The following is a 141645-nucleotide window of genomic DNA, read 5'->3' on the forward strand; positions in this document are numbered from 1 at the left end:
AAAACACATTTTGTTGGAGCATGTCCAGGGATTCAGTCACCCTGTAAGAGTAGATTGACCCTCTGCTATTCACTATTTTTGTCATTTATTGAGTCAGCTGTAGACTATAACAACAAAGATTTATATTGCCTTCAACACTGAATTGGCAACCTGTGGCCCAGATTCAGCCCATGGAGTCATAGCATCCAGCCTGGAGGTGTAGAGCTTTGCTTGCACTGTGTTATAGCCAGACAACAGGGAGCTTTGCCCATACAATGCCATGGCTAGGTGGCAGGGAGAAACACCAATGGCAACCTGTCACAGACCTAAGCTCAGTCTTTCTGGCCCACTACTGAAAAAATGTGGCTGACTTGCTGTAGATGATTCATTTGGGACCAAAGATTAGTCTATCCTCCTCTCTGTTCTTGATGGACATTAGATCTTCCCTGATCCCACGGTTCACCACATTGTTCTTGGCTCCCTTTCCCACCCCATTATATAGCAGTTGCTGTGCACCTGGTTCCCTCCACCCCAGAACTGGGTGAGATTTATTTGCTTTGTTAACATCTTCATAACAGTGTCTTCCCAGCAGCTGAGTTGCATGAGCACTTGCTTCCTAGACAACCCTTTCATTTGAGCAAAAGCCTCAGAAGCAAGGGTTTGCATGCGCAGGAAGCTGATGAGCTCCAGGTAACAGAAAGAACACGGGGAAGAAAATTATCCTTGGGCATGTCTACATGTTGCCATACGGTGACGTTGCTATGGTGCAGTGCTTTAGTATTTCCTTTCAGAGTCCTTTCGGAAGTACTAAAGCATGGTGCAGTACAAGCAGCACACGCTTAGATTTCCCCACTACGTTGCTATAGTGGCATGCTATAAGTGGGGAGTGCACTGCTACAGTGATGTAGCAGGCAATCACGTGTAGACCCGTGTGATTGCTACATCGCTGTAGTATGCCGCTGTACAGTGATGTAGCACATCGCTAGGTCACTGTAGGGTGACATGTAGGCGTGTCCCTTTTTAAGTTCTTCCTGATCCATCAATGGCTTTTTCCCCCCTTTCTGCTTTTGAGCAGGGCAGAGGAAATTCTGAATCATTAGACCTAGCATCTTGCTACATTCCTTAATGGATGTGGGGTGGAGCTACGAAGAGGTATTTTGTATTTGGTTCTAGCCAAAATTGGAGCCTAAGAACAGAATGCTTCATTTTTATCCAGGCTTTAGCTCTAGAGTTCATGGAATTTTCCCAAGAGGCGCAGATATTCTATGCAAAATCCCTATGGAGGCTGGCACCCAGCTCTTTTTGTTTCCTTTGAAAGGCCCAGTTTAGTGCTAATAGATTGAGAAGGTAACCAGCTTTGAACCTTGAAAACAACCTTGCATCTTTTGCTCGGGCTAAGCTGAAGTGCAGTCTCTGCTTAGTAACAGATTCATTCTCTACTAATTGGTTGTCTCCCCGGGCTGCAGGTATTTGATTTGACAACATGCTAAGGATTTATCTGTTAGCGTGAACATATAGAGTTCTATAGCAAGTGACCAACTGATCAGGTCTCTCTCTCCTAGGATCCTAAGTAAAGTACATTAGTTTAGTTCTGCTTAAATGGGTAGAGCGTGGTCTCTCAAGGGGCTGATAAATGCAAACAAACACTAATGTTATTGAAAGCAACAAAAATATCTTTATTTCCTTAGTTTTTTTAAATAAAAAAAATACAGTGGATTTGGTCTGTGCATAACAATAAATAGAAAAATGTAAAATATATATTATATAAACAGACAGTTACAAAATAATACATTCCACCTGTCATTTGGCTAAGTTTAAAATTCTGATAATTTTTTTTTTAATTGGTCAATGAAAACTATGCTTTTAAACAAAACTGCAAACATTCAGGGGTTTTCCTTCTTCATCTGGGTGCACTGATGGTTTGGAGAGTAGTACAATCCAGTATAGTCCCATGTGTATCCACATGCTTGTGCCCTGTGAGGCAGTGACACATTGAAAACATTCGAGCAACATAAACCTCTCCAGCACAATCCAATCTGAATGACTCCAGTTTGGATGTGAATAGAGTTTAGGAGTCGTTCCAATCTAGTGGAATTCTGGATTAACCCAACGGAAAGGGATGGTGGTATGCAACAGGAATAAAGACTCATGTAAATAAATTATAATAAATAAAATAATTAGTTTATAGTGAAAGGAAACAATAAATAGTTTGTGAGAGTTATAAAGAATATTGGATTGTACACTTGTAAAAAAAAAAAAAAAAAGTTACAAAAAGGCTGCCTAGTTTTAATGAAGGTGAAATTACATATGCACCACAATTATGGTGCCTGTTACCATCTCATCTCTTGGCAAGCCTTTTAACTAATAATTGCAGCTTGTGTAAATGTACTTGTAATAAAAACAGCATTGACTGATCCTGTCCCTGCTCCAACCACAACCAACAAAGGGAAATATCCTTTAAAGTGTCTTCAGCCACTGAGGAAGGAAATTCTCTCCATATTAAAGTAAGGCACAAAGAGGGATCTGAACTCAGTCACCTGGATGATTCTCTTCCACTCCCATGTTCCTGTGACATGCTGAAGTGCATGCAGCTCATCCATGGCAGAGTTGGGAAGTAAACCCCAAACCCCACAGCTCCATTCTGTGCTCACTCCAACTTCTTTTACAGCATTGTGCTAAAATGTTGGTTTGTGTTGTGGCAAGGACAGAAGCAGTAACAAGGAGGAAAGTGGTTGAGCTTGCAGAGGGGGCTGGGTAGATCTCAGATTTGGGGAGGTCAGTGAGAGTCTGCAGAGTGCAGAGCCTGCCCTTCCTTGGGGCTGAGATCTCACTAAAGAGCCCACCCCCCCTCCACCCCAGTCCCTTTCCCATCCTACCTTCTCACTCTTCATATCGCCCCTTTTTCAAACATTAACCATGTAAGCCTCGCAACACATCGGCGAAGCAGGTAAACAGTAGCACCCCCATTTTACAGATGGGGAAACTGCAGTACAATTTGTGGCCTACAAGGAGCCTGTGTCTAGCTGGCCCTAAAGTCCAGGAGCCCCTGACTCCCAGTTCCGTGCTCAGTCCAGCTCCCAAACAGCAAAAACCTCCATTATGGGGATACTCACTTGTTTAAATATTAAACAGTACCTACACTGTGCACATATAAAAATATGCAGGAATCGCAGCCCAAGTGCAGCTGTTTGCCTTGTATCTAGGCTTCCTGATGCTGCAACATGTTTGGTGCCAACACCCAAGACTCAGAATGATTTTTTTTAACCTTAAAAATAGCCCCCAGATTTAAATGCATCACCTCTGAGTTCTAAAAGCTGCATAAATATTAAATAATGATAAATATTAAATATGCTGGGTAGCTGGATCCAATGGGGGTTAGTCTTGGGACTGTGTGCCAGGAGGCACCAGTATGGCTTGGGAATGAGAAATAAATAAGGGTAAAGTAGGACCATACATGCCTCAGAAATAGTAACCAGGGTAGGAGCATATAGGCAGGCACTGGGTTTTGTCCTTGTTCAAACAAGGGTGGCAAGACCATCCAGCCAATAAACAAGGAAGAGGCTAAGTTGTCACTGTGACAGTTTGAGGTGGAAAGAAGGTTTTGATGTTGAAGGACTAGAGAATCTTCCTGAGAATAGAGTGCCCTAAATGCTTCCCCAGTCCGCCCAGCTCCTGTATTAGGAAACTTCTATTTGTAAATGTGCCCTTTAGATTTCAGAATCTGCAGCTACTCCTTGGGGAAGGTGCTGTGATGCCAATGAGAGCAGTGCCTCCCCATGGGTGGAGTGCCTTGTGCCTCGTTATGGCATGATGAGGTGACGCAGCACCCGGTAGGCAAGGTCCAGGAAGAGCTGGAAGTTGGCAAGGATGATGTATCCTCCGGCTTGCTGGTAGAACTGGGATGAGAAGGTGAGGAGGGTGCCTTGGCCTTCCTCCTTGGGGTATGTCACCATCCCCATGTTCAGTCCGAGAGCCTCTATCTGTGGGTGAGAAAGGAGCAGCGTCAGGACAAGCACTCTTAGCCCACCAGAGCCAGCTTCTGGCATGCTAGGAGAAGTCGGCACTTGGTCCAAGATGAATTGAAGCCAGTAGACTTCCAGTGACTTGGGATGGGCCACTGACAGATCTGGGAAACTGAAGCTGACAGCAGGGCTGCTGGCAGGGTGAGCTAATGGCTCCAGGCCTGACTTGAGAACAGGCAGATTTAGTCTCCACGTGATACACAGGCTGCCTCTATCATTGGTACACACCTGCAGAGTTATGGCCAGCAGTGTTGGGTTTGTACCTGCTGTAGGGCTGCGCCCAGCTGGGCTGCTCCGTACATGCACAGGGCACCATGGTGGCAACTCTTTGCTTAGTAGAGGAGCAAGTAATGCTACTCACCTGCTGTTGGATATTGGTGGAGAGATTGGAGGTATCCAGTTGAAGGCCTTCCACTTGAGTGGAGTGACCGGGCAGGAGCTGGGCAATGGTGGAGAGGTAGCCGTGGTAGGTCTGGAGTCCCTCCCGTATTTGGCTGAAGCAGACATCCTATGGGGAAGACCATTAACTCTTTAAATGCTGCAGGGACCTGGATGGCATCAAGGTTTCTGAGCATCTTATCCTGGTGAGTGCAGTGAATGACCACTCAACACTCCATCCAGCACTGAAGGGGTGGACTGTAAGTTGCTGTGGTCTGGTTGGGGTTTGGTAGCAGTGCCTTCAAACAGGCCTGTGCCTGCTCCCCACAATCCCTGTGTTCCTTTAGCTCAGTGCAGTGAGGAGCATGGGGTGCTTCCCCACTGTTTTCTTGTGGTTGAGAACTCCTCTCACTTGCAGTCCACAGGTGCTTAGAGGAGGGCTGGAAAATGTGAACAGACCTGCCATGGACCTCTCCCTCCCACATGGAACTGCTTCCCCACTTCCGTGGGCGCTGGGTATTGCCAAGACCAAGGAAGTGTTGAGTCATATTACAACACCATTCTGTGCTTTGAGGAACATGATTCCCCTTCTTCCAGCAGCCTGCCCCCATCCAGCTGTATTTGGCTGGGATTTTTAGGGATTGCTTCAAAAGTGAAACCCTCCCCCAGTGGCCCCAGCTGAGCTGGAAGCAGCAGTTAGCAACAATTTTGGCAACTGCTACTCAAGAGGCATTTGGGTTTTGTGCTGTCAGACACCCAACAAAGCAAAAGGGCTTTCTGTAGAAACCAGGAGTGGGCCCGGCCCTTCTGCAGAAACCAGGGTTGAGCCAACGCTGAGAGTTCATTGCATTTGAGCCCTGGAATGGAATGTGCAGGAGCTAATCTTGCACTTGGACTTGTAGCACATTGAAGTCATCAGGGGCTGAGATCCTGCCCCTTTCACTGAGACACGGATCAGGCCCTTAGTTAGGACATAATCCTGGGATTGCTCCCATCCCCACACCAGGGTGGCTCTAGTCCAGTGGTTCTCAATATTTTTAGACTCAAGGCATCCCACGTTTGACTCAACCCCCTTCCTCAGACTTGAGGCACCCCTCGGAAAATACCAGTTCTTAGCTTTCGCTCATTTTTTGCCTATGGAAAAATAACAAAGCAATTTTTTTGTTGTAAAGAATTCAGAAGGACCACAGTAGGGCCAAATGGTTTTAACACTCTGGATTCTTACTTTAACATTGGATTTCTCTTGTGAATCACGTTTGCATTACTAACAGTGCTGACATTGTATGGCACCCCTGAAAGGATCTCCAGGCACCCCAGTTGAGATTCATTGCTCTAGTCACTCACCACTTGGAAGGGCTTGCTCAGACACTGATTCAGTGATGGCTGGAAGATGTTGAGGTTCTGCTTGACAAGCATGAGCTCCTCCTCCTTGCAGAGTTGAAAGTTATCGCACTGTGGTGGGACAAAAAGAAAAGATATGATCAGGTGGGAGGGCAAAGCCCCATGGTTGGAGTGCAGCTCATTGGGAATCTGCATGGTTCTTCACAGTTTTTGCCATGCCCCCCACCTCCTTTCTAAAGCTAGGCAAAGGAGCCACACACAGAAGAAGGGACACCCAATGGTTAGGGGACTTGCTTTGGCTCTGGAGACACTGGTTGTCCCTCTTTGTTGGCTCTATAGAGTTCTAGGTCAGGTCATTTTGCCTCAGGATAACAGCACTATTGCTTTAATACACGAAAGGCTGGAAACAGCTTTAAAAACTATAATAACAAGGGCCAGATAACTGCCCAAGACAGAAATCTAAAGATGCACTAAACCTGTGTATGTTTAGCCAGGTAATAGGGAAAGACCTCTTAGAGCCCAAAGGCAGACATTTGGACAGGTCATAATCATAACGGCTCATCACATTTCATCAGAGACTTCAGTACTATTGCTCTGGCCCTCAAGTGATATAACCATGTCACACAGATGCATTGCAACTCCTGTTGCATAAATGGAAGATTGGCAACAGCTTCATGCAATGAATAATAGAATTTAATGCCTTTTATCTAGCATTGTAATATTCCCTGGGTGGAATTGCAGCCAAGCTGACTCACTTTATACTGTATAGCTGGCCTATGTGGGTTCTTGATTACAGCCCCAATCCTGCAGACACTCAGGTGAGTAATTTGATTTATTGAAGTCAGTGGGCCATGTAGTGAGTAGTGTTTGCAGAAGTGGGGGTTGGGGATCTCTTACCCAGGGAAAGCCTGACATTCTTCAGGGTTTTCAAGCTGCTTCCTGGTTGACCCTTTCTGAGCTATGTGCAGTTGTCACTCACTTGCTGCCTCATTCCAGTGGCAACCCCCTCCATAAACAAAAAGTTCATAGCTGTGTGTACATGGGAGACTTGCAATCTAAATAGCCTGCAGTCTCAAACAAAACCCTTCGCTCCCTCCAGAGCTTTCCCTACAGCATTTTCCGAGCAGTCTCTGTTCTGACTTCGGTGTTGGCCTTTCCTTTGGCACAGCCCTGAGAATGCCAGGAAAGGAGAGAGGAACACAGCAGCATAGATTAGCCAGTAGTGTCCTGCAAGACCTTGGAAACTGGACCAAAGCAATTAAATTCACTAACAACTCAGCTAAGAATACCTGCCCCAGAGTTTGAACTGCTGTGAGGCACATGCTATAATCTACAGGAAACACACCCCTTCAGATTCAGTGGGACAGAGGCCTTGCCAGTGCATATCACTGGTCAAGTCCAGTTGAATTTGGAATCGGCAGCTGTTGTTTTGAATAAGATCTGAGAAGTCTGATCTTGAAACCACATGATTCCCAGAGTAGTTCTGGATGGGACTGCTTGTAGGAGGCTGGGGATGTGCCAAAGCTGTTAGAGGACCACGCCAAAAGTCATGGGGAAGAGAGATTAATAATTCCCTCTGCTGAAGATCCTGCTATGCTAAGTGCAGCAGGCAGCTGTGGGGCTGTAGGAAGCAGGGAGGAGAACAAAGGAAAGTTGGATGGTTGCAGTTGGCAGTAGCTGAGCAGACAGCTTTTCCTCCTAAGCAGCTGGGAGGACCTCCAAGCCCTCTGAGCAGATGCTTGTTTGGGATAAGCATTAGCCTGGGTCACCTCCTGGAGGGGAAGGGACTCTTTTATCTCTAATGCTTGGTTTGGGGGAGGAGAAGGTACCTGCTGTCTATTTTAGCAAGGCACTGGAAAGTGGCTGAAGGTTGGTTGATTCCTGGATCAGAAGGTCCCTTGTTAGTGACTCTGCCAGCTAGTGGGAGGGGGAGCTGGTCAGACTTTGTCCCTGGGGGATGATCAGGCCAGCTCTCTGCTGAGTTATCTCCCAGCACAGTTTGTGCCTGCTGCTAATTTCAGTTCCCCCAACACACCCTCTCTCTAGACTTATCAAGAGTTGGGACATAGCTATAGGGAAAGCCCGTCCTATGTAGGATTCTGTCTGTCAATCTGTCCCTAAGCCTGGGGCTGAGATTGTCTGCTGAGGTGAAGCTTTTGGGAGCTGGAATGTCAGAGGGAGGGAACTCCACTTTTGGAGCTGGAGACAAGACAGTGAACTTTGAGTTTCTGCACTTCTCATAGCCAAGTGCTCTCCAGGCTGCTGCTCTAAGGGAAGCAACTACCTGTCGAGGTCACAGCAGCCCCCAGAAACTTGTCACATAAATCCCAGTTGCTAGCAGTGGGTGCATGTCTATCTCCTCATTAGATACCAGCAAGTCCCTGCATCTCTCTGCTCCCACCACTTCTCTTCCTTCAATTCTGGAGACCAATCTCTGGTTACATTTTATCACCTCTACACCAGCAGCCCCTGACTGCTCTTAGCACTTCTCTTCCCAGGTTGTCTAACTACTCACCATGTGCTGCCGCACGGTCTCAACATCCATTTTGATCTTGCGAGTGAATTCCAAGTTCTTCTGCAGAAACAGCTGGAATCCCTGGTCCCCTGAGAACTCCGACAGGGGAGCTGCATGCAGCATGATGTATTTCAAGCACAGCAGGGTGCTCAACAGCAAGGATGGAATAGCTGGAGATGAGGAGAGGAGAGAGAGAAGCAACGTGAGTTGGGTAAGTGCTGAAGAATCCAGAGGTGCAGAATACAGAGATAGAAAAGTGATCTCACTGTTCATTCAGATGAGATCATGTCAGTATGACAGTAACAACAGGCAGCCCCGAAAGAGATTGGACCCAATGTACCAGGTGCTGTACATCTACACAGTAAGAGACAGTCCCCACCCTGAAGAACCTTCAAGGGGAGGTGTTCCCATGTAATATTTCTAACACATTCCTACTCAAGGATCTTAGTTTAACAAAATGCAGTTACATATCAAAGCTCTTTTAGTTAAAATCACATCAGCCAGTTGGTTTAAATCCCCTCTATTTTCTGATGCTCAGAACTCTAAAAGTTTTTTGAGAGTGAAACACCCCTTGCTATGTATATTCAGAAGGTACTTCCTGCCTGCATAAACTGTACATCTCTTAGACTTTTTTTATCCTTACTGGCATAATTTTCCTGATTGTAAATAGAAAAGGAAGGGAGGAGGGGGGAGAAAAAATGTTTTTTAAATCGTAAAAACTATCCAAGCCTCCCCCAGAAGTCAACCCAGGAGTTGCTAGTCCCAAAAATAAACTTACCAGACCCCTTGCATATAGTAAATCCAAGCAGTTTGCAACTAGGAAATGGTGCCTATGATTTCTGTTGCTGTCGGGTGAAGAGCTTATACTTACTTCTCAGAGGATTCATTCTAGTGCCTGAAAGCCTTTTGGTATCTCCTCCCACTTGTTTTATGACGGTGCGCTGGGAAAGGGTGTAAGACAGACGCAGGGCTGCACCAGTCCTTTTTGTTCGTGAATGCTGTGAGACTCCAATTGATTATGATATTTATAGGAGACTCAGGGAATTCACGCTGATGTAATAAGATGAGGCAATTATTACTAATCAGTGAATATGCAAATACATTTTTCTGAAAATAACATATTAGGAATTTTAATTTGTGGGGATCATTTGTTTTTCATTTAGATTTTTCTTTAGCAAAAATTTTGTTATTTTGTAATTCCTCTGGGACAGCCCTGGACTGTTTTGTTTTTTTTTTTTCTTTTTTTTCTTTTTTCTTCTTTTCTTGTAGTGTCTGAGAGTTGCTCCCTCCTTTTGTGTAATTAATCGATTGTTATTGCCCTTTCAGGCCACCCTAAAAAAGCTGCTCCCCAAAATATCAGCCACTTCCTTCATTCCCATCAAAGATTAATTTGGGAGATGAAATGATGTCTCAGAACTGATCAGGGTGTGGTTTGCTTACAAAATCCACTTCCCAATTTCAACTTAAGAGTTCTGACCTAGCAATAAAATGGCACCCAACCAAATAAATGGGACTCAATGGGATGCAGGTGCCTTCTAAGTGTTCCACCTGGCCTTCAGTATGTGTGTTTACTTACTTGCTGATTTAATTCCTGTTTTTTAGATTCTTTTTTATTACTGGGCTTGAATAGTGTCTTTCTTCTCAAGCATCTTAAGAATTAGGGATTTGTTAGTTTAGTGCTATCAGCAGATCATGAAGGAGGAGGTGAAATAACCTTTATGTTGCACTTTCCTTATTGCTTTAAACTCGAGCAGAACCAATGACATTCTTTCCTGCGTCATATGCTGCACCTACAATTACCTTTAGTTACCTGCCATTGTTTCCTGGTATATCTCTCTGCCACAGATTTGGAGGCCTTCACTGTGGCATGCAGGCTGTGGATCTTACTCACTATGAGCACATCCCTATGAAGTAGGTTTGTTATCCACAGACAGAGAAACTGAGGCATGGGACTCTCTAAGGGATAAATTATTTCACATGGCCTATTTGAAGTCCCTTATTATGGGGGCTGTGATTTTCCCACAGTACTATGCACCTGGCTTCTGGAAAATCAGGTCCCTTTAAAACATCTCATTTTGGTCTTCCAAATACTGGAATAATTGCCTGGAATCACAGGCTAAGTGTGTGGCAGCCCTGTTTCACCTCCCACCCTTGTTTGCATAGACAGTGATTTCTGGGGCAGAGGCTGTCTGTTGGTGCAAGTGACTCTCTGGCCCCTTAGACATCAACGTGAGTCTTGCTACTGATCTCACACTCAATTTCACCCTGTGTGGACCTGCTACACCTGGCACACTGCAGCCCTACTCTCAGCTTGGAGTGCTGTCATATGGGTGCCACAGGGAACTGAACCACAGTGTCTGACGTTGCATGCCAGGGCCTTGAACCCCAATCACCCTCTTGTTCTGCTGCTGCTTAGATGGGGATCGGTCTCCCATGGGGAAAGACAGATACTGAAGTGCTCTTCAGCGATGTTACTCATATCACGCAAGAACCTGATGGGCATGATCCAGACTTGACCTCCAAGAGATTGCCCTTGCACCAACAGACAGCAGTGCAATTATTTCCCAAACTGATGGATGTGGATCTGATGTCAGTTTTTCCTACAGCCTCAGGGTAATGATTTTGGCATGCTAATGGGGAAATCTCTACCTGCATTTCCAGGACTGGCTGCTTTTCCTGTACCAGCTGAGTGACTCCCAGAGGGGGAAGGGACCAAATCTTTAGCCTCTGGGATTTACAGAGCAGGGGTGCAAGCACAGCCAACTGGCAGTGACAGCTGAGTCAGTTGGGTTCACTTAAAATGTCTTGGCACAGTTTCTTTAACCACAAGTTCAGGGCACAATCTTCCGAGGAACAAGGAAATGGGATGCTGAGTAAGTAACCTACATCAATGCATAGGAAGTAAAACTCATCTGACAGCATCGTAGCATGAGGATTGAAACTGGGATTATATTGCTGCTGTTCTGGCATGCACCCCTTGCTGTGCGGCAGGACAGGGAATACACTAGGGAGCCAGAAGCCCCGTAACTTTTAATCCCGCTCCAGCACTGACTCCCCTATGCAGTCTTGATCAACTCACTTGACCTTTCCGGGCTATATGGGCTAAGAATATGGGTTCCCTGAACCTCAGTATGCCAAGGAAAGCACCCTCCAGTTCCCATGCTTGTGCTCCACACTTACGTATAAAATATATAGCGGCCCAGAGCATTGGGTGCAGGCTGATTTACACCAGCTGTTGACCTGGCCCTTTCTTTCTAGCCCTGGTAGGGACAAATGAGTGTGGAAAGGGAGGCAAGGTCTGAGACAGCAGCACAATTCTGGGGGAAGGGAGCATAAAAATAGCCTCCATGCTGCTGGCCTGGCCACTGCTACCACTGCCAGCAGCCTGGACTAGATGACTGGATTAGGGGGTAGACTAGATGATCTCATGAGGCCCCTTCCAGCCCTACTTTCTTATGATCTTCAGACTAGCATGGCTGGGGTGATGCAGGTGCTAAGGCAGCCTAGAGGATGCAAGTTCAAGGCCATAGCAGCAGTGCTCATGGTGCTGCCTGTCAGATTTCAATGAAATGAACATGCAAATTTTGTCACAAGGACACAGGAAAGGAAGGTCTGAGACCCTCTTGTGCTAATTCTGTTGGAGATTCTGTCTGCCAAATTATAGCCTAGTGGGCTGGGGGGAAGCTGTGTTGGAAGCCAGGACCCCCATTCTCTGCTCTACTCCCTCTTTTTGATGTCCATTCTTGGGAAGTGGTGGCACCAGTGATGTTCAACAGAATGCAGGTGTTCGTTAGGGACAACTTGCTTTGTTTTTCTGCAGTGATCTGATTAGCATCAGATCTCCAGACCAGCTCAGGAGTGTTCATCTCTCTGCTGAGGACCAGCGGGGCAGCACCACACTGCGTCAGGCTCAAGAGGGTGATGATTTGCAGAGCTTTGGCATGGGGGATTTCACCTCCTGTGAATCTCTAAGCTTCCCTCAGGCCCCAGGTGGCTGGACTCCCTCTCTCCACAGTGCGGCTTTGAGCCATGAGACCTAACAGAGCTTTGAAAAGGAAAAGAAGGATGTTGTGAAATCCTTCCTCTGGCCATTGGACTTCGAAGCTTTTGAAGGTGCGCCCTGAAGCAGCTGCGCAAGTTTCCTTGACACTAAAATGAAAGATCATGTGGGCTGGTTAGGGGAAGGCCAGTGGTGACGCAGAGTCAGGTCGCAGCACTGACCGCTTTCACTATTTGGGGATTTTAAGAAGAAAAAAATGAATCAGTGATGCAAACAGAGCGAGTAAACCCACATGTGCTTTCTGGGGAAGGAACTGCCCACGTACCCAGGAAGGGCATGGATGGTGCAGGGGACACAGGACAGGCATGATCCCAAGGCAAAGGAGAAGCGGAGTTTAGGTCAAGTGTGACCTGTGTGCTGGGTAAGCACAGTCCTTCTCTTGGTGTCACAGCAGGGTTTTAGCTTCTCTGGAAGGAAGACTTCCTGCATCTGTGATGAGGGAACAGATGGTAGGGATGGCTAACAAGGCAATGGGATAAGAGAGACCTTTGAGCCAGGGTCCTTTGCCCCCAAGTGTGAGTGTTGGAAACAATACCCCCGAATCTGTCCCTGCTGACCCACTCATTCTTGTGTGGGCCCAATCTTGTCCTGCGTCTAATCATGCTGGCACCCTTGCTGGAACCATGCTGCCAGCAAACCAGAGCCATGGACCTTTTGGGCACTATTAGTTGTGCTCCAGGGGTGGGGGTGCTTTAATCAGAACAGCTCCAAAAACTACTCTAATTAAAGTACCGCTGTGTTTCCTATATCAGTGTCCCAGCACTTCAAAATGGCAGTGTGGGCACTTGACCTAAAGCTCATTCAATGGGGACGCTGATACAGGAGACCTAGAAGGCAGCTGGAGCTTGGCAATTGCTATACTCCAGTGGCCTTAATTAATCAAGTCTGCTGTGCCGCGCTGGAATTCCAGTGTGTTGGAGCAGCCTCCATGCTCATGTATAGATGCCCTTTGGTACCACCCAACATGGGCACACAGGGCACTCCCATCAGGGTAAGAGGAGGCAGGACCTTGGTTTTACTTCATGTTCTGATCCTGGCAGTACATTTTTGGAGTCTGAGTCTCAGCTGAGTTGTCCCTGGTGATGGGGCATCTGTCTCCCAGATGGATCATTCTGTGTCTAGAGGTCTCATGGATAGGGGAGGTTCCTCATGGCTCCAGCTGAGGTTTACTTTTGTCCTGGGGCCTATGCCTTCTGGGAGAGAGCTAGTCTTTCTGTGACTCCCCCTTGCATGTGGGGTCCTGCAGCTGAGCAGAAATCTTGTGATCTTAACCCAGAAGACAGTAGACATTTGTGTCCTGGGCTGAGGTTGCATGGGAACCTGCAGGCCAAGGTCATCTTGAATCCTCTTCCTTGCTTCTCCTGATTTCCCTTGGTGTAATGGAGGACAGGACTGAGCCCTCTGGGTGGAGATGAGCCTGGTTTAAGAAATCCTGGCTTCTCTCTCAGATTTCCCCATTGGGACAAGGCTCAGCTCTTTCAATTAGCTCCAGGCACTGCCCAATTGCAAGTGGAACTGCATGGCATACCAGGCACTGCATGTAGTGGAGATCACGCTTTGGCAATGCATCTGCATCCAGTTGTCTCAGCACTTGGCTGGGTCTGTCCAAGCCTCTCTGGGAGGGAGAGGAAGCAGGATGTGGTGCTTAGGGCACTAGACTGGAAGCCCAGTATCCCCTTCTTTTCTTTGCCCCCAGCTTCCTGTGTGACCCTGGGCAAATCGCTTGGCCTGTCAGTGCCATCTGTACAGTGAGGATAACAGCAGGGCCACAATGGGGGATGAAGATGATTTGTTGCTCAGGTAGCCCAGGATGCAGCAGCACCCATCACTGGAGTGTCTGGATGTCTCCATGTACAATGGTAACAAACCTTCAGCCCTGAAGATGCCCCTGGGGTATAGTATTCGCCTGCTGGGAGAGCTAATTTGCTTTAAAATGATCCACTAAAATGAAATTCCTTGGTTGGGGGGGATGTTGGGCTAGTTGCTTACATGCCTACAGTATGTATTGTAGACCCCCAGTCCCTGCCTGAGAGATCAACCTCGGCCTGCTCTGGGGACCTGCTGTGCAGCCCAGAGCAATGCTTGGCAGCCATCCTGTCTGTAGGTCTGGGTGGTAGAGGTGAGTTTGGAGCAATTCCATGCCCTGTGCCTTCTCTCTGTTTCTTGGCCTTGTCTCTGTGGGTTGGGGGCAGTGGGGTTGTGGAGGAGCTTCAGAAGTCTCTGAGCCCTGAGGTGTCGCAAGGCCTGTGCTGCTGCAAAACCCCAGCCTGTGAATCCCTCTAGCTTCTCCATCACTCCCCTGCCTGTATTGCTTTTGCCTCTGCCCTCAGCCAGAGCATTTTTCTTTGGTTAGACTTTGCTTGGGGCATGTCAGGCACCTCTTGGTCCGCTCCGTGCATTTAACCACCAGCCCAACTGCCCAGGACACTTCCCTGCCAGGGAAGACTTGTTCTACCAGTGCAAAATACAATAGGGTAGAGGGGGAGACCTTGTCCTCCTGGTGGCTGTGGCCCATATTGCACCTAATCAGGCACCTGATTCTTGCTGCTTGTTTTTTCCCTATTTGCAGCTCACTGAAACTTTACTGGGAAGACTTTTTCCGGATCCTCCAGCCTTTGCACAGAAAGGAGCAGCTTCCTATGCAGTTCAGTAAGGTCAAGTGCAAAGTCCTGCACTTAGGACAAAGCAATCCCATGCACCAGTACAGTTTGGGGACCAGCTGGCTAAACAGCAGCTCTGCAGAATAGGACCTGGGAGTTACAGTAGACAATAAGCTGCATATGAGTCGATACTGTGCCTTTTTTGTAAAGAAGGCTAATGGTATACTGGGCTGCATTAGTAGGAGCCTTGCCATCATATTGAAGGAAGTGATTATTCCCCTCTATTTGGCACTGGTGAGGCTACATCTGGAGTAGTGTGTCCAGTTTTGGGCCCCCAATGACAGAAAGGATGTGGACAAAATGGAGAGAGTCCAGTAGAGGGCAGTGAAAATGTTAGGGGGCTGGGGCACATGACTTATGAGAAGCTGAGGGAATTGGGCTCATTTATTCTAGAGAAGGGTGGGGTGGGGGTTTCGTAGCAGCCTTCAGCTACTGAAAGGGTGGTGCCAAAGAGGATGGAGTGAGACTGTTCTCAGTGGTGGCAGATGACAGAACAAGGAGCAACAGTCTCAAGTTGCAGCAAGGGAAGTTTAGGTTAGATATTTTTAAAAACCCCAAACTTTCTCACTAGGAAGTAAAGAACAGGTTACCCAGAGAGGTTGTCAAATCTCCATCCTTAGACGTTTTTAAGACCTGGCTAAACAGTCTTGGCTGGGATGATCTGGTTGGGGATGGTCCTGCTTTGAGCAGGGGCTTGGACTAGATGTCCACCTGACATCCCTTCCAACTCCAATTTTCTCTGAGTCTATGATTCTATGAGGATACTGGAGTATCTGGAGATATTTTGGGGCCCTTAGGCTAACCCAGGTCCTGTTTCCAGTGTATGGGACCAGATAGGGTGTCAGAAGAATGCAGAGGCATTATTAGGCAGTTCTACACTCTGGGCAGCACATGGGCTGGTGCCCCTGGTTGCCCCCCCGACCTCCCATTACTGGGAGACTTGGGTGCTAGTCCCAGCTCTGCCACTTACCTGCCCTGTGACCCTAAGAATGACCTTTCCTTTCCTCGTGCCTCAAATTCCCCTATAAAAATGAGGATGACAGTCTTGGTGCATGTTTCTGCAGGGTTGTGTGTGGGTGGGCAGTAGGAGACAAGAGCCCAAGACTGGCTACCCTGGGGGACCCCTCTGTGCTCACCACAGTAGTGAGAGACTCTCATATGAAGTTCAGACCTAGAGTGGATGCACAGACCAGCCTTCACAGATCAGGGCTGGAGTTAGGAGCTTGCAGCACACTGGGAGTTTGACACCTATCTCCCTTAGGCTCCCCAAAACATTATCTAGTGGGTTTACTGACCGCCCTCCCGATCCCCAGGACTCCAGCTCTGGTCTGAATGCAGTGGGCTTTATGAATGATAGAGTCATTGTTTGTCAGTGCTGCTTCATACTGGAGTCTCCATGTGCACAGAAGAGGCTAAGTCAGCTGCTTGGATTCCTGTAACAACTCCAGCAAAGTGGCGGCTTTCCTGGAACGGCTGCCTGGGAAGGTGTGGGGCTCACACCCCATTCCAGGACAGGCAGAGGACACAGATTCTGACCTCACGTTCTTGCCATTGTCTTTGTGTACACAACACTTCAACCTGGTGAGTAATTCTTCCCTGTCTTTTGTTCTTCAATCTCTTCATAGCCCGAGGAGCAAGCGGGGCTTTTTTGGTGTGTTTGAAATAGGAAGTTCCATTTCAGTGAAGCAGCATAACTGTTTCCTAACCTTGCCCTGGTATTTCACCACCCAGGTTTTCCGGTTTGCTGCCTGCCTCCAACACACCTGAGAACACAGTACAGCTCGGGGCAGCTTGGCAGAGAATGACTTGCCACCAACCTTATCTGGTGAAGAGTTGCAGCCTTGGAAAGGTGTGTGTGTGTGTGTGTGTGTGGGGCCAGGGGAGCTATGGGCTGCCACCAAGGGGCATCTGCTGAGGTGTCTGTGAAGGGAGCTCAGGGCTGGACGAGCAGGTGGAGGGGAGCTGAGTTAGGTTGGAAATAGCTTTCCCAGCCTCTGGAACGGTTTAAGAATTGAAATGATTTCCTGTTCTGCTTTACAGTAAAACCATGTACGTGTGTGTGTGTGTACATGCATGCATATGCATAAGCTAACCAGCCCCTGGGGATCAGGGCTCTCGCCTGCGAGGTGGGAGACTCAGATTCAAGTCAGTCTTCCACGTGGCAGGGGTGCAGGCTGCTTACCAGGCTGTTGGATTTTCTGGAGTGGATCTCACTTTTGGTCTGTCTTCTTGGAACTGTTCCACCCTGTACGTCCATGTCCTGGTCCCTTCACTCAACAGGAGGATTTTGCCTTGGCACCGAGAACTTGGCCTCAGTGTAGTGGAGTTTGCCAGAAGATGATGATGCAGAGGGGCATTCACTAGTGAGGTGGCTCCCTCTAGCGGCACCATTTGGTAAGCGCACACCACAGGAGACCGAGATGGGACCAGGCTCCTGCCTCTCAAGGAGCTGGGCCCACTAAGGACATTAAAGCAAAGAGTGACCCATGCAGCAAGTAGGTGAGCTGATTACTCCCATGGACAGCAGCTCAGCACAAAGGCAGGCAGGAGCAGGGGACTTTGGCTGTGGTCTGTATCAGGCGAACAGGGCCCTGACTTGCATACAGCAGAGCCTATGCAAGGTTGCCATTCCAGTTGTCACAGTCCTACAGAGGCCTCATGCTGATCCCAGATGTCACCTGTCCTCAGCATCACTGGTACCTGGATCTGCTGGCAGGTGCAATTTTTAGGATCAAGTGCTGGGAGAACAGCACATGCAGCTGTTCCCAGTTGCTCCTTTCACTCATTTTCCCTACCCTTAGCCTCCCTCCCTCTTCTATTAGATTAGTAGTTCTCAACCTCAGGAGACCCCCTCCCACCCCAAAAATACCAGCTCTTAGTTTTCACTTGTTTTTTGACTACAGAAAAGTAATAGAACAATTCTTCTGTTGCAAGCAACTCAGAAAGCCCACAGCAGGGCAGAATGGATTTAACACTATGGGTTCCTACTGGAAATCTCTGGGTTTTATCTTGTGACTTCATAGAATCATAGAAGTAGGGTCAGAAGGGACCTTGTAGATCTTCAAGTCTGACCCCCTGCCTGGGCAGGAGGAAAACTGGGCTCAAATGACTCCAGCCAGGTAGGCATCGAGCCTCTTAAAGACCCCCAGGGTAGGAGCCAGCACCACTTCCCTTGGAAGTTGGTTCCAGATCCTAGTTGCCCTAGCTGTGAAGTAGTTCTTACAGATGTCTAATCTAAACCTACTCTCCAACAACTTGAGGCCGTTATTCCTTGTTATCCCGGGGGGCGCTAGGGGAAACAAGGTCTCCCCCAAACCCTTCTGGTCCCCCCTAGTGAGTTTATAGATGGTCACCAGGTCCCCCCTCAGCCTTCTCTTGTGAAGGCTGAACAGGTTCAGGTCCTGTAGCCTCTCATTGTAGGGTCTGCCCTGCTGTCCCCGGATCACGCAGGTGGCCCTCCTCTGGACCCTCTCAATGTTGTCCACATCCCTCTTGAAGTGGGGTGCCCAGAACTGGACACAGTACTCCAGCTGCGGCCTGACCAGTGTCACGTAGAGGGGGGAGGATCACCTTCTTGGCCCTACTTGAGATGCACTTGTGGATGCACGATAGGGTCTGGTTGGCCCTGCCGACTGTGACCTCGCATTGTCGGCCCATGTTCATCTTGGAGTCAGTGATGACTCCAAGATCCCTTTCTGCCTCTGCACTCTCAAGAAGGGAGTTTCCCATCTTATAAGTGTGCTGCTGGTTACTACTGCCCAAGTGCAGCACCCTGCACTTGTCAGTATTGAAACGCATCCTGTTTTTGTTAGCCCACCCCTGCAACCTATCCAGGTCTTTCTGCAGTCTTTCCCTCCTTACTAATGTGCCCACCTCACCCCAAATTTTGGTATCAGCAAATTTGAACAGGTTGCTTTTCACCCCGTCATCCAAATCGCTGATAAAGAAATTGAACAGTGCGGGCCCAAGGACCGAGCCTGGGGGACTCTGCTGCCCACTTCCCCCCAGGTCGAGTATGACCCATCTACCACCACCCTCTGAGTACAACCCTTCAGCCAATTTGCAATCCATCTGACTGTGTAGGCATTGCCTTGCCTTTAGGTGAGAGGTGAAGCCCATCCCACCCCAGCAAGTCCCTTGCCCGAAAGCATGGGTCATTATCTAGGAACCCAAGGCCCGCCTGGTGACACCTCTGTAAGTGCTGGTTGACCTTGCCAATGCAGGCCTCGTGTCGCCGTCCCCACCTACTCACCGGAAGAAGAGGAGAATACCACCTGTGCCCCAATCTCCTTAAGCTTGGCCCCCAGAGCCTCCAAGTCCTTCATAATGCAGTCAGGGTTGCCCCTGGCCGCGTCATTTGTTCCCACGTGGATGACAACCATGGGGTATTGGTCTGCAGGTCGGATATAGGCCAACTTGTTTGCACACCTAACAGTTTGCAGACCTGCAGCACCCTGGCTGAGAATCATTGTAGTAGATTATGTAGCTTAGAGGCAGGGACTCCTTACATTTTGGGTCAGCACTGCCTTGTTCATGCTTGGCTCCTAGATGAAGGTCTGTTTAGTTGAGAGAAAAGGTAACTATAAGTGGACATGGAAGCTGTTTTCAGTTCTTTGAAAGGCTACCAGAGACATATTGACCTCCCTTGCTCCAGAGGGCAGGGCATGAAGTTGTGGCTTTAAACCTCAGCAGAAATCTCAGAGAAGCCTTGCTAATATGAAGAGAAGCAGGACAATGGAACAAACAGCCTAGGGAAAACACGGACTCTTCACCAGAGGCTTCCAAAAGGAGGCCAAATCTGCCTTTCTCTGGGATGGGTTGGGAGGAGTAACTCCTGCAGCTGTGAAGGTTTAGCTGGAAGAGCCTTGGGGTCCCATTCCACTTTGCAATTGTAGACACTACCATAACAGCAGTAAGGAACTAACTCCTGCGTCTGACAGAGTAGATTGTTGCCTATGAAAGCACATGCCCATCTGACCCAGTTAGTCTTGAAGGTACCACTGTGCCCTGCCTTTCTGGGTCTCTTCTAAACTTATGGATCCTACTTACCTTCCTGCGCCATTGCTGTCAACAGATGGCAAGGTAGTGTGATCATCTGCAATGGGACAGAAACAGTGTAGGCAGCCTTTGCTGAAGGGTGTTGTGGCTTTTGAGTTGCTGATTAGATATTAAATATGTGTTTGTCCTGGTCCAGGGCAGACTACAATACACTCATTTCTTCTCTCACTGCGTACTGGTATTTAAAATTATGATGCTGGTTCCCTGGGTCCAGCTTTATGGTGCCATCTGCTGTTGCATGCAGAAATGACACTGGAGTGCTGGGAAACAACCCTTGGTTGTATTGGGATAGTACTTCCTCTAGCCTGGATCTGGACATACCCCTTGCACTTATGGAGCTGAACAAGGTAAGGCAGGACCTTCTAGCTGAGTGGGGTTGACCCACACTACTCAGCTCAGATATGCTAAATAAAGTGAGCAGAGGCAGGCTATGCAAGCAGATCTGTCTATAGTTAACAGGAAGCCTCAAGGTACCTAGTCAGCTACTGAGCAGCTTCTCAGGGCACACATTGTAGCCCTCCAGTTGTTCAGCAGTGCAGAGACAGTTTTGGGTCTATTGCACATAGAGATTTGGGTCCCATGCCTAATGGCCTGTAGATACAGCTAGCATTTCATATACCCATGAAGAAAGCAGCATCAGTGCCCTTGGTGGCAGAGAAAGCCTGCAGGAAGGATCAGGGTCCTTCACTATCCTCTGACACAGGACTCCAGGCATGGTTCCCTGGCCTGTGTTATGCAGGTCAGGGTAGAAGATTGGTGTAGGCCTCTCTAGCCTTCAAATTCGTGAATAAAGACAAGGATACATTGGTCTAACCCAATGTATTTAAGAAACAGACAAAGGTGTTGATTTGAATATTCTTTTGTCTGCGGGAAAAAAGGTTCCTCTAATTCTACCCATGAAGCCCTGCATGGGGCTGCCTCAGCCATTACAGCAATGACAAAGGAGAGCAAGGACCACAAGAGCAGCTCTCAGGAAGGTTTGTCCTCGTCTAAAATCATATTGATCCTGCCCTAGGATGCCAGTGCCCTAGAACTACCTCAGTCCCACACTGTGAAACAGTAGTAGCCCCCCACCACTCCACGAAACACAAAATGCACATAGGCTGCTGGGAATTTTTTTTTCCCAACTTTTATTTTAAAAGTCATAATTGAAGCTTAACAAAGTCTTATCCCATTGTTATTCTGAGCTGTGGCTCTGCCATGGGCCCTGTGCTGTTAGAACCACCACCCACCTGGTGGCAGGTCCCATGGACACGCATCCAGAGGCAGCCAAGAGGTTTGGTGACCAAGTTTGCCATGTTGAATTCATTAACCCCTTGTGTGCCTTCTGCAGCAAGTGCAGTAATGACACCAACCATAAGCAACCTTAAAATAAGTTTGTTTTTACTGGGAATAAGGAGGGACCCCCTTCATTGCAATACTTGTGGGTGATGGTGGTAAGGGAGCAGTTCCCTCTGAAGTAGCCAGAGGGTGCTGCAGAACCCGGGCATGTCCCCTCCCACCCCCCCAATACATACATGCAGGTATTTATAAAAGAAAGGCAGATTCTGGATTGGAGCCACCCTATGATGGTTTCTATCAGACAGGACGTTCCCTATGGACAAATAAAAAAAAGCACTGCCACTCAGAGCATCATGGGAAACCGTCATCATCGTCCTCTGCCATTTCCTTTGCAAATTCTAGATCCTGCTGCTCGCGCTCCCGGCGCTCCTAGAAAACAGAAGCAGGACTCACTGGCTGCAATCAGGGGTTCAGAGAGAGACTGTCAAATGCTTGCATATCAGTGCCCAAAGGTGACTGGTGGGCCACCCATAAATGGGTTTGGAATAAGCCCCCCCAGGGAATGGAAGGCCAAATGGGGCATACCCAGGGTGCGCACAGGCAAGGTTGGAGGCTTTGCTCTGCTGACTTAGCCCTAGGCAGGCATGGCTCTGGTTTGCAGTCAAGTGGCACTTCCAGGAAGAGTGGCTAAAAGAGGAGCTTTAAGCATCCATAAACTAGTGGGACCAGCACTGCTCAGAGCCAGAAGCCAAGAAACCCAATGAGCTCTCACCTCTGCAGACTCCAAGTCCTTGTTGTATGATTTAGGTGGGAACCTCATGGCCTGGAAACACAAAGGACATGGGTCAGTGAACAGGACAAGGTTACTGAACCAGATCTGCTTCAGCTGGGCAAGGGACACAGGGAAGATACACAAAGCCTGCAGCTTTTGGGCTCTGACTAGAAGAGGCAGCAGATGTTTCCAAGCATATACAGTAGCCAGGGGGCATGCCCCATGCTCCTTCAGCTGCAGACCAATAGGCAAGGTTATAACCCAGGCAGGTAGGTTGTGGGTAGCCATATAATCCATTAACATACCAGCTGGAGAGCTGCTTCCAGGCTCTCTCTCTCAGGCCAGTGATGCTCTGGAGATAGTCAGAAAAGGGAACATTTTTGTAGCTCGGTACTTTGCTGGGCAATTCTTAGCACAGTATCCAGAGTGACCCAAATGCTCACAGCATCTGGAATTAGGGGGCTGCAAGATTTGCTGATCTCAGGAAATTTCAGGTGAGGCCTTCACAGCACTTTAGAAGCGCTGTGGACACAATCCTTGCTTTCCAAACCTACCCCCTGCCTTCCACACTCATCCACTCTTTGCCCAGAGTTGGGAATGGAACCAAGGTGTCTTGGGTCCTCGACCCCTGTCCTAACAATCCAAGTGCAGTGCAGTAGTAGGCTGAGTAATGAAGGGGTATATTTAAACAGGAGAACCTCAGGAAGACCCTGAGGGGCAGATAAAGCCCTTTGGACTGATACCTCTGCAGGCTGCTGGTTAGCGGGGAAGGTGGCACCAGAGAAGTGGAGAACAAGAGAGAAGCCATCTCATTCTCCCAGACGGGCTGGGAACCTAACAGCAGGTGCTTCTCAACAATCAAGGCTGATTCACTGCTGCAGAATTAGAAAGGGCCTCTCAGGCCTTTGAGCCCAATCTCCTGTGCTCACACACAGCAACATCATAGGATCCCCTTCTTGAATAGGTCAAGCTACACTTTAACACCAGGTGGGTTTTTTTGCCCCCCTCTAATCCCACGGCGGGGAAGAGGAGCTGAGCTGCATAGCTCAGTCAGTAGGGCAGTTGGCTATGAATTAAAAAGACCCAAGTTTGATCCCAAGTGAGGGCAGTGAGCTTCCACTCATTGTTTCCATTTCTAGTGCAGCTAAGACCCATCCAGCCTCCTATCCAATGGGTAACAGGAGCTACCCAGGCATAAAGGTGGCTGGAGTGGACCACATCACCTCCTGCTTGTGCTGGAGTTAAAAAAAAAACAGTGAAACCCTGCCTCCACTGCCTCAATGGGCCCCAATGACCTGTAAACAGAACACCTTTACTTTACTATTCCCATTGGGAGGCTGTTTCAGTCCTTTCTTCTCTGATGATCTAAGTCCCAGACTCAATTAATTCACAGTCAGTTCACCCCACTTGTTCTCATGACTGTCATTCTTTACTGTATGTGTATAAATACACCAGTGGAATAAACACCAGGGAGGAGGAAGGGAAGAAAAATCACATCTTGCCCTGCCTGTATTTTGCCAGGGGAACAAGCTAAATTCTTCTGGTCTCTTCTTATACGATAGGTTCTCCCTTCCTTCTTTGCTCCTGCTCCACTTGCAATTGGGCTCTCTCAAACCTCAGTGACCAGAGATGTATACAGCATTCTAGATGAGGAAGTCCCAGTACCCTGTACCATGGATGCAGGGAAAGGAGTGGACATACTATACCTTGACTTTAGCAAGGTTTTTGATAGTCTCCCACAGCATTCTTACAAGCAAGCTGAGGAAGTAGAGATCGACTGAATGAACTGTAAGGTGGATAGAAAAGTAGTTGGATTGGGCTCAATGGGTAGTGATCAATGGCTTAATGTCCAGATACTGTGAAGATACTGAGCAAAACTGGTCCCAGGACCAACCCCTGGGGCACTCCACTTGATACTGACTGCCCCAGGGGTTGGTCCTGGGGCCAGTTTTGCTCAATATCTTCATTAATGATCTGGAAGATTGGATGGATTACACCCTCAGCAAGTCTGCAGATTACACCAAGCTGGGGGATGTAGTAGATACACTGGAGGGTTAGGGCAAGGATACAGAGTGATCTAGACAAACTGGAGGATTGGGCCAAAAGAAATCTCATGAGGTTCAACAAGGACAAGTGCAAAGTTCTGCACTTATGATAGAATAATCCCATGCACCACTACAGGCTTGGGACCAATTGGCTAAGCAGCAGCTCTGCAGAAAAGGGGTTACAACTGGGGTTACAGTGGACAATAAGATGGATGAGTCAGCAGTGTGCCATTGTTGCCAAGAAGACTAACAGCATACTGGGCTGCATTAGCAGACAAGTTGCCAGCAGACTGAGATAAGTCTATTCTGCACTGGTGAGGCCACATCTGGAGTACTGTGTCCAGTTCTGGGCCCCTCACTATAGAAAGGATATGGACAAGTTGGAGAGTCCAGCAGAGAGCAATGAAAATGGTTCAGGGGCTGGGGCACATGATTTGAGGAGAGGCTGAGGAAACTTGGTTTATTTCATTTGGAGAAAAGACAACTGAGGGGGAATCTGATAGCAGCTGTGAAGTACCTGAAGGGTGGTTCTAAAATGGATGGAGTTAGACTGTTCTCAGTGGTGGCAATGAGAACAAGGTGCAATGGTCTCAAGTTGCTGCAAGGGTGGTTTAGGTTGGATATTAGGAAAAACTCTTACTAGGAGAGTGGTGAAGCACTGGAACAAGTTACTTAGAGAGGTTGTGGAATCTCCATCCTTGGGAGGTTTAAGGCCTGGCTTGACAAAACTCTGGCTGGAATGATTTAATTGGGGATGATCGTCCTGCTTTGAGCAGGGGGTTGGACTAGATGACCTCTTGAGGTCCCTTCCAACCTTAACTGTCTATGATTTTATGGCACCAATTAGTTCATCACACTGCAAGACTTTGGCTTCTTTGACTAGGAGAGTGTTCCAAGAAGGGGGGTGGGGAGGGAAGAATACCTTTGATATAGGCTCACTAGCCTAGTGAGGAGATTTCTAAACTAAGTTCAAAGAGGGATGGAGGCAAAAAGTCCACATGCAAGTAAAGAGACAGGTAACCTAGATAAAAGCCAGGGAAGAGGTGGCAACATGGAAAGGAATCTTAATAAGAGAATTAGCAGGGCAACTAATTCATCATCCAAGATGTTTATGTATTAATGAAAGAAGCATAAACAATAAGTGGGAAGCACTGGAAGTCCTCCTACTGACAGAACATTACTTTCTAATTGGGAAAGCAGACTTAAGGGGATAGCTGACAGGATTAGAATATTGTCAGGGATGAACATAACACAAGATAAAGACTGCCAAGGCACAAACTGAAATACTATTGGTAAGAGATATAAAAGGCACCAAAAAATCATTCTACAGGTATGTTAGAAGTAAAAGGAAGACTAAGGAAAACATGGGTCTCTCACTGAATGGGGTGAAGCAGCTAAGAACAGAGAATGTGGAGATGCCAGAAGTATTTAATTTCTCCCCTTCTCCTCCCACTTCAGGCTTCACAAAAAAGATGTGTCCAGTCAGCAACAAGGATAAAGAGATAAGAAACTTAGTGCAGGGAAAGCAGTTAGAGATCACTTAGATAAGCTATATGAGATTCATCCAAGAGTACTCAAGGACTTGGCTGAGGTAACTGCAGAGCCATTGTCTGTTATCCTTGAGGATCCATGGAGGTCAGGCAAGGTTCCAGATGACTGGAAAAGGGTAAATATGGCATCTGTCTTTTAAAAAAGGGAAACAAGGAGGATTCACAGAATTAGATAAGTCAGTCTAACTTCAATGCCCAGAAAGAGTCTATTTCTAAGCATGTAGAAGAGAACAAGGTGGACAAGATCAGTCAACACTGATTCATCAATAGCAAATCTTGCTTGACCAATCTGTTTTCCTTCTATGACAAGGTAACAGGCTCTGTAGATGGGAGGGAGGGGAGGGGAAGCAATGTGATGTACCTTGATTATTAGCAAGGTTTTTACAGTATCTCAAAACATTTTCATTAGTACAACCAGGGGGCCAGGGCACCGAAGAGTGCTGCAAGTTCCTTTGAAGGGTGTGACAGGGTATGAGGAGGTAAGCAGATAAATGAAGATTCAGGTTCAGTCCCTGCCTGGCAGTTTCCCCCACCCACTCTGCCTGGAAGTAAGCACTGTAATAAAGAAATAGTTATTGAAATGGGATGTTGCTCAATTCACAAACGTTATGGAGGAGGCCTCAAGCCTAAAAAGGTTAAGAACTACTGGTCTAGATGAAAATACAGTAAGGTGAATACATAACAGTTAGAATCACTGTGCTCAAAGAGCAGTCATCAATGGCTTAGCATCTAAATGGGAGGAGATGTCAAGTAGTTCCCAAAGTGTCTGTCCTGGGTTCAATACTGTTTAATGTCTTCATTACTGCTTCAAAAGATGGAAACAGGTGTACACTAAATTTGTGGATGACACCAAGCTGGGCAGGTTAACAAGTACATTTGAGGAAAAGACTGGGATTTAAAATGACACTGGTAAATTAGAGAAATGGTTTAGAATTAATTGGATAGAATTTAGTAAGGACAAGTGCAAAATCCTGCACATAGAACAAGACAAGCAAATGCACAAATACAAATTAGGGAATGCCTGGATAAGGCTACAACATTGCAGAAAAGGACCTGAGGATTATGGTGTTATTGCAAGCTGAAAAGGACTTAACTACAGGCTAGAAAGGGCTGTATTAACAGGAATGCCAAATGCAAGTCACAGGAAATGATTCTTTAGTCTAGCACTGGTGAGGCCTCACCTGCAGTACAGTGTCCTGTTTGGACACCAGACCTCATGAAACATGCAGACAAACTGGAGAAGGAGAAAGGGGGGAATTTTTAGTAGTCTAAGATACATGACTTACTAGGAAATGTTTGAAGAACTTCAATTATTTAGCCTGAAGACAAGAAAAGTGAGTGGGATTGATAACAGTCTTCAGATATCCAAAGGGTGGTAAGAGAGGACGGGGATGGACTAATTTTGTGCACAAAAGGGAAAGGACAAGAAGTAGTGGTCTTAAATCACAGCAAAGGAAGTTCAGATTGGATATCAGGAAGAACTTTCTAGTCCCACAGAGACGCCCAGTCTCAGGACTGCTAGCTGAGACTCACCACAAATGACATGATGAACAGTGCCCATGCCACTTACCTTGACAGACATATTGTGGATGTCGAGGCAGAAGGAAATCCTCTGATGGAAAGCTAGCTGGGGCTCTCGGGTAGAGTAGATGTCAATCATCTCTTTGGACTGGACGTAGCCCTTTTCGTGGTTAATGCTGGCTTCGATCACACCATCCCGGATGGCCTAGAACCAAGAGGCAGTATGATCACAGCAGCTTGATCACAGAAGTGGGCCTGCAGCTCCATGCAGTAGGTAACTGCCCAATACCAAGGAGCCTGTAATGCTAGCTGTAAAGTACAAAGTCTGGAGGGAAAAAGAGATCTTGTAGAAGTCAGCATGGGATGGGACCGGGCACTCTGAACTTTTACTAGCTGCCATAGGGCAGTGAATCTGGTTGCCCAAGTCTTGTTATTTCTTTACCACTTATGGTGAGAGACACCAATTTATTCTCAAGGCAATATCCCTTGCTAGTGACTGCTCAGGGATAATGCAGATAGAGCATGAAGACATCGATAATACTTTCAGTGTCAGAACATCCTGGTGTAAAGGCTACAGGGGCTGGGATGGCAGCAAACAGCTCAAACTCCAAAAGCAAGAAACTGAAGCAGAGACCGGTTTAGTATAGCTGGAAAGATGCCAGTTCATTCTGTTAAGAACTGGATAGTTAGCTCTGGTGTCCCTGTCTTATAAGCAGAAGGGGCAGAGGATAGATTTCCTAGATATCTCTCACCTCAGGCTTCAATCCAATGACCCACCTTGGCAACAATGAACTCTGCATCCTCTGGGCTGTCCAGCTGCAGCTTCTGAGCTATGTCAGCCAAGGAGATGCGAGAATAGGATAAACTGATCATGCGAACACCTGGATGAGAGAGAGAAAGAACAAAAGTTGGAGCAGTCCTCAGTGGGACAGGCTCCCTACCCTTGGAAAAGAACTTCTGAGCATAAGAACGCTCAAAGGCACACTGCCTCCCACTGGAGCAGTAGGCAAGCTACCCCTTTAGCTTGCCTACTGCTACTTAAACAAAGTCTATTGAGATGCGAGTGACAGCCAGGACAGGTGTAGTGAGAGATAAGATGGGGTGTCAGAGCCCCAGGGAGCTGACAATAATGGCCTCTTACCTGTCTTAATCACATTGTGCCTCAGCCGGATGATCAGGGTGTAGGTCCCATCTGCCTGGAACTTGTCCGCAAACTGATCCAGGACCTGATTGAACTTGGCCAGGTTTCCTGTCCTAACAGCTGTGGGAACATGCACAAGACCACTGAGCACAGAAAACATCTACTGAAGTCACAAAGAGCAGAAGTACAAGCCAGGAGTTATCACTCCTTGGCCTGTGATCTTCTTCTCATTGAGAACTGGAGAGAAACCCAGCAGTACCATGCAATGAATATTCAAACTCCTTCACAACAGTAAGGAACAATGTTTAAAAGTTACCATGAATGGAATTTTGGCATTTGACATTAGATCCATTAATGGTAGGCACAAAACAGAAGATAGTGCCATTTGTTAATCAAACATGTTAAAATCCAAAAGAGAGCAGAACATGATTCTGATAAATACCAGTGGGGTGGTCTCTGAAGACCAACACAAAGGTCTGGAGACCAGCCAAGGCATTAACATCCACACATCCTTACCTTGTGTCAGAAGGAAATAGGGCATGAGTGACCTCTTCAAAGAAGGCTGTCTAAACTGAAGTCTATCTGGAATCTCCCCTAGCAGTAATTCCACCACGATAAGCAGCTTGTGGACCTTCGGAAGAAAGATGTGCACAAAAGACCATGAATCCCACAGAAAACTAGGCTATGGACTGAAATCTCCTAAGGAAGCAAATTCCCCATTACAACAGGAAAAGCCATGAAGCCAGCAAGCTGCTGAGAGACCCAGATCCTACCCAACTTCTGCTTCTGCTGACGTAGCATACAATGTGGAGCAGTCCAATACTTCTCAAACCCACCTACAGCACCCACAATGATTAGGCACCCACTCACTGTCTGTTTGAAGCCAACAGCTGTGTGCTGCGGTGCCTTCCGCAGGGCATTTGTCATGGTTCTCCGTGCTTCAGAGTACTCCAGCTGAATGGCTTTGATGCGACCTGGAAGGAAAGAAACAGAACTCAGTAAGGGACAGAAATGGTTTTGAAGACCATGAGTTGGGTTAATTGATTAATCCTAAACCAGGCCCTGGAACATGGACCCCACCTAGCACTACCAAGGCTTATTATACTTTGCAGCAAGATGGACACTTTTTGTGGCACAATCCCCCATTCTCATAGTGCTTTGGTGTGGAAGTTCTGTTGTAACCTCATTTAATTTTAGAACAGAGTTTGTTAATTGAAGGTAATATGAAAAACAATATCTAATTAGCTCAGTGGCATCAGGGTTCCATGTTTTACTTGCCTTGCCACTTTCACTTTTTGGCATGCCACAGATTTTTGCACTGGCAACCTATAACTGACAGGTTGTAAGTAACTAGCAAATAAAACAGACACTTGGTTGGGATGTTTTAGCCAGCAACAATTTTGCCTTGAGCAAGGGGCTGGACTTGATGATCCTCCCAAGATCCCTTCCACTTCTGCTATTCAGTAGTTGCCCTGAGGATATCCTTCACCAATTGTCAGGGATCTGGGTTTTCTGTTCACCACAGAAAAAAGTGGAAAAACATGGATTTTTGCATTTTAAAGGATAAAAGCTTGGATTTTCTCCTTTAAAGGAGAAAACTGCAGGAAACAGTGAGTTTCCCTTTGCAGGCTGGCAGAGTTCCAGCCTGCAAGGGGCTGCAGGGAGCAGGAGGAGGGTGATCAGGCAGGGGGCCCACGTGCATCTGAGCATGCACATGCTAGCAGGCAGCCTGGAGAACAGCTCCCCCAGGTAAGTCTGGCAGAGTGGGAAGGGGTGGGGGGCAATTGAGGGCCTCATAGCAAGGCAGGGAGTTGAGCAGAGCTGGGGCTAGGGCTGCTGTGCTGTCCAGCTTGGGTAGTGAGGCTTGAGGCCCAGGGCCAGAAAGTGTAGCCGCAGGGCCCAGGCGGGGAGCGGGATAGCTCATCCGAGGGGCGGGGAGGCTGGCTCCTTGCTGCTGTGTGCACTCCCAGGGGGTACAGAAGAGGGCATATGCCCTCCAGATTTGTGCGTGGGGCAGGTGTGGGCCACCTGCTGTGGGTTTAGAGCTCCTCACCCTGCTGCCCTCCCCCCAGGGCCTCTGCAGCCCGGAGGGCAGGATTCAGCATGGCAGGGCAGAGTGGGGTGGGGAAGCTCAAGGTTGCTGCCACAAGCCCCACGCTACCATGGCAAGGCGTCCCCCTGCATGCCCGCCAGCAGCAGGGATGGTGGCATGGAGGGCACCTTGCCATGGCACCACAGGGCTCATGGTGGCAGCACCTGGCCCCACTCTGCCCTGCTGCATGAAGTCTTGCCTGCTGGGCCGTGGAGGCTCCAGGTGAAGGACAGCAGGGTAGGGAGCCTGTATCTGCAGTGCCCGTGCACAAATCTGAGGGGCACATGCCCCCTATACCCCTCCCTGGGAGTGCATGCAGCATTGGGGAGCCAGCACCCAAAGAGGGCAGCCTGCACTCCTTCCCCATGGGCTCTGCTTTGGTTGTGCCACCAGTAGGTGAGGGGAAGCCAGGCTCTGTGCTCCGCAGCAGCTAGTGCCTCCTCTTTTGGGTGGCAGCCCAGGATCAGGTACTGCTGGGTGATGCAGGGGGCTGTGGATCCGGGTCCCTGGCCCAATAGCCCTGGCAGCTGGGGGCCCCCTCTGGCAGGGCCCAGTGGGCTGTGAGTGGGGAGTGAGAGGCACTGGCATATCAGGGCTGCTCAGCACCACAAAGCAGCGGGGAGGGACAGGCACAGTTGGATCCACGTCCTGGTGAGTGAAGGGGGAGCTCTGATTTTCTATGACAAAAAACCCAAATCAAATGCTAAAATTCATAGGTATTTAGAATTTATTTCAGTATAGTGACTGAGACACTGGTAGGTTTCCAAATTGCTTTATAATCAAGAAAACACAGAAAAACATGGATTTGGGGGTTTTTAAATCAGAGAATGTATGTGTGTTTTTCTTTTTCTTTGTGTGTTTTTAAATCCAAAAATTTGCGATTTTTCAACAGAGAAAACCAGGATCCCTTCTGATTGCTAGCTCAAGCTACTGCTGTTTGAAGTAATGTACAGATGCCTGCTGTCTTACCTGTGTAGTAGAGGTACCGGGCCCACTCATTGTTATTGGCCTGCTCAGGAAACACAGATTTGGAGACAAGCTTCTCTGCCTGGTCATAGAGGTTATAGTGAAGGTAGTTTCTCAGCAGCAGGTTCAGGAGGGTAGCTTGGCCATCAGCATCATGGCGGAGGGTTGCTGTCCTCAGTCGGGCATGCAGAAAACTTCAAGACAGGGCGGGGAGAAAAGAAAACGTGTCAGAAGGAGTAAGAGCACTGCAACAGTTCCAGTCAAGGCCATGATGGCTTCACATGCAAAACACCTCTTTCATTTCAGCGAAAGAAGACTCAAGGAGAATATGGTACACAGCACTGTGACCAAACCCCCCAGACATGACAGCAGCAAGCCGTACCTCCTGACCACATCGAGTTTATTCAGGAACTCATAGATGCGGGAGTGGTAGTAGTAACACTTGGCCACCACCAGATCAAGAGCACGGCGGTTCTGGGAGCTGATCTTCTGCATCAGGTCGTCAGACACTTTCTGGGCCTGGGAAGAGAAGGAGAGAGGTCAGAGTAAGTGAGAGGGCTCAGGGAGACAGCTCCTAAGGGGACCTAAGAGAGTAATTTGTCAGAAGCATATTGGCTATAGGGACTCCTGCTAACCTAAAACCCAGAGGGACACTTTTGGAACATACCAAAGCTTCCAAGGGTGCCTCCCACCAGATCCTTTCGAGATGCAGCTAAATTAATCACAGGAAAGCCGTCCTGGAACAGCAATAAAACATGGGGTGACTAAATGGAGCTAGCAGCAATTCCTCTGCCTTCAACTTATTCTCCTTATGGGATACAGCATAAGGCTGCTCAGTTCTCATGTTCTACTACCATCAATTTATATGCTTCAAAACCAGCTTTAATAGTTTTGGTAGAGCTCACGAGGAGCCTTAAAGGCGATGGACAGTGCCCAGGCTTGCCAATCTGTTCCTGTCTGACCCTACAGCCACACTGGCTCCAAAAAAGTCACTGTGTAGGTTTCAGTACTGGGAAAGCTGCAGTGTGCACTGGCTGATGCAGCGTGCAGGACAGGCCCAGGGCTTTACCTCTGGGTATCGTTTACTGTTCATCAGGTAGATGACCAAGAGCAGCTGGAGATAGGTCTCCACTTCTGGCAGGAGAGGGGCTGATGCTGCCTTTCCTGTCCGGGGACGGAACTGCAACTCTGCTTCTGTGTCCATAGGCTGCAGGGAGAGAGAACAAAACACGCTGGATCCACAGCCATGCAGCTCTTCATTTATTCACATAGGAACTTCAACATAGATACACCATATTCACCACTGATGCCCTAGAAACTTTCCCATCCTTTCCCTGTGTGCCTCAGCTCGATCACCGCTGGGGGAAAAAGTCCAACTGGTTTCCACAGTCCAAATAATTTTGCATAGGCCTGCTGGCAATGCCAGCACAGGCACCCATGTGAGATTTTGATATACAAATGCAGCTTCCACTGGAACTGGACTTACACCCCCTCCCACATGCTCCTGAACAAACCAGTTGCATATTTGAATAAACTCAAGCCCCTGGGCTCCCTGACCTTTCCCTCCCCATCAGCACCTTCCGCAGTCTCTTTCACCATGCCCTTCTCCAACTAACCTCCTCCAGGAAGGCCAGCAGGAAGTCCCGTACAGTGCTGTTGGAGGTGAAGAAGCCATTAATGGCTTTGTGGAGCACATTGGAGTTGAGTCGGCGGGAGGTGGAGGGCAGGGCCCGCAGGGCACGGAGAACATAGCGAGGCTCCTTTCCAGATACAGCCTTCTCAAGCTGCTTCACGTGCTCTTTGATATCTGCAACAGCCCAGGGAAAACCAGGCAGGTGTCAAACTCAGGCAGGCTCTCTCACAAAGGTGGCCTTCTGAGGGGCAAAGCAATCCCAGGGGATCAAACTGTTGATGCACCTGCTCCTCATGCTGGACACACATAGGTGTGCCCATTTTTGGCAGGCATGCCACAAGCTAAATCCCAGTCTTCTTGAATGCCACTCCCAGCCCCTAGCCCTGCCCATCCTGCTGCTCTGCTTTCTGCTTCCTGCCTTGTGCTCGGTCCTACCTGAGGCTCTGCCCCGGCTGTCACTGCCTCCCGCCCAGTCTGCGGCTCCACTTCCAGCCTGACCTGCGGCTCTGCTTTCTGCTCCCCACCCCATCCACGGTGAGGCTGCCTGCCCCGGCTGTCGCTCTGCTCCCTGCCTGGTTCTGAGGCCCCGTGCTCCCTATCCAACCTGCTGTTTGGCCCTTCCTGCTGCTGTGCTTTCTGCTCCTGATCTGTGGCTCTGCTCTCCGCTTCCTCCCCGCTCTGCCACGTACCACAACTTTCACTGGAAACAGACCCCCCCCCCGCCCCAGGGGGCTGGGGGGGGTCCCCCAGGGCGCATGCGTGGTGTTCGAGTGTCGCCGAGCTGTCCCACCCCCGGGGGTGTGTGTGTGTGTGGGGGGGGGGGTCCCACGGCGCTTGCGCAGTGTCCGGCCCCCCCCCGAACCCCCTGCGGGGGTGTCTCGGGGTTCCCCCGCGCATGCGCGAAAGCCCCCCCGCCCCTCACCCTCCAACGTGACGGCGTCGAGCTCCCGCTGCGGCTGCTTCTCGCCGCCGCCCGCCGCCACTTCGGCCGCCTCCTCCTGCATCTCCACGTCCGGAGGCGGCGGCGGCGGCGGCGGTGGCTCCTCGGGCGGCGGCTTGGCCTTGTCGGCGCCGGCGCGCCGGCGAGACGCACCCTCCTGCTTCATGGCCGCGGCTGCCGGGGCCGCGCCGGGGCCGTGACAGTGCAACAATCGCGGGAGGAGGCGGCCCCGTGCGCCGCGGGGGCCGTTGGGACGAGCGCAGGCGCGGTCAGCCGATTTCCGAATCCGGGGCGCCCGCCAGTCTGACGAGTCGAGCTCCGAGTGGGCCGCACAGCACTGCCCCCAGTGGCGGGAGGGGATCGCCGAGCTCGGCCTGCAACTCCGTCCCCGCCTCTGCTTCGGCAGGCGCTCGGGCGTTTCCGTCAGCGCCCGGGCGTGACCCTCAGAGCTCGGGCGTTTCCGTCCGTATTCGGGTCATTCCGTTCCGATCAGGCATTATCTGTCAGCACTCGGGCATATTCGTCCACTATCGGGAACTTCCGCTTTCCCTCGACGGCCTCTATTCCCCAGCCCTCACCCCGCGGGCCTTTGAGCGGCAGGGCGCATGCGCAGTCCGTCCTCACCTGCGTTGGGGGGAGGGGCCGGCCTCCTGTGGAAGGCCCCTTGGTGACGGGGCCCCGCCCCTCTTCCCCCGAGCCCTCTTGTGCCGGGGCATGCTCCCTGCTGCCAGCGACCTGTTCTACTAGAGCAAGCTGCTCTGGGCTAGGGCCTGGCGGTGCCGGCCCTGAGCGCGTCCACCGCGCCCACCCGCCGTGCCGAGCTCGCCGTCTGCCAGAGGGCTCTGGCCCCAGGCAGATGCCGGGCTCTTTTCCTCTCACTCTTCCGCATGCGTCTCTGGGTCGAGTCGCACTGGGTGTCGAAGCTTCCGCGCCCGTGCGCTGTGCTGGGGGACAGCCCCCTGGGCGCCCTCATTATGAACCTGTGCCCTGCGCTCCCATCCCTGTTTCTGCGGTAGCCGGCCCAAGAATTGTGTTGGTTCGCCCTTCGTGACCCCTCTAAACACCGGGGGCGACAGCGTCTGTGCGGGCCCGCGCCCACGGTCCCGTCTACCAAATAGGGCCCCGATGTGTTCAAGGGGTAGCGGTCACTGGCTGGTGCACCCTGCTCGGGGCCCGGCTTTAAGCACTTGTTACAAATCTCTGCCCCATGCTCCAGTCCCTCTTGTCTCATTCGCTGTCTCTCCACAATTTCCTGTGCTTCTTGTGGCATCCCCTGTTAAGGGAGACTTCTCATTCTCTTCTGGGCCCAGGCCCAGCACCTTTCACAAGAGTAGGCCTGCATCTGTCTGCATGGGAGTCTCTTGCTTCCCCCAGCCTGATGCAATGCTGAGCTGGGCGGCAGCTGGGGGTGAACTCCTCCCCAATCCCAGAGAGCTGCCGAGGGGACATTAGGCTGTCCTTTGAATACTGGCCTGGTTGAGCTTATTGAGTTCCCCCTTCTGCCCACGTGTTTCAACTGCGGTCTGAAAGTACTTCAAATCTGGTGTGGCCTAGGCTCAGAAACCTACACCAGTATAACCATGTTGGTTAGAAGTGTGAGTTTTTTCCTTTAATCTGCTGACAGTGGTGTAAACTCTAGCATGAGCTCTAAGATGAAGGTGTCCTTCACTAGTAAAGTTTAGTTTGCTCCCAAACTGAGATCAAAGTTATATTGTTATTGTACAATTAGCAAATTGCCTGTCAAGAATGACAGATGAATTTCAAATAACAAAAACAAACAGATAGTTTTTCCTTTTTATATTTATTAAGTTACATATTTATAAAACAAATAAAATAGGTGGAATATTTAAAGACACCAATCCCTTCCTGCACTTGCTCTCATCCAGTGGGCTGCAGGCGGACCCGCCCACGCTGCTGCCCAGCTGCCTGTGCGCCTCTTTGCTGGGCAACCGCAGGTGAGCTCTGTGGCTCACAAAAGCCGCCTACGCCCTGAGGCTTCCTCTGCACCACCCCCGGGTGCCTCCTTCCCTACTTGGGGCTCGGGACAGAGCCGCTGCTGCTTGCCCACTGCCTCACGCCTCTGCCCAGCTCCCACCTTTCCTCAGCTCCCTCTGCTGTCCTGGGCTCGGCGCCCTCCTGGGAGGAGCTCAGGAGAAACAGCCCTGGCTCCTGAGGTTTTTCCCAATTCTGGAAGTTGGGATCATCCTGACATGGCACTAAACAAAATGCTAATGTTCAGCAAAGAAATTTCTCTGAAGACAAAAATGTTTTCTCTCTTACAGTTTTCAAGCTATTTGCATTTAAAGAGTGTTACAGACAGACAGGAGCACAGACAGATGGACTAAGCTCTTTTTTATATATATATATATATATATATATGTATATAATGCTGCAGATAATGTAGCCCCTGCAAAATGCTACAGCCCTACATCCAAGTACAACTAAAAATGATAAAGTGGTTCCAGGTACCCCTTAAAAGTACAGCAGCTATACTGGGTATCGCTTTTTTCCTTATGCAGAATGGTGCAATTGTATTACTTTGCAAACCATAAAGATTAAAAAGTTCCTAGAAATGGAATTTTGGGTGCATCCATCTTAAGGTGGGCAGGCAATGACCAAAAGTCTGATGTTACAGCAAATCATTTACATCATAAATATCATAGTATTTATAATATAGATGTGTTTGTGTGTGTACACACACACACACACAAATAAAAAAATGTAATATAAAAATTCTATTATGGAAAATCATAGATATTGTACCAGGGTATACAGTTTTGGTTTTTTTAAAACCCATTAATAAATGTATTGGGGTGGGAATTTATTGGATGTGACCTGGCTGACCCAGACTAATCTGTGTCTTTATATACCAGTCATACTACCTCTGTTCTGGGGGGTGGTAAGGTTTTTAAAATTATAGATTGATACCTCCCTCCAGCAAGGATCTGAAACCCTTTTTGGATTGCCCATATCCCTAGGAAGTGAGGCAGGAGTATAACATGTAACTAGGTAGATGTTACTGAATTTTAGGCACCTTGCAGCATTGCGTTAAGGGAAATGTTAATTGCCCAGATTATCAATGAATAGACATTTGTGCTTAAAAACACATGCAAAGATTCTACTTCAAATAATTATTTTATTTTTATTGCAGCGGTGATGGAAGACCTCAGTTATAACTATGGATAATATTACATTTGATTTACAGAATAAAAAATATATTGTGGTACATAGGGGTGGCGGTGGAAGAGGAGGATGTGAAATATAAAATAATACATACAAAGCCATTCACTTTGAGACAAAGTGCAATGTGGAGGAAAATGTAGTATTGTTCATAGCTGGTAAAACAGTATTCAACACCATGTCTGACTTACTGGCAAAGGGCAGTTTAGAACAGGCTGCCATGTGTTGCTGATTATATTGATTCTCAAGTGCTTTATTTAAAAGTATATAAAAAGAAAGCTTAAATTAATGCTCAGCAGTATGATGGTAAGAGTATTGATACTGCTATAGAACAGATTTAGCAGCCAGCAGAATTTAGAGAAAAGTTCCCTTCCTATAATCAGCCCCAGGATATGCTTTCACAATTCTTCCATGTACATGCATCCTAATAGAATGTAAAGATTTACATCTATTTTGATTTAGTCAGAAGATGTAAGATGCACAAAACTATATACAATGCAGCTAAGGCTGAGGAATCATCTGGGTTCCCAATCCCATTGAGAAAAGGTCCATCGATCTGGAACATCACACCACTGATCTCAATCATTGCTTTGGTTATGTTCAGTTGTTCCTCCTTCAGGGAGGACAACAGCTTGGCATCCAAACGGAAAGCTCCGTTGTTTTGGTGGAAATCTTGCTTCAAGATATTCTTGACCTTTGCAACAACAACAAAACAAAGTCAAAAGTCTAAAACTGGTCATTGCAGTTGTAGATCTGTGCAACTCGACTTAATCAGGAGCAAACCAACAATATCTTTGAAGTTGTTCTAGGGGAAAAGTGTCATGTACTATTCTTATTTTTTTGTCAAAATAATGAAACATGCTTATCTGTTTTCTGGTTTTGTAGATAAATTCCCCCAAAGTACGTTTAAAGCTGCAATATAAGAACTGGATGTAGCTCACAGCTGCACCCTCTCTCTCCTTCTCATTGCTGACTGAAGGTAAGCAGTTTATCTGCAACTGAAGGTAAGCAGCCTATCTACAATTTATATATCTTACATCTGCAAATTAGGAGTCACCTATGGCCTCTTAGGAAGGTGGCCTTTGGGTGTCAGAAAACTCAGGCCTCTGTGTAGTAAAGATTTCTCTCAAAGTGAGCAGCTACGATCCCTGCCTTGTTTGATTCTGTAGCAACTCTGTCCTTTCAGAATAACCTAAAGTTACAGTAGTGGTGCTTTATAACCTGATCTAAATGTAATTTACGGATTGGTGCCTGGGTTTACTGCAATTCTCTCTCACCAGCTCAAGCTGTGGGGGCAGAATCTTCCTTTCCATGGACTCGTACACGAGCAGCAATTGATCCTCTGTTAATTCTAGAAAATAAAAACAAATCTGTATGAGAAGATTTTCTCAGAAACTGGTGGCAGAAGCAGAAGGCAGGTGACTGTGGAGGGATAAATTTCAATGATCTGTTGACACTTCTGTTGGCCTTAAAGAACTATAACAATAACTAAAGTCCTCAGTCTTTCTGACCCGAGTTGAACTTATCCCACTATGAGGTCGGGTAACTGGGGAAGAAGTCAGAGATTATGTCTGTGACTAGAGCTGGAAAGATGATCTAGGAGTCCTGATTTCTGACCCTGTAACTTATTACACTGCTACTCTGCCTTAGGTTCTAGTTCTGGTTTCAGATCATCTTGCGATATACCAGGGTTTCCCAAAAGCAACATATTATAACAGTGTTGTTTTGCTGGGTTCTCATAATGTGATGCACAAACTATTGTTAGGCGGTAGATACTACATCCAGGTCTAAGTTCTTGACAGAATTGTTCACCCAGTCTTAGACAAGACAATGAAGAATTACATGTTTGTTTGTGGTCTCCTTAATTTTTTGTGTCATTCTTGGAGGCATTCTTTAGTATGTTTTGGTGCATTTGGGTGCCTCTGTTAGAGTTTCCAGAACTTACCATCTAGGGCATGAGCAACATAGAGAATTGCTCCAGCAAGGTCAAGGAATAAGACTGTTGTGGTACCCGGTAAACACTGTAGCAGGTCTCTCAAGTCTGGATTCTCTGTTTTCACCTGATATGCATCAGGATTGTCAAGAGCCCATTCCAGCTGAAGGACAGAGAAAGAAATCTTACAAGTTAGGAAAAAGGACTACCAGGAGACGCACTATTCCATTGTGATATGACCTGTTGAAGCAGATATCCACCTGGGTTGATGGATGAAAAGGTTTAGGGGACCGTGGTTTTGCTTAGCTATTCACAGTAGGATCATTTGGGGTTTTAGAGGAGTGTCAGTCTAATCGTGCTGCAGTCAGATCCAGGGCATTAAACTAAATGGTCCATTGACATATTCAGATGTAGCAATTTTGATGTTTCTTTTAAAAATAAGACTGAAAGAGGCTGAGACAGAAAAGGTTTCCTAAGTCAGTGGTTCTTAACTGGGGTGCTGCAAGACTCTATGCAGTGGTACTGCAGCATGAGCATGAGCTGTCACTGATGCCACCCTGGCTAGCAAAAATGCTCTGCATGCTTGGCGCACAGCTGCAGTACCTGCCTGCTCTCCAGCCATGTCAGGGTTCTCCAATAAGCCTAAAACAGACAGGAGACTAGCTTGTGCTGTAGCCCTCCCTTGTCTGGTCCCCCTATACTCCCCAGTGGACCAGAGGGGTATAGGACAGTTCAATCTGCCCTGCATGCCTCTGTTTCTAGGAGACGCTATGCAGGGTTGTAATGGAAAGGGCTGCAGTTTGAGCCAGCTCTCCTGCCTGCCTTAGGGTTATCTGAAAAACCAAATGAGGCAGGGTGGTATGTGTGCATGCCACAGCCCTTCCTGGTCTGGCTCTGCAGTGGGTGCACGGGGCATCTTTACCTAGCGGTGGTAGAGGCACCTAGTTGTGAATCACTGTTGTGCTGCCTCAGCTTACCTTGGTGTTTCTCAACTGGGATTTCACCAAATTTAAATGTTAACTGCCCCACTGTGTTGTCTTATGCTTATATGGTTTTGGGGCCAAGTAAGAAGTCTGGGTAAAAGGTGTTGGACTTAGTTTAACACAGGGGTCAGCTACCTTTCTCTAGCAGCAGACTGCATCTTAGTGTTGCAGCCTTCAGTGGAATATGCTGCTGAAAACATGGTGAGTGACAATTTGGGTGGCTACTTGAGCAACAGTAGTAAGCAGGGGCTGCAGTGGTGGTGCAAGAGAATAGCCTTCTACACGGAGCAGGAACTGCTGCAGTGGTAGCAGGGAATCAACCTGCTGTTAGTAAAATATGACATGTGGATTATGGGGTGAATCAGATGGTTGGGCACAAGCAGGATACCAGCATGCCTGCCATTAGTAAAATGAGGGCTGAATCAGAACTTTGCAGGCTGGATTCAGTCTTCTCCTGTATCCAACTGCCACAGGTTTCTGACCTGATTTAGCAGGTGGCTTTGGCATGAGAATTGATTTAGCAGAGTAGATGTCCCTACACCCAATGAAATTGGCAACAACAAGATCTTTACCTCAAGCACCAGTTCTTGCAATAAGTTGATGTTTTTTATTGCAGTTTTGATGCAGTTAAAAAACTTGGCACTCAGATCTGCAGACAGTGCTGTAAGCACTTCACATTTCTGCTCAACTTCCTTCTGTGGGTCTCCTATACCTTCTTCTGAGACACCTGAAAGCATAATGGGGCAGTCAGCATTCAGAATTCACTAGTTAGAGAGAGAGATGTCTGATCAAGTAGCATTTCAAGTTCAAATACTGAAAAGTTTCCATAATTTTTTGTAGACTCAAGCATAACGGTAGTTTCTCTTCTTCAAAAAACACTATTAATGTATTCTTGTAAAAGTGGATGTTGCTTCATCTTAGGAAGTGAAAAAAGATGTGTTGTAACGTATGTAAGGTTAAGAAATGTCATTTTCTCTGTTCATTCCATGAGAATGCAATTCTAATTTCTGACAAATTGTTCTGGAGCCTTGCAAGTACTCCAAAAGATTTTAAGAGTTCTTATTATTGCTACAGCTGATTGAGCTCGAAGGTAACAACACGAAAACCCTTCATGGACAAGTATGTATCAGATTAAAAGTGCTTATAGCAGCTCCCTGCAAGGTTTACCTGAATAACCATGGTAAAATATTGTGCTCCATCTGAGTGGAGAAGTGATGCCCTTTGAAGTATGCGCCGCTTCTCTGCCGGCGTGTGAGTTAGCACGGAGTTCACACAGGAGGGCCCAAGACCCTGCCTGCATACCCCCCAGGGTAGACAGTCCCAGCCGTAGCCAGCCTACCAGAGGCATGCCATGGATGGGCATGCGCTGCACCCCGAGGGTCCCCTCGGGCTCTGCGGCCCCCCCCTCTGGCACCTCAGCGACTGCCACCCAGACGGAGCCCCTGGTTCCGGGCTCCACGCAGACGGAGCCCCTGGCTCTTGGCGGCGGGAGCTGCCTATCCCCTTTTCAGGCTCTGGGGCCTGGGAGCATGGTTACCTCCCCTTGTGGGGTCTGCTCCCTTTTGGGGTCTCTGGCGCGCCAGCTGGAGCAGCTCCAGGCCACAGTCCAGAGACCGCGTGCCATCAGGGACTGCGAGCAGGAGATAAACTCCTACTGCCAGGCCCTTCTCCCCTGGGAGGCGGAGGGTAGACCACAGTCTTCCTCCAGGCCAAAGGAGGACTCCGGGATCTCCCGCTCTGTTCAGCCAGGGGCATGGACCAGGGTGGTCAAGGGCCCTAAGGCCCGCCACACCAAGGCTCCTGCCCTGCCGGAGCTGAGCAACAGGTATGCACCTCTTGCTGCTCCAGCAGAGCCTGCTGAGTTGCCGGCTCCCACAGGCAACATGGGCCCAACTGCAGCTCCCGCCCCTGCTCTCCCCAAGACAAAACGTAAGGTGTTTGTTGTGGGAGACTCCCTCCTGAGGGGGACTGAGGGGGCAATCTGCCGCCCCAACCCCTTAGCCTGGGAAGTCTGCTGCTTCCCGGGGGCCCGCATCCGGGACATTGCGGAGAGGATCCCAAAGCTCCTCCAACCCACAGACCACTATCCCATGCTCCTTATTCATGTGGGCACCAATGACATGGCTCGGAGCGCTCCCAGCCGGGTCATGAGGCGCTACAGGGATTTGGGAGCGGGGCTAAAGGGTCTGGGGGCACAGGTGGTGTTCTTGTCGATCCTCCCAGTCTCAGGCTATGGGCTGAGGAGGGAGAGGAGGATCCACGTAGTCAACCAAAGACTGCAGCGCTGGTGTCGTCGGGAAGGCTTTGGCTTCCATGACCACAGCCCGCTCTTTGGTGAGAGAGGCAGCGAGCTGCTGGGAAGAGATGGCCTCCACCTCTCTCCCCTAGGGAGGAGGCTCTTCTCAGCCAGACTGGCTGACCTGCTCCACTGGGCTTTAAACTAAGCCCGCTGGGGGACGGTGGGACTACCGCCACTGCTGGCCCGCTGAGCAATCCTTGCAAAGCCAGCAGGTCAAGGCATTTAAGGGAGCCCACCCCTGCCCCAGCCCTGATAAAATCTGTGGGCAAGGAAGGGGCCCCCTAGGGGACACTTGCCTGCCTGTACACAAATGCCAGGAGCTTGGGGAACAAGCAGGAGGAGCTCATCCTCCTGCTCAATGAAAATAATTATGATGTCACAGGGATAACGGAGACCTGGTGGGACTCCACCCATGACTGGACCATGGGTATAGATGGCTATACCGTGTACAGGAGGGATCGTGTAGAGAAAAGGGGCGGGGGTGTAGCTCTCTATGTTAAGGAAAGCTACACGTCCCTGCAAGCTGATATTGGCGACCAGGGTGGACAGCTGGAGACCCTCTGGGTTAAAATCCATGGGGAACACAGCACAGGGGACACAATGGTGGGAGTCTACTACAGACCTCCCACCCAAAGTCCTGAGCTTGACCAGGAGTTTGCCCGGGAACTGGCTGAGGCTGCATGCTCCAGGACCATGGTTGTCATGGGTGACTTCAATTACCCGGACATCTCGTGGGAGGATCGCTCAGCAAAATCCGAGCAGTCGCAAAGCTTCCTCTCGTGCGTGGATGACCTCTACCTGACTCAAGAAGTCTATGGGCCAACGAGAGGCAGAGCGCTGCTCGACCTGGTACTGGCTACTGGGGATGACCTGGTCGGTGACCTAGTGATCGATGGGAAGCTGGGTGACAGCGACCACGAGCTGATCACCTTCACCATCCACCGAAAAGCTGGCAAGTCAGTCAGCAACACAGAAGTCCTTGACTTCAGGAAAGCCGACTTTGACAAGCTCAGGAGGCTTGTCAGTGAGGCCCTAAGGGACCATGACCCCAGGGAGAGGGGAGTTCAAGAAGAGTGGTTGCTCCTCAAGGGAGCGATGCTCAATGAACAAACTAAGTCTATTCCATCTCGGAGGAAAGGCAGCAAGAGGTCACAGCAACCCCCCTGGCTCTCCAGGGACCTAGCAGACCTCCTGAGGCTAAAAAGAAAGGCCTACAAAGGATGGAGGATGGGAGTCACCTCCAAGGAGGATTATTCTGCACTGGTCCAGTCCTGTAGAGAGCAGACCAGGAAAGCCAAGGCTGCAACTGAACTCCAACTAGCTTTGAGCATCAAGAACAATAAAAAGTCCTTTTTCAGATATGTGGGGAGCTGGAGGAAAAGCAGGGGCAACGTTGGACCCCTGCTGAACCAGATGGGGCAACTGACAACTGACGCCCAGGAAAAAGCCAACCTATTAAATGGGTACTTTGCGTCGGTCTTTCATCAGTCCCATGGGACGCCCATGCCTGCTACGGGACAGGGAAGTCCGGGTGAGGGTGATCCCCTGCCCTCCATTAATGCTGACCTTGTGAAGGAACATCTTGAGAAGCTGGATACCTTCAAGTCAGCCGGCCCTGACAATCTTCACCCCAGGGTACTCAAGGAGCTGGCGAGCATCATAACCCAGCCTCTAGCACGGATCATTGAAAACTTTTGGCGCTCTGGTGTAGTGCCCGAAGACTGGAAGAAGGCCAATGTGGTGCCTATCTTCAAGAAAGGGAGGAAAGTGGATTCGTCTAACTATAGGCCCATCAGCCTGACTTCTATCCCAGGGAAGATCTTAGAAAAGTGTATTAAAGAGGCCATCCTTAATGGACTGGCCGACGCCAACATCTTAAGGGATAGCCAGCACGGGTTTGTCGCGGGTAGGTCTTGCTTGACCAATCTCATTTCCTTCTATGACCAGGTGACCTATCACCTGGACAAGGGAGATGAGATTGATGTCATATATCTTGACTTCAAAAAAGCCTTCTATCTGGTATCCCATGATCACCTCTTGGTGAAACTGTCCAATTGTTGCCTTGGGTCCACCACGATCCACTGGCTGGAAAATTGGCTCCGGGGTCAGACTCAGAGGGTAGTAATTGAAGGAAGTCACTCATCATGGTGTCCTGTGACCAGTGGGGTCCCCCAAGGCTCTGTCCTTGGACCCATACTGTTCAACATCTTCATTAATGATGTGGACACTGGAGTCAGAAGCGGACTGGCCAAGTTCGCCAATGACACCAAACTTTGGGGCAAAGCATCCACACCAGAAGACAGGCAGGTGATCCAGGCTGACCTGGACAGGCTCAGCAAGTGGGCGGATGAGAATCTGATGGTGTTCAACGCCGATAAATGCAAGGTTCTCCACCTTGGGAAGAAAAACCCGCAGCATCCTTATAGGCTCGGCAGGGCTACACTGGCTAGCACTATGCAAGAAAGAGACTTGGGGGTCATCATTGACCACAAGATGAACATGAGCCTGCAATGCGATGCTGTGGCTAGTAAAGCGACCAAAATGCTGGCTTGCATCCATAGATGCTTCTCAAGCAAGTCCTGGGACGTCATTCTCCCCTTGTACTCGGCCTTGGTGAGGCTGCAGCTGGAGTACTGCGTCCAGTTTTGGGCTCCACAATTCAAAAAGGATGTGGAGAAGCTTGAGAGAGTCCAGAGAAGAGCCACGCGCATGATCAGAGGTCAGGGAAGCAGACACTACGACGACAGGCTGAGAGCCCTGGGGCTCTTTAGCCTGGAAAAGCGCAGGCTTAGGGGTGATCTGATGGCCACCTATAAGTTTATCAGGGGTGACCACCAGTATCTGGGGGAACGTTTGTTCACCAGAGCGCCCCAAGGGATGACGACTAGGTTGAATGGTCATAAACTACTACAAGACCGTTTCAGGCTGGACATAAGGAAGAATTTCTTTACTGTCCGAGCCCCCAAGGTCTGGAACAGCCTGCCACCGGAGGTGGTTCAAGCGCCTACATTGAACACCTTCAAGAGCAAACTGGATGCTTATCTTGCTGGGATCCTATGACCCCAGCTGACTTCCTGCCCTTGGGCAGGGGGCTGGACTTGATGATCTTCCTATTTCCCTTCCAGCCCTAATGTCTATGAAATCTATGAATTAAAACCTGCAGAAAATAGCTAAGCGGTTTGTCTTTAATTTGGCAGCCCACTGCGACTTAAGTGGGTTGTGAACAATCCAGATAGGTATGATCCAGGCTCTGCTGTGCCTTTTTAAATTCACAAATTATCAGTAGTAAATTCTACAGTGATATTTTGGGAAGTAATGAGTTCTGCTTTAACCAGATGACGAATTAGCCAAAGTATTTCCTATGCAAATCAGCAGAACTCCTGGGACTTAAGTGTGGTGATCAGGGATCTGGGTTTTTCGTTTCTCATGGAAAACAGAAAAAAATGTGGATTTTCCCCTTTACGTGAAGAAAATGAAAATTTATTCATTTTAATGGAGAAACCTGCATATTTTGCACTTTTGTAAAGAGCTTTCTGCAGGCTGGATGAGTTCTAGCCTGCAAGGGGCTCGGGGGAGTGAGAGTAGGGTGGTCAGGCAGGGGGCATCATATGCACATCTAGGCAGCCTGGTGAGCAGATCCTGCAGGTAAGTGGGGGTGGGGAATTGAGGCCCCCCCATAGGAAGGGAGGAGGAAGTTGGGCAGGGCTGAGGCTGGTGCTGGGGCTTGGGGCCTGGGGTCACAAATGTACAGCTGCAGGGCCCAGCTGGGGAGCGAGATGGGGCTGTGAGCACCTCGTCCAGGGAGTGGGGCAGTGGGGCCAGCTCTCCACCATTGTGCGCACTCCTGGTGGGGCAGAGGGAACCCGTGTCCCTCAGATCTGTGCACAGGATGGGGGTGGGCTGCAGGCTTAGGCTCCCCACCCTGCTGCCCACCCCCAGGGCCTCCACAGCCCAGCAGGTGTGACCCAGCACAGCAGAATAAAGCAGGGATATGCAGGGAAGTTCACTGCCACAGAGAGCTCTGCGCTGCCCTGGCAAGGCATCCTCTACTTGCACAGCAACAGCATGGGCAGCAGCACAGAGTTGTGCCCTTCACTGCTGCCGTATGGGCAGGGGGTGCCTTGCCAGGGCAGCACAGAGCTTGTAGTGGCAATGAGCTTCCCTATGTGTCCCTGCTCTTCCCTGCCACACTGGGTCACAGCCGCTGGGCTGCACAGGCCCCGGGGGAAGGCAGCAGGGTGGGAGCCTGAGACCACAGTGGGCAGCCTGCTTCCGCCCTGCACACAGATCTGGGGTGCATGGATCCCCCCAGACTCCCCAGGAATGCACGCAGTGGCGGAGAGCTAGTCCCAAGCCCGCAGCAGGCAGGCAGCGGTTTGTGGGGCAGGAAAGCTGGGCTCTGTGCTCCACTCTGCTACAACAGTTGTTGCCTCTTGCGGGCGAGAGCTGGGACTTGGGTGCTGCTGCAGGGGGCATGGGACTGCGGCCCTGGCAGCTGGGGAGCCCCCCTCCAGTGCTGGAGGGGCTGTGGGGGGGACTGAGGGGTACTGGCAGGGCTGGGGGCTCTGGCTTGGGAGTGAGGGGCCTGGACCTGCGTTCTGTGAGCAAAAGGGGCAGGGAGAGCTCTGATTTTCCATGATAAAAAACCCAAAATCTAATACCAAAATTGGTATGTATTTAGAATTTATTTTCTTATAGTGATTGAGGCACTGGTAGGCTTCTAAATTGCTTTAAAATTGTAAATATATCAAGAAAATATTGTGTTCAACTGATACCTATATATATATATATATATAGTGGCTTTTCATTTTAATTATGGATTTTGGGGGGTTTGTCAGAGAATTTGTGATTTCATTATGGGCCATAAACAAGAAGTTTATGGGCTTACAAGAGGCAAGGCTCTGCTGGACCTGGTACTGGCCAAAGGGCATGATCTAATCAGCAACCTAAGAATCAAAGGGATTGATCACTTTCACTATCCATCACAAAGTTGGCAAGTCAGCCAGCAAGGCAGCAGTCCTTGACTTTAGGGAAGTAGGCTTGTTCTTGAGGCCCTGAGAGGCCATGATTTCACAGGGAGAGGGGTTCATAATGAGTGGTTGCTCCTTAAGGAAGCAATCCTAGAAGCACAAGGGGAGTCCATCCCCACCCGTAGGAAAGGTGGTAAAAGGGCCCTATAATTCCCTTGTTTCAACAGGGAACTCATGGACCTCCTATGTTTAAAAAGAGAGGCATATAATAGATGGAGGAAAGGAAACACCACTAAGGAGGAGTATACTGCACTGGTCTGCACCTGCAGGGAGTGAACTAGAAAAGCCAAGGCTGCAATTGAACTCCATCTGGCTACATGAATAAGGACAATAAAAAAGTCCTTCTTCAGATATGTAGGGAGTCAACAGAAAAACAAGGGCAACACTGGACCCCTGCAAAACCAGCTGGGGCAGCTGACTACTGACACTCAGGAATAAGCCAATCTGCTTAATGATTACTTTATGTCAGTTCTTCACCAGCCCAAAGGGACCACCCTGCCGAACATGATGTGGGATGACCGGGGTGAAGATGAATATATGCCCATCATTGGCATGGATCTTGTGAGGGAGCATCTTGAGAGGCTGGACCCCTGTAAATCAACTGGTCTGGATAAGTTGCACCCAGGACTGATAAAGGAACTGGCAGACATCAGCGTGCAGCCACTGGCAAGGATATTCAAGTACTCATGGTGCTCGGGCAAAGTACCTGAAGATTGAAAGAGGGCCAATGTGGTGCTCATCTTCAAGAAAGGGAGGAAAGACGACCCGGAAAGCTATAGGCCCATCAGTTTGACCTCAATTCCTGGGAAGATTTTGGAAAAAATTATCAAAGAAACTATTCTTGACAGGCTAACAAGGCAACATTCTGAGGGACAGCCAGCATGGGTTTGTTGCGGGTAGGTCTTTCTTGACCAATCTCACTTCCTTCTATGACCAGGTGACGTACCACATAGACATAAGGGAAGAGGTTAATGTCATATATTTGGACTTTAAAAAAGCCCATTTGACCTGGTGTCCCATGATGTCATGGAAAAATTGGGCAACTGCAGCCTCAAGTACTCCACAGTCCAATGGCTGGGGAACTGGCTCCGAGGTCGGACCCAGAGAGTGGTAGTTGACAGAACTGAATCAACATGGCACTCTGTGACTAGTGGTATCCCCCAAGGCTCTGTTCTTGGACCTGTACTCTTCAATGTCTTCATAAACAATCTGGACACTGGTGTCAAAAGTGGACTGGCCAAGTTCGCTGATGACACCAAACTTTGGGGAAGAGTGTCCACACTTGAGGAGAGGCTAGTGATCCAGGCTGACCTTGATAGGCTTGCAAGGTGGGTGGATGAAAACCTGATGGCATTCAATCTGGAGAAATGCAAGGTGCTCAACCTCGGGAATAAAACCCCGCATCACACTTATAGGCTTGGCAATGCTACACTTGCTAGCACCATGACCGAAAGAGACTTGGGGGTCATGATTGACCACAAGATGAATATGAGCCACCAATGCGATACCGCAGCTGGCAAAGTGAACAAAACTCTGGCTTGCTGTCACAGGGCACTAAGGTGCTTGCTCCTTTAAGAACAGAAACTGCCTAGGGAGAGAGCGTTAGCAGTCAGGCAGAAACCCCCACAGGTGCAGGTTACTGTGGCAGCAGGCTAATGAGGGAATTAGCCTGCACCTGCACCCAGTCAGCTGACCGGAAGAAGACAGGGCCCTGGGCACATATAAACCCTTGGGGCTGGGACTAGAGAGTTAGTTCTCTGGCAGCAGCCAAGGTGCAAGGAGCTCTCATAGAGGAGGCTACTTCGAGATGCTTGACTGCCTCTTCTGATGCTGGTAGGATTAAGGGGCTATAGGTGCTCATAAGTGCTGGTGGGGAGGAGGCTCACTTTCTTAAAAGGGATAGAGTGTGGCCCCTATGTTATTGTTGTGTTGTAGCACAGGGGCTTGTGCTTTCTGTTGTTATTTAAACCGGTGGACTGGGATGAGGCTATTGGGGAGGAGGAGGCCTCACTGGGGCACACTACAATGTGGAGACCCCAGCACCAGAGGGGGCGCAGTTGCTGAGGCCAGATAAAACTGAGACCTCAACACAAGAAGACAACATCTGCATACCATTTGTGAGGCATGGGGCATGATAAAGGGATGGTTTTGGAGTCACGCATCTAGCCCATAGCGCTTGGGGGTATCATAAGTCACCTCCTGAGTGTGGGACCCAATAAAGGGTCCAACAACCCACAGGGTTTAGAAGAGTCTGTCAGGACTGTGACTGAGCAACAACTCTAGGGCAGCCTCCCGATTCATCACTTAGACCAGCAAGATGTGGCAGGCGAGATTAGCAGGCACCCATAGGGTAGAGCCAGCATGGTCACGGTGCCCTAGGGACATCACGGCCATCCCTAGGGAGGCCATATCGTGACACTTGCAGCTACTGATGCATCTCGAGCAAGACCCAGGACGTCATCCTCCCGCTGTACTTGGCCTTGGTGAGGCTGCAGCTGGAGTACTGCATCCAGTTCTGGGCTCCACAATTTAGGAAGGGTGTGGAAAAGCTTGAAAGAGTCCAGAGGAGAGCCACATGCATGATCAGAGGGCATGAAAACAGGCCTTATGAAGAGAGGTTGCGAGCTATGGGACTCTTCATAGCTCCTGGAGAAGCACAGGCTCAGGGGTGACTCAGTGGCAGCCTATAAGTACATAATGGGTGTGCATCAGGATCTGGGGAACACTTGTTCACCGGGAATGAACCTGGTGGTTCATTCCTTGTCACACCCCAAGGAATGACAAGGTCCAATGGTCACAAGCTCCTGCTAGATCATTTTAGGCTGGACATAAAGAAAAAAAACTTCTGTACTGTCTGAGCCCCAAGGCCTAGAACAAAGTCTCCCCAGAGGTGGTGCAAGCACCTACTCTGGACACTCTCAAGAAACATTTGGACATTTATCTTGCTGGGATCCTTTGACCTTAGCTGACTTCCTGCCCCTTGGGCAGGGGGTTGGACCCAATGATCTTACGAGGTCCCTTCCAGCCCTAACATCTATGAAATCTATTCCAGTGACAAATTAACTACACTTTACTGTATTCACACAAAGATAATCCAGTCTTACTAAACACATTTAAAAGTCATACCTATAGAGACTTAAATCAAGGTATTACACAATGCACTGCTTACCATCATGAGCAAATGTTTTTGTTTTCTTTGTTGGCACATAGACCGGGTCTGGAAAGATTCAAAAGGGAAAGATCCATTTATAAAGTATTAGTACTGTTAAAGACTTCCTGTTTTCAAGGCTCAACAATATCCGTATTCTACTTCTAAATATTGAAAATGCAAATTGTTTCTCAAGATCAGGTTGGAATTTGTTGCTTTTATCTTCAAAGACATCTACTTCTTGTTCTGTTCATTTTAGAATTTAGTTAAATGGCTGTGATGGGCCAGATTCTCAACTGCCGTGCACTTTGTTTCAGGATTTGTGTCTGAGAGTGCTTGTACACGTGATGAAGATCTCAGTTTAACACTGCCATTCTGATTTGGGCAATTTTTACACTCAGGAGGATATATATAGCTCTTACTGCAAATCCAGTGTCCCAGTTTCATTGCTGTCTCTTGGCCCTAAAGCACCCATGTGCACAGCCTCTTGTCTGTGCTTCCTTTGCATCTCCTGATATCTGGGATCAAGCCTTCTTATACTTCATTGAGTCAATTTCCTGTTGCATCTTTTTTCCTTAGCATCTCTTCTCATGTATCTACAATATATTACTTTCTTCCCAACCCCCACCCCCGGAATTTTGCCTGTTATACACACAGTGTTCACTGTCTTGCATGCAGGAATAGTGGGGCTACATTTGGGTGAAAAATGCAAATGATATTTCTGCTGTACTACACTGCTTGCACACAGAGAAAGCTGACAGTTTGTGGCTGATGCTTACTCCATGATCCATCTTCAATAATCAGCGGCATAACCCTGAAAGCCAGGACACAGTCCTTGGGAATAGTTAAGTCTCTTTTGCTGTTCCTGGCCCCCTGGTCCATGAAAGAGAAGATAACAGGTTTATTATAGCACAAAGATGTTTTGAAAATAGAAGGTAAAACTGGAAAAATAATTGAACTTTTACGTGAAGCTTGACATAGATCTGGGCTATTATGCTCCCTTCTAGTCTGTTGGAGTCTTTAAATGTGGTCTCCTCCGAAGCATGTACAGCCTCATGGATAACATATAGGTTCCGTCTCTGGTTCTTTAATTGTGTAATGAATGAGTGCTCCATATTGATTTTCCTAAAGAAGAAGTGAGGTTTCAGTAGCATTGGTAAGACGTCCCTACTTGTTCTCAGATTTACATATTTAAAATGAAAAAGTAAGAGGAAAACTGGCCTAACTGATCTGCGGGGGTTTTCCTTAATATGAGAGGGATCCCCAAGTGCCACAGGGATTTGAAAGGGCTCAACCCTGCCTCCTGTCACAGTTCTGGTAAATGGTGTATCATGAGGAGGGAATATATACTTTATCATTTGGCTGCTGAAATGGCCTTATGAGGCCACAGTTAGTTCAAGGAACTTGCTCAAGGATGCTTTCATCCATTTCTTGCCAGCCTTACCTTTCTCGTTGTAGTGATTCAAGGACTTGTACAGAGACAAAGGTTTTTTTCATGTTGATGGACCTCTCTTGGGACATCTTGGCAAGTCCTTTCACTTCCACGTTCTCAAAGTTAATATTCCCTTCAACACTGCCGTTGACAGTGTGTTCAACTCTGACTGATCCTGCATCCTGAACATCTGGGGGTGGAAAGGAGCCCTTCAAAATTAGAGGTCTTCAGGCTACACCTTCCTATATTATGTACTTATGCCCATAACTCTTCTGCACACAGGATAGACCTGGCCTGACTGAATTCTGACCCAAGGGTTGGGGGGTTTGTGGCAGATCTCCCTATGCATCATGGGGCAGTGGGGAATTCCCCCCGACCCGGTGAGAACCGGGGCTTTTTTTTTAAGTACTGAGCTAGGGTAGGGGGGGCGGCCATGGGGGGCTGGGGGAGCGGGGGGGGGTGGGGGTTGGGAGGACTGGCAGGGGTCCCCCCCCATGGTCCCCTCCTGCCTTCCCCACCCCTAGTACTTACCAGCTCAGAATCAGCTGCAACTCCCTGCTGCAGCCACTGGAGACTGCCCGAATCAAAGCTTTCCGAATCTTTTCCAAAGATTTGGAGAACTTTGAATCAATTCAGACCTTGAAATTTGTCCCCTGATTTGATTTCTGAGATTTGGCCACCGAATTGGGCCGAATCTCCTCCGAATCAAATCACCACCCAAAGCTTTGCACAGCCCTACTAAACAGCCACTGCTGAAAGGTGGCTGTTAAAGGCAGATGATGCAGATATTGGTGATTCTGTCTGCAGAACTCAGATTTGTAAATAATGTGCAAAGATGAAGCCTGGCATTACCTAGATTTTTATTGTAGTGTCCTGGAACAAGCACATCACTGATTTTAAACTCTGTTCTGTAATAGCGTTGACTTTTCCAGAAAAAAGCTTTTTCTTTTCCTTGTACAAGACACAGGGGCTTGAAGTGTTCTTGATCATTAATGCTGTAAACTGGGATCAGTTTTCCACTTGAATCCAGCTGTTTTGCCAGGAATTTGGTTTCTCTGTGAAACATTGTTAGCAGCGTGATGTACCTTGAACTGAAGAGAAATGTGCTCGTACCTTTGAGATGAGACAAATGAATCAGCATAATTTAAAATCCGTTCTGAAAGTTGTAACATATTTGCTCCTGAAAGCACTTCTTATTTACTCAGAATAATTCAAGAAGACCTATGCCTTACAGCAGTGGGGCCACGTTTTTGCCAGGTGTGCCGTAAATTAGACTCATACCCTCCTGGAGTGCTACTCTGATCTCCTTCCCCTGACAGACCTGTTGCTCTGCTTTCTGCTGCCTCCCTATCTTCCATTGCTGTTTGTATTCTCTCTGATCTGCTACGTGCCATACACAGAGACTGCCTGTGTCACTTGTGGCATGTGTGCTACAGATTGGCCATCCCTGCCTTACAGCCACCCTGTGAGTTTGGCCAGTATTGTTACTCCCTGTGACGGGGCCATCACGAAGCTGGTCACAATGTCGGTTCACCCACCTGTCTAGGGCAGTGCACCCCACCTCACCTGCCATGCTTTTGATGTTTCCACAAAATAGGTCTTAATATGCTGGAGGCTGCCCACTTATTGCTTGATGCCAAGGGTGTAATACATGGCTCCGAACCACTCCTACACCATATCCCATGCCTCACAGATTCCATCCAACCAGTTGGCTCTCACTTAGCTCTTTCCAGGGCCGAACTCTGCCCCTATGCTGGGCCTTCTTCACTCCCCATAACTGGGTCCTATTCACACTGCCCCTTTTACTGGGTCACATTCATTCTCACCCCACCATGGGCCACATGCACTCAGCCCTACTCAGTATGGCCCTTCAGAGCCCCTTAACCGTGTGGCAGAATACCATCTCTGTCTCTCCCCAAACTCTGCTACCTGACAATTTGGTTACCATGGTCACTGCAAAGGGCAGACTCCTCTGCCCCATCTTTATGTAACCCTGAGTGGTAACCTGAGCTGGATACAGTCCTGAGGGAGGAGGGAAACCTGCTCCCTCTGCCTATGTGACTGGCATCACTGACAACACCCTGTTGTCCTAAGCAATGCTAACCTGACTGGGAGGGGGCTAAAGACCCTGCCAGTCTACCTGGCAACCAGTGATGCATTTCTAATTGGTTGGCTGGCAGCCAACAGTTGTTGGCCTTCATTGGATCAGGTAAATGAGGTCATAAGGTCTGTATAAGTGAAGGACTGCCCAGGAGGAGGGCACTGGCCATGATGAAAATTCAGAGAAGCTGGACCATCTGAAACTTGCTTTCTCTCTTGAAACTTATGATCAATGAACCACTTGCCTCCAGAGGGAATCTCCACCTGCCTCTGGATGATACTTGTGAGTAAGATACTTGAGATCTAACTAGGTATATAGTTTGCAGTAACTCAGATGCGTGATCACAGGCTACCCAGCCACCCTGTTTGCTCTGTGGGATTTCTCTGATATTGCTCTACCCCGTACCCCATTCCAAACCTACTCCTTGCAACCAATAAAGTTCTCCTTTGTACCTAGCGTGGGAGACTTATTGGGAGAGGGTCTAGATTACGCCTTGGGGTCCCCTTGGTTCGTCTGACTAGGGGAGACCATTATTTTTGTGCTTCAGACTGAGGGAAGCACCACAAGTTCTTGCAGTGGGTCAAGTACTCTCAAGGACTGCCAGGCCTGTGTTTCCTAAAGGGCACAGGTCCACAATCATTCCAGACTCTGGGTGGTGGCAGTAATACCCCCAGGCTAGTGGGTGTGCTCCAGGAAGGGGGTTGGCCAGACTTGAGGCACCCCCAGGGAGGCACTCAGAGCCTGGAAGGTGGTCAGGTGTAGTGAGGTGGGTGGCTCAATGCAGGAGCACCCCCTACTGGCCCGCCACAAGCCCTACTCCATACAGCCCTTCAGGCTTCCTCTCTCACACTTGGTCCTGGCCCCTCGCAGACCTTCAGTCCACCCAATTCAGGTCCTACTCTATGACAGGGCATGAGGCCTCCTGCCCCACACTCCAGGCTGACTCCAGTCCCTGGCCTTCTCTAAGTCATGGTGGGTGAGTACAGAGGGGAGGCGAAGATAAAAGTGCAGAACCCTCTCACACCCAGGACCAGGAAACTCCTCCACCGCATAGTTCCTACCCTGACCTCCAGGTGTTCTGGGAGCTGCAGGCTGAGTGATGTTGCCCCTCTGGCTCCCTAGATGTAACTGCTGGCTCAGCTCTTAGGGCCTTGGCTTATACTGAGGCTACCCAGCCCTCCTCCAATCTGGTGGTCCCTCCTTGGTCATTTAACCATCTAATTTGGCCAACCCGCACCTGACAGCTACCCAAAGCCTGCCTGAAACCTTTTAACGTGGCAGGCACAACCTGTGCTCTGCCACACTCCCTTTTATAGAGAGGTGAAGTGGCCTGCTCAAGGTCACATACACCAGAGGTGGTCACCCTTTGGCACAGGTTGCATGGGCAGCCTCAGTGTGTGGCATGCAGCAGATCAGGAAGGGAACAGGTAACACAACAGCAGATATGGTAGGAAAGAAGAGCAGGAAATCAGGCAGGAAGCACAGGGCAGGAGGCAGGAAGCAGAACAGCATATGAAGCAGGAAGTAGAGCAGCAAATCTGGCAGAGGAAAGGGGTTGCTTGGGGCACTTGGGGAGGGTGCAAGGCTAATTTGCAGCATGGCTACCAAAAAGTTCCCCCTCCCCCCCCCCCCCCGATATACACCATATTCCTCATTATTACCATCACCAATAACAAAAGCAACATCAGCACACCCATGGCAGTTTCCAAAATACAGAGTAAGAGAAGTGTTTTCCAAAAAGTTTACATAAGGAGGACAACAGTAACTCATTCTTATGGTTTTCATCTGTAGATCTCAAGGTACTAACACTGGTAATTTATCTCATAGATTCATAGATAGATTCATAGATGTTAGGGTCGGAAGGGACCTCAATAGATCATCGAGTCCGACCCCCAATAAGTTGCTGTCATTCACATACACTGAAACTGAAGCACAGAGCGGAAGTAATTTTACCCAAGGCCTCTCAGTGTGTCAGTATCAGCTGGAGAACCCAAAGTCCTGACTTTCATAGGTTGCTCTGGGCCAGGGGTTGGCAACCTATGGCTTGTGGGCCCAATCCAGCCTGTAAAGAGATTGGCTGTAACCTGCAAAGGACTGATTTGGCCACATTCCCAAGTTTCATAGATTCATAGAGTCATAGATGTTAGGGTTGGAAGGGACCTCAGTAGGACATTGAGCTCGACCCCTTGCCCTGGGCAGGAAAGAGCGCTGGGGCCAGATGACCCCAGCTAGGTGCTTGTCCAGTCTCCTTTTGAAGGCCCTCAAGGTAGGGGAGAGCAAAACCTCCCTTGAAAGCCCATTCCAGATTCCAGCAGCCCTTACTGTGAAGAAGTTCTTTCTAATATCCAACCTAAATCTGCTCTCCATCAATTTGTGGTCATTGTTCTTAGTTACTCCAGGGGGTGCCCTAATAAATAGAGCATCTCCTATTCCCTGCTGCCTTCCCCTGACTAATTTATAGGCAGCCACAAGATCACCTCTCAGCCTTCTCTTGCAAAGGCTGAAGAGATCAAGGTCCCTCAGTATCTCCTCGTAGGGCCTTGTCTGAAGGCTTCTGACCATACGAGTGGCCTCCTCTGAACACTCTCAAGATTCATAGATTGTAGAGTCGGAAGGGACCACAACGGATCATCGTGTCCGACCTCCTGCCCCTGGCCCTCCTCTGGACCCTCTTGAGATTCCCCGCATCCCTCTTGAAATGTGGAACCCAAAACTGGACACAGTACTCCAACTGCGGCCTGACCAGTGCCGCATAGAGCGGGAGCATCACCTCCTTTGATCTATTAGTCATGCACCTGTTAATGCACGACAAGGTGCGATTGGCCATGTTGATGGCCTTGTTACACTGCCGGCTCATGTTCATCTTGAAGTCAATTATGACTCCAAGATCCCTCTCTGCCTCGGAGCTGCTGAGAAGGATACTCCCTAACCTATAGGTGTGCTGGGGGTTCCTCCTTCCCAGGTGGAGTACCTTACATTTATCTTTATTAAATTGCATCCTATTTCTCTCTGCCCATTGATTCAACCTGTCCAGGTCAGCCTGAATCTGCTCCCTGCCCTCCGGTGTACTAACTTTGCCCCATAACTTGGTATCATCAGCGAACTTGGAGAGGGTGCTCTCCACGCCCTCATCCAAATTGCTGATGAAGATATTAAATAATATCGGTCTGAGGACCGAGCCCTGCGGGACCCCACTGCCCACCTCCCTTCAGGCCAAGAAGGAACCATCCACCACCACTCTCTGGGTGCGGGCCCTAAGCCAGTTGGCCACCCACCTGACCGTGTAGGTGTCCACTCCACAGTCTGCTAGCTTCCCAATGAGGATAGGGTGCAAAACTGTGTTGAAGGCCTTCCTAAAGTCCAGGAAGATGACATCAGATGATTCTCTGCATCCCTCCTTGAAGTGCGGTGCCCAAAACTGAAGGCAGTACTCCAACTGCGGCCTGACTAGTGCCGCATAGAGGGGAAGCATCACCTTCCTGGACCTGTTCGTCATGCATCTGTTGATGCACGATAAAGTGAGGTTATCCTTGTTGATCACTTTATCACATTGACAACTCATGTTCATCTTGGAGTCAACTATGACTTCAAGATCCCTTTCTGCTGCTGTGCTGCTGAGAAGGTCATCCCCCAGCCTGTAAGTGTGTTGTTGGTTCTTTTTGCCCAGGTGCAGCACTTTGCACTTGTCTTTGTTGAACTGCATCCTATTTCATTCTGCCCATATTTCCAACCTGTCCAGATCCACCTAGATCCGTTCCCTACCCTCTGGTGTGTTAACTTTGCCCCATACTTTGGTATCATCTGCAAACTTGGACAGGGTGCTCTCCACGTACTTGTCCAAGTCACTGATGAAGACATTGAATAGCACCGGTCCAAGGACCAAGCCTTGCGGGATTCCATTTCCCACATCTTTCCAGGTCGATATTGACTCATCCACCACCACTCTCTGGGTGCACCCCCTAAGCCAATTTGCCACCCACCTGATTGTCCTCCATATCCTTACAGATGGGAGCTGAATATCTGGCAAGGGCAGGCAGGAGACCAGTACCCTTCAGACAATATTACTTGGGAGTTCTTTTCGCCCACTCTGTACTTGGCTTCTGTTTTTTAACTTGGACTTTATCTTATAAGGCGGTGTAGTAAGCACTGTAGTGACTCAGATGCAGTTAAACTAGACAAATATGGTTTTGATTGACAAAAATAGAAACTGTTCTTTGCTCACTCAGAAGGAATTTGATCTGCTCTTTCTCTATTCCCTGCTTCTCTTCCCAGCTTTTGTTTAGCCCCTGGAGTAGGAAGGAAACGTTGATACCCTCATTTATTCTTTGGATTATCAACTTCTATCCCACTTGGTAGGTAGGAAGACAACCATCATTCTCTTCTCCTAATATTGTAAATTCCTTGATTTCCTACTTGTCCAGAAGTGACCTTAAAATACAGAAATAAATATCCAGTAGTTTGGATATGTTTAGAGATCAGAAAGGCACAGATTGCAAAACCGAGCAAGAAAGAGGGCGGAGGCGTTTTTGTTTGTTTGTAGCTTCTGCTCCTTCAAAGTAAAAAGGAAATGCTCTCCCTGTTTTTTTTTCCCCTTAATCCTTGATATTTTCTCTTAATCCTTGATCATTATTAAAATACCTTGGTTAACAACACAAAATATAGCTGTCTCTAAACAGTGGAAAACAGGATGGACTTGGAAGTAACTAACAGGCACCCTGCCTGCACCCCACACCCATCTACTATAAACTCTCTTCACCAACATACCTGTCCGTTGGGTCTGCTCTGTCAAATGGTATCTCCCCTTAGAAACGAACTTGTTAGAATTCTTCTGTTTTCTGTGCTGCAGTATGCTATACTTGTTGCTGCAGGATAATTGATGATAGTTTCATTTTCTGCAACACTTCCTGTAGTTTAGTTTCATTTTCTTTTCAGACACCTGGCAGTTTTGTTTTGTTCCCCAGCTGCATACAGTGTCTGTGAATGTCTAATTTAGGCTAAAGATACAGTTTTAATTGATATTAGTTTTAATTTTTCAACAGGATGCTTTTCCTATAAGTCTTTGTTAGTGTTTAGAAATGTAGCTAGTAGGTTGCACTCTACCTCTATGTGGTTTTTTAAACTTCTGTATGCTGTAGCTATGGAAAGCCTTGTCCTTTACTTGCAGTCTGCATACTCTTTTTCAGGCAAAGACTTTTTTTTTTCTTTTTTTTTTGGGGGGGGGTGGGGGTGAGGGATGGGGATAAAAGGATATTTTTGGAAACCCCCAAATAATTTCTTACTGACTGCACTAATGAAATTTATATGGTATTTAGAGTGATGGTAAACTTTTCCAGTTTTAATATCTACACCGATAACAATCTTTGTCTTATTTCTAGTCTCATTTTGTTTAGCATCAGCTTTAAGCAATTGGATAATGCCCTGCTTCTGTGTACTAGGCTGACAAGCCTTCTATTACCAATTTTGTATTCCTATGTGATTGAGTTACCCTAAACCAGGAGTGCTCAACCTGGCTGGCCTACAGAGCCATGACACATGACCTGCAGGGCTCCTAATCGGTCAGGAAATTTGATGGCAGGGAGGCAATGGCAATACTGATGCCTTCTCTGGCTTCCAAATTTCCAAACTCCCTGTGGTGGGTTGGAGTAGAGCTGTACCCCCTCCTCCCACATGGCCACACCCCCTTTCTTCCCATGCCACATGGCCTAACCCCCTCTCCCACCACTGTGGGGCTAGGCCTCACCCCCTCATCACCATGGGGCTGGGCTGCCCCCCTCTGTATGGCCAGATAGGGCCCCACTGTACCCTCCCTGCACACTGGATTGGGACCGCCGGCTGGATCTGGTGTGTGGACAAAAGTGGATGCTGCTTATTCAGCCCCCCAGGCAAGCAGGTTGGGCACCACTGCCTTAAATGCCTCCCTTTAATAAGTTAAACAGTGAGCTCCTTGAGATTGAAAACATGCCTTTGAATTCATAGTTTCTAGGGTCAGAAGGGACCTGAACAGATCATAAAGTCCGACCCCCTGCCCTGGGCAGGAACGAATGCTGGGATCACAACACCCCAGCCAGATATCTATCCAGCCTCCTCTTGAAGACCCCCAAGGTAGGGGAGAGCACCACCTCCCTTGGGAGCCCATTCCAGAGCCTGGCAGCCCTAACTGTAAAGTAATGCCTCCTGATATTAAGCCTGAACCTGCTCTCAATCAGTTTCATAGATTTCATAGACATTAGGGCTGGAAGGGACCTCAGAAGATCATTGAGTCCAGCCCCCTGCCCAAAGGGCAGGAAGTCAGCTGGGGTCATAGGATCCCAGCAAGATAAGCATCCAGTTTGCTCTTGAAGGTGTTCAATGTAGGTGCTTGAACCACCTCCGGTGGCAGGCTGTTCCAGACCTTGGGGGCTCGGACAGTAAAGAAATTCTTCCTTATGTCCAGCCTGAAACGGTCTTGTAGTAATTTATGACCGTTTGACCTAGTCGTCATCCCTTGGGGCGCTCTGGTGAACAAACGTTCCCCCAGATACTGGTGGTCACCCCTGATAAACTTATAGGTGGCCATCAGATCACCCCTAAGCCTGCGCTTTTCCAGGCTAAAGAGCCCCAGGGCTCTCAGCCTGTCATCGTAGGGTCTGCTTCCCTGACCTCTGATCATGAAATAATTGTGGTAATGAATAATTTGTGGCAGTTATTCCTTGCTATCCCAGATGTAGCCCGGGGAAATGGAGCCTCACCTATTTTCTGCTGGGGTCCCCCCTGGTGAGTTTATAGATGGCCACTAGATCCCCTCTCAGTCTTCTCTTGTGGAGGCTGAATAGTTTCAGGCGCTTTAATCTATCTTCGTAGGGCCTGGCATGCTGCCCCCCAACCATGCGAGTGGGGACCCTCTCAAGGTTAGCCACATCCCTCTTGAAGTGCAGCGCCCAGAACTGGAGGCAGTACTCCAACTGCGGCCTGACCAGTGTCACATAGAGGGGAAGGATCACCTCCCTGGACCTGCTTGTGATGCCTCGGTAGATGCGCGACAAGGTTCGGTTAGCCTTACTGACCGTTTCCTTGCATTGGCAGCTCATGTCCATCCTGCAGTCAGCAATGAGTTCAAGGTCTCTTTCAGACACTGTGTTGATGAGAAGGGTGTTTCCCAGCCTACAGGTATGCTGCAGGTTCCTTCTCCCTAGATGCAGCACCTTGCACTTGTCTGCATTGAATTCCATTCTATTCACCTCTGCCCACCTCTGTAATGTGTCTAGAACTAGTTGGATTCTGTCCCTCCCCTCCAGTGTGCCCACTTCTCCCTACATCTTTGTGTCATCAGCGAATTTGGACAGTGTGCTTTCCACATCCACCTCCAAGTCACCAATAAAGATGTTGAATAGCACAGGCCCAAGGACCAAGGCCTGGGGAACTCCACTGCCCACATCCCTCCACGTCAAAAACTACCCATCCACCACCACTTTCTGGGTGCGACCATTGAGCCAATTTGCCACCCATCTGACTGCATAGGCATCAGTGCTGCAGTCACCTAGTCTTTTTATAAGAATGGGGTGAGAAAGTGTCAAAGGCCTTCTTGAAGTCCAGGTAGACAACATCCACCTCAACGCCTGTATCCAAGGACATTGTGACCTGGTTGTAAAAGGAAACAACGTTAGTCAGGCAGGATCTGCCCGCAATGAACCTGTGTTGGTTGCCCCTGAGCGTTACCTCCCATGCTGGGCCCCCGCAGATGTGCTCCTTGATAATTTTCTCAAAGGTCTTCCCAAGGACCAAGGGTGAGATTGATTGGTCTATAGTTACCTGGGTTTTCATTTCTCCCCTTCTTGTAAATGGGGACCACATTGGCCCTTTTCCAGTCCTCTAGGACCTGGCCCGAGCACCACGAGTGCTCATACAGCCGTTCCAGGGGCCCTGCTATGACCTCTGCTATTTCCTCAGTACCCTCGGATGAAGAGCATCTGGACCTGCTGACTTAAACACGTCCAGCCCGTCCAAAAGTTCCCTAACTAGATCATCCCTGATCCTAGGGATGGCGTTGCGTTCCCTGAGCCTATAATCCTAGTGGGGGAGTTGTCTCGGTCCCTTCTCAGAAATATGGAGGCAAAGAACTCGTTGAAGAGTGCAGCAAAGAAAAAAGCTGATATCAGAAGATTGGCAAGCCTGTCCTGTAGGGGCCTCATGTTACCTGATGCCTTCTTCTTACTCCCTATGTATTTGAAAAAGGACTTTTTGTTCTCCTTAATTCTGGTCACCAGCCCTAGTTCCACCTCTGCCTTGGTTTTCCTAACTGCCTCCCTGCAGTCACGAGCAACGGAGGTGTATTCCTCCTTGGTGATTGCCCCATGATTGCACTGATTTTATGCCACCTTTTTTGTCCTCAGGCCCTCCTGGATGCCTTTACTGAGCCAAGTAAAGGCATGCCTTTAATCCAGGAGTGGGCAATTTCCATGCCTTTAATCCAGGGGTAGGCAGTTATTTGGGCTGGAGGGCCACTTAGGGAGTTTTGGTGAGCTGGAGGGGTACTGGCATCTTTGGCACTGTAAATTGGCATGCCTGCAAAATTAAGGCACACAGAAGCACCGCAGCCACTTCCGGAAGCTGGTGAGTGAGATCGGCCAGGGACCCTGTACATAACATCTTTAATTAGCATTTATGAAAACCTTGCTGGGCTATTTCAGCATCCACAACTCATCCACTTTGAAGGGTTGGATGGAAGGAGTCAGCCTTGAGAATGATTTGATTGATTGATTGATTGATTGATTGATTGATTAAAGCAGGGGTGGGCAAAATATGGCCCATGGGCTGGATCTGGCCTGCCAGGAGATTTAATCTGGCCTGTAGTGGATCCCTTGGCCCTGCCTGGTTCAGAAGTGTGTGTGGTCCATCCCACCGCCTCCAGCATGCAGTGGGGTTGAGGCAGTGCACTGGTAGCCCCGGCAGTGGTGGCGGCTCCTTCTGGCTACCACTCCCAGTGTCACAACCACCACCAGACCCAGCTCCACTGCCCAGGCACCTCAGCCCACCACTGGAGGGGCTGGACAGAACAGGCAGGCAGGGTCTCCATGGAAACCAGCCTAGGACCCACATGAGCAGAGCATTCTTGGCTGGGCAAATGGGATGGGGTGGCAGGCAGGTGGGGACCAGCATCCAGGAGCAGGACAGGTGGGCAGGCCATGGCCGGGGCTGAGGTGGGGATTGCATGGGGCCAGGGCCCGGGGCAGAGCCACCTGTGATCCTCTCCCTGCACGTCCTGGCAACAGGTTCCATTTCCACAGCCAGGGGCACACCAGCAGATCATGGCCCTGCCCTGGGCCCTGGCCCCACACTATCACCACCCTGTGATCCTCACCCTGGCCCTGTCCCCAGCACTAGCCCCACCCACCCATCCCACTTCCAGATACCACTCCCCACCCACCCACAGCCCCATCCCATCTGCCCAGCTGAGGGCAACTACCTGCACAATTCCCGAGCCAGTCTCCATGGAGACTCCAGTGCTGGGATCACTGGGCAGTGACAGTGTGGAGCTGAATCCAGGGCAGAGCCATTTAGGGAGTTTTGGTGAGCTGTTGCAAGCGGAGAAGGAAGAATGGGGTGCTGACCCAGCCTGCAAGAGCTCACCAAATTGTCTTTAATTCATAGAAGCCTGCAAAATTAGTGTTCTGAACTACCTGGATATAAATTATTTGGATTTTAGTGTGATGGTTTTTAATGAATAGCATTTTTTAAAGTAAGAGGCAGGTACAAATTGTTGAGTTCTTAGCCAAATGACATTCTTTTGTTCCTGGGCTTAGCATGCAGTAAAGTTAGGTAGTTGGATGGTCCAAAGAACGTCTTAAAATCAGGCAGTCCTGTACTTCTTCCTGTGTCTGTTGGGTGCCTGTGTTTATTTGAAGTAATAGGTAGTATCTTTCTTTTTCCTAAGAAAGTGGCGATAGTTCTGTTTAGGTTAAGAGTGTGATTAAGTCAGGGCTGTTTAACTTTCAAGTTGCCAGAGGCATATGCCCCACAGCTTTCCCGTCTGCCCCCCTGTCCAACACTGCACAGGCAGGTTGGTGGGCACCCCACCTCACCTTTGGCTACCTGGCCATGAGCCTCCCCACTGCATTACTGTGCACAACACCACACAGGTGCTCTGGGCTGCTGGCTTCCTTGGCACTGTAGGCTGTGCCTCTCTCCCCCATCCTACTACCTGCTGGAAGAGGGAGGGGAAGCCCCAAGGCCCTATCTGCTGCTGCATCTGGAGTGGCAGCCGAGTGGGAGCATGTTAAGGGCTACATGTGGCCTGTGTGCTGCCAATTAAACAGCCCTGATTTGAGTTATAGGGGTATATCAGAATGAGGTATAACATCCTGTGCAGGACATTTGTTTTCTGTATGTTATTGCTGGATATGAAAACTGTGCAAGTAAATGCAAGACAATGGCTAGAGCAAGACTGGGTTGTGGTAACAGGACTGCTACAAGAAAATCGAACTCCGCTAATGGATTGCAACCCATTATGCATCAAAAGTGGCGAGCTTGTGTTACCCAGTACCAGACCCATGCCATAAGATAAAAACAGTCATGATAGTAGTCCTCAACCTTCTACAAGACCCATGCCATAAAATAATAGTGATGGTTAAAAATATTGGCAGAGACCTGACACTCATCACCTATGTGAATCTCCAAGCTAAGAAAGCCAGAGGAAGAGGCTGAGCCAATGTAACTAGAGAAGGCAAGGAAACTACATAACTATTGATAACTATTCTCCAACCATTTGGGTTGGTCTAATAAAAGATATCAAATTCACCCAAGGAACCTTGTCTGCCTAGGAAACTACATATGCATTTCAATTGAACTAGCAACTAAAGAAGACAAAAGACTAAATATACATTTTCAGGCAAAACCTGTAAAAGGTGCATTAAATACAGGGAAAATGTCCTGTATGTGATGACCTCACATTCTTCAAAACAGGCATCCAATGTCTAAATTCTTACAAACGTCTCAGTCATTCACTGTATGTCTGGAGTTTTTGTAAATAGACCATCACTGGTACAAGTATTGCAAATTTGCCCCATTGATAAACAAATATCCAAATACCGGTCCAGTAACCAATGCCTTTAGCCATCCTGTTTGACCACTCAAGACACCATCACATGTACTTGACCTATAATTGCAGTGGCTGTGAGGAACACAAGTCTTCACACCTAGACAAATCTAAAAACAGGAGCCAGGCAATTTAACAATTGTAATATGATGGTCAGCCTTTTACTCCCTGTTTTGTTCAGACTTTAATTGGCCAACTATCAAAGAAAAATGCTTTGAAGCTATACAATTAAACAGTATAAAGCAAGACAAAACTGCCAGCAAGGTGTGGGCAGCCCCGGGAAGACCAAGAAGCCATCCTGCCACCCAGTCAACAAGTGAAGGATCCACTCTGTGAGGCTGTACAAGAACTGCTTGCTGTCTGCATTGGGTAAAGATCTCTTTTCAGCTAAGATAATACAAGGACTAATAGCTCATTTTGTAGAGGTGCACCGATATATCAGGCCGAAACTGGATTGGCACAGATATAAAGAAAATTGACTGTATTGGAAATCAACATGATGTGGCCGATAATGTGGCTAATAAATGCCCTGTGCATGTGTGCAGCTGCAGTGCAGTACATAGGCAGCAAGGAGCACAGCCCAGCAGCTTGGAGAGCTATGTGAAACTGGTTAGTCTGTTGTGATGGAAGGGGAGAGGGTAGGGGGAAGGAAAGGAACGTGTGGGGGCAGATCAAGGCCCCCGTGGTGAAGGAGGGAGTGGGGCTGGGGCAGGCGTTGCCCAGCCAGAGTGGGCTGGGGCACAGGATGGGGCCGTGGCTTGTCTGGGGGGGCACAGGGAGATGGGGTGGCTCCTGCTGTTGCACAAACCCTGGGAGGAAATGGGGTGGGGGGCTGCACGTGCCCCAGATCTGTGTGGGGCAGGTTGGGCTGGGGCTAGGGCTGCGTGGGGCTTTTCATGGTGGGGGCTGGGTTGGGTTTTGCTTGGGGTGGGTGGCAGCAGCGCTGAGGAGGGTTGGGGGGCCTACAGCAAATTTTGGGGGGGCTGCAGCCTCCCTCCCCATATCCCCTTCCCAGTGCTACCACTGCCTGCCCTGAGTGCAGTGCAGCCCAGCCCAGCCCAGCCACCACAAGAAAGAGCTCTGTGCAGCCCTGGCCCCAGCCTGAGGTGGCAGCCCACCCTGCCATGCCCCACGCAGATGCGGGGCACACACCCCATGCCTCCTGGGGTGCGTGCAGCAGCGGGAGCTGCCCCCTCTCCCCACACCCCCGGACGAGCTGCATCTCTGTCCTGTGCCTGCCCCTGCCCCTGCCTCAGCCCCAGCCCTGCTCCCTCCAACACCACAGGGGCCTTGATCTGTGCCCCCATGCCCCTTCCCTTCCCTTTTTCTCCCTCCCCTTCCACCACAACGGACTTACCAGCCAGACACTGCTCTTCAAGCTGCTGGGCTGTGTATCGGAAATCAGATTGGTATTGGCCAATATGCCTCCTTAAAAACTGGCTATCAGTATCGGCCCCAAAAATCTCTATCGGTGCACCCCTATCATTTTTATATTAGGAAAGAGTCTTTTTGTATTGTTTAGTTTTATAGCTTGTTGGTAGTTATTAAAGCAAACCTTTCTGCTATTCATCAACCGAGTGTTGACCGAGGGTGTCAATTCTCAGAGCACTAGGTTTAAAACCCCATTTTTAAGTGCAACAGTTATCACTTAATAAGTTCTGCCTCAATACAGTAAAAGCTCTGTTATCCGGCATCCCCCGAGAACAGGGGATGCCGAATAACAAAATATGGTTAATTGAGAGGGTTAATTGAGAGGTTAATTGAGCAGCCCCGGCTGCTGCTTCTCCCGCCACGTCTGGGGTGTCCCTCCGCCCCTCCTGTGGCATCGCCACCCCTCCCTCGGGGCCTGTGGGACAAGGAGGCGGGTCCCACACAGCCCCGCACAGCCTGTTATGCTCCTGGGCCATGGGGGCTCGGCAGCACAGGCTGCTTTGCCTCAAGCCATCGGGGATCGGAGAATCTGGAAGTGCCATGGTGAGCACTTCCGGTTTCATTTTATCTTACAAGCTGGCATGCTGGTTAGTGGAGCATGCCGGCTTGTAAGATGCTGGATAACAGAACTTTCACTCTAGTTCCTGTTGTAGGGCCTTTGTATATGCCACATTTTTTGCCCTTTCTTGTGCTGCAACTGCATGCCTGTTTGCATAAGGAGGATTTCTGGATGCTTTAAAAGTCTTTCTGGTTCATTAAACTAAAACTTCTTGGACGTAGTTTAGTTTGGCTCACCAGGAATTAAAGCATTGTGTCCATGGATTCATTGTGTGCAAACAAAGCAATGTAATGAGCCTCTTTGTCCACTAGATGGCTACAACCTTTTTGTAGTTCTCCCCTTTGAATTTCTTCAAAGCAATGCTCCAAAGCTTAATTAGTTTGAAAGCCTAGTGTATGCAAACACTGCTGCGATGCTCCAAAATAAACAAGTTTAAATTTTATAAACCTATTTAATTTAATAAGGATCAAAACCCATGGTGTGTCCACGTGCCCATAGTTGCCAGGTTAGTGTGAAGGATAAAGAGAAGGCTATTGTGCAGAGCAAACCAGGCTTACCTCCCCCTACTGTTAACTGGGCAAAAGATTATCTGCTAGGATGACATTCCTTACCAGAGGAAGCCAGTCAGAGGGTCACCTGATTAAGGGCATGGCAGGTTATAAAAGTGTCCTGCAGGCTATTTGAGGAGAGTGTGGGAAAAGTATTGACTGTAGAGGGTCAGTGGGGAGGTTGCCCATGATTTGGAGGAGAAGTAATGAGCTGCAAGAGATGGATCAACAGTACCCCTGTCCTTTCTCCATCATGGTGGTGGTGTTTCCTGGCCAGGGTGCACTCACACATGTCCTGTCCATCTGCACCTGGAGGCATGCTCCAAACCTGCCAGCAAAGCCCATTCAGACTCTGCTGCATGCTATGGAGTGAGTAGGTGGAGGTTTGAGAGCAGTTTCAGAGACATGTCTCCTAGTAGCCTTTTTTGCAAACCTCTGGGTTTGGGAGTATGCCTGTAGGTGTGGTAGGTGGGCCAGTTTGGGCCTGTCCCAGCAGTGAAATGCTGCTGTTGTATGTAGGCAAGTCCCCAGAAGACTTGGATGTAAGCCTAAAGAGCATTTCAGAGGGTGAGGAAATTAAGCCAGGGGACTGTTTATAGGCATTTTGTTTTATCTACTTTTTCATGTCTCTCATGCTTTCTAAGGTAGGAAATAATTGTGTTTAGAAGAAATATTGCTTGCTTGTATGGTAACCGAGAGTCTTGGAGATGTGTTATTCCCACTTAGAATATACTCTGTAATTGACTAGCCTGAGGACAGAAAAAGTGTATGCACTTACCCTGAAGGAGTATAAACAAGGCTTATAAACTACAGAACATCTTGTGCCAAGCTTTTCACAGATTACATTTTGTTACATCATGGGTAGGCAATGTTTTTTGGCCGGAGTGCCAAAAAACTGCAATGTCTACCTTGTAAGGTGCTGGAGTGCTGGCTTGCCAAAATTTTTTTTCCATCATGTTATGGCAAGGGGCCTGATCCTTTTTTTTTTGTCTGAGCTAAATAAAGCCTGTCCACAGCCTAGGGGCAAGCTGCTGGCAGGCCGAGAAGGCCCTGAGCTGCGGGGATCCCTGGTCCTTCCCTCTGTGGTGGCAAAGCCCCCTGGGACTGCCCAGGCAGGTTGCTAGCAGGTTGAGTGCTGACTTAGCTCAGAAAACCAATATTATACAAACACCAACTATATACACTTTATGAAACCAGCACTTATATCAAACTATACACAGAAAGACCTTAGGAAGATAAACCTGTACTATACACAACATGAACTGGAAGGAACACCACCTATATACACTTTATTACAGGACATTAAAGAAAGCAGGTAACTGAAACCCAATGATAACCTTGAGAGAGGCTATTTAGGCATTAAACATAACCATGCTGCACCCAGCTTCTTTTGAGAGAGACATTGCCTGCCTCTGTGGTGTGAACACATGTCTGTAGGCAGAGAGGGCACACACAGCATCCACTGAGTTTGTTGGGATGCTGAGACAGCGCCTGGCCAGGGTGTACAGTGGGGAAACTGGTCACAGACAGAGTCCCAAAAGCCGGCACACCCACAGGCATCTGGCTCTCCTGCACATAGTTTATGTAAGTGGCACGCTTACCATCATGGTCAACTGTCCACCCCAGGATTGCTTTCAGGAGCTGAGGGTCCCAGCTCAGCAGAAATGCCTGGCTGGCGTTCAAAATGCAAACAGCATGCAGGAAGCGGGTAGCCGGCTGTCTGAACCATGGTGGAAGGGATGGGTTGTACCTGAAGTATTGGTTGAGTTTTATAACTAGTGCCTGGAACAGCTCCCATCTCTGCTGGTTTTCCTGAGGACAGCTTGACAGTTCTTGTGATGCCCTGTCCTCCACCCAGCTGATTAATTCCATCAGTTTCTTGTATGCCTGGTAAATCACAGCCTGCCTTCCCTCAAACCACGTCAGGAGCTCCATGAACTGAGTGGCATTGTCAGTAATGAATGTCACTTGATCCTGAAGGTCAGCTCACCCCGAGAGAACCTGGAGCTTGAGCAGGCACTGTGTGTTAGGTGTGATGTCCAGCTCCTTGCTCACAAACCACTGGTAGTGCTGCATGTGCTTGCTGTGGTAATGGACCATATTGAACCACGAATTCCACTGGGTGAAGACGGGCACTGGTGGCAGGGACACAGTGGCACATGGGTCCCCAGGCTGAGTGGCAATGGGGTCCCTGTAGCAGATCTTACACCCTGGACAATGCTTGAAGGCTTTCTTGAAGAAGGACACCAAGCTGTCCACCTTGGGGAACTGCGTGCACCAGATGTCACCTACTAGGGAGAGAATGTTGTAGGTAACATGAACAGCATTCCTTAGAGCATGTCAAAGAAAGCCTTGCACCTGTACGTGGCACTGTTAGAGAGGAAGGCTGAAACCTGGTTAAAGCCAATGCCATAGTTGCGAAGTACCTTCACTATGGCTTGAGACACGGTGGAAAAATTGGATGAGGTGAGGAGGACTAGGTGAGTCTGAAATATAGGGAGGTCCCTGACAGTCCAGCTCCCCAGTACCAATAAAATGTGCAGCAGGTAGTTGTCCTGATGGTTGGTAGCTTCATCAGCCATGACAGAAGAGGATTTATACTCTGACAGGGCAGCCTGCATGGACTCAACATGCAAAGTGATGACTGTAAGGAGATAGCCCTGGTGCAGCTTGTTAGCACATGGAAAACTGCCAGCATTTGGCACGTACGTTTTCAGGTAGTCCCTCAGCTTTGGGTGATCCAGCTTCTCCAGTGGGATGTTCACTGCTGCAAAAGCCTCCTCAAGGGAAAATGCTGTGTCTTGCCTTGCCAGCCTGCTGCCTGTCATCTTGAAGAGGGAGGACATAGCCACTTGCTTCTTCTTTTGACTGTCAGCCGCTGCAGCGGCTTTCCTTTTCACATGTGCCTCCAACTCCAGGTGCTGATCGATGCTGTCTTTCCTAGTCACATATAGGGTCAGGTTGCAGGTGGTGCAGAAGAGTTTTTCACCATCTGCTTGTAGGGTACCTGCAAGATACTGCTCTGCAGGGTCTGCCATTGACCGTACTTTGCAGTCTTTGATGGCTTCTTTGCATTCATGCCTGCTCTTTGTCAGCCACAAGCAAGCAGGCACGCTGAAGCAGCATGCCTGCAAACATATTTAAAGCCCTCTGGGTTTCCCAGGCTGACTTGCTCCTGGACTGATCTGATGTCAGGAGCTCAGCCTCTGATTTGCTTTGCTCTGGCTGTCACCCCCTTGCCCCCCTTCAGGAGAAGGGGACTTTTGGCAGGCTTTTCCCTGCTCCCCGTCTCCCCTTCTGGAGACTGAGAGATGTGAAGTTTTCCCACCCCTCCCCACCAACCCCTGCTTCAGGAGACAGGCAATCTGCCTTTTTTTTTCTCTTTGCTCCCTTCCCTCCCCCACCTCCCTTTGCCCTTCTAGGAGACAGTTTTTTTTCTGGGTCTTTGCTGGCTTTTTGAACATAGCCTGTTCCCCACACTTTTTCCAGGGGAACCAGCTATTTCACAGGAGACTACCAATTACACAATTTCTGTAAAATCTTGTATTTGGTAGGTCCCTGTTTATAATCTAGGCCTGCCAGTTTCCCTTGTATGCCAAATATTCAAAAGATGCTAATGCATCCAGTCCTTTTTCCTTTCCCCCAGTAATGGAGGTAGTAGGCTTGTCAAATATACAACTATTTACTAGGGCTGTGTGAAATGGCACCGTTCCATTTCAACTTGAGTTTCGAGGTTTTGACAGAACAGCATTTTGTTTTGAATTTTATTTCGATTCGAAACAGCTGTTCTGTTTTGCTTTGTGGAAACAGTGAGGCTGTTTCGACATTTTGCCCTTTAGCTATAACGTGGAAGCCTGAAACAGCCTCTCTCATCTAGCAGGCAGATCAGGGCTGCGGGCCCCCAATCTGCCTGCCAGATGAGGGAGGGAGGCTGGTGCTGCCGCCTGGGACTGGGGAAGGGAACTGAGCACAATTGCTCAGTTCCTCTCCCCAGCGCTAGATTGGGCTGGAGAGGCGAAGTCAGCCCAGCTGGGCTGACTTCCCATCCCCTGTGCTGTGGTAGGCTTCCCGCAGCCCGTCGGCAGGAGATGGGGAGAGCCAGGGCTGCGCTCCTGGCTGCTGCTGGGAGTGCAGCCCTGGTTCCTTGCCCCGTCTCCCATCACCTCACTGCTGGCTTCTTCAAAACTTGAAACATTTCAGAACTTTCCAAACGTTTCGACTAGCCTTGTTTTGTTTCAAAACCCTTCGTTTCGATTCAATTTCGCTGTTTCAAGCTCAAAATGACTATGTGCCTAGTATTTTTGCTAGTGAACAGACAGCTGCATAGTATAATCTCCTGGGAGGCCAGCAGCTTGTGATTTTAAATACCCCATGGATTGTTTTTCTCAATGTCTTCCACTTCTTCTGATCTGTGGTAGACACTCACTATGAATTCTCTTCAGAAATTTCTTTTATTCTACCAGTTTTTTAAACCCTTAAATTGTACCTTTTGACAACAGAAACTCTTGAGAGAAAGCCTTCTCTCTCCATCACTTTTCCCCCTTTTTTTTTTTTTCCAATTGGACCTACGAAGGATATTTAATCACATACCACATGCACCTTTCCCCCGCAAAATAGCCCTCCAAATTTAGGGTGTATATCTTAAGTTGGGAAGCTGGTTTTCTGATGGAATAGAAGCATGGAGATGCTGTGACATGGCTGCTGATTGTCTTTCTTCCTTTCCCCCCCCAGCTGGCCAAAGGAGAGAGGAGTAGAGTCTAGTCTTCAGTAACAACTGCATGTTCACAGCCACTGCCAAATTGGGAGTAGCTTTTGGCTGAGCAAATCAGGCAGCAGCTGTGAGATGGTTAACATGGTAGATTTTTGCCTGAGCAGAAGGAAGATAAATAAGCTAATGATTTGGCTCTGCCCATGCTCCATGAAGCCATCATTCTGGAAAAAGTTATTTCTCCCTTAATTCTGCCATCCTAGAAACACAGTTTGTGTCTTATTTGGAGGTGTGCAATATACAGGAAAATACAGTATTTGCACAGGTTGTTATACTGTCAGTCAGAAAACATTTATGCTCACATATGATTTTATGGGTGGATATTACTCCTAATCTTACTATTTTTGACCTTTCAGGTTGCACACAGAAACATACTATTTCTAACCAATTGGTAGCCATGATTTTCTTTTTACAAGAAACATAATAGTGACCCACCTTAAGTGGGGCCTTTTATGGAATAATTTTTTCATCTATGTAAAGTACCTTGATGTTATGGCTGGAGAGTGCTAGAGAAGAACAATGAATTATTATGTAAAGTGTCCAAATGTCAGCCAATGGTTATAGAAGCAGCCTTTACCATGTCACTTAATTCCTCTACAAGGTCAGGGTTTCTCGTTGCAAGGACACTGGCACTGAAGAAGCTTCCAGAATGCTCTGGGGACAACAACATCAGCTTCTTGGATTGCCGAGCAGTGTGGTCTTGCAGCGTTGCCATCTCTATGCATTCTCCTTTCAGTTCTTTCGCCAAAAAATCTGAAGAGATAGAAGGAAACATAAACATTAATTTCTCACTGAGAAAGTCACAATCTGAATTTCAAGGGGCATGAACAGGTGAAGATAGGCAGGTTTATGTGTGAAAGGTCTTTTGAAAAGCTTCATAGTAGTGTCTGTTACTGCCATTGCTGCGGGAAACCAGGCCACATCTTGTCCCCTTCATTGAAGATGACACAAACCTCACAAAAGTTTTGTGATGCCAGCAGTTGTGAGTCAGAAAATCCATTTTGGGGACCATGGAGTACTGCTCTGTAGTGGCATTGCCCTGTGTTGTGCTGAAGTGTTAACATAGCACAACAGCATTGTGGTACAACTTCAGTGCAATTTGTGCAGTTGGAGAATGCTGCTTTTAGCATCAATGGAAATAGTCACCCACCTGAGAATCATTTATTTTCCTTAATGTCCCCTGCAATATAAGACCTCTCCCACCCAGAATCATGTTAGAATGGAATTAAATCACCAAAAAGTAGGTCATAACAATTGAGCGCTAACAAACATGAACTACTTATTAAAAATTGTACTGTGCAATCAGAAATGTACCACTTCTAACATGCTTTCCACATAAGGAAGTTGCAAAAAGGGATTTGCATGTCATGTTTAATAAATATTACAGTGCAAGTTCGAGAGGCCAGCCCTGTTCCCAGTTATGGAGGTTTATATATATATATATATATATTTTAAAGTGTAGGTGGGGGCTCAGGCAGGGATGTAAATGAGGTATAGTAGAGAGATCCAAACAACAGATATTACAGTATTTCAATTATAGTAAGTGGTCTTGAAGGAGCATTCTGGAATAATAAAGAAAAGGTACTTTTGTATACAGTAAAGAAGATGTGCTTTTTCCAGAGGCCTCCTACCGTACAAAAACATTTTATCTCTATTTATTCTTGTGACAGAGCACCTAGGGCACTCTGTCACTTTAAGAGGGCAGCAGCCCAGAGAGAGTTTTGCAGGGCAGAGCAACCAGATAATGGGATTAAATAGGAGGTATCCGAGGGCAACCCTGGGGGAAATTAGCTGCCTGGAAAAGGAGCAGGGCCTGAGAGATATAAGGCAGCCCCAGAGGCTGGTCCAGCAGCCTGGTGGTGGAAGCCATCAGATGGAGCGGATGGAGCCCTCTGTGAGAGGCATAAGGACTTGAGCCCAGACTATGGAGAGACCTCAGAAGGCAACCTCAAGAGAAGGGAAACTGGGAGCCTACACAGGAAGCAAGTCAAGTATCTCAGGCACTTTCTATTGTGGCTTTTGTTTTTATATGGAGCCCGCTACCCAGGGGTCAGTGAACCCCACACAGGCCATTCTTTTGGATTGGGACTGGTGATTGCATTTTGGGGGGTTTCATTCCCCCCTGCCCAGGTGGTCTGGGTGGGTCTTAGACTTTGGGGCCAGAGGCCCCGTGGCTGGGGTGGGGCAGAGATAGGGCGAGGGGCCTGGACTGAGAGAGAACCCAGGAAGGCTCAGCAGCCCACATGGGGCAGAGAAAAAGGGCCAGACAAAATGCCAGGACCCTTGAAGCTCAGTTTAGTCAGTGGACTAGAGCTAGAGGGCCCAGTGAGAGAAGAAGGGCAGAGGCTAAGAAGGCTGAAGCCTGACACGAGAACAACTTCAGGCTTGCTCTAAAATCCTCAGGCAGCCTCCCTCCTTTCCAAACATTAATATCAAAGGTGTGGCAGGTGAGTAAAGGAGGTGAGGGGCCCGTAGAGTTGGAGCCAGGACAGGAATTGTATGGCTACCAGGGAGTGTCATAGCCACCCCTGGAGCACAAACCGTCACAATCCTTGCACAGTTGGGAAGGAAGCGGGAGTAACACAGTGCAATTTAGAATCACACAGGAAGGCTGACAGAGAAGGGACTTGAATTCACCTCTGTCAAGTCTAAATCTATTGGCAACTATACTGAAAAACAGTAACAAGGAATTGAAAAGAAAGGGATCGCATATGGAAGTAGGTATGAATGTGGGGTTGCAGAGTTGAGAAGCTGGAAGTGCTAAGGTAAATATAGTTACAGAGCTGGATTAGGAAGGGTTTCACCTTCCCAGTTTTAAAAATCCCTGTCACTAGGGGCGTTTGTACATGATGCGAGATTTCCCATTTACACCGCTGCAACTGCGTTTGTGTTTGCACGAGTCGGATTTCCCACAGCTTTAAAAGTCTTTTCAGCATGTTAACCTAAAACTGGTCAGACATAGTTTAGTTTGCGTCATTGCCGATTACGTTGTTGTATCTATGGGTTTGTGGTGTGTAAACACCAAGCGGCTCAAAGACTTGTAATTACTTTCTTTTGCCACCAGGTGGTGCCACCTATTTCTGTAGCTCAGGCCTTTGGCCACTAGGTGCCCTGTTATTTGCAGCTCTTATTTATTTATTTCTTTTTGGCTCCTGCTCATCCCTCCTTCCCTCCCCCTGCTCCCACAGGGGACAGGCTGGGGCTGCTACAAGGCAGGAGGGGTGGGGGTTGCCTCTGAGGACAGTGGGGAACTCTATAGCCAGCTGCGCAGCATAGGGAACAGCTGGGGCCCCTCTGGCAGGGCTGGGGGGTGCAGGAGGCTGTGGGTCAGGAGTGAGGGGCACTGGCAGGGCTGTGGGGGCAGAGGTCTGTGGGTTGAGAGTGGGGGGCAGCATCAGGGCTGGGAGAGCTGTGGCTTGGCAGTGAGGGGCAACAGAATGGGCAAAGGCAGGGCACCAGCATGTCACTGCCCACATTTTTCCAGTGCAGTAAAGCTGCATGTCTGTCTGGATGCCTGCTTTGTTGGGAAGGAGTGAAAATGCTTGCCTCTGGGTGGGATAGGGAGAAAACCCCTCAGCTTCTCTCACTTCCAGGAGAACAAAAGACAGAGCTTGGCCTGCGAAGGTGCTAATTGCTCTTTTTGAAATGTAAAAACTTCCCACAAAAAGGAAAACAAAGCCAGGGCTAGGGGAGAGCCTGGCGTAGCCCCCCAGCCTGCAATCCTCCCAGCCTGCAACCTCCTGGGGTGCACGTAGGAGCAAGAGCTGCGCCCCTCCCCACCCCGCACCCTCTGACCATTCCCCCTGTTGCAGCCCCGGGTGTGGCTGACGCCACCTGCCTGCAGCCACTGGGCTGGGCCCCGCTACACCTCTCACCCCACCCCTTCCATAGCCCCAGCCTCCCTCCCTCCCTCCCTCACCGCCATGGGCATGTATCCCTATCTGTTATCTTATAAACTAGGTTCCCTTTATGTGAATTTGCTTTATGCACAGTTTTGTTGGAATGCATGGACCGCATAAACTGAGGGAAACCTGTATTTAAAAGTCTACAACAGCTATGCTGGGTATGGTTTTTTTCCTGATGCAAAATAGTGCAATTGTATTACTTTGCAAACTATAAAGATTAAAATGTTCCTAAAAATGCAGTTTTGGGTGCGTCCATCTGAAGGTGGACAGGCAGTGACCTACGGACAGAAGTGATACACAAACTGGTTCAAATCTGTAATGCAACAGAAGTTCAGTGCACATAAGCCACTTTTAAAATGGCTGAAACTGGTTTAAGATAAACCTGGATGTAGTATCAGACTTAACTGGTTTAGGTTAAATTGGTTTATTGAACGTCTGTCCTAGATCTCCTCCAGATTCAAATTAACTCAAATTAACTCACAGTCCCTCAACATCCCAGGATGCTTTGCACTAGGGGTGTGCGAAGTGGGCCCTATTCAATTCGGATTTGGAGTCGGCCCAAATTGGGATAGTGATTCAATTTGTTGATTCATATCACTGTCCCTGATTCGAGTCAGCCAAATCTGAAGATTCAATGCTGATTCGGAGAATCAGTGATTGAGACATAGACACAGCTTTAAATGTTTTTTCTATGTACCTTGAGGTACCAGCACAGCTTGTGAATGCTGTGATGCTGGGGCACATGGAACATCCCACAGGAGTGCAGGGGGGCCCTCCACGTGCTTGGTGGTGAATCCAGAACTGGATTGGAAGTACTTCCGGGTCCACCAGGGAGCATGCAGGGGGGCCCCCCACGCCCCCCCAGCTAAGCGATCGGCCACAGGGGGACCCCGGGTCCCCCACCTCAGACCCAGGAGGCACCAGTCACTGAGCTGAGGGGTGCAGGGTGGGCCCCAGGCATGCTCCCCAGCAGACCCAGAAGTGGACTGGAAGTGCTTCTGGTCCACTTCTGGGTTTGCTGCTGAGTGCATTGGGGAGCCCCACATGCTTCTGTGGGATACTCCATGCGCCCCAGCATCACAGTGTTCACAAGCTGCCTGCTACCTAGAGGTATGTAGAAAAAACATTTAAAACTGTGTCTATGTCTGAATTGCCAGATCTTTCCGAATTGATTCAGAGGGTTCCAATTCGATACAGAAAGGTTAAAGGGTACTCTGATTCGATTTGAATTTGGAGATTTGGCCACCAAATCAAGCCGAATCTCTGCTGAATTGAATCGGAGACTGAAGCTTTGCACAGCCCTACTTTGCATTTCTCCAGCAACCCCCCACCCTGTCTTGGAGGGTAGGCAGGCTAGCCTTATCCTAAGCTATCTGCTCCAGCTGAGCAGGGAGGTGTGCTCTAGCGCCGCCCCCCCCCGAGCTTCTGGCCTCTGACACTGTAGGCATGTGGCCGCATTTCTGGAATCAAAAGTGAATGTTCACTTGCTTATCAGTTTAAGCTATGCAGCTTAGACTAACCTGCAAAGATTGAATTGATTCAACCTTGGGCTTTTTGAGTCTCTGTATTTAGCCCCAAAGTCTACCATTAGAACAAATAATTTATATCACATACTATATATCTATATCTATGTGTGTGTGTAAATGTAAAAAAAAAATCCTATTATATCATGGCAAATCATAAATAGTATACCAAGGTATAAAGGTTTTTTTTAATCCATAAAAATGTATTAATGTGAGAATTAATTGGAGTGCCCTTGCTAACCCAGACTAATCTATGTCTTTTAATACCAGTAGTACTACCTCCATTCTGGGGGGTGCTAAGGTTTTTAGATTGATAGATTGATACCTCCCTCCAGCAAGGATCCAAAACCCTTTTCTTGCCCATATTTTAGGTACCTTGCAGCATTGCATTAAGGAAAATGTTAATTGTCCAGGTGATCAATGAATAGACATTTGTGTTTAAAAACATATACAAAGATTCTACTGCAAAAATATTTTATTTTTATTGTAGCAGTGACTGAAGACCTCAGTTATGAGTGCGGCTACTATTATAGCTCTACAGAATAAAAAATATTGTGGTAGATAGAGGTGGTGGAGGAGGAGTATGTGGAATATAAAATAAGAAAGCTTTTGAATGATACTAGAAAATATATGCAGTATTATTTAACACACAACAGTATATCTGAGTTTGTACAAAAAAAGTTGTTGCAAAAGGAATTTGTAGTGTAAAGAATACATACAAAGCTATTCACTTTGAGACAAAGTGCCATGTGGAGGAAAAATGTAGTATTGTTCATAGCTGGTAAAACGGTATTCAACTCCATATCTTACTTAAGCACAGAGTACTTATTGGCAAAGGGAGTTTGGAAGAGAATACCATGTCTTGCTTATTACATTGATACTCAAGTGCTTAATTTATGATGGTGAGAGTAAAGTATGATGGTGAGAGTATTGATACTGCTATAGAATAGATTTAGCAGCCAGCAGAATTGTTTTTAGAGAAATGCTCCCTTCCCATAATCTTGTGGAGGAACATCTATAGAGGCTGGCTATCTGCAAGAAAGCAGGACTGGATGCACTACACCTGAGAGTGCTGAAAGAATTGGCTGATAACATGGCACAACCTATGGCAAAGCTATTTGAGGACTTGTGGCACTCGGGAGAGGTCCCAGAAGACTGGAAGAGGGCCAATGTGGTTCCTATCTTCAAGAAAGCGAGAAAGGAGGACCAAGGGAATTACAAGCCAGTCAGTTTGACCTCAATCTCTGGAAAAATCCTGGAAAAAATTATCAAAGAATCCATTATTGCTAGGCTAACTGAAGGCAGTGTTCTAAAGGACGGCCAACGTGGCTTTGTTGTGGGTGGATCATGTCTGGCCAACCTCATTTCCTTCTACGATCAGGTAACTCACCACCTGGAAAAGGGAAGTGAGGTTGATGTCATATACTTGGATTTTAAAAAGTTTCCCATGATGTCCTCATGGTAAAATTGGGAAAATGTGGCCTTGACTACTTTACGGTCCAGTGGCTAGGGACCTGGCTCCAAGACAGGACCCAGAGTACTGATGGATGGCACCTGAGTCAATATGGCAGAAGGTAACCAGTGGTATCTGTCAGGGTTCAGTACTTGGACCAGTGGTTTTCAACATGTTAATCAGTTATTTGGGTTTGGGTGTTAAAAGCATACTGGCAAAGTTCGCAGATGACACCAAATTATGGGGTGAGTGTGGTCGCTCTTGAGGCTGGGGATAAAGGCTGACCTGGACAGGCTTGCAAGGTAGGCAGATCAAAAAGCAATAAATAAAAAATATTATTTAGTAGTGGGGCAGAGGCAGGGCTGAATGGGGCCTAGGCCAGCTCCTGGGACAATGGGAGCCCAGCAGCTCCCCTTGTGTGGCAGTCAAGGGAGGGGCTGGGGGCAGGACGGCTGATGGAGCCCCACTGCCCTGCAGGAGAGTAATTACACTACAAAGGTGCCCTGCTGGGCTAGCAGGCCCAGGGCCAGATTAAGTAGGCAGTTATTCAATTTACAACTAATTTCAGGCACCTGCAGAGTGTCGCCGTCACCTTTGCCGCATTCCCACGGCCGGTTGCACGTGCTAGCTGCTGATGTGCCTCACGCCTGGCCAATCGCCTTGCTCCATTTGAGCTGCAGCCCAGCCACTAGAGGGAGACAAAGCTGCAGTGCGTGCTAGCATGGGATATACCAGTTCTGCTTTCACAAAGCCTTAGCTGGGATGATTTAGTTGGGGCAGGTCCTGCTTTGAGCAGGGGGTTGGACTAGATGCCCTCCTGAGGTCCCTCTCAACCCTCATTTTTTATGATTCTAATTAAAGTCTGGGCTGTGGGCTGCTTCCTTGGTGATTTTTTTAAGGTGGTAGCTATTATAGTTGTGAGCTAGAAGTGGTAACTGCTTACAGAAATAGCAAATTATGTTTTTCATGTAACAGTTTTACAAAGCTGCCTCCATTGACTCAGACAGGAGAATTGGGCTTCTTAGCAATCCTATGGAATCAACTCAGGGCTATGAGCTCCTGAGCAGCTGGATTAAAATAAAAACAGTGATTTGCTTCTGATTTCACTCTTCTTTTGAAAGGATCCTACAGCATGGGACCTCCTACAAGTACAGTTCACAGTATGTTAGTCACAGATTTATTTAGAGATTTTAAATAATAAAGAATGCCTATCCAAGGCTCAGAGTACCCAAGTAACCAAACAATAATTAAATACCATCAAATTAAATATTAACAATATTACAAGATCTACCCATGTATGACACACACGTTTCCCCCCCAAAATAAGCCATCCAAAATAGATGTGCAGGTCTTAAGTGGGGAAGCTGAGTTTTCTTGGCTGGAATAGAAGTGCAGGGACACAGCTGCAAGATGCCCACCAGCTTTCCTCTCTGACAGCAAGCAGGAGGAGGAGTCCAGTGTTAATCCTTTTGCAGCTGCTCTCAAACTGGCAACAATTTTTGACTGAGCAGCCAAAGACTGTTGCCTATTTGAAAGCAATTGACATTAGACTCCCATCATTCCTGCTTGCTGTCCCAGAAAGAAACTGGAAGCCTTCTTGCCACACTGCCTCAATGAAACAGCCAGCTCTAGGCTGTGACTGGAAAAAATTTTTTTCTAAGTTCTGCCTTCCAAAACAAGGCTTGTATTTTACTTAGAGCGTGTGGTGTGTGTGAACATATGGTAAAACCACTTCCCTAGGAATACTGACAGCCAGGAAGCCACTTACCTCCTTGGAGGCTTACCTACAATACTTTACCCTCAGTCTCCCTAGAAATCCAGGTGAGCAGATGTCTTTTCCAGCAGGCACAAAAAGACACCAAATATGGGCTATTTGGAACCAAAAAGAACATCTTATAACAAGCACCTGTATTGCTGGGCGCATTGGAGGCCAAAAATCTCGGCAGGTTTGTTAGTGCCGTTTCCATACAAGTAATAACAAAAATGTTTGGATATCCAAACAGCATTTGTAGGCTAGAAAAATGGAACTGATTAGGCTAAAAATAAATTAATTGTGTTGATTGGTAACAAGATCAATGGTGAAATGTTAGTTTTCCACACGGTTGTAAGAGTCTCTTCACTCTAATAATGGGAGATGAGGTTAGAAACAAAGGGCCTTTGTACACGCAACAAAATTGGCCTTTAAAGCAGCTTAATTGCCCTCTTGCACCACTTTACTAGTGTTGCTATTTACATGCTCGGCGACATATTCTGCTTGAAATTACTTTGTTGCGTAGCAAGGTAAAAACCCATCTGAGGTATTTTAGTTTGGGGCTGGGGAGGGCGGGGGGGGGGGTGAGCTGCTAGTGGGCCGAGTGGGCCCTGAGCTGTGGGGGACCCCAGTGCTTACCTCCATGGTGGCAGTGCCCTCCAGGTGGCACATGCCTGCTGGCACCTAGCTCAGGCAGTCTCGGGGGCCGCTGCCACCATAGAGGGAAGCGCCATACCCCACGAAGCTCAGGGGCCACGTGACCTTGTGGTAGCTCATGCAGGCAGACTCGACTGAAGAAAAAAAATAAAGCAGCGAGGAGCCTGATCTTTTTGGGCGGGGGTTTCTCCCAGAGCTTGCCTGCCTGCCTGAGCCATGCGCGGCCTGGTGCTTCCCTCCGTGGCTGTGGCACCCCCCAGGCAGCTCCCACCCACTAGCAGCTGCCTGGGGGTGCTGCAGCTCAGGGACCGCTTGGCCTGCTGGCAGATGGCCCCTCCCCCTTGCTGCAGGACAGGCAGATAAGGATTGGGCCCCCTCACCCTTGTACACGCAACAGGGGTTTAGTTTGGTTTAGTTCTCCCTAAATTGAAACGGTAGGTTTTTAAAAACCCACCATTTCACTTTAGGGAGAACAAAACCAAACTAAACCCCTGTTGCATGTACAAGCACCCAAAGGCAATAAAAGGGTCACGTGTCTTTTTAAAGTATGTCTTTCAGATTGATGGGATCCCATTATTGAAACAAATCTTCTGATAGAAGGTTTGGCTCCCTTCCAAGCAATAAAATGAAGTGGCTAGATGTTCAAAACTGCACAGCACCTATTGCTCTCTAGCAGGAGACTCTTGTTACTAAGCACTGTTGAGCACTCTGGCCCTTTTTTTGGTTGCAACAGTTTAAAAACAGAAGCTGTAACTCATCTGTAGGCATTTGATTTCAACTTACCCTAATCATCACATACATCTCTTTTCTACTTTCATCAACATTACAGCATGGAAAAGCCTACAGTAAGCAATTTTGTGTGATATTTAAATCACCAAGGCTTGAGGTATAAGGACCTATGGGGTCCTGACTTTGAAAGCTCTAGGAAGACATCTGTCTGCTTGTTGGCTCCCCAAGTCAGACAGGGTACATCTCAGAGGGAGAGACCCCTCCTCCCTGCAATGCGCTGGGCTGGCTGCCTGGTCCCCCAGTCGGTCCCTGAGACATTGCAGGAAGAGAGACCCCTCCCCCCAGCACCTCACCTGGACTGGCTACCTGCTAGCTCCTGGTCTCCCCTAGGGGCACTGTAGGGTGAGCCACCCTCTCCCCTTCCCTCCCCCTGGCCAGGCTGTGGCTCTCAGCTTGCTGGAGGGAAGATGAGAGGGGTGGGGATGGCTTAGACCTGGGACAGGCAGAGGAAACAAGCTGTGCTAGGCTGAGGCTAGAGTGGCAGCCCTGCGCAAAGGTGCATGGGCTGTAGGCAGAATCCCCGAAAAGTCACCCTCACTGCAAACCTGTACACAGATTCACTAAGGCGCTCTCTCCTACAGTGCCTTTATCTGATAGCTCATGAAATGAGGGTTCAATTTTTGTGTGATTGGGCATTTTAAAAGTACTCTGCAGCTGTGAATGTTTGTTACATTTTGGCTGTAGAGCACTTTTGGGGGTATCACCAGGCAAAAAAATGCAATTTTTGTACACACCGCTAGGAGATTTTTAAAGTGGGAAAGGTGAAACCCTGCCTAATCCAAAAGTTCCCATCTGCAGCTCACTAATTAGTAGGCTTGTGTGAAACGGCTGGTATTCGCTTTGGGTTTGGCCGATTTGGGGGACAGTAATTCGATTCCCCTTTTCCTCCCAGAGCCTGCCTCAGGGGATGGGGATTCGAATCACTGTCCTGAATCAATTTGGGACAGGCAGGGGATAGGGCCTGGCTGGGGTCCCCCCATGGTTCCTTCCTTCCTCCTCCAGCTCCCTCTCCCCCACCCCCTTCTTACCAGCTCCAAGTCCAGCTGCATGTCCCTGCTGCAGCCACTGGGGACTACCTGAACCGTCAAAGCTCTCCAAATCTTTTCCAAAGATTCGGAGAGCTTCAAATTGATTCAGACCTTTTTATTGGTTCCCTGATTCGATTCGGATTTGGAGATTCAGCCACCGAATCAGGCCGAATCTCTTCTGAATCGAATCAGCAGCCAAAGCTTCGTACAGCCCTAATATTAATTATATCTACGTTAGCACTTCCAGATTTTCTCAGCTCTGCAACCCCATATTCATACCTGTTTCCATATGCAATCCCTTTTCTTTTTTTTGTTTTAATTCCTTGTTACTATTTTTCAGTATAGTTGCTAACAGAATGAGCTCTAACAACATGAGAGAAAAGTATGAGACAAAGGATGGCAGGAGTGGTTGGGGCCCTATACAGGCTTGACAGAAGTGAGTCCAGGTCCCTCATCTGCCAGACTTCTTGTGTGATTCTGAATTGCATTGTGCTATCCTTCCCTTCCTGCCCAACTGAACAAGGAGGAGAAATAGGGATAAAATATTACTGTACAGTAGGAGGCCTCTGGAAAAAGCACATCTTCTTTACTGTATACAAGAGTACCATTTCTTTCTAATTATTCCAGAATACTCCTTCAAGACCACTGACTGTAAGTGAAATACTTTAACATCTGTTGTTTGGTATCTCTGTACTATCCCTCATTTGCATCTCTGCATCTGAGCCCCCACCTACATTTTAATATATAAAAGTTATATATTTAAACCTCCAAAAAAGGGAGCAGGGCTGGCTTCTTTACCTTGTGGGGTAGTATTTATTAAACATGACATGCAAATCCCTTTTTGCTACTTCCTTATGTGGAAAGCATGTTAGAAGTGGTACATTTCTGATTGCACAGTACAATCTTTAACAAGTAGTTATTGTTTGTTAGCACTCAATTGTTATGACCTACTTTTTGGCGATTTAATTAACACAATGGTGGGGGGGTGGTTCTCTTATAATGCAGGGGACATCAAGGAAAATAAATGTTTCTTAGGTGGGTGACCATTTCTGTTGATGATAAACTCAGCATTCTCCAATTGGACAAACTGCACTGAAGTTGTACCACAATGCTGTTGTGCTATGTTAACACTTCAGCACAGCACAGGGCAATGCCACTATACAGCAGTACTCTGTGGTCCCCGAAATGGATTTCCCAACTCACAACTGCTGGGAGGAGCAGACAGCCAGGTCTGACTGCTCACGAAAGTTCCTTGCTGAGATACAGGACCTCCACTTAACCCAGGAGGTGCACAGTCCCACCAGGGAGAATGCCCTCCTGGACCTGGTTCTGGCCACAGGTGATGACCTGGTGAGGGGACTTCCGGTTCATGACCACCTGGGTGACAGTGATCATTGCCTACTGGAATTCACCACACAGCACAGGGTGTCAAGGGCCTGCAGCAAGGCAGTAACCCTTGACTTTAAGAGGGCCAACTTCAACGAGTTGAGGAGATTGGTAGGAGAGGCACTGGGGTCCTGGAGGGTTGGGGAACTGGGTATCCAAGATGAGTGATCGTTCCTTAAGGAGACGATCCTCTGAGCCCAAGGGGTGACAGTCCCAACAAGAATCAAAGGGGGCGAGTGCTCAAAAGCCCCCCTGGCTCACCAAAGGCATTCAGGAACTCCTGAAAGCCAAAAAAGAGGCATACACCCAGTGGAAAGGAGGGGCTATCATCAAAGAGTATACCTCCATCACTCGGGCTTGTAGGGGGGCTGTTAGGAAAGCTAAGGCAGATACGGAACTAGGGCTAGCATCAAGGAAAACAAAAAGTCCTTTTTAAATACATAGGGAGTATGAAGAAAGCACCAGGTAACGTGGGGCACCTGCAGCATACGCTTGGCAATCTGGTGGTTGCACCAGAGAAAAAGGCAGACCTTTTTAACAAATTCTTTGCCTCCATTTTTCTGTGCAGGGACCGGGATTCCCCCACTGAGATTCAGGATGGACTCAGGAGAGACTCTGCCAGGCCTAGGGTCAGGGAAGACCGAGTTAGGGAACTTCTGGAGGGGCTGGACGTGTTCAGATCAGCAGGTCCAGATGCTCTCCACCCAGGGTGCTGAGGGAATTGGCAGGGGTTATTGCAGGGCCCCTGGCATGGCTTTATGAGCACTCATGGTGCTCTGGCCAGGTGCCTGATGACTGGAGGAAGGCCAATGTGGTCCCCATTTTCAAAAAAGGGAGGAGGGAGGAACAGGGAAACTATAGGCCCGTTAGTCTTACTTCAATCCTGGGGAAGCTCTTTGAGAAAATTATCCAGGAGCACATCTAAGAAGGACCATCAGGGGGGACGTTGCTCAGGGGAAACCAGCGTGTTTCATTTGGGGCAGGTCCTGTCAGACCAACCTGATTGCCTTCTACAATCAGGTCACAAAATCATTGGACGCAGATGTTGCAGTGGATGTAGTCTTCTGGACTTTAACAAGGCCTTTGACACTGTCTCTCACCCGATTCTCATTAAAAAACTAGGTGACTCTGGCATTGATGCCTACACAGTCAGATGGGTCGCAAATTGGCTGAGCGGCCGCACCCAGAGAGTGGTGGTGGACGGGTCATATTCGACCTGGAGGGTTGTGGGCAGCGGGGTCCCCCAGGGCTCGGTCCTCAGGCCCGCACTGTTTAATCTCTTTATTAGCAACTTGGATGAGGGGTTGAAAAGCACCCTGTTCAAATTCTCTGATGACACCAAGATTTGAGGCGAGGTGGGCATGCTAGAAGGGAGGAACAGGATACAGCTGGACCTGGACAGGTTACAGGGGTAGGCAAATGAGAATAGGATGGGATTCAATACTGACAAGTGCAGGGTGCCGCACTTGGGCAATAAGAACCAGCAGTACACCTATAGGCTGGGGAACTCCCTTCTCAAAAGCACAGTGGCAGAAAGAGATCTTGGAGCCACTATTGATTCCAAAATGAACATGGGCTGCCAATGTGAGGACGCGGTCAGTAAGGCTAACCACACCTTGTCATGCATCCACAGATGTATCACAAGCAGGGCCAAGGAGGTGATCTTCCCCCTCTATGCAACACTGGTCAGGCCACAGCTGGAGCACTGTGTCCAGTTCAGGGCACCCCACTTCAGGAGGGATGTGGACAGCATCAAGAGGGTCCAGAGGAGGGCCACTTGCATGATCCGGGGACAGCAGGGCAGACCCTATGAGGAGGGGCTAAGGAACCTGAACCTGTTCAGTCTTCACCAGAGAAGGCTGAGAGGGGACCTGGTGGCCATCTACAAACTTACCAGGGGGGACCAGCGGGGAATGGGAGAGACCCTGTTCACCCAAGCACCTCCCGGAGTAACAAGGAATAACAGCTGTAAGTTGTTTGAGAGTAGGTTCAGGCTGGATATCAGGAGGCACTACTTCACAGTCAGGGCAGCTAGGGGCTGGAACCAACTTCCAAGGGAAGTGGATTGCTTCTACCCTGGGGGTCTTTAAGAGGAGGCTTGATAATTACCTGGCTGGAGTCATATGAGCCGTTTTCTCTCCTGGCCAGGGCAGGGGGTCGGACTTGATAATCTACTTAGGTCACTTCTGACCCTACCAACTATGAATCTATGAACTGCTGTTATCGTACAAAGTCTTTTGTGAGGTTTTGTCATCTTCAATGAAGGGGACAAGATGTGGCCTGGTTCCCCGCAGCAACTGCAGTAACAGACACTACTATGAAGCTTTTCAAAAGACCTTTCACACGCTTCCCAGATAAAACTGCCTATCTTCACCTGTTCATGCCCCTTGAAATTCAGATTGTGACTTTCTCAGTGTGAAGCTAACATTTATGTTTCCTTCTATCTCTTCAGATTTTTTGGTGAAGGAACTGCACAGAGATGGCAACGCTGCAAGACCAGACCGCTCGGCAATCCAAGAAGCTGATGTCGTTGTCCCCAGAGCATTCTGGAAGCTTCTTCAGTGCCAGCGTCCTTGCAATTAATGCCCCCCGACGTTGTAGAGGAATTTAGTGACATGGTAAAGGCTACCTATATAACCACTGACTGACATCCTTAAGTAATAATTCATTGTTCTTTTCTAGCACTCTCCAGTCATAACCTCAAAGCACTTCACATACATGAAAAAATGATGCCATGAAGTCCCCACTTACGGTGGGTCACTATTATGTTTCTTATGAAAAGAAAGTCATGGCTACCAATTGGCCAGAAATAGGTATGCGATGAGTCAGTCCGTTTCTGTTTGCAACCTGGAAGGTCAAAAAATAGTGGGAGTCTTTAGACATGCCCTGAGGGGTGGGGCTCTTTAATTAAAGCAGCTCTTGGGAGGTGGTCTAATTAAAGCACCTGTAGCATCACATGTACTCAGCATCCCAAGCTTCAAAATGTCGGCAGAGGTGCTTTAACTGAAGCTCATTCAACAAGCTTTAGTTAAACAACCCCGCTGCCATTTTGAAGTGCAGAAATGCTGAATACACGAGACGCTGAGGCAGCTGGAGCGTGCTAATGAAGATGTCCCAGCAGACTTGGTTGATCGAGGCTGGAGGTTTTCCTCAGAATGATGGCTCCACAAAGCATGGACAGAGCCTAATCATCAGCTTGCTCACTCTCCTTTTGCTCAGGCAAAAGCTGCCAGTTTAACCATCTCACAGCTGCTGCCTGATGGGCAATGGCTCTTGACTGCACAGCCGAAAGCCATTGCCAGTTTGGCAGTGACTGAACCTGTCTGATACTGAAGACTAGACTACTCCTTCCTCCATGGGTCAGCTGAGGGGAAAGAGAAGAAAAAGAATCATAAACCATTTTACAGTGCCTCCATGCTTTTATTCCAGTAAAAATTCAGCTTCCCATCTTAAGACATACACCCCAATTTTGGAGGGCTTCTTTTTGGGGGGAAAGTGCACGTGGTATGTGATTAAATATCCTTTGTAGGTCCATTTGGGAAAAAAAAGGGAAAAATTGATGGAGAGACAGGGCTTTTTCGTAAGAGTTTCTGTTGTCGAAAGGTACAATTTAAGAGCTTAAAAAACTGGTAGAATGAAATAAATTATTGCAGAGAACTCATAGTGAGTGTCTACTACAGATCAGAAAAAATGAAAGACACTGAGAAAAAAAATCCACGGGGTACTTAAAATTACAAGCTGCTGGCCTCCCACTGGATTTTACTATGCAGCTCTGTCCACTCATTAGCAAAAATACTAAGCACATACAAAAGAACACCCTAAATTGTGTCTGATAAATGGTTTGGTAAACAGAGATATTCTACCCCATCTTTTCTTTATCAGTAGCTCAAAGTGGCAATATTTATTCCTCTATGCAGTATTTTGTTGTATCTTTGAGAAGCCTACTACCTCCATTATTGAAGAAAGGAAAAAAGAATTGGATGCGTTAGCATCTTTTGAGTATTTGGTATACAAGGGAAACTGGCAAACCTAGATTATAAATGTCAGACCAACACTTACCTAGCCCAATATCCTTCTTTAATAAAGCCCTGTCCAGGAAGGAAACGGCAATACTTTATAACAGACCCAATTGCATTATGTAATGTAAAATATAAAAAGCTATCTAGTAACCAAAATCTTCTAGATACCAAACTCCACACCAGGGGCTGCAGTGGTAACAATCCAGCTGCGCAGAGCCTGGCCAGCAGCTGGAGCATGGCTCTGGCCAGCCAGCATCTGGTTTCCAACAGCACATGCTGCAGCCACGTGCATTATGCCATTTTTTTCTGGTTTTTTGGGTTTTTTTAGGTACCGGGACTTTCCAGTATCAAATTTTGCTGCCGCACTGCAGCATAGAAAACAGATCCACATGCGCTGCATGCATTTTGCAGCTCCTCAAAAGACTTGGTTGCACCTCAAACCACACATTCCCACTCATAGGGATGTGGCCAAGGTGTGTGTAGGTTAAGTACTGGTAAATAAAGAGATACAGCATGTGTTTCAATAGTTCTTAGTTATCAGCTCTGTTTCTTTCTCTTTTAATCCACAGATGGAACAATTCACTGACAGTAATGGTGAAGATGTGCTGGCCACTGAGATTCCAAACTCAGAAGAGTTCAGAGAAAACATCTGGCCCCCGCTTGTGAAAATCAAGGCTCGCTCAGAGGACTGCTTCTGTGATTTTGCTATGTCAGCTCTCTCTTCTTCCAAGCTCTGAATGGTAGGGCTGAGTTGCAAAATTTAGGGGTTTTTTTTCCCCTGGGAAAAGGTGCTTCAAGAGAAGATTTTTCCAAGCCAGAGTTCCATATCCACATTAGGTGACTGTGGCTAAGGAAACCTAGAGAGAACTGTAGCTCAACACAAATGAGTAAAAATACCGTTCTACATCTAGTGCATGAGAAATGCGGCATGTTCCTGCAAGTCTTTAACATGACAGGTACAGGAAATTACTTCTCCCTAATGCCCATCCACATAACAGCCTTCTTGGATTTATTCCCTGGTTGGTACTTGATATTCTTTCTCCTCCAGCCTCAGCCAAAAGTGTTTTGCTTTTGTCATGCTTAAACAAGATTCATTTTCTCACATTGTCTTCTTTCCAGAACTGACTGTGGATCAGTTGTTGCTCTTGGAGTGTGTGGAAAGGACCTCAATACCAAAAATACTGAAAATGGTGAGAAAATTCCTCAAAATAATATTATTTCTGTTTCGAAAGGCTACAGGCAGATGGACATTAAATCAGAGGAAAAACAGTTTGAGAAAACATGAGAAGCAACATAAAGGGGGATGGGGAAAAGAGGCAACAAAGTTTACATCTAATTTTATTATAAGCAGAAAATTAAGATCTCATGTGTGGGATGGATGAGAGTGTTACATTTCATTGCTCTTATAGTCAGATTCTGAGGATCTCAAAGTTCTTCATTTTATTTTATTTAGTTATTTATTTGAACTGCTGGCTACATCAGAAAACTGTTATTTGCTGGCTGAACTGTGGCCCAAAGTGATATCTGGCCAGGATGATGAAGTTAACACCTTCAATTCTGGGGGAGTTGCTAGGGAATCCTCAATGACCAAAAGTAGTTACTATTTTGGACATTTAATGCTGAAAAGATCAAGATGCAAGGGATATTTCCTCACTGAATCTAGGAGAGGATGGGACAATCTTGCTCAAATGTATGCTTTAGCTTAGCTGATACTACAGCCTGTCCCATCATGTGGAGACTTGGTGGTTCACCTATGTTCTCTCCCCCGCTCACCCCCTCCTCCCAATTAAACACCCCACCTCCTCTCTCTTTCAAATTTAGTTTTACATTATCTTTCCAAAGGTCTTTGTTGTTTGGAGCAAAACTTCCATCTGAATTCAGAAACCTTTCATCTGGATGATGAGCTGGTTTCCTCCTTTCAAGAGGAAAAGCTGATCATTGCAGCAGCAGAGATTGAGCTGTGTGGAGTGAAACTGCAGAGAGATGGACCTTCTATCACTGGCATCTGGGACTCCCAGGCTTTCCCAGCCTTTACTGCGCTGTACATAGCCCTGTGCTTTTTCTACTGTCCGATGTAGCGTTGTGCTGATTTAGAGTAAAATCTGTTTGGTTCAGAACTTCACTGGTGTCTACTTAAGACACCAGGCTCAGAACTGGCTCCAACTTTCAAAAGCCTCAAAATGGGTTCAGAATTGAAGTTTTGATTTAGTCTCTTTTAAGCAAGGATGCCACTTGCAAAGTTTGGATTCAACTTCAGTTTCAGAATTTTGACAGTTATATTTAGAATCACATTTATATGAATAGGTGCAATATGCAAAGTTCAGATCCTTATATGAATTTCTAACATAGAGTTCTACAGTTCTGGGGGCTTAGAACTACATTTGTCTTTAATTTTCCACATTAGTGGGCATGTGTAGACGCCACAATAGTCCCCATTTACATTGACCCAACTGTGTTTGTGTTTGCATGATCGGGATTTCCCGCTGCTCTGAAAGTCCATTTAGCCTTAAACTAACACTACTTGGAGATGTGTTATTTTGCATTGATGTCCCTTACCTCGCTGCAATCTAGAGAATCGTGTTGTGCAAACAAGAAGGGACTCAAAGACTTTTAATTATTTTCCTTTGCTACCCGGTGGCACTGTGTTATTTTTGTAGTGGCCAGTAGGTGCCACTGCTAATTTTTTTCTTTATTTTTTTTTCCTGCAGCTGGAAAAAAAAGCAAGGCTAGTGTAGCCATTCCAGTGCGACCGGGGCCAGGTGCAGCTGGGGCCAGGAGGTGGCTGTGCAGCCAGGGCTGGTATGGCTGTTCCGGTGCAGCTGGGGACGGTGTGGCCAGGACGGGGGCTGGTGCGGCCAGGCCAGTGTGGCCATTTCAGGATGGCTGGGGCTGGGTGCAGCTGGGGCTGGGAGGCAGCCATGCAGCTGGGCCAGGGCCGGTGCAGCTCTTCTGATACAGCCGGGGCCAGGGATGGTGCGGCTGGGCCAGTGCAGCCAGGGCTGGGTGGAGCTGGGGCCAGGCCCGGGAGGCATATATCTTTTATATATCTTATGTACATTATATTTTTTTTATATCTGATATCTTTAATTAGACCAATTAGGTAGTTGGAAAAATTTTTCTTAGCAAGCTTTTGGGTTTAAAAACCCTTCATCAGGCTGAGGAAGCATCTGCTATTGTTGTGTGCTCTTCCTGGATGGGTTGCCAACCTGATCTACAAGATGAGGAGCAAAGTAAACTCCCTGTCTCAGACTGGTGTAGAGCAACTCCTCACCATCCATCTACATAGCTAAAAGACTGTGAGTTTTTTGATAAAGCGAACTCAGCTCAACAGCAACAGAGTAATGGGTAAAAGCAGAAAATAAGCTACATGTCCGTAAACAAGTTACCAAATGGTGGATCATGCTGAAGAAGGCAGAGGAAGAAAGACTACGGACACAGCCTACACTGGCGATAAGGAAGGAATGTTCTAAACAGAGTGATTGAGGACAAGGATGCATGAGCCTGACCGCATACATGCCAGGACAAAGTTTGAACAAAGACTTGGTGCTCCCTATAAAAGGAAATGACTTAACAGCAAGAAGCTGGGTTGACTCCTCGCAAAGTTCACTGGAGCACAGATACATCTGTATGCCATGCTCTTTGGCTGACTGACTTTGGTAACTATTACATCTGCAGAGTGATTGGGAGAATATGTGTGCAAGTATGAATGATTTTAGATAGAGCATTGCTTTTCCCCACTTGATCTATGTGTGTCACTCAGTAAAGATCTTAGTTGCTGAACCTACATGTTGGCCTTTTGTCCAACTGGTACCGGGATCATGCCAGGCCTTCGTTCCCCCCTCCCCACCCACATGCCAGAGGCTGGATTTGCGGGGGCAGCAGGGCTCAACACCTTCTCCAGTGCCAGCAAAAGGGGAAAGGACCTGGCATTAGGGCCCCTCCCCCAAGATCTAACCATTGAACCCTCCCTCCCAGGCCCTAGTGCCTGCCCTGGTCTGGACCCAGTCCAAACCCTGCCCACCCCCATAACCTTTCTGGGCCCTGGCTCTGGCCCTTTTGATGAGAAAGAAGATTTTCTCAGCCAGAACAGCTGACTTGTTTGACAGGGCTATAAACTAAGATTGCTGGGGGATGGGCGGACAATCGCTAGTACAAGCCCAGGAGGTGACAACCACAGAATCAGCATGTCAGGAAACAAAAGGGAACTTAATCCGACCCCAGCTGGAGGTGGGACTGCTTTTAAGAGGACAGGGAAGGCCAGGGCTCCAAAAGGCAGGCTTAGCTGCCTGTATACAAATGCCAGGAGCATGGGGAACGAACAGGAGGAACTGGACCTTCTGAGCGAAAATGAATGTGAATTCATAGGGATAACAGAGACCTGGTGGGACTCCACCTATGACTGGACAACAGGTATTGACCGCTATACCTGGAACAGGAGGGACAATGTTGAGAGAAGGGGCAGGGAGGCAGAGGGGCAGGGAGGACCAGGGCTCAAAGGCGGGCACAGAGGTGACGCAAGGGCCAGGTGGAATTGCCTGTTGGGCTGCATCTGGCCCACAGGCTGTATTTTGCCCATGGGCTTAGTGTTTTATTGGAGCCAGGGATTCACAAAGTCCTTCTGGGGGATCCTCACATCTTAGGCATCGATGTGGAGATCCTGCAGGCCTCAACCCTGCTTGGGTTTGTATGGGTGAATCTGCAGCTCCTTCTCCCCCTTGGACACCTTGACCATAGTACATTTTTTCCTATCCCTTATGTCTCACACATCTTAGGACTTTCATGCATTCAGTGTCTGTATTTCTTTTCAGGTATCCCAATCTCCAGCCCCTTACAGGTTCTGCTTGGAAATGTAAACGTCCTTCCTGCTTCCTGTGGTGACACCAGCCCAGGCAGTCCGGACCTACACCTGCTCCCTTACTGTTTCTGGCACACACTTACAACGATTGTGTCAGGTCTTTGCCAACAATTTCCCCATCTCCCGTGCACTCCAATCTCCCCAGGGACTGCTTAGAGTCCTTTAGGGCCCAGCATGACACTGGATCCTTATGCCTCACATATACCCCCGGCCCGTGTGCCACACTACAGCCAGCAACAGGCTCCCAGGCTCAGTTAGTCCACAGGAAGTACCATGGAGACATCCCTCACTGTCACGTCTGTATATCTCATGAGAAAACTCTTGGGGAAGGGGCTGTTCCTTGCAGAGAAGGGGAAGCCCAAAGCCCAGAGCTTTGACAGGATTCACCTGGAAACAAACTAACAAAACCCCACATCTGCCCTTTAGGCACATTCCAAAATTCCTCTATGCCATTACCTAGCTCTTCATGCTCCTAAACCCCTTGCCTCCTAAAGCTCCTGGCTGTGACTAGACAAACCTGATCCAGAGTGCTCTGCAACAGCAGGGGCTGATGCAGCTCCCTAAGAAGGCTCAGTTCTGCTCTCAGGAGACAGTATCACCTCCCTCTGCAGAACCATTTTCTTTGCAGTAGTGCCTGCTACAAAATGTGTAACAACTATATAGAAGGTTTCTAGCCAGCTTTAATTTGAATGTGTAGCAGGGCCCGATGTCTTTTATCTCTGCAGAAGGGCAGTTCCCACCACCCTTCCCATCACCTGGCTGCCTCAGCACAGGACAGTGAGATCTGGAGGCCTACGGCCTTGAGCTTTTTAGTTGCTCCCCACCTCCCTGTCCTGCTGCTGTCTGGCAATGCCCCATGGAGCTGGGATCCTTCTGACAGCCCTTCTTCATCTCCTACCCCAAAGGATAAACTTCCAACCAAACCTGAGTCAGGTTTCTTCTCCAACCAAAGCCCTGTTCAGAGCTGCCAGCACCTCTTTTCCACGTGCCTCCCAGCACCGCTCTGGCTGCGCTCGGGGCTGAGCGCTTGGCTGCTTATGGGCTCACAAGTGGCAGGTCCCATGTTCCCCCTGGCTGACTGCAGCCAGCTTGGTGCCAACAGACATGCACCAGACCAGGCCAAGGGGCCATGCGCACGGGCTTGGGGCTGGCTGGTAGGCTGGTGCAAGCTGGCAGCGATCTGATCCGGCTTCGGATCCAGTCACTTCGGATGGCTGTGATCTGATCCGGAGCGCCGGACCGGGTTTCCGCCTTGATCCGGCCGACGCTTCGGAGCCGCCTCGGAGATCTGGCCATATGGTATAATGGGGGAATCAATTAAATATCTATAACTTTGTTGTTTTTTGTCCGATTTGGATGAAACTTGCAGAGATGGTAGTCTCTGCTAAGAGCATGAAACCTGCCATGTTTCAAGGAGATAGGTGCAGAGGTTTGAGGGGAACTGTACCCCAAATTCCTGGAAGCCAAGCTCATGTCACGGCTGTGTTACAACACAGCGGGGTCAAAACTGCAGGGCTGGTAGCTCTTACTGAGGCCACAAAGCCTACCAAGTTTCAAGGTAATCGGTACAGGGGTTTGGGGGAAACTGCACCTCAACCTGCAGACAAGCAAAACTGGTGCCATGGGTGACACTGCGTGTGTTAAGGCCCAGCGGGGTGACAGCTGCAGGGATGGTGGCCTCTGCTGTGACGCCTGCCAGCTGTGGAGGAGATCGGTGCAGGGGGTTTCTGGGACCGGGGCTGCTGACAGACAAAACTCGTGCCAAGACTGTCTCTGTCTTGGGGCAGTTGATTGTCCGTATTGATTCTTTCCTCTCCTTAGCCTGGTTTTGTAGGTGCTAATTGATGCTCGTTAAGTCGTTACGTAGTAGCTAGGTCCTGTGTATTGAGCTGGTCCCTGAGTCCCTGGTCCCTGAGTGAATCATGATTGATTGATTGGTAACTGGGAACACAGTAGCTTAGCAGCCAGGCCCCAAGCCAGAGACGGTCAGTCCCACAGCACCCATTGCATGAGTTTTGCTTGACCGCAGCTTGAGGGGCAGTTCCCCCCAAGCCCCTGCACCAATCTTCTTGAAACTTGTCAGGCTTTGTGGTCTCAGCATAGGCTACCGCTCCTGGAGTTTTCACTCTGCTATGTAGTAACACCTGGACATGACATGAGTATTGCTTTCAGGAATTTGGGGTGCTGTTCCCCCTAAACCCTGTACAGATCTTTTTGAAATTTGGCAGGCTTCCTCCTCTCTGCAGAGTCTACCACCCCGGAAATTTCATCCAAATTGGACAAAAACCAACAAGGTTATAGGTATTTTCTTGTTTCCCCATTATACCCTATGGCCGGATCTCAGAGGTGGCTCCGAACAGCTTCAGGAAGCCTAACAAGGCCAGCGCTTCAACCCGGATGTGCTGCTTCGGACCCCAAAGTGTCGGAAGCTTCTCCGGATCCGAAGCTTTGTCCGAAGCCTCGCACAGCCCTACTGGCTGGTGCCCGACAGCCGCACTCCCACAAGGGTTGCCAACACTGGCTGGAGCTATCCTGGGAGATCCCCCTGCAGGACAGAGATGTGGCCCTGGCCCTGGCCCTGGCCCTGGCCCCATGCAGCGCACCCCGGAGATGCAGCACATGCTCCCAGATTGCATTCAATAGTCACTGCAAGATCAAAGCTGATTCTGGCAGACTCCCACCCAGTCCAGGGGGGTTGGCAACCCTAATGCCCACCTAAGCAGGGGTTTGGGCCCTGGTTCCAGGGTAAGCAAGTCGGGGGCAGAGGAGTAGCACTGGTGTCACTCCCAGCAGCGCCCCTCATTCCTGAGGCTATTGATTTCTTCTGCCCTCTCCCCCCCCATGCCCACACGCCAACACTTCCAGCCCTGCATACACTTGTCCACCATGTCTGCCATGAACCCCTGCTCCTTCCCACCTGGGGACAGCCAGGTACAGGCCCAGAGGCCCACAACCCCCAACCCCCAGAAAGACAGCCAAACTTGGGGTCTAGAGCAAGCAGCCCCCACTGCACCAACCTCCATAGACAACCCTGACCCAGCTTTCCCAGAAAAACAGCCCATCGTCCCAGTGTGACCCCTAAACATCAGTGACCCTGACCCTAGAGTGACCCCTCCACCTCACTATTACCCATCCTTGCCCCTACTCCTCATCCTGCACAGGCCCACACACACTCTCCCTCACACTTCTGGCTGCTACTCACCATCTCTTCCTTACTGCTCCAGCCCCACTGCCCCTGCCAGCCACCCCCGGCCCCCACAGGCCTCAGACCCTGACCCCTGTCACTGCAACCTGTTCAATACTGGCATCCCCCTGCCCCAACTCCAGGCACTTTCAGGGCTCCATGCCCAAAGCCTACTCCCCACGCCAGGGACAAAGGGCCCAGCCTGCTTTCCACTTCCAGACAACGTCTGCTTCATCAAGCACTTTGCTGCGAGCACGTGACCTCTCCAACAGGCAGCAGCATGGCAAAGACCCATAAAATCCATGGAGCAGGGCCACGAGGACTGGGCCACACCAGGAGAAGCTCGCTCCAGTTCCATGAGCAGCGAGAGCAAAGGGCTGCAGGAAGAGATGCAGGAGGCCTTAGAAACTGGGCAATCCGCACCGCGTACTGATGGGCACTACGAGCAGCTGCTAAGGAGCTCCGACATCCCATTTGCTGCCTGGCATCTAGCTCAGCCTTGGCACCCTGATGGGTCAGGACCAGGACACACCAGATGAGGAGCCAGCTGGAGCCTCCACTGTTGTTAAGGAGCTACTGCGGAAGGTTTTCACCCATGTTTCACTGGGGAAAGCAATGGGGAAAACGTCTGCAGAAATTGGAAGTGTTCTCCTGCCTTCCAGCAGTGCCGTACGGGAAGTCCTCTGTGCACCCGCACTGCTGTGGGGCTCTGGGCCGCTGCTGCACTTAGGGTGCAGTTCCCTGAAGACTTCCATGTCACAGAAACATAATTCCCACTCAGACGGGGGTGAAGAATCATTCAGGTGTATTAGGTACAAAGCACTTGTTCACCAATTGGCCAATGGGGGTCAGCCCTGAGTGTTTCCGGGGAGGTCCTGGCCCAGCTCACATTCAGAGACCCCTGGCCAAGGACATCACATCCCCTTTCATACACGAATGAAACAACTTGCATTTCTTTCACCCAAATGCTGTACCACATACTCAACACAGCATTTTAAAAGGCCATCTGCCTGCACGTGTAAATTCTCCTCGAGGCATTCACAATCCAGCCCCTTGGGTATCCAGTACCCACAAGTCCTTCTGTCTGCCCTGCATTCCCTCAGCTTACTGACAACACCCTGGGAGACCGCGTCCCAAGCCTTGCTAGACTCAAGGTTTCTCACGCCCACCGCTCTCCCCCGATCCACAGGGCCTGGCACCTTGCTGCACAAGGAAATCAAGTTGCTCAGGCTTGACTTGCTCTCCATGAATCGTGGCTGCCCTTCCCCTGGTAAACCCCGTGGTGCATCTCAGCCAATCAGGCATGGGAATGCAAATGAGCCGTAGGGAAGGCTGGGGTTGGCTGAGGGATCTCTGATGTCATAATGCGCCACAATGACCAGCCAAGTCACTTGCGTCACAAAGCCCTGGCACGCAGTTGCCGGGGAGACCGATGCCCCAACTGCCACTAAGCGGCAGTTGGCCCCGGTCGGCGCGGGCTGCAGTTGTGTCTGGAGAGAGTCTGGCTGCGGCGCGAGCAATATTGGAGATGGAACAGGGTGGGTGCTGGAGCTGCCTGTGGGAGGCCCTGACCTGCTGCTGCGGGCTGGAGGAGGAGAGGTGGCAGCCGCTGGGCAGGGTTGGGGGCAGACGGGGGAGGCAGGGGGCGTCCATGTCCCGGGGCTGAGATCAGGTTGAGAAGGGCAGGAGGGACCTTCACACGGCCTGGCCTCCTCCAGGAAACGTGCCCACTGGCCCTGCCCCGACCACCCAGGCCCTGACATGGCCACGACATGTCGCTCTGAGCCCATCCTCATGGACCACCCCTGGCCCACCGCCCATCTCAGCCTCTCCGGTGGGGCTGCCAGCCCATGCAGAGCAGGATCAGTCCCTGTCCCTGCACACAGCCTGGGGCACACCCAGCTGCACACACCAGGGCCCAGTCTCCTGGCACTGCCCCTCCCTGCCCTTCCCAAACACCCTCCTGAGCTCCCACCTGGGGCTTTGGAGGGCATCGGGGTGCCCCGTCCCTGGACCCACCTCTCACCCTCCCTCTCTGCTCGCCCAGCAGCTTTCTGGAGGACAGTGTCCAGAGTCGCGACACAGTGAGAAATTATGACTCCTGGGACCAACAGCTGCCAAAGACAACCAGCAGCACCATCAAAAGTGTTGAAGAGCCTAGCCTGAGGCCAAACAACATGCCCGATGTTTGCAAGGAAAGGAACCGTGTGCACAAATTCGGGTGCTGGAGCTGCCTGTTCCTGACCCTGACCTGCTACTGCTGGCAGGAAGTGGACAGGTGGAAGCCATGGGGCAGGGCTGGGGGCAGACCGGGGAGGCAGGGGGCGTCCGTCTCTTGGGGCTGAGACCAGGGTGGGAAGGGCAGGAGGGACCTCCAGGAAACGTGTCCACTGGCCCTGCCCCGACCACCCAGGCCCTGACATGGCCATGACATCTCGTTCTGAGCCCATCCCCAGGAACCAGCCCTCGCCCATCGCCCATCTCAGCCTCTACGGTGGGGCTGCCAGCACATGCAGAGCAGGATCTGTCCCTGTCCCTGCCCACAGCCTGGGACACACCCAGCTACACACACAAAGGCCGTCTCCTGGCACTGCCCCTCTCTGCCCCTCCCTGCCCTTCCCAAAAACCCTCCTGAGCTCCTGCCTGGAGCCTTGGAGGGCATCTGGGTACCTTGTCCCCTGAGACACTTCTAACCCTCCCTCTCTGCTTGCCCAGCAGGTCTCTGGAGAACAGCATCCAGAGTGATGACACGGTGGGAGGTGATGACTCCCAGGACCAGCAGCTGTCAGAGACAACCAGCAGCACAACAGAAAGCTGTGATGAGCCTAGCCTGAGGCCCAAACACATGGCCAACATTTCCAGGGACACCCCTCCACACCAAGACAGTGAGCCCACAATCATTGTGTGGTTTCAGCGGCCAGACGATGACACTGATTTGCCGCAGGACGTGGCCCAGCACACCACGAAAGAGCGGCCAGAGAGGGGTGACTGGGAGCTGATGTCCCTGACCAGCGAGGACATGGTAGAGTGAATGGCCATGTGCTCCCTCTCCTCAGTTCTGGTCTCTGCGTGCCCTGTACCACCTCAATTCTGGGTGCTGAAAACCTCAGCCCTCCGTTGACACCATGCAACCCGACCTCGTGATCCGGCTCCTTTCGTCAGACCAACTGGTGCTGTAAATGACCAGCAAGTTGTCCTCATGGCTCTGAACTAGGGGTGTGCAGAGTTTTGGGTGCTGATGCGATTTGGAGGCCGAATCACTGAGTCTGAATTGAATCAGGAGCCATGGACATTACAAACACTCACATACATACACAGAGAAGAAGAAGAGATATTATATACTTACACACACATACAGAATAAGCACAAGACGCAAGAAGCCAGGCACATACATCAGAGAAGAAGAAGAGATATTATTTTAGTTACAAACACATACAGATTAAAAACAACACAGAAGAAGTCAGACACATGCATCATAGAAGAAGAACTATTCTTAAACACCACACAGAAGAAGCCAGACACAGTCATAAATCAGAGAAGAAGACGACATTACATAGAGTTATTACTTACACACACATACAGACTAAACACAACACAGAAGTTCATGCTCCGCTCTCTGAGCTGCAGGCGGCACTCACTGCATCACCAGCCAGCAGGGCAAGAATGTGTCCCTGCTGAGCTCCCGTGCCAGGACAAACTTGGAGGTATGGGCTGGGGCTCTGGGGAAGGAGGAGGCCCCAGGTCCTGGGCATGACCACTAAAACTGCACTCTGCCAGAGTCAGGAGGCCCGGTGGGACTGCTGGTGGCGTGGCAGCCCCAGGAAATGCCAGGACCGAGGATCTCCCTGGTGAAAGGCAGATAGGAGGCGCCATAACCTCCAGCCACCGCATGCACGCACACAGTTCTGGCTGGGGAAAGCCCAGACCCATCATGTCTTTGACAGGCCTGAGGCTTGCAGGTTGCAGTGGAGTTGTGAGGCTCCAGGTAAGCTCAGCTTAGCTGCCTGGGATGCCAGCTTTATGGGTTGAAAAAACCCTTCATCAAGCTAAGGAAGCACCTGCAGTTGCTGTGTGTGCTCTTCCTGGATGGAAGGAACAGGAAAGAAGCCAGAGGCTGGCATGCAATGCAGGCAAGAAAGCCAGTTGGTGAAAATAGAAATGGAGGTATCAGGGGTGAGAGAGACTGGCTGGGGTCGGGGAAGGGGGTGCCGTAAATGATGAGCAAGTTGTCCTCATGGCTCTGAACTAGGGGTGTGCAGAGTTTTGGGCGCTGATGCGATTTGGAGGCTGAATCACCGAGTCCGAATTGAATCGGGAGCCATGGACGTTACACACACATACACAGAGAAGAAGAAGAAGAGATGTTATATACTTACACACACATGCAGAATAAGCACAAGACACAAGAAGCCAGGCACATACATCAGAGAAGAAGAAGAGATATTATTTTAGTTACAAACACATACAGATTAAAAACAACACAGAAGAAGTCAGACACATAAACCATAGAAGAAGAAGAAATATTCTTAAACACCACACAGAAGAGGACAGACACAGTCATAAATCAGAGAAGACATCACATATAGTTATTACTTACACACACATACAGACTAAACACAACACAGGGACACCTTAGACAAAAGCTGAGTCCCACACGCATATGGTACAGGCCCAGCCCTGGCACAGAAGAGGGAGCAGTGCAGGGTCCCGCTGGGTCCCTGTGGTTTGGAGAAGCGCAGAGTTGCGCCGGGTCCCCATGGTTTGGGAGCTTTGTGGGGTCGCGCTGGGTCCCCGTGGGTCAAGAGGAGTATGGGGCCATTGTGGGTCCCCATGGGCTGGGAGCAGTGTGGGGTCATGCTGGGTCTCCGTGGGTCAGGAGCAGTGCGGGGTCATGCTGGGTCCCCATGGGGTCAGCATGGATGACTACAGAGTCCGGTGGGTGGCGAATTGGCTAGAGGGTCGCACCCAGAGAGTCATGGTGGATGGGTCGGTATCGACCTGGAAGGGTGTGGGCAGTGGGGTCCCGCAGGGCTCGGTCCTTGGACCAATACTCTTTAATGTCTTCATCAGCGACTTGGACGAGGGAGTGAAGTGTATTCTGTCCAAGTTTGCGGATGACACAAAGCTATGGGGAGAAGTGGACACGACGGAGGGCAGGGAACAGCTGCAAGCAGACCTGGATAGGTTGGACAAGTGGGCAGAAAACAACAGAATGCAATTCAACAAGGAGAAATGCAAAGTGCTGCACCTAGGGAGGAAAAATGTCCAGCACACCTACTGCCTGGGAAATGACCAGCTGGGTGGCACGGAAGTGGAAAGGGATCTTGGAGTCCTAGTGGACTCCAAGATGAACATGAGTCGGCAGTGTGATGAAGCCATCAGAAAAGCTAATGGCACTTTATTGTGCATCAGCAGATGCATGACGAATAGATCCAAAGAGGTGATACTTCCCCTCTATTGGGTGCTGGTCAGACCGCAGTTGGAGTACTGCGTGCAATTCTGGGCACCGCACTTCAAGACGGATACGGATAACCTGGAGAGGGTCCAGAGAAGGGCTACTCGTATGGTTAAGGGCTTGCAGACCAAGCCCTACGAGGAGAGACTAGAGAACCTGGACCTTTTCAGCCTCCGCAAGAGAAGGTTGAGAGGCGACCTTGTGGCTGCCTATAAGTTCATCACGGGGGCACAGAAGGGAATTGGTGAGGTTTTATTCACCAAGGCGCCCCCGGGGGTTACAAGAAATAATGGCCATAAGCTAGCAGAGAGCAGATTTAGACTGGACATTAGGAAGAACTTCTTCACAGTCAGAGTGGCCAGGGTCTGGAATGGACTCCCAAGGGAGGTGGTGCTCTCCCCTACCCTGGGGGTCTTCAAGAGGAGGTTGGATATGCATCTAGCTGGGGTCACCTAGACCCAGCACTCTTTCCTGTCTATGCAGGGAGTCGGACTCGATGATCTATTGAGGTCCCTTCCGACCCTAACATCTATGAATCTATGAATCTCTTTTGCATATAGGTACAGTTTAGGCATCTAAGTTCCATTAAGGTGCCTATGGGATCAGTTTGGATTTGACCCTAAAGCTTTTAGATTCTCACTGAGATATTTTCATAGCTTACACAGAGAAATACAGAGCATCCATCTAAATGAATAACTTCATGTGGAAGAGTTGGTATGACTTTCCAAATTACACTCCCCAAAGAATTATTGCCAAGCTCCAAGAGCTCAACTACCTCAGTAGTTGTCGTGGAAAAGTTCCAAGCAGACATTTGTGGAGCTGCAACTTTGTTCACACAACATTACACTACTATTATAGCAATTTAACCTGCAACTACAGAAAATAATACAGCTGTAATAAATACCTTTTAGTCCTATTTGTAGACAACAAACAGGACTAAAAGCATGTGGACAAAGAACTTAGTATAAGTAAACCACAGGCTTGGGTCTAGCAAGCATGAGGAGACAACCAGATTCGAAAGTACAGTCATAAGGCTTGTTATAAAAACATTAAACACTGGTTAAATTGGCATTATAAACCCTACAGAATAAACATTTTCATAATTTTGAGAAATCCTGAGGAAAGCATGAGCTTCAACTGCTGGAACTTGCCAGTCACACTTTAACCATGCTTTTCAGAACCATGTTAATATGTTAATACGATGCCCATGTTAATGTGATGCAAATTTAGTAAAGAGGCTTGAAATATGTGGCCTATTAAGGACATCCCCCTACAACTTGTGAGGTGAGGAAATACTAAAATAGGCAAAGTTTATGCATATATAAAAAGAGTGGTGTCAATGGTATGTCAAGGACATCTTTAAGAGCCCAAAGTGGGGAAGGAAAACAGCACCAGAATGTAACCATCCACTATCTCATTGCTTCAGATACCTTTCTCCTAAAGGACTGCATGAGGAACAATACAAGTACTGGTCACTATTTGCTTCTCTCTCCTTTGTCAGAACACAGTTTTTTCCATTTTGCTTAGGCTGTCTTGTAGCTTGGCTTGGGGGATGAACCTGGTCAGGTAACAATGGATTAAATAATTCTAAATCTGGTTAATATTCCAAATGGCAGGGGGAGGAGGGAAAGCTACACCATCCAGTATATCCAGAGGTGATCCTAACCTAAGGAAGACAATTTTGCAGTCTCTCAGCTAAAATCAAGTTCCTACCAAGTGAACTGCTTACTTGCTCATAAAGCGACAGGGTTTCTCTGCTATACAGTGCAAATATATATTGCACAGCCCACCCTCCATTCCTGTTAGATTCTCACATCAACAAATTATCAATACAGAGGGCATGGCAGGGTTGTGAGGCAGCCCTGCCCTTTAAGTCCCCAGTAAGAGACATCAGGGCACTCAAAGGTACATGCACTTGCCCCATGGATACTGCTGATCACATTTCTAGAGCCAATATCTTCCCCCTATGGCTTATATTACGCTATACACTGATGATCTGCATGTCAGTTAAGTACACAGGGGGCACATCTACATGTATGTGCCTACATACAGCTGCAGCATTTCGTGGCCAAGGCACGCCCAAGACTGGCCCACTAACACACCTGCAGGCACATTCCCAAACCCAGAAGTTTGCAAATAAGGCTACTCAGAAACATGACTATGAAACTGCTCTCAAACCTCCATCTACTCTCACTTGGTAGCATGCTTGCAAGCAGCCACTGGAGCAAAGTCCCAATGTGTGGCTGCACACACTACCACTATGATGGAGAAAGGCCAGGGTACTGTTGATCCATCTTTTGCAGCTTGCTGCTTCTCTTTCAAACCACGGACATCCTCTCCACTAACTATCTTCAGTTTCCACACTCTCAAATGGAGAGTGTGGAATAGCAGGGAGAGATAAGCCTGGTTTGCTCTGCACATTACTCTTTTCTTTGTCCAAGGATGCTCCAGGTACTCCAAACAGAAGACCCAAATGTAATCCTTCACACTAACCTTAACTTGGGAACTATAACAGGAACTATTAAGGCAGATCTTACTAGGTGATAACATACAGGAACCTAATGTCCTGCACAGGATGTTATACCTCAGTGCAGTATATCCCCATAACTTAACTGTGTGCAGGCTACCTGGCAGCACACAGGCCACTTGCAGCCCTTAACATGCTCCCATTCAGCTTCCACCACCCTTATCATTCCAGATGCAGCAGCAGCTAGGGTCTTGGGGCTTCCCCTTCCTCCTCCAGCAGGTGAAGTGAGGCAGAGAGGCACAGACTACAGTGCCAAGGAAGCCAGCAGCACAAAGCACCTGTGTGGTATGGTGCAGAGCAATGTAGTGGAGAAGTCCACAGCCAGTCAGCCAAAGGTGAGGTGGGGTGCCCAACTACATGCCTATGCAGTGTTGGGAGTGGGAGGAAGGAGAAGAGGAGGCAGTGGGGCATGCAGCTCCTGGCAACTTAGAAGTTAGACACTCTGACTTAATCACACTGAGCTCCAACAGACGTGCAAGGAGCCAGCTCCAACTCGCTGGAAATCCAGTATATGAGAGCAGACTTGATTGATCGAGTCTGCTAGAGCACAGAAATAAACGTGCACCAGAAGACTCCAGCATCATGTGTATCAGTGTCCCTGCACTGAGAAATGGCGGTGCTTTGAGAAATGCTTTGAACTAAAGCTCATTTGATGAGCTGCTGTTTTTCAGTGCAGGGGACACTGATATACATGAGGCTTTGGTGCTTTTAATTAGTCTCCTGCTCTTGGACTATTTCACCTGCAGCTCTAGCCTTCCCTGGAGGAAGGAAATTACTTAGGCAGGGTGCTGGGACACCATTATCTGACCTCCATATCTCCCCTTACAGCCACTACTCATCCAGGTGGTGATGCCTACCCTATCTTGCCCTTATTCCTCTCAATGTAGGATGAGATGCATTGCTGGGCTGTACATAACCTTTCCAGATGTGGTTTCTGAAAGAAAACTGTGTATCATCCAAATTAGAAAGGAGTATGGTACCTCCTTTGACAGGAACGTTGTGGTCTTGAGGAGACTTTGCCATGAGTGAAAATTGTATATTGGGACCATCATTAGCACTTGCAGCTCTCTCACTCTTTAGCTGATGTTCTAGATACAAGGAAGGTTATTTTAGTGGACAAATGAAAAAAACAGCAGGAGCCTGAAGGGAGGGAACTTGCAGAGCTTGATAAACCCTATTGGGAGTAGGTGTTTTAACTGGTGAGTATCTTAACACTGCTGACTCTTGGAGCTATGCAAAGTCTAAAACTAGATTTCAATCCAACTAAATTTGTGCAACTGGCATTCTTTTCGGAAGGGGATGAATCAAAACAGTAAGCAGAGGCAGCAAACAGAGCAAGCAGTTTGCCAGTCAGTTCACAGGCCAATTTGCTGCCTTCTCTTTGCAGGGGAGCCTTTAAGGTAATCTCTTTCTTTAATTAAAAGTAGCTAACCTACATATATTTAGCGTACATAGCTAGAACTCAGATGTTAGACCAATTCTTACTCCCTCACTTAACTAGAGTCCCAAGAGAGGGGGAGTTCACTAGGGAGTTTGCCTGAAAAATTCTCTCACCTTCCTTCACTGTAAGCATTGGTGATGCGTAGAGGGTGGACGCAGGTGTATGTGCACCCCCTGAGTGTGGCGGTGCACCCCCTGTGAAAAGGTACCACTGACACTGTCAGCGGCACTTGTAGGCAGTCGCCACTTGCCACCTCCCCCCTACACTGATACCACTGGCAGTCTGTGCGGGTAGTCCGCGATCGCTGATGCCTGCCACTACCACTGCCAGCAATGTCTGTGGGCGTTTGCTGACCACTGGTCAACATCACCCCCCCCGCCAACAATGCTGCGGCTGCCTGTGGCAGCTCCCCACTTGCCTCTGCTCTGCTCCCACCACCCACAGTGCCACCGCCACCTGCAGGAGCTCGCCGTGCCCCCCCACAGCCTCTGGGGGGCACGCAGCATTCATGACTTTAAGCTTTGTGAAAGGAAAAAGGAACCTTTCAGGACCAAGGAGCAATAAACAAGCTAGCTTACAAGTGAGTTTGCTAGGAAAGGTCTGTTTAGAAGAGGAGCAGCAAGAAAGAGGCAGCAGGTTAAGAGAGACAGAGAAATGGCTGCAGGATGTCACAATGCTAGAGCTCTTCTTCTGCTTGCATCTGCAAGGTGTCTGTCCTGGTAGAACCGCTCACTGTCAAGGCCTCCACCCAGGTCCTGGTTTGGCACTGTGGAGACTGTGGCTTGCAGGTTCCTTTCAGTGACAGCCAGAAGGAAGAGTGCCTGCAATGGGAGCGGTGCCTCCTAGTGGTGTCCCTTAAGGAGCGGCAAGAGAGCTGGCAAGGAGGTGGCAGAAGGAGGTGGCAAGGCTGCAAAGCATCCTCCATCATTAGGAGTTCATCAATTTGATGCTGGAGGAGACCTCTAGGACTGTGGAGGAAGGACTGCCAAAGGCAGCGCTACAGAAGGGAGAGGACATAGACTCCCGAGGAAGGCGGAAGCTGAAAGCTTGTGACCTTTGGCAGCAAGCAAGCTAAGGAAGTACAGGTTGGTTGAATGGACTGTAAGGTGGATAGAAAACTGGCTGGAGCATTAGGTTCAGAGGATATTAGTTAAAGGCTCAAAATCTACTTGACAGCCCATATCAAGTGGAGTGCCCCAGGGGTCAGTCCTAGCTCTGGTTTTGTTCAGTATCTTCATCAGTGACCTGGAAGATGGGATGGAGTGCACTCTCAGCAAGTTTGCAAAAGACACCAAGCTAAGAGGGAGTAGTAGATATGCTGGAGGGTAGGGCTAGGATTCAGAGAGACCTTGACACATTGGAGGATTGGACCAAAAGGAATCTCATGAGGTTCAGTAAGGACAAGTGCAAAGACCTGCACTTAGGATGGAACAATCCCACGCACTGGTACAGGCTAAGCAGCAGCTCTGCAGAAAAGGACTTAGCAATTACAGTGGACAATAAGCTAAATATGAGCCAACAGCATGTCCTTGTTGCAAAGAAAGCTAACGGCATACTGGATTGCATTGGTAGGAGTGATGCCAGCAGATCAAGGGAAGTGATTTTTCCCCTCTATTCAGCACTGATGAGGCCAAATCTCCAGCACTGTGTTCAGTTTTGAGCCCCTCACTACAGAAAGGATGGGAACAAATTGGAGAGAGTCCAGTGGAGGGCAACAAAATGGTTAAGGGAGTGGGGTACATGATTTATGACAAGCTGAGGGTCCTGGGTTTATTTAGTCTAGAAAAGAGAAGACTGAGAGGGGATTTAATAGCAGCCTTCAACTACTTGAAGGGTCATTCCAAAGCAACTGCAGCTGGACTGTTCTCAGAGGTAGCAGATAACAGAACAAGGAGCAACTTTTGCAAGTTTCAGCAAGAGAAGTTCAGGTTAGATATTAGGAAAAGCTCTCTCACTGGAAGGGTAGTAAGACACCAGAACAGGTTACCCAGAGAATCTGTGGAATCTCCATCCTTGGAGGCTTTTAAGACCCGGATAGACAAAGTCTTGGCTGGGATGATCTAGTCAGGGATGGTCCTGCTTTGAGCAGGGGGTTTCATAGATTCATAGATGTTAGGGTCGGAAGGGACCTCAATAGATCATCGAGTCCGACCCCCTGCATAGGCAGGAAAGAGTGCTGGGTCTAGATGACCCCAGCTAGATGCCTATCTAATCTCCTCTTGAAGACCCCCAGGGTAGGGGAGAGCACCACCTCCCTTGGGAGCCCATTCCAGACTTTGGCCACTCTAACTGTGAAGAAGGTCTTCCTAATGTCCAGTCTAAATCTGCTCTCTGCTAGCTTATGGCCATTATTTCTTGTAACCCCCGGGGGTGCCTTGATGAGTAAAGCCTCACCAATTCCCTTCTGTGCCCCCATGATGAACTTATAGGCAGCCACAAGGTCACCTCTCAACCTTCTCTTGTGGAGGCTGAAGAGGTCCAGGTGCCCCAGTCTCTCCTCATAGGGCTTGGCCCGCAAGCCCTTAACCATACGAGTGGCCCTTCTCTGGACGCTCTCCAGGTTATCCACATCCCTCTTGAAGTGCGGCGCCCAAAATTGCACGCAGTATTCCAACTGTGGTCTGATCAGCGCCTGATAGAGGGTAAGTATCACCTCCTTGGTTCTGTTTGTCATGCATCTGCTGATGCACGATAAAGTGCCATTAGCTTTTCTGATGACTTCGTCACACTGACGACTCATGTTCATCTTGGAGTCCACTAGGACTCCAAGATCCCTTTCCACTTCCGTGCCGCCAAGCAGGTCATTTCCTAAGCAGTAGGTATGCTGGACATTTTTCCTCCCTAGGTGCAGCACTTTGCATTTCTCCTTGTTGAATTGCATTCTGTTGTTTTCCGCCCATATGTCCAACCTGTCCAGGTCTGCTTGTAGTTGTTCCCTGCCCTCCGGTGTGTCCACTTCTCCCCACAGTTTTGTGTCATCCACAAACTTGGACAGAGTACACTTCACTCCCTCGTCCAAGTCGCTGATGAAGACATTGAAGAGTATCAATCCAAGGACCGAGCCCTGAGGGACCCCACTGCCCACACCCTTCCAGGTCGATACCGACCCATCCACTACGACTCTCTGGGTACGACCCTCTAGCCAATTCGCCACCCACTGGACTGTGTAGTCATCCAAGTTACAACCTCTTAACTTGTTCACCAGTATGGGGTGGGATACCGCATCGAAGGCCTTCCTGAAGTCTAAGTAAACGACGTCTACCCTTACTCTCGCGTCCAGGTGTTTTGTAACCTGGTCATAAAAAGAGACTAGATTAGTCAGGCATGACCTACCTGCTACGAACCCGTGCTGGTTTCCCCTCAGCATAATTTTTCATGCCGGGCTCTTGCAAATGTGAGCCTTGATAATTTTTTCAAAGACTTTGCCTAGCATGGAGGTGAGACTGACTGGCCTATGGTTGCCTGGGTCCTCCTTCCTCCCCTTCTTGAAAATGGGAACCACATTGGCCCTTTTCCAGTCCTCTGGGACCTAGCCCGTGCGCCACAAGTGTTCAAATATTCCCGCCAGTGGCTGTGCAATGACGTCAGCCAGTGCCTTCAGTACCCTCGGATGGAGCTCATCCGGGCCTGCCGACTTAAACGCATCCAGTTCCTCCAAGTGCCTCTGCACCATCTCAGGGTCTACGCTTGGTAGTCTGGCACCCATGCTGCCTCTCTATAATCCCAGTGAGAGCCTTGGACTAGATGACCTCCTAAGGTCTCTTCCATCCCAACTTTTCTATGATTCTATGATAAAACTTTGAATAAACAAATGACTCTTTGTCTATAATGAAGAGGAGCTGAGAAATGAAAGTAGCAAGCTGCCACTAGTTTATTGATAAAACTATAAGGACAACCACCAATCCACCAGACATAGTTCTGTATTGCCAATCCAAACAGTACTGCGTTATGATGGTTTTGGCAATTAAAACGAGCAGGCTTAGTCATATACTGTTATACATCCACATTTGTAAACAACAATATAGCTATCTATATTGGGCCTGAAGAGCCAAAGACTTCAGCAATCTTTTGGCAGTGAGGGGCTTTGGTGGCATAGCAGAGGTGAGCAGCTTACCCTGCACCCCTCCCTACCTCCCGCGTGGCTAAGCAGCAGTAAGAAGCAGTGATGGTGACAGTAGCAGTGGCTAGGTCAGAAGTGCTGGCCCACCTTAGATAAGTTGGGTTGTTTTATCCCACCACCAAAAAACATTGATGAACACTCCTGTCACCACAACTGCCCTCTTATCCCAGAGCTATGCCCTACCAGGGTCCCAGTGTCAGACACTCTAGCGCACATTCTGCCTGGTGATCTCTAGAGCTCACATTCTGGTCCCACTGAGACTGACATATTTCAGGGCTCCCCTGAATGGGGCACAGCAAAAACTGCAGTGACCCAGTGCCCATCTGAGCTCTGACCTTATAAGTGGGAGAAGGCCCCTGAGGCCGGGATGCACTCAAATGACTGAGCAGTGACCACATGCAAACAAGGCAGGGAACTGACCTGATAAAGGACAGACCGATCCGCACTGAAAACCTACCAGCAGCAAGAGCAGAGGTCAGTGTCTGTGCAGCCTGCGCAGCCTTTAGGGGACCTGACATGGCAAGTCTGGGAGTGTTCCTCCTCCTGGCAACTTGCTCAGGTGAGTGCAGGAGAGAGAGCCCCAGGGAGGGCAGGGCCTTGGGGAGGGAGGGTGTTGGGATCTGGGCTCAGACTTGGAACAGAGACATTCTAGGTTTTAATTCCCAACCAGGGGACCTTGCTCTCCAACTGTCATCATTGGTAGTGGGGACAAACATTCAAATCCTTCAGTAACGTTAAGAATCTCAATCTGGGTCCCTTAATGTGCTTGGAGCAGAATAGGAATAAGTGTCCATCCTATATTATGGGATGCCCTGTGGATGAAAGGGTTAATAGTGACAAGGAGCTCAGAAACCCCTAGGGGGGAGCTAAAGGAGAAACCCAAACACAAGTAGAAATAGGAATTTAAAAAGGCAGAAATAAGAGTTAATGCCCTCCATTCTCCATTCTCTGCAGATGTCAGCTCCCAGATCCAGCTGACGCAGTCTGGAGCAGAAGTCAAGCCCAGGGGTCTGTAGAGCTGATCTATAAAACCTCTGGCTACACATTTAGCTATTCTGGCATATGCTGGATAAAACAGGCCCCTGGGAAAACAATGGAGTGGATAGGATACATCAATACCAATACTGGTGGTACTGGCTATGCTGGGGCATTCAAGGGCTGATTCACCATCGCCAGGGACATGTCCATCAGCACGGCCTATCTGCAGCTGAGCAGCCTGAGGACTGATGACACAGCCACGTATTACTGTGCTAGGGACACACTGAACCAAAATCCATCTACAGCAAACAAGAAGCGCCTTGAGGAAGCCTCCAGGTTTCCTGGTGACACTGGGGTTCTTGGTCACTCCAGTGAGCACTAACCCAGTAAAGGAGACTGCAGGTCTTTTCTTCCCATGCTCTTGGGTGATGCAGGATCTTTGGGCCCAGGATAATTCAATGGCAGCTTGGCTCCAAGGTACCCAGGTCCCTTCTTTTTAGAGCTCCTTCTTTTCTATGGCTCATCGACAAACTGTTGGGGAGCAGGTAGAGAAGCCCTACTCTTTGAGAAGGAGGTTTGACCAGAACAGAGTGTATGGAACATGAGGAGCCAGGGGACACAAACACATGGGATGAATGGGGCAGAGAGGAATGAGATGCCCTGGTTACACAAATACATAGCTTAGTTTTCACAACTATACTATTCCTGTTCTCCTTTACCACGCAAATGCTGTGGGGAGAAAGTCACTTAAGTCCCAACCAGGGACTGGATCATTATTCTCTTAACAGACATACTACTGCTCTCTATCATTATTCTGTAATACACATAGACACACACACATTTCTGCTATGTGTCATTATTCTGTAACACAGCATTGCACCACCATGCATTACTGCACTGGGGACACGGTGACAGGGAGCAGAGCAGGGGCTGCACAAAAACTGGAAGCAGCATCTGAACAAATCCAACAAGCATCTCAGGCTCCTGCCCTGCACTTTTTCCCTGCTCAGCATGAACTAAGGGCAGGAGCTGAGCCCTGCCCAGGCCCCAACCCCCAAAGCCCTGCCTGCCCCTCCAGAGTTGCACAGCTCTATCTGCAGAGAGACCTCAAGCTCAGGCCCCATCACCCCAACCCTCCTAGGAAAGGGCTGGTGGGGGGGAAAGGCCCCTGGGAGGTGCAACTTCTGTGCCCTGCTCCCTGCTGCAAGATACGTTTTGTCTTTCCTGAGACACCCTGGCCTTGCTCTTAAGCTCTGGGGAAGCCCTTCAGCTCCAGGCAGGTAGGCCCTGCTGGCCACAGGCAGGACATTTCCTCAAGTTCTGGACCCTTCCCTCTATGTAGTGTGTGTTAAGGATATGCAACAATTGATTATTAAATGGCCATTGGAAAGAGAAGCTTCTCTCACATGGAAGGAAAGGCATGGGGCAAAAACCCAGATTGCCACAAGTCAAGGTAGCAGCCAGCTTACCCTTCAGCTTGTTGCTTTGCTTGGCCCTATGTAACTCCCCTGTCCTGACTGCCCAAGGGATCAGCTTCAACTGGGCCTTGAGGCTGGAAAACAGCCACATGATCCCTGCCCTATGATCTGGTGGCTCGGGTTGGTTGTGGCAAGCAAGAGGTGCAGGATCAAAGTCCCCCTGCATAATACGGGCTAGATCCCTTCTTCACTGACCGTGGGCTTTAACCACCAGTGGCTTGAAATATGCAAGGACATTCTCCTTCAGGATCCACAATTATATTGTTGGGCTTCATGGAGATTTTGGGTTGCACATATGTATTGGAGCAAGTACATATTGCTGCTGGAGGCACCAAAGGTCGGGACTCAGTCTGGCCTTTGGATTGTCTCAGTGGCCTAAATGGAGGATGGAAGCTCTGGGCAGCCTCCACTCCTCCATAAACTCCTGCCTAGGCATATGCACCACAGGTCTGGCTGACCTCATGTATACACCATAATCCAGAGAATCAATGGTTGCCAAATATATGCTGCTGCAAGCCTGTCACTGTAGTTGCATGACTGCATGTGTGCCATTTAGGTGCATGAAGTGAAAGAGGAGCAACAGGTATCCTGTCATGTTCACACCTGACTAATTCTTCTGCAAGCTTTCAGATCTGGGATCCAGGTCAAGAGAGCTTTTGTGGAGCTTTTGTGAAGCCCGTGCTTCCTGCCAAGAGAACTGCTTAAGGCACCAGGAATGGGTTCCATATAGATATCCAGGTGAAGAAAAAAAATCATCTGGTATCGGGGCAGGGAAACTAAACAAAATAACATACTCTCACACTGAGAACCCTGCCCCAAAAGTCCTCAACTAGAACTGCAGGCTTGAACATAGCTCGTTTTCCTGCTGGCCTCCTGCTGTGGTGCTCCAAGCCTGCAGGTGTACCAGTTGGGTACGTGGTGTTGGGAAGCCTCCTCGCTGGAGTTCTTCACCTGTTTCCCCCTTCAGATCACCCTGAGCAGCCCTCTCCCAGCCCCACCTGAGCTGGATCCTTCTGCACAGGCTTCTGTGTGCATTGTGGGGTCCTGCTGCATCTTAGTTCAAGCACTCACCAACTGTACTGGGAAGGAGAGAAACCACTTGGGTCCCCAGTGCTCCGGCAGTCAGGAGAGCATGTGGTGCTTCCCCAAGTATTTTGGCCTGTAGTGGGAACCTGCTGGACTCCTTCCAGTGGTGAGTTGAGCCTCCAGGTTTTTCCCAGATGCTATAGAAGCAGGAAAAGTGTCCAATGCTTCCCCAGGCATGCTGGCCTTGGGGAAAACTGTCAGAACCCTTCCAGCAGCTGGGAGAACATCCAATCCTGTGTCAAGTGTCCCACTGCAAGCCCCTGGTGGCCCGCTCTTAGGCTGTTGCTACCTATCCTTGGGGCAATAAGAGGGGCTCCTCTGTCTGGCATGGCACTGCCTGCCTTCATTGCAGCTGGGCCACTTGAGCCGCAGTGCTGAGGTGCAGAGGGTGGGCGCCTGTTACAAGGATACATGAGACTGAGGTGGGCAATCTCAGCATTAAGATTTCCTAGGCCTTTGAATGCTACAGGCAAATGGAGACACGATGGGCTGAGGGTTGGAGGAGTGGCAAGGAATGGATCAGCCTGCATATAGCTTGGTTAATTCATCTTCCCCAGGGCTGTCTGACTGATGACCTGCGCACATGAGCATTTTCCTTCCTCATAAAAGCTGCAGCCATCCACAAAAATGTCTAAGCCTGTATTCACATCTGTGCTCTAAGGACAAGGCAGAAAGACAAGGCAGTATTTCCAGGGAACACTGAGTTTCCAGCTGGATGTGGAGTATGACCGTCATACAGCATTGACCATAAGTAACACTGGTGCACTGTGAAGCAGTTCAAAAGAGTGCCTGCTTTTCCAGAGACACTTGTGACCCATTCCAAGTGGCTTTAAACGGCCTCAAGAGGAATTTGGGGAGAAAAAAACAAAGCTAAAATAAAAACAAAAATTAGAATTCAAACTACAAATCCTGAATGAAGAGTCATTCCAACCTGAGCACTGAATTGCTTCACTCAGAAAGATCAAAGTAGGATATGTCAAGCTTAAGCCCTTTTAAAAATCTTGCCATCAGTCTGATGGCAGTGGGCTGGACTGTCCAGTCCAGATCCGATTATCCAGATCTAGGCCAAGGGCACTCCATTAGAAGCCAGAAAGCTGAACAGGTGTAAAACTGTAGCAATGTTGCAGTGGCTTATACCATGTCCCTTGCTTTGCTATTCGCACTTGTGCATCCTGCCTTGCCTTATAGTTCAGGTGTCTTTGCAGCCTGCCTGGCTTATGGGTGCGTTCATAGGGCATGGCTCCTTGTAGCCCTAAAAAACCCTAAGGTCATGATGGCCCCTCAGTTGAAGCGTGCAGGCCCAGGAGAAGGAGACATAAGAAGAGGCTGCAGAATCCTACAAGGAATGGGAAACCACTTACATGCTCAGAGAGGCAGAAGCACCAATGCTGGCACCCTGTGGGCCCATCCTGGATCAGGCAGGGGAGGATGGAGAGAGGGGATGAAAGGGCTGGAAGGGGAAGGGAGGAGTTCAGCTGTTCACCTTCTGCAGGCAAAACAGCAGGGGAAGATCCCAGCCAGCTGGAACCTGTGGGAGAAGGGGCAGAGTCTGGGTACACTCAGTGGGGTGCAGGCCAGATGAGAAGAAACTTGTGTGAGTGGGATGGGGTTGGATCTTGGCCCCTCCGCTCATAACCAGGAACAACCATGGGGTAAAGGAGAGTCTTCCCAGCAGGAAGCAGTACATGGTTCTCACACATAGCTCAGTGGGGCTTTCTGTTCCCAGCAGGCCTGACCTGGGCCAGAGCTCTGACTTCCAAGTGGCAGGGTGAACCCCTGGCAACAGGGTCCTCGGGCCCAGAGGTGGGCAAAGAGGGGCCAATATGGGAGGTAGATGGTCCATACAGGGCACTAGGGCGCTGGCAGAGAGGCAGGACAGGGCGTCCTGAGCGGCCTGGAGGCAGGAGGCACCCGATCATCATGTGGGCTGGGGGAGGGTCAGACCCTCAGGTCTGGGGCCTGCTACAGTGCAGGGGGGACACTCACCTCGCTGCTCCCCACCTTCTCCTCCTTCCCTCTGTGGCAGTGTCAGCACTGGGGGTGGGACGCAGAGACACTGGTCACTTCGCAGGCACCCCAAACCCCCAGACCCCTGCCACTTCTACCACCCCATGCCCCGGCCTTCCCTCTCTCCACCACTGCTTCCGTACCAGGGACTGGCCCTGGGCGCCCTGCCAGACCCAACTCCCTTCCTCCCTCTGTGCTGCCAGGGCCTGCATCTGGTCCCTGGGTACAGTCTGGATATACACAACAGGTAGGGCTCTCAGCACAGAGAACTCCCTGTGGAGCCCCTGCCCCAGCCCCAGCCCCAGTCCCTGCCCCAGCCCGCCCCACCTAGACACACAGGGTGCTGGAGGGAGTTGTGGGCAAGGGACTTACTGAAGATACACTAGTCATTTCCCCTTCACTCACCTGTTCCCTCCCAAGGCCTCCAGAGCTGGGAAGGAACCCAGGGGTCCTGGACCTCAATGCATCCTTCTCCCAACCTGCTAGACCCTTCCCAGGACCTGGCACCAGCCCCCCCTCCACTCCTCACACAGATCCCATGCTCAATAAGCTAACACTAGGAAAAGCATCAGACCTTTCCCCCTGTCTTGTCTATTTTAGACAGTGATGCCCCTTGGTCTGGGTGCTCACCTCCAAGTTCAGCAGGGGGTCAGCCTGGCACCCTGCCTCAGCCAGGCAGAGGGCCCCGGTTTGGGTGGAGGTGTCTTCATACTGGGGGCCCTCTGCCTGGCTTCTGGCCTCCATGGTGGGGGGCATGCTGGCCTGGGTCCCTGCCTCCATCCCTTGGGAGGGGCATCTGCTCCTCATTGCACAAGAAGTAACTGTTCAGAGATGGATCATAGACAGAATAGGATGCAGTTTAATAAAGCCAAGTGCAAAGTGCTGCACCTAGGGAGAAAGAATCAGTCACACTCACAAACTGGGAGATGACTTTCTAAGCAGCACAGCAGCAGAACGGGATCTCCGAGTCATAGTCGACTCCCAAATGAACTTGAGTTGTCAGCGCAATGACATGATAAGTAAAGCTAACCTCACTCTATCGTGCATTAGCAGGTGCATCACAAATAGGTCTAGGGAGGTGATGCTGCCCTTCTATGCGCTGTTGTAAGGGCACAGCTGGAATACTGCATCCAGTTTTGGATGCCACACTTCAAGAGGGCTGGGGATATCACTGAGAGGCTCCAGAGGAAGGCTACTTGTATGGTTAGGGGCCTGCAGGTAAGATCCTACGAGAAGAGATTGAGGGACCTGGATCTCCTCAGCCTGCCCCAGACAAGGCTGAGAGGTGATCCTGTGGCCATCTACCAATTCATTGGGGGGCAAGAAATAGGAGATACTCTGAACTTCTTTACGGTAAGGGTAAACAGAATCTGAAATGGGCTCCCAAAGGAGATGGCGTTCTCCCCTACGCTGGAGGGCTTTAACAGGAGAGCGGATAAGCACCTGGTTGGGGTCACGTTGTAATGGTGGAAATTGGGGCTTGGCTCATTTAGTTTATGTTAATTAGGTCAACAGATAACCTTTATCTGACCCACCCTCAAAGGACTCTGGAATAGAGTGCTGTGTGCACACCCATGTGCCGTGTGCACAGCCCTGGTGTGCCGGGTGCACTACCCCTATAAAGGGCTCTTGACTGACAGAAAGTGTGTGTGTCTAGGTGTGTGTGGGACTGGGAGCACCTGAGCTTGGTGTGCAGGGTGCATGCGAGTGGCTGAACTGACGTGGGACTGTGAGAGGGAAAGCAGTCAGGGTGCTTGTGGACAGAAAAGAGAGAGAGCGACGGAGAGACTGAGTGGCTGGTTAACTGTGTGGACCGTGGAGGTTCCTGGTACTGGGCCCAGTCGCCGGGAGAGATCTTCTGTCTGTCACCGGAGCAGGAAGAGCTGGCTCCCCGGGCTTTTCCCTCCGGGTGCGTCTTTCACGCAAAGTAGCGGCCCTCTGTTCTGTTTGGTAAGCATTGCCCCATTCCCCGCTGGGTATTAAGGTTCTTCTTCTCGGAGGGTGTCCGAAGGAGATTACTCGGCGGGTGTCCAAAGAAGATTAGAAGCCACTGTTTGAGGTGCATCCCCAAGCCAGGCTCTGGTGCACTCCCGCTAGCAAAGCTCAGTAAGATCCTGCTCAAGGCCCTGCCTTGGGGTGCTCAGGCCCACTGCCCCCAGGAGCTCAGCTTCCCTTCTGGGCTCTGGGCTCCCCTCCTGCAGCTCCAGGACCACCCTGGTCTGGGCTCTGCTCCTCCTGGCCCTGCTCCCAGATGAATGCTTGGGGCAGGTGTGGGGGTGGCAGCAGGGGTAGAGTCACGGCCCCTGGTGCCCAGTACCAGGTGCCTCAGAGACAGGCTGAGGGCGGGGGGAGGCCTCTTGAAGTCGGTGGGGAGAGATCTGCATCCCACAAACACCCCACTATTCCCAACATGGAGTCCAACCCCTACCCCTGACCGTCCTGCCTCAGCTTAGGTCATGCCAGCCCCTTGGGTCACCTCTAGCCCCAGCTCCTTCTCCCACGGCCCAGCCCCTGCAGCTTCCCTGCTACCAGCACCCTCTTCCACTGAAGCTCTGGGGACAGGCTCAGGTCCACTACACTGCCCAACCAGCCTGCTAGCCAAAATCGCTGGCAAACAACAACCATTAAGAACCAACCACAAAGGAACAACTGGGAACGCGAGGAAAGGAAGAATTTTTATGCTGTTTTTTTCACCCATTTCCCTCATTTGCCCAGTTAAAGGCCAAATGTTTAGTACCCCGAAAACCAGTTTCCCAGATAACTTTGTGAACTCTCTGCATTTAATCCTCAGGCCCTGGGAGCCTCTTTCTCCGCAAGAAGAGCTGCATTCAAATACATTACATGTTTCTATTTCTGGAGTATATCTCTCTCAGTTCTTATGCAACAAGCTGTCACTGCGCCCCAGAGCAGGGACCTCCTGAGCAACTCAAGAAACCCACCCCCAGGCTGCTGGAGCTTAGTCTAGTGACTGTACAATTAAGTGCATCATGGGTGACTAGTGCCTCTTGAGTTGGGGGGCACATGCTCCGCCCCTCCCCCAGTCAGCAACCAGCAGAGGGGTTTGCTGGGGGGCCAATCTCACTGACTGGGGGGGAGGGGGGTCCCCAGCGGCTGATCTGACTCACCAGGGCGGACGGATTTGCCTAGACAATAACTCGCCCATAGGCAGATTCTGAGAATCCTCTAGGTCTTAATGTCCTTCTACAGGCTCCTAAACCCCTTGCTCCTGTGGCTCCAGCCGTCCTGAGCTCCTCTCTGCCTGCAAACCCCCATTTCTTTGACATTGCCTCATCCCCACAGCCTTTTCCCCGATCTCTGCCACTGTTATTGCCTTTTCTCCTGATCTCTGCCACTGTTATTGCCTTGTCCCCACTGCCTTTTCCCCTGATCTCCCAATTTTCTGCCTCTATCTCCTGGCTGTTTTCTCCTTGCCACCGGGCTTTTTTCCTTGGTTCCACCCTGGCATCAGGTGAGCCTGCGTAACCCTGGGGCCACTTGACCTTAAGTAACCCCAAGCCTCAGCTCCTAGCCAGCTTCTCTGTAGTTTACAGGTTTCTAATCCTGATTCTAGCAACTTTCCCTCTTTACACTTTCTTTCTCACCTTAACCTTCCCACAGGTATCCCAAGTATACCAAACACGCACATACATACTGTACCATTCAAGTTAAATACTCACCTGTGTGTATGTGTAGTTGGGTGGTTTTTGTGTGAGCTGGTAAATATATATATATATATATATATATAATGGCATTGTGTGCGTGATAGATGAATTAGTGACCCTTGTAGGTGTACTGAGTGTGCGGGTATTGACAATAGATTTTTGTCTAACTTTTTGGGTGTATAGGTGCTCTATTGGTGATAGGTGTGTGTGTGCCTAGCCTGGTAATTTGGGATGTGTATGTGCCTGAGTTGGTAGTATGTGTGTGCATACCTGGTGGGGGTGTATGCACCTAGTGTGTGTGTGTGCGCCTAATTGATTTTTGTATGTGTGTATGTGCAATAGTACACCATGCCTTCCTATCTAACAGCGCAATGTTGAGATCCTGAGCACTGGCCTGACCCCACAGAGCAACACCAGCATGACGCTGGATCCTTATGCCTGTCATACACCCCCCGGCCCATGCTTCACACCACAACCAGCGACAGGCTCCCAGGCTCAAGCACCCAACACCTACTATGTGCCTTGCCTACCTCTTCACCACAGCTGGGATTGTCAAGGCTTCTCCAAAACATTGGACAAGAGTCCAAGACCAAAGCCTGAGGGCACATTTGTGTTAGTGTGTTGGGATCCTCAGGATCCTGAACTCAGTCATCCTGTGGTCACTGCTGCCCAAGTTGCCATGCACTATTACATTCCCCACCAATTTTTCCCCGTTTGTGAGCAGATCAAGAAGCCTCCACTTGCACCAGGAAGTTGTCCCCAGTACTCTCTGAAATCTTCCTAGATTGCCTGCGCACTGCTGGATTGCCCTCCTAGCAATCAGGGTGATTGAAGTCCCCTATGAGAACAAGGGCTCTAGAGATCACTGGGCAGAATGTGAGCTAGAGTGTCTGACACTGGGGCCCTGGTAGGGCATAGCTCTGGGATAAGAGGGCAGTTGTGATGACATGAGTGTTCACCAATGTTTTCTGGTGGTGGGATAAAACAACCCAACTTATCTAAGGTGGGCTAGCACTTCTGACCTAGCCACTGCTACTGTCACCATCACTGCTTACTGCTGCTTAGCCATGCTGGGGGTGGGGGGGGCATGAGGTAAGCTGCCCACCTATGCAATGTCACCAAAGCCTCTCACTGCCAAAAGACTGCTGAAGTCTTTGGCTACTACCTAGGAGGCTGATGACGTGCAGTTCATAGGCCCAGCTCTGTAAAGTAGTTTGTACATTCAAACAAGTACCTAACCTCATCACCAGAACTGAAGCCAACTTCTTACAGCTCAAAACACAAAACCTGCCAACTATCTCTAGTACCCCCCGCCACAAACTGCACACCAGAATCTCAAAAACAACAAAACCCAACTACCTGTGGGGGCACATTCCTCACCAAAAAAATACTCTGTCTCCAGTCTCTCAGGCCTGATCCTGAGAGGGGACAAATTACAAAGCAAACCACTTTTCAGAGCTGGGCCTATGAACTGCACTTCATCAGCCTCCTAGGTAGTAGGTACAGAAACTCATGGACTCAATATACACAGTGGAGTTCTGGCACGCTGTGACCTGCCAGACATCCGACACCCCAGGCACCTCTGCACTTTTACCTGCATTGCTACATCCCCTTTTCCTCCTTCTCCGCCACCCCAGCCTGTCCCTCCCCCACTGATGCCTCCATTTCCATTTTCACTGACTGGCTTTCTTGCCTGCATTGCGGGCCAGGGCACCCTCTGGCTTCTTTACTATTCTTTCATCCAGGACCAACTGCAGGTACTTCCTCAGCCTGACAAAGGGGTTTTCAACCCTAAAGCTGGCATCCTTGGCAGCTAAGCTGGGCTCACTGGGAGCCTCACAACTGCATTGCAACCAGCAAGCATCAGGCCTGTCAAAGACGTGACAGGTCTGGGCGTTCTCCAGCCAGGACTTTGTGCGTGCGTGTGTTAGCTGGAGATTATGGCACCTGCTCCGCGCCTTTCACCAGGGGATCGTTGGTCCTGGCATTTACGGGGCTGCTGCACCACCAGCAGTCCCACCAGGCCTCCCTACCCTGGCAAGGTGCAGTTTTAGTGGTTATGCCCAGGACCTGGGGCCTCCTCCTTCCCCATAGCCCCAGTCCCGTACCTCCACGTTTGTCCTGGCAGGGGAATGAGCTCAGCAGGGACATGTTCTTCCCCTTCTGGCTGGTGATGCAGTTAGTGCCCCCTCCAGCTGAAAGTGGGGCATTACTTGGCTTTTCAAAACCTCAAAAAAGGAAATTGGTGCAGACGGAGTAAGGAGGGTGGCACTCAGTCCGTCTTCAGGTGGAGTCTGGGGAACCCAGCAGCGGGAGGTTCACCTTTAGGAACACCAGCTGCTCCACCAACGTAGGATCCAAGCAGGTGTGGTGGGGTGTTGCCCCAACATCCCCAGCAATGCTGAACACCCTCTCGCTTGGAACACTGGTCTGTGGACAGGACAGGTGTTGCTGGGCAACCGTGGCCAGATCCTGCCACATCTGGCTGCGGCTTGCCCAGTAGGCCAAGGGGTCACATTCCAGTGGCTCCACATCCTCAGCGAGATAGGTAGCCACTGAAGACTCGGCACTACCTGCCCGATGCTGGGGTCTGATACGTTTGAAGCCATGTCCATGGCCCACACTGGCAGTAGCTGGCATGGAGGAGATTGGCTGGTGCTGGTACCAGTGCTGGTGCTGGGAGTGCTGGCACAGGAAAGTGGATCCCCCTCTTCCACATCCCCTTGCCTCTGCAATTTGGCCTCCCTGACTTTGTTCACCAGCACCTGTGATCAAGGGTTTTGGGGCTGCCAGTGCACATGCTCCCCTTCACCCTCAGGTCCCACATGCCTGCCATCATGTGAACCGTACTGGACCGCAAGGGATCCAGCCATCTCCTGATGCCCTCCTTCAGCCACCTCACCAGTGCCTGCATGTCTGGTGACAGTGGCCTGCCCCAGCCAGGAACATTGATCCCCTGGAACTTCTCCATTTGGTTCTCCAGTTCCCTCACGAGGGGGATCACCTGGCTGAGGAGGGTATTGCCAGCGCTAAGGGTCTTGGTGGCCTCGAGGAAGGGTTTGAGGACCACCAACATCTGGGAGATGGTACCCCACTCAACTCTGTTCAGGGGGGCACTGATCCGCATCTCCCCAAGTGAGGCCATCTCATGGATGGCCTTCTGTTGCTCCACCAGCCTCTCGAGCATCAGGTATGTGGAGTTCCACCGAGTCTCCACATCCTGTATGATTCTGTGCTGCGGGATGCTGAGCTCTGCCTGTTGCTCCTGCAGCATCTTGCCCGCCTTGATGCTGCAGTGCAAGTATCCCGCCACCTTCCTGCATTTTGAAATCAGCTGGCTTGTAGCAGTACTGGTGGTGGCACCGTCACCGACAGCTCTGTCCCCCTCCAAGGCATCCCTCACTATTAGGTGCAACCTGTGTGTCTCACAGCGGATGCCAACGAAGTTGGCATCACGGACAGCCTTTGCCATATTGGCCCTGTTGTCGGTGACCATGAACCCGCCGATGAGCTTGGCCTGCCCAACAAGCCATCCCTGCACCATGCGGTTCATGGCCTCTTTGATCTCCCTTGCCGTGTGGGACTCATCCAGCACCTCGGCCTTGGGAACACGCCCCCCCTTTCTGTCCATCGTTCCCTCACTGGTCCAGGGTGGCCTGCCTCTGCTTTGGGGGTAAGGGGGCTTTGGAGTGAGCGGGGGACTTCTCTTTCAGCACACTCACACTGGTGCCAGGCTGAGCAGTAAGAAGAGGGGCAAGGGGGTGGTGCCTCCTTAGATGCAGCAGCATGGCCATGGTGGAGAAGTGTCTCACGTCCTTGCCATGGCTCATGTGCCTTCAGCAGTGCTGGCAGATGGCAAACTGCCACCTCAAAATGCCACCATCATCTGCCACCTCAAAATGATCCCACAATACACTACTCCCCTGCTTCCTGGTTGAGGGCGAGGATCCTGCCTTTTCCCGCTTCTCAGCAGGCTGAGGCTCAACAGCAGGAAGAGCTGCCTCAGCTGAGCCACTTGCTTCCACAACCTCAGCCTCCTCCGAGGTGCTGCTTTCTGGAGACCTGGGTCTAGGGGAAACGTGAGGGGTGTGGAGCACAAACTCTGATTCCCCCTCAGTCCCCAGAATTGCCTGAGCCAGCACACTCAGCATCCCTGGTTCCAGCTCTAGCTCCAGCTCTAGCTCCTCGTCTGGCAATGGGAGGCTCATGCTGAAAGCTGAAATTGGGGTGGAAGACACAGTGATTCCACTGCTGGTGCCCACTTCTGGACTGAGCAGAGGTGGTACACATGCAGGGACGTTAGGTGCAGACACTTCTTCCACCACCTGGCTTCTACTGGCAGCACTGATGTCATGGCTGCTCGGGAATAGAATGCGTCAGTGTTTGGGATGGCGTGGGGGCTTGCAGCTCTAGCTCTCTCCTTACCCCCTCCCCTCCTCTGCCAGAAGACCTGGCACCTGCCTTTCCAGCACACTTCATATTGATCTTCCTGTGTTGCAAAAGGTCTCTGTGTGTGTGTGAATCCTTTTGTATATCTGTCTGTCTTGTTCTCCTGTGAATATCTGTGTCTATCCTGTGGTGTGAATGAAATTATTTGTGTGTGTTCCTGTGTCTCAGTATATTATCTGTCTTGCTCTTCTGTAAATATGTCTGTCTTCTTCTGCTGTGATTTTTTTTCTATATTCTGGGTTTCTCTGTGTGCGTGTGTGTGCATGCAGTGATAGATAACATTGGCTGGGAAAACACAACTGTCTTTTTGCAAAGTTTCCAAAAAAAGTTCCCCAAAAAATAATTCAAAGAAATAAACTGAATTGTAACACTACTAATAATTGAAATGAATAGCTAAGCTAAACTAAGCTAAGCTAAATCCTAACCACTCCTTTAGAACATGAAAAAGCAGTAGGCAGGGTTCAGTCACAGCATTCCTCTCTCACACACCCACTGAGAAGGAACCAGCTGCAAAAGGTATAGAAAAGCCTGAAACAGGGGCTTTTGTACTTTTTTTGTCCCACCCACAGGCGCTGCCATTGGAAAGGTAGCCAGGGAGAAATCCTTCTCACTGGCTACCTACAGATGTCAGTCTTCCTGCCCCCACCCAGCTCCCCCTCCCTCCCCTGCTCTCACTCTCCCTCCCTCCCCCACTCCTTCTCCCTCTTCAATTCCCTCAAAATGGCCGAAGCAGCTCTGAAGCACGTGAACTGGGTCCAAAGTGCTTCGGATGCCCCTAACCCACTCCAGACACTATTACTGGGATCCCACATTGACCCAGAAGTGCTGCTTTGGATGCCGAAGCATGCAAAGTGGGTACAGATCCGAAGACTCGCACAATCCTAAAAGGCACCCCTGCAAAGAGAGGGGCTACAAATTGGCCCATGAACTGACTTGCAAACTGCTTGCTCTGTTTGCTGCTCCTGCTCACTGTTTTGATTCATCCCCTTCCGAGAAGAACACCAGTTGCACAAATTTAGTTGGATTCGAATTTAGTTTTAGACGTTGCATTGCTCCAATAGTCAGCAGTGTTAAGAGACCAGTTAAAGCACCTACTCCCAATAGGGTTTAGAAAGCTCTGCAAGTTCCCTCCCTTCAGGCTCCTGCTGGTTTTTTCATTTGTCCACTAAAATAACCTTCATTGTATCTAGAACATCAGCTAAAGAGAGAGAGAGCTGCAAGCGCTAATGATGGTCCCAATATACATTTTTCACTCATGGCAAAGTCTCCTCAGCACCACAACGTTCCTGTCAAAGTAGGTAGCATATTCCTTCCTAATTTGGGTGATACATAGTTTTCTTTCAGAAACCACAGCTGGAAAGGTTACAACCCAGCAATGCATCTCATTCTACATTGAGGACTAAGGGCAAGATGGGGTAGGCATCACCACTTGGATTAGGAGTGGCTGTAAGGGGAGGTATGGAGGCCACATAATGGTGTCCCAGCACCCTGCCTAAGTAACTTCCTTCCTCCAGGGAAGGCTAGAGCTGCAGGTGAGATAGTCCAAGAGCACCAGCCTAATTAAAAGCACCAAAGCCTCATGTGTATCAGTGTCCCCTGGAGCACTGAAAAAGGGCAGCTCATCAAATGAGCACCCCCACCGCCGTTTCTCAGTGCAGGAACACTGATACACGTGATGCTGGAGTCTGCTGGTACACGTTTATTTCTGTGCTCTAGCACACTCGATCAATCAAGTCTGCTCTCATGTACTAGATTTCCAGCGAGTTGGAGCTGGCTCCTTGCACGTCTGTTGGAGCTCAGTGTGATTAAGTCAGAGTGTCCAACTTCTAAGTTGCCAGGGGCTGCATGCCCCACTGCCTCCTCTTCTCCATCCTCCCACTCCCAACACTGCATAGGCATGTAGTTGGGCACCCCACCTCACCTTTGGCTGACCGGCGGTGGACTTCTCCGCTACACTGGTCTGCACCATGCCACACAGGTGCTTTGTGCTGCTGGCTTCCTTGGCACTGTAGTCTGTGCCTCTCTGCCTCACTCCACCTGCTGGAGGAGGGAGGGGAAGCCCCAAGACCCTAGCTGCTGTGGCATCTGGAATGATAAGGGTGGTGGAAGCTGAATGGGAGCATGTTAAGAGCTGCATGTGGCCTGTGTGCTGCCAGGTAGCCAGCACCCAGTTAAGTTATGGGGATACACTGCACTGAGGTATAACATCCTGTGCGGGACATTAGGTTCCTGTATGTTATCACCTAGTAAGTTCTGCCTTAATAGTTCCTGTTATAGTTGCCAGGCTAGCGTGAAGGATTACATTTGGGTCTTCTGTTTGGAGTACCTGGAGCATCCTTGGACAAAGAAAAGAGTAATGTGCAGAGCAAACCAGGCTTATCTCTCCCTGCTATTCCACACTCTCCATTTGAGAGTGTGGAAACTGAAGATAGTTAGTGGAGAGGATGTCCGTGGTTTGAAAGAGAAGCAGCAAGCTGCAAAAGATGGATCAACAGTACCCCCGGCCTTTCTTCATCACAGTGGTAGTGTGTCCTGGCCAGGGTGCACCCACACATTTGGACTTTGCTTCAGTGGCTGCTTGCAAGGATGCTACCAAGTGAGAGCAGGTGGAGGTTTGAGAGCAGTTTCATAGCCATGTTTATTTGCAAACTTCTGGGTTTGGGAATGTGCCTGCAGGTGTGTTAGTGGGCCAGTCTTGGGCGTGCCTTAGCCACGAAATGCTGCAGCTGTATGTAGGCACATACATGTAGATGTGCCCCCTGTGTACTTAACTGACATGCAGATCATCAGTGTATAGCGTAATATAAGCCATAGGGGGAAGATATTGGCTCTAGAAATGTGATCAGCAGTATCCATGGGGCAAGTGCATGTACCTTTGAGTGCCCTGATGTCTCTTACTGGGGACTTAAAGGGCAGGGCTGCCTCACAACCCTGCCATGCCCTCTGTATTGATAATTTGTTGATGTGAGAATCTAACAGGAATGGAGGGTGGGCTGTGCAATATATATTTGCACTGTATAGCAGAGAAACCCTGTCGCTTTATGAGCAAGTAAGCAGTTCACTTGGTAGGAACTTGATTTTAGCTGAGAGACTGCAAAATTGTCTTCCTTAGGTTAGGATCACCTCTGGATATACTGGATGGTGTAGCTTTCCCTCCTCCCCCTGCCATTTGGAATATTAACCAGATTTAGAATTATTTAATCCATTGTTACCTGACCAGGTTCATCCCCCAAGCCAAGCTACAAGACAGCCTAAGCAAAATGGAAAAAACTGTGTTCTGACAAAGGAGAGAGAAGCAAATAGTGACCAGTACTTGTATTGTTCCTCATGCAGTCCTTTAGGAGAAAGGTATCTGAAGCAATGAGATAGTGGATGGTTACATTCTGGTGCTGTTTTCCTTCCCCACTTTGGGCTCTTAAAGATGTCCTTGACATACCATTGACACCACTCTTTTTATATATGCATAAACTTTGCCTATTTTAGTATTTCCTCACCTCACAAGTTGTAGGGGGATGTCCTTAATAGGCCACATATTTCAAGCCTCTTTACTAAATTTGCATCACATTAACATGGGCATCGTATTAACATATTAACATGGTTCTGAAAAGCATGGTTAAAGTGTGACTGGCAAGTTCCAGCAGTTGAAGCTCATGCTTTCCTCAGGATTTCTCAAAATTATGAAAATGTTTATTCTGTAGGGTTTATAATGCCAATTTAACCAGTGTTTAATGTTTTTATAACAAGCCTTATGACTGTACTTTCGAATCTGGTTGTCTCCTCATGCTTGCTAGACCCAAGCCTGTGGTTTACTTATACTAAGTTCTTTGTCCACATGCTTTTAGTCCTGTTTGTTGTCTACAAATAGGACTAAAAGGTATTTATTACAGCTGTATTATTTTCTGTAGTTGCAGGTTAAATTGCTATAATAGTAGTGTAATGTTGTGTGAACAAAGTTGCAGCTCCACAAATGTCTGCTTGGAACTTTTCCACGACAACTACTGAGGTAGTTGAGCTCTTGGAGCTTGGCAATAATTCTTTGGGGAGTGTAATTTGGAAAGTCATACCAACTCTTCCACATGAAGTTATTCATTTAGATGGATGCTCTGTATTTCTCTGTGTAAGCTATGAAAATATCTCAGTGAGAATCTAAAAGCTTTAGGGTCAAATCCAAACTGATCCCATAGGCACCTTAATGGAACTTAGATGCCTAAACTGTACCTATATGCAAAAGAGATTCATAGATTCATAGATGTTAGGGTCGGAAGGGACCTCAATAGATCATCGAGTCCGACTCCCTGCATAGACAGGAAAGAGTGCTGGGTCTAGGTGACCCCAGCTAGATGCATATCCAACCTCCTCTTGAAGACCCCCAGGGTAGGGGAGAGCACCACCTCCCTTGGGAGTCCATTCCAGACCCTGGCCACTCTGACTGTGAAGAAGTTCTTCCTAATGTCCAGTCTAAATCTGCTCTCTGCTAGCTTATGGCCATTATTTCTTGTAACCCCCGGGGGCGCCTTGGTGAATAAAACCTCACCAATTCCCTTCTGTGCCCCCGTGATGAACTTATAGGCAGCCACAAGGTCGCCTCTCAACCTTCTCTTGCGGAGGCTGAAAAGGTCCAGGTTCTCTAGTCTCTCCTCGTAGGGCTTGGTCTGCAAGCCCTTAACCATACGAGTAGCCCTTCTCTGGACCCTCTCCAGGTTATCCGTATCCGTCTTGAAGTGCGGTGCCCAGAATTGCACGCAGTACTCCAACTGCGGTCTGACCAGCACCCAATAGAGGGGAAGTATCACCTCTTTGGATCTATTCGTCATGCATCTGCTGATGCACAATAAAGTGCCATTAGCTTTTCTGATGGCTTCATCACACTGCCGACTCATGTTCATCTTGGAGTCCACTAGGACTCCAAGATCCCTTTCCACTTCCGTGCCACCCAGCTGGTCATTTCCCAGGCAGTAGGTGTGCTGGACATTTTTCCTCCCTAGGTGCAGCACTTTGCATTTCTCCTTGTTGAATTGCATTCTGTTGTTTTCTGCCCACTTGTCCAACCTATCCAGGTCTGCTTGCAGCTGTTCCCTGCCCTCCGTCGTGTCCACTTCTCCCCATAGCTTTGTGTCATCCGCAAACTTGGACAGAATACACTTCACTCCCTCGTCCAAGTCGCTGATGAAGACATTAAAGAGTATTGGTCCAAGGACCGAGCCCTGCGGGACCCCACTGCCCACACCCTTCCAGGTCGATACCGACCCATCCACCATGACTCTCTGGGTGCGACCCTCTAGCCAATTCGCCACCCACCGGACTCTGTAGTCATCCATGCTGACCCCATGGGGACCCAGCATGACCCCGCACTGCTCCTGACCCACGGAGACCCAGCATGACCCCACACTGCTCCCAGCCCATGGGGACCCACAATGGCCCCATACTCCTCTTGACCCACGGGGACCCAGCGCGACCCCACAAAGCTCCCAAACCATGGGGACCCGGCGCAACTCTGCGCTTCTCCAAACCACAGGGACCCAGCGGGACCCTGCACTGCTCCCTCTTCTGTGCCAGGGCTGGGCCTGTACCATATGCGTGTGGGACTCAGCTTTTGTCTAAGGTGTCCCTGTGTTGTGTTTAGTCTGTATGTGTGTGTAAGTAATAACTATATGTGATGTCTTCTCTGATTTATGACTGTGTCTGTCCTCTTCTGTGTGGTGTTTAAGAATATTTCTTCTTCTTCTATGGTTTATGTGTCTGACTTCTTCTGTGTTGTTTTTAATCTGTATGTGTTTGTAACTAAAATAATATCTCTTCTTCTTCTCTGATGTATGTGCCTGGCTTCTTGTGTCTTGTGCTTATTCTGCATGTGTGTGTAAGTATATAACATCTCTTCTTCTTCTTCTCTGTGTATGTGTGTGTAACGTCCATGGCTCCCGATTCAATTCGGACTCGGTGATTCAGCCTCCAAATCGCATCAGCGCCCAAAACTCTGCACACCCCTAGTTCAGAGCCATGAGGACAACTTGCTCATCATTTACGGCACCCCCTTCCCCGACCCCAGCCAGTCTCTCTCACCCCTGATACCTCCATTTCTATTTTCACCAACTGGCTTTCTTGCCTGCATTGCATGCCAGCCTCTGGCTTCTTTCCTGTTCCTTCCATCCAGGAAGAGCACACACAGCAACTGCAGGTGCTTCCTTAGCTTGATGAAGGGTTTTTTCAACCCATAAAGCTGGCATCCCAGGCAGCTAAGCTGAGCTTACCTGGAGCCTCACAACTCCACTGCAACCTGCAAGCCTCAGGCCTGTCAAAGACATGATGGGTCTGGGCTTTCCCCAGCCAGAACTGTGTGCGTGCATGCGGTGGCTGGAGGTTATGGCGCCTCCTATCTGCCTTTCACCAGGGAGATCCTCGGTCCTGGCATTTCCTGGGGCTGCCACGCCACCAGCAGTCCCACCGGGCCTCCTGACTCTGGCAGAGTGCAGTTTTAGTGGTCATGCCCAGGACCTGGGGCCTCCTCCTTCCCCAGAGCCCCAGCCCATACCTCCAAGTTTGTCCTGGCACGGGAGCTCAGCAGGGACACATTCTTGCCCTGCTGGCTGGTGATGCAGTGAGTGCCGCCTGCAGCTCAGAGAGCGGAGCATGAACTTCTGTGTTGTGTTTAGTCTGTATGTGTGTGTAAGTAATAACTCTATGTAATGTCGTCTTCTTCTCTGATTTATGACTGTGTCTGGCTTCTTCTGTGTGGTGTTTAAGAATAGTTCTTCTTCTATGATGCATGTGTCTGACTTCTTCTGTGTTGTTTTTAATCTGTATGTGTTTGTAACTAAAATAATATCTCTTCTTCTTCTCTGATGTATGTGCCTGGCTTCTTGCGTCTTGTGCTTATTCTGTATGTGTGTGTAAGTATATAATATCTCTTCTTCTTCTCTGTGTATGTATGTGAGTGTTTGTAATGTCCATGGCTCCTGATTCAATTCAGACTCAGTGATTCGGCCTCCAAATCGCATCAGCACCCAAAACTCTGCACACCCCTAGTTCAGAGCCATGAGGACAACTTGCTGGTCATTTACAGCACCAGTTGGTCTGACGAAAGGAGCCGGATCACGAGGTCGGGTTGCATGGTGTCAACGGAGGGCTGAGGTTTTCAGCACCCAGAATTGAGGTGGTACAGGGCACGCAGAGACCAGAACTGAGGAGAGGGAGCACATGGCCATTCACTCTACCATGTCCTCGCTGGTCAGGGACATCAGCTCCCAGTCACCCCTCTCTGGCCGCTCTTTCGTGGTGTGCTGGGCCACGTCCTGCGGCAAATCAGTGTCATCGTCTGGCCGCTGAAACCACACAATGATTGTGGGCTCACTGTCTTGGTGTGGAGGGGTGTCCCTGGAAATGTTGGCCATGTGTTTGGGCCTCAGGCTAGGCTCATCACAGCTTTCTGTTGTGCTGCTGGTTGTCTCTGACAGCTGCTGGTCCTGGGAGTCATCACCTCCCACCGTGTCATCACTCTGGATGCTGTTCTCCAGAGACCTGCTGGGCAAGCAGAGAGGGAGGGTTAGAAGTGTCTCAGGGGACAAGGTACCCAGATGCCCTCCAAGGCTCCAGGCAGGAGCTCAGGAGGGTTTTTGGGAAGGGCAGGGAGGGGCAGAGAGGGGCAGTGCCAGGAGACGGCCTTTGTGTGTGTAGCTGGGTGTGTCCCAGGCTGTGGGCAGGGACAGGGACAGATCCTGCTCTGCATGTGCTGGCAGCCCCACCGTAGAGGCTGAGATGGGCGATGGGCGAGGGCTGGTTCCTGGGGATGGGCTCAGAACGAGATGTCATGGCCATGTCAGGGCCTGGGTGGTCGGGGCAGGGCCAGTGGACACGTTTCCTGGAGGTCCCTCCTGCCCTTCCCACCCTGGTCTCAGCCCCAAGAGACGGACGCCCCCTGCCTCCCCGGTCTGCCCCCAGCCCTGCCCCATGGCTTCCACCTGTCCACTTCCTGCCAGCAGTAGCAGGTCAGGGTCAGGAACAGGCAGCTCCAGCACCCGAATTTGTGCACACGGTTCCTTTCCCTGCAAACATCGGGCATGTTGTTTGGCCTCAGGCTAGGCTCTTCAACACTTTTGATGGTGCTGCTGGTTGTCTTTGGCAGCTGTTGGTCCCAGGAGTCATAATTTCTCACTGTGTCGCGACTCTGGACACTGTCCTCCAGAAAGCTGCTGGGCGAGCAGAGAGGGAGGGTGAGAGGTGGGTCCAGGGACGGGGCACCCCGATGCCCTCCAAAGCCCCAGGTGGGAGCTCAGGAGGGTGTTTGGGAAGGGCAGGGAGGGGCAGTGCCAGGAGACTGGGCCCTGGTGTGTGCAGCTGGGTGTGCCCCAGGCTGTGTGCAGGGACAGGGACTGATCCTGCTCTGCATGGGCTGGCAGCCCCACCGGAGAGGCTGAGATGGGCGGTGGGCCAGGGGTGGTCCATGAGGATGGGCTCAGAGCGACATGTCGTGGCCATGTCAGGGCCTGGGTGGTCGGGGCAGGGCCAGTGGGCACGTTTCCTGGAGGAGGCCAGGCCGTGTGAAGGTCCCTCCTGCCCTTCTCAACCTGATCTCAGCCCCGGGACATGGACGCCCCCTGCCTCCCCCGTCTGCCCCCAACCCTGCCCAGCGGCTGCCACCTCTCCTCCTCCAGCCCGCAGCAGCAGGTCAGGGCCTCCCACAGGCAGCTCCAGCACCCACCCTGTTCCATCTCCAATATTGCTCGCGCCGCAGCCAGACTCTCTCCAGACACAACTGCAGCCCGCGCCGACCGGGGCCAACTGCCGCTTAGTGGCAGTTGGGGCATCGGTCTCCCCGGCAACTGCGTGCCAGGGCTTTGTGACGCAAGTGACTTGGCTGGTCATTGTGGCGCATTATGACATCAGAGATCCCTCAGCCAACCCCAGCCTTCCCTACGGCTCATTTGCATTCCCATGCCTGATTGGCTGAGATGCACCACGGGGTTTACCAGGGGAAGGGCAGCCACGATTCATGGAGAGCAAGTCAAGCCTGAGCAACTTGATTTCCTTGTGCAGCAAGGTGCCAGGCCCTGTGGATCGGGGGAGAGCGGTGGGCGTGAGAAACCTTGAGTCTAGCAAGGCTTGGGACGCGGTCTCCCAGGGTGTTGTCAGTAAGCTGAGGGAATGCAGGGCAGACAGAAGGACTTGTGGGTACTGGATACCCAAGGGGCTGGATTGTGAATGCCTCGAGGAGAATTTACACGTGCAGGCAGATGGCCTTTTAAAATGCTGTGTTGAGTATGTGGTACAGCATTTGGGTGAAAGAAATGCAAGTTGTTTCATTCGTGTATGAAAGGGGATGTGATGTCCTTGGCCAGGGGTCTCTGAATGTGAGCTGGGCCAGGACCTCCCCGGAAACACTCAGGGCTGACCCCCATTGGCCAATTGGTGAACAAGTGCTTTGTACCTAATACACCTGAATGATTCTTCACCCCCGTCTGAGTGGGAATTATGTTTCTGTGACATGGAAGTCTTCAGGGAACTGCACCCTAAGTGCAGCAGCGGCCCAGAGCCCCACAGCAGTGCGGGTGCACAGAGGACTTCCCGTACGGCACTGCTGGAAGGCAGGAGAACACTTCCAATTTCTGCAGACGTTTTCCCCATTGCTTTCCCCAGTGAAACATGGGTGAAAACCTTCCGCAGTAGCTCCTTAACAACAGTGGAGGCTCCAGCTGGCTCCTCATCTGGTGTGTCCTGGTCCTGACCCATCAGGGTGCCAAGGCTGAGCTAGATGCCAGGCAGCAAATGGGATGTCGGAGCTCCTTAGCAGCTGCTCGTAGTGCCCATCAGTACGCGGTGCGGATTGCCCAGTTTCTAAGGCCTCCTGCATCTCTTCCTGCAGCCCTTTGCTCTCGCTGCTCATGGAACTGGAGCGAGCTTCTCCTGGTGTGGCCCAGTCCTCGTGGCCCTGCTCCATGGATTTTATGGGTCTTTGCCATGCTGCTGCCTGTTGGAGAGGTCACGTGCTCGCAGCAAAGTGCTTGATGAAGCAGACGTTGTCTGGAAGTGGAAAGCAGGCTGGGCCCTTTGTCCCTGGCGTGGGGAGTAGGCTTTGGGCATGGAGCCCTGAAAGTGCCTGGAGTTGGGGCAGGGGGATGCCAGTATTGAACAGGTTGCAGTGACAGGGGTCAGGGTCTGAGGCCTGTGGGGGCCGGGGGTGGCTGGCAGGGGCAGTGGGGCTGGAGCAGTAAGGAAGAGATGGTGAGTAGCAGCCAGAAGTGTGAGGGAGAGTGTGTGTGGGCCTGTGCAGGATGAGGAGTAGGGGCAAGGATGGGTAATAGTGAGGTGGAGGGGTCACTCTAGGGTCAGGGTCACTGATGTTTAGGGGTCACACTGGGACGATGGGCTGTTTTTCTGGGAAAGCTGGGTCAGGGTTGTCTATGGAGGTTGGTGCAGTGGGGGCTGCTTGCTCTAGACCCCAAGTTTGGCTGTCTTTCTGGGGGTTGGGGGTTGTGGGCCTCTGGGCCTGTACCTGGCTGTCCCCAGGTGGGAAGGAGCAGGGGTTCATGGCAGACATGGTGGACAAGTGTATGCAGGGCTGGAAGTGTTGGCGTGTGGGCATGGGGGGGGAGAGGGCAGAAGAAATCAATAGCCTCAGGAATGAGGGGCGCTGCTGGGAGTGACACCAGTGCTACTCCTCTGCCCCCGACTTGCTTACCCTGGAACCAGGGCCCAAACCCCTGCTTAGGTGGGCATTAGGGTTGCCAACCCCCCTGGACTGGGTGGGAGTCTGCCAGAATCAGCTTTGATCTTGCAGTGACTATTGAATGCAATCTGGGAGCATGTGCTGCATCTCCGGGGTGCGCTGCATGGGGCCAGGGCCAGGGCCAGGGCCACATCTCTGTCCTGCAGGGGGATCTCCCAGGATAGCTCCAGCCAGCGTTGGCAACCCTTGTGGGAGTGCGGCTGTCGGGCACCAGCCAGTAGGGCTGTGCGAGGCTTCGGACAAAGCTTCGGATCCGGAGAAGCTTCCGACACTTTGGGGTCCGAAGCAGCACATCCGGGTTGAAGCGCTGGCCTTGTTAGGCTTCCTGAAGCTGTTCGGAGCCACCTCTGAGATCCGGCCATAGGGTATAATGGGGAAACAAGAAAATACCTATAACCTTGTTGGTTTTTGTCCAATTTGGATGAAATTTCCGGGGTGGTAGACTCTGCAGAGAGGAGGAAGCCTGCCAAATTTCAAAAAGATCTGTACAGGGTTTAGGGGGAACAGCACCCCAAATTCCTGAAAGCAATACTCATGTCATGTCCAGGTGTTACTACATAGCAGAGTGAAAACTCCAGGAGCGGTAGCCTATGCTGAGACCACAAAGCCTGACAAGTTTCAAGAAGATTGGTGCAGGGGCTTGGGGGGAATTCTATATGTGCCCTGGAGGGCGGGGGATGGGAGGGTGACACTAATTAGAGTGGATCCAAGAGCTGCTCTAATTAAAGTACCATTACATGTCCTGTATCGGTGTCCCCGCATTTAAAAATGATGGCAGGGGCATTTGAACTAAATGTCATTACATGAGCTTTAGTTCAAGCACCATCACTATCATTTTAAAGTGTAGGAACTTTTACACACAAGACGCAAGATGCTGCTGGAGCGCAGCAATTGCCACATTCCAGCAGACTTGATTAATCAAGCAGATTAATTGAGTCTGATCCGGCGCACTGGAGTTTCAGCATGTTGGAGCAGCCTTGGTGCTCATATATAGGTGGCCCATGTGTCTACTCATGTGTCCCTATTAGGCTGGAGTAAACTAATTTACTTCACATAAGGATAGTACTTGTAAACAGAAGTACTATCCTGCTGCAAAGTAAACAACTCCATAGCAGTTGGAGTATACACACTACCCTGGCTGGTTGGAACATGAGGGTTCTTCCATGCAGAATCTGCTTGCTAACTAGCGCCAAACTGGAGGATCCTGGTGCCCCAGCCAGCCTCTCTGCAGCACACTGTGCTGGGTCAGAGCAGCCCTGGGCTGGCAGACTAATTGCCCAGTCCTGCTGCTAGCCAGTACTGCTTCAAGCTGACTTAATATGCTGTGCTCCCAGGCATACATATACATGTGTGCCCAGGAGCAATAAAACCTAAACAATAAGCCCTGGAGTTTATTCACATACATTGATATGTACATGTAGATGCACCCAGATTGATCTTGATTGATCTTACTTCAGCAGCCACGAAACTTATTAGGCCCTTTCATGTTGGACTGTAAAGCTGTCTAGGCATCTAAGCTTGGATCTCATCACATATGCAGAAGTAATTAGTTTGCCATGGGCCCAATTCCCACCTAAGCTCTACTGTGATTGTAGATTGGTTCTGAGAGGACCTAAACTGTGCAGAGTTCATGGAGTGGTCTAATTCAACAGGTATTCTTGGAACCCCCGTAACTCCTACTGATGGTGTAGAACTGAGCACAAACTGCGCCACTCATGTTTGTTCTCTTTCAGCAATGCAACCAGAGTACTAGATGGAGGTGGCCAACCTTTTATGTGGTGGTCTAGTGGTTAGGGCAATTGCCCAAGGGAGTGATGTGGATACTAGGGCCCTCCTCAGCCTGAAGGAATTTGATTCCTCATTTGTCACCTCCCAAGACAACATCCTAACCAGCAGGCTGTAATAGAGTATGAGAGAGGACACCCTCCTCCCCTCCTATTAAAGCTGGGCCACAGGGGAGTGTAACAAAACCTGGGGAAGGTGATCCTTCCACCTCTTACCTTCAGTCCTGCTGCCCTACCCCACCTGGAAACCTCCCAGTCTCACTTTCCTGCAATGCCATGCTGAAGGAAAACAAAAGTGAGTTTGGGAGATGTCTTATGCCTGCCTGAAGCAGAGGGTAGAAGGGGTCTAATCACCTGGCAGGGCTCTCAGCATCTGTCTGCAGGTTTCTGTCCTGGTTGTCACTAGTCTTTGGAGCCCAGCCTGTTGCAGGCCCCAGCTGCCCTAAACCTAGTTCCAGGGCTTCTCAGCTACTTTTTTCTCTTTGTCCATTGTCCTTGTGTTCCCAGGTGTTCCCAGGCTTCTGCCCCCCCGGGCTAGAACTTGGGACATTGTTGTGGTGGTTTTAGCAATGGAAAGGAGCAAGGTTAGTCATATATTGTAATACATCCACATTTATCAATGTCAATATACCTATCTAGTTTGGGCCTGCAGAGCCATTGTGTCTGGTGCACAGATCTGGGGATCTTCAGCAATCTTTTGGCATTGGGGAACTTTGGTGGCATTCCATAGGTGGGCAGCTTACCACCCCCCCTCCCCGCCCCGCCCCGCCCCGCCCCGCCCCCCCATGTCCAAGCAGCAGGGCGAGGCAGTAATGGTGGCACCACAACACAATAGTGGTTGTGTTACAGCACCTGCCTGTTCAGCAAATGGTGCTAAAGAATCGCTTAAGCTCACCTAACATAGAGTGAACATGGAATACATGGCACACCAATTCAACTTAAGTAAAATCAATTTTTTTATTAATACAACAGATGTTATATTGGTAATTTTGATACAGAGAGAGAGAGAGAAAAACATTTAGACCAACGGTCTCACGCAATTTAAAATGTTATTCCACCACAGGTTCTGATGGCCAATTAACAGTCCTGAAAGTAAAAGGTGGTCATCTAGGTGGTCTTCTGGCTGGCATGGTCTAGATGATGTTAAATAGGTAACACTTACCTTCTTTGTTGCCTCCTTTTATGCTTTTTGTTTAACTTCATTCCTCTAATAACTCTTCGTTCCCTGGTACTGTTGATTGGTTTCCCTGTGGTCATTTCATAGATTTCATAGACATTAGGGCTGGAAGGGACCTTGGAAGATCATCGAGTCCAGCCCCCTGCCCAAAGGGCAGGAAGTCAGCTGGGGTCATAGGATCCCAGCAAGATAAGCATCCAGTTTGCTCCTGAAGGTGTTCAATGTAGGTGCTTGAACCAGCTCCGGTGGCAGGCTGTTCCAGACCTTGGGGGCTCGGACAGTAAAGAAATTCTTCCTTATGTCCAACCTGAAACAGTCTTGTCGTAGTTAATGACCGTTCGACCTAGTCGTCATCCCTTGGGGTGCTCTGGTGAACAAACGTTCCCCCAGATACTGGTGGTCACCCCTGATAAACTTATAGGTGGCCATCAGATCACCCCTAAGCCTGCGCTTTTCCAGGCTAAAGAGCCCCAGGGCTCTCAGCCTGTCATCGTAGGGTCTGCTTCCCTGACCTCTGATCATGCACGTGGCTCTTCTCTGGACTCTCTCAAGCTTCTCCACATCCTTTTTGAATTGTGGAGCCCAAAACTGGATGCAGTACTCCAGCTGCGGCCTCACTAGGGCCGAGTACAAAGGGGAAAATGACGTCCCGGGATTTGCTTGAGAAGCATCTATGGATGCAAGCCAGCGTTTTGGTTGCTTTACTAGCCACAGCATCGCACTGCAGGCTCATATTCATCTTGTGGTCAACGATGACCCCCAAGTCTCTTTCTTGCATAGTGCTAGCCAACATAGCACTGCCGAGCCTATAAGGATGCTGCGGGTTTTTCTTCCCAAGGTGGAGAACCTTGCATTTATCGGCGTTGAACACCATCAGATTCTCGTCCGCCCACTTGCTGAGCCTGTCCAGGTCAGCCTGGATCACCCACCTGTCTTCTGGTGTGGATGCTTTGCCCCAAAGTTTGGTGTCATCGGCGAACTTGGCCAGTCCGCTTCTGACTCCAGTGTCCACATCATTAATGAAGATGTTGAACAGTATGGGTCCAAGGACAGAGCCTTGGGGGACCCCACTGGTCACAGGACACCACGATGAGTGACTTCCATCTATTACTACCCTCTGGGTCCGACCCCGGAGCCAATTTTCCAGCCAGTGGATTGTGGAGGACCCAAGGCGACAATTGGACAGTTTCTCCAAGAGGCGATCATGGGAAACCAGATCGAAGGCTTTTTTGAAGTCAAGATATATGACATCAATCTCTTCTCCCTTGTCCAGGTGATAGGTCATCTGGTCGTAGAAGGAAATGAGATTGGTCAAGCAAGACCTACCCGCGACAAACCCGGCTATCCCTTAAGATGTTGGCGTCGGCCAGTCCATTAAGGATGGCCTCTTTAATAAACTTTTCTAAGATCTTCCCCAGGATAGAGGTCAGGCTAATGGGCCTATAGTTAGCCGGATCCACTTTCCTCCCTTTCTTGAAGATAGGCACCACATTGGCCTTCTTCCAGTCTTTGGGCACTACACCAGAGCGCCAAGAGTTTTCAAAGATCCGTGCTAGAGGCTGGGCTATGATGCTCGCCAGCTCCTTGAGTACCCTGGGGTGAAGATTGTCAGGGCCGGCTGACTTGAAGGTATCCAGCTTCTCAAGATGTTCCTTCACGGAGTCAGCATCAATGTCATCATACTGTTTATGTTCTATCCTGTCAGCATATTCCTTTGTTCCAACAAGTTCATCACATCTTAATTTGGTTCTGCTCCCGGCCTTTTAATTTGGTCCATCTACCAAAACTAGAAATCCCAAGGGCTCTGCCATTGGGTACTGTCCAATTGGTTCCCTCTTATCCCCTTTCATTAACATATCCAAGCATCCTATCCCTCTGATTCAATTGGTTAGTGCCAAGTTCAGTTAATTTAAGATAGTAAAAAGGCTCACATTCCACATGCCTATGCTGATAACACTAGAACATAAGCTGCCATCTCATACTGATAGTTCAAGAACATAAGGTGGAAGCAAGCCCAAGGCCATAGTTGACAATGTAGATACAATGCAAGAAGTTCAAATAATAGTATTAGTCACAATTCAAGCAGGTCCAAATAAGGCTAAATATAATAATCTAACCTAACAGCTGGGTCACAAGTGTTGGCCCACCTTAGACAAGTTGTGTTGTTTTAGCCTACCACCTGAAAACATTGGTGATCACTGATATGGAGAATTAAAGACAAATGTAGTTCTAAGCCCCCAGAACTCTAGAGTCCCTAACCTTGAGAGTGTTATAAATTCACATAAGGATCTGAATTTTGGATGATGCACCTATCCATATAAATGTGAATCTGAATACAGCTGTCAAAATTCCCAAACTGAAGTTGGATCCAAATTTTGTAAGTGGCATCCTTGTTTAGAAAGACTGAATCAAAAACCTCGATTCTGAACCCATTTGGGGGCTTTTGAAAATTGGAACCAGTTCTAAGCCTGATGTCTTGAGTTGACCCCAGGGAAGAGCCGAACCAAAAAGATTTTACTCTAATCAACACAACACTGCATCAGACAGTACAAAGAGCGCAGGGCTATGTATAGTGCAGTAATGGGTCAGAAAGCCTGGGGGTCCCAGATGCCAGTGATAGAAGGTCTGTCTCTCTGCAGTTTCACTCCACACAGCTCAATCTCTGCTGCTGCAATGTTCAGCTCTTTGTCTTGGAAGGAGGAAACCAGCTCATCATCCAGCCTGAATGTTTCTGGGTTAGAATGGACATTTTGCATGCAGACAGCAAAGACCTTTGAAAAGAAAATGTAAAACTAAATTTTAATCAAGAGGAGTGTGTGTGTGTGTGTGTGTGTGTGTGTGTGTGTGTGTGTAGGGGGGAATGGTGGGTGGGTGAGGGAAAGAACATAGGTGAACAGAACCAGCAAGTTTCCACATGATGGGACAGTGTGTAGTATTAGTTAAAGCACACATTTGAAAGATATCGTCCCATCCTCTCTTAGACTCAGTGAGGAAATATCCCTAGCATCTTGATCTCAAGAGAGTCCAGAGGAGAGCCACACAAATGATTAGAGGAGAAGAGAGCAGGCCTTATGAGGAGAGACAGAGAGACATAAGACTGTTCAGCCTGGAAAAGCATAGGTTCAGGGGTGACTTGGTGGCAGCCTATAAGTATATAAGGAGTGTGCACCAGGAACTGGGAGAACATCTGTTCACCAGGGCACCCCATGGGAAGACTAGATCCAACAGTCACAAACTCTTGGAAGACCATTTTAGGCTGGACATAAGGAAAAACTTGTTTACTGTCCAAGTCCCCAGGGCCTGGAATAGACTCCCCACAGAGATGGCGTAGGCATCTACTCTGGATTCCTTTTAAGAAACACTTGGATGCCTATCTTGCTGGGATCATTTGACCCCTGCTGACTGCCTGCCTTTTAGGCGGGGGGCCGACCCGATGATCTTGCGAGGTCCCTTCCAGCCCTAACGTCTATGAAATCTTTTGAATATTACATGTCCAAAGTAGTTGCTGAGAATTCCCTAGCAACTCCTCCAGATTTGGAGGAGTTAACAGCATAATCCTGGCCAAATATCACTTTGGGCCACAGTTGAGCAAATTAGTTTTCTAATGTAGTTGGCAGTTCAAATAAATACCTAAATAAAATAAAATGAAGAACTTTGAGATCCCCAGAATCTAAGCTTTAAGAGCAATGAAAGTTAATATTCTCATCTGTCCCAGACATGAGATCTTAAATTTCTGTTTATAATAAAAATAGATGTAGACTTTGTTGCCTCTTTT

At 49.4% G+C, this 141645-nt stretch overlaps 3 protein-coding genes and 3 long non-coding RNA genes across 7 annotated transcripts in view; 2 read left to right on the forward strand and 4 right to left on the reverse strand.

Annotated features, from left to right (window-relative positions):
- Positions 1 to 1640: 1640 nt before the first annotated feature.
- On the reverse strand, positions 1641 to 13993 carry CSF3 (colony stimulating factor 3). Its single transcript, XM_019482515.2, has 4 exons — positions 8236 to 13993; positions 5724 to 5831; positions 4363 to 4509; positions 1641 to 3959 (listed from the first exon to the last, which is right to left on the reverse strand). The coding sequence occupies exons 1-4, from the start codon at positions 8506 to 8508 to the stop codon at positions 3780 to 3782; spliced, it is 708 nt and encodes a 235-aa protein (XP_019338060.1). The 5' UTR covers positions 8509 to 13993; the 3' UTR covers positions 1641 to 3779.
- On the forward strand, positions 8359 to 31388 carry LOC132250335 (uncharacterized). Its single transcript, XR_009462007.1, has 3 exons — positions 8359 to 8446; positions 13992 to 16804; positions 31308 to 31388. It is a non-coding gene; the product is annotated as an uncharacterized LOC132250335 (long non-coding RNA).
- On the reverse strand, positions 21380 to 34185 carry PSMD3 (proteasome 26S subunit, non-ATPase 3). Its single transcript, XM_059726974.1, has 12 exons — positions 33937 to 34185; positions 32998 to 33188; positions 32451 to 32588; positions 31764 to 31900; positions 31385 to 31575; positions 29194 to 29297; positions 28840 to 28954; positions 28324 to 28443; positions 27960 to 28063; positions 27232 to 27387; positions 22067 to 22117; positions 21380 to 21723 (listed from the first exon to the last, which is right to left on the reverse strand). Exons 1-12 carry the CDS (start codon positions 34118 to 34120, stop codon positions 21646 to 21648), a joined length of 1569 nt encoding a protein of 522 aa, XP_059582957.1. The 5' UTR covers positions 34121 to 34185; the 3' UTR covers positions 21380 to 21645.
- Positions 34186 to 37070: 2885 nt separating this feature from the next.
- On the reverse strand, positions 37071 to 59044 carry GSDMA (gasdermin A). Its single transcript, XM_014596299.3, has 10 exons — positions 58825 to 59044; positions 52812 to 53072; positions 51972 to 52149; positions 51493 to 51652; positions 51307 to 51400; positions 50549 to 50596; positions 40623 to 40777; positions 39080 to 39230; positions 38412 to 38485; positions 37071 to 37828 (listed from the first exon to the last, which is right to left on the reverse strand). The coding sequence occupies exons 2-10, from the start codon at positions 53023 to 53025 to the stop codon at positions 37583 to 37585; spliced, it is 1320 nt and encodes a 439-aa protein (XP_014451785.1). The 5' UTR covers positions 53026 to 53072; positions 58825 to 59044; the 3' UTR covers positions 37071 to 37582.
- On the forward strand, positions 37823 to 92727 carry LOC109281965 (uncharacterized). Its single transcript, XR_002088796.2, has 5 exons — positions 37823 to 38113; positions 87381 to 87546; positions 89517 to 89687; positions 90067 to 90137; positions 90790 to 92727. It is a non-coding gene; the product is annotated as an uncharacterized LOC109281965 (long non-coding RNA).
- A 44898-nt stretch (positions 92728 to 137625) lies between these two features.
- Positions 137626 to 141645, reverse strand: part of LOC109281966 (uncharacterized) — an 8241-nt gene continuing 4221 nt past the window's right edge. For both annotated transcript variants that reach the window (XR_002088798.2, XR_002088797.2), the window contains one exon: positions 137626 to 140641. This is a non-coding gene — a long non-coding RNA (uncharacterized LOC109281966). The remainder of the gene's footprint in view (positions 140642 to 141645) is intronic.

This window comes from Alligator mississippiensis, chromosome 4, assembly GCF_030867095.1.
Source record: "Alligator mississippiensis isolate rAllMis1 chromosome 4, rAllMis1, whole genome shotgun sequence".
Taxonomy (NCBI): Eukaryota; Metazoa; Chordata; order Crocodylia; family Alligatoridae; genus Alligator; species Alligator mississippiensis.

What these genes read in the sequence shown, in the direction of transcription:
- CSF3 (XM_019482515.2), bottom strand. Translation starts at nt 8,508, where the DNA reads ATGAACAGTGAGATCACTTTTCTATCTCTGTATTCTGCACCTCTGGAT. An exon ending in AGACCGTGCGGCAGCACATG is followed by an intron (nt 5,832 to 8,235) that starts GTGAGTAGTTAG and finishes GTCCCACCACAG; the next exon opens with TGCGATAACTTTCAACTCTG. An exon ending in TGAGCAAGCCCTTCCAAGTG is followed by an intron (nt 4,510 to 5,723) that starts GTGAGTGACTAG and finishes TCTTCCCCATAG; the next exon opens with GATGTCTGCTTCAGCCAAAT.
- PSMD3 (XM_059726974.1), bottom strand. Translation starts at nt 34,120, where the DNA reads ATGAAGCAGGAGGGTGCGTCTCGCCGGCGCGCCGGCGCCGACAAGGCC. An exon ending in AAACTCGATGTGGTCAGGAG is followed by an intron (nt 31,576 to 31,763) that starts GTACGGCTTGCT and finishes CCTGTCTTGAAG; the next exon opens with TTTTCTGCATGCCCGACTGA. An exon ending in CCGGTACCTCTACTACACAG is followed by an intron (nt 29,298 to 31,384) that starts GTAAGACAGCAG and finishes CTTTCCTTCCAG; the next exon opens with GTCGCATCAAAGCCATTCAG.
- GSDMA (XM_014596299.3), bottom strand. Translation starts at nt 53,025, where the DNA reads ATGTTTCACAGAGAAACCAAATTCCTGGCAAAACAGCTGGATTCAAGT. An exon ending in GAATCACTACAACGAGAAAG is followed by an intron (nt 51,653 to 51,971) that starts GTAAGGCTGGCA and finishes CTTCTTCTTTAG; the next exon opens with GAAAATCAATATGGAGCACT. An exon ending in TATTGAAGATGGATCATGGA is followed by an intron (nt 50,597 to 51,306) that starts GTAAGCATCAGC and finishes GAATCTTTCCAG; the next exon opens with ACCCGGTCTATGTGCCAACA.